Source organism: Ammodytes marinus, assembly GCF_949987685.1.
Source record: "Ammodytes marinus genome assembly, chromosome: 15".
NCBI classification, from domain to species: Eukaryota; Metazoa; Chordata; class Actinopteri; order Uranoscopiformes; family Ammodytidae; genus Ammodytes; species Ammodytes marinus.
Window position 1 is genome coordinate 13,733,793 of NC_137219.1, and position 135,617 is coordinate 13,869,409.

General features: G+C 41.5%; 4 protein-coding genes across 6 annotated transcripts in view; 3 read left to right on the plus strand and 1 right to left on the minus strand.

The window, feature by feature from the left end:
* Positions 1–12,289, plus strand: part of rpap1 (RNA polymerase II associated protein 1) — a 12,523-nt gene extending 234 nt beyond the window's left edge. The window contains exons 2-27 of one of the 3 annotated variants that reach the window (XM_080041899.1): positions 455–649; positions 1,021–1,169; positions 1,506–1,598; positions 1,756–1,942; positions 2,073–2,225; positions 2,393–2,629; positions 4,168–4,283; positions 4,402–4,500; positions 4,740–4,841; positions 4,928–5,095; positions 5,686–5,865; positions 5,997–6,131; positions 6,259–6,429; positions 6,592–6,749; positions 6,919–7,089; positions 7,514–7,709; positions 7,852–7,961; positions 8,075–8,270; positions 8,448–8,594; positions 8,827–8,969; positions 9,360–9,798; positions 10,000–10,118; positions 10,225–10,456; positions 10,618–10,794; positions 11,504–11,560; positions 11,790–12,289. In XM_080041899.1, the coding sequence (XP_079898025.1) occupies positions 457–649; positions 1,021–1,169; positions 1,506–1,598; positions 1,756–1,942; positions 2,073–2,225; positions 2,393–2,629; positions 4,168–4,283; positions 4,402–4,500; positions 4,740–4,841; positions 4,928–5,095; positions 5,686–5,865; positions 5,997–6,131; positions 6,259–6,429; positions 6,592–6,749; positions 6,919–7,089; positions 7,514–7,709; positions 7,852–7,961; positions 8,075–8,270; positions 8,448–8,594; positions 8,827–8,969; positions 9,360–9,798; positions 10,000–10,118; positions 10,225–10,456; positions 10,618–10,794; positions 11,504–11,560; positions 11,790–11,939 (4,278 nt within the window). In that variant the 5' untranslated portion in view covers positions 455–456 and the 3' untranslated portion in view covers positions 11,940–12,289. Of the gene's footprint in view, positions 1–454; positions 650–1,020; positions 1,170–1,505; positions 1,599–1,755; positions 1,943–2,072; positions 2,226–2,392; positions 2,630–4,167; positions 4,284–4,401; positions 4,501–4,739; positions 4,842–4,927; positions 5,096–5,685; positions 5,866–5,996; positions 6,132–6,258; positions 6,430–6,591; positions 6,750–6,918; positions 7,090–7,513; positions 7,710–7,851; positions 7,962–8,074; positions 8,271–8,447; positions 8,595–8,826; positions 8,970–9,359; positions 9,799–9,999; positions 10,119–10,224; positions 10,457–10,617; positions 10,795–11,503; positions 11,561–11,789 lie in introns of those variants that run through there. The other 2 variants (XM_080041900.1, XM_080041901.1) reach the window with 2 other exon arrangements.
* A 26,238-nt stretch (positions 12,290–38,527) lies between these two features.
* On the plus strand, positions 38,528–105,584 carry ltk (leukocyte receptor tyrosine kinase). The gene is made up of 29 exons (XM_080042466.1): positions 38,528–38,765; positions 73,958–74,053; positions 76,084–76,233; positions 76,502–76,730; positions 80,588–80,727; positions 81,179–81,316; positions 84,108–84,257; positions 84,740–84,840; positions 84,984–85,144; positions 85,270–85,364; positions 87,202–87,273; positions 87,615–87,789; positions 88,554–88,704; positions 88,891–89,019; positions 89,256–89,412; positions 91,812–91,997; positions 92,631–92,729; positions 93,916–94,077; positions 94,710–94,823; positions 98,234–98,420; positions 98,528–98,618; positions 99,106–99,170; positions 99,982–100,111; positions 100,262–100,359; positions 100,472–100,564; positions 100,788–100,889; positions 103,389–103,523; positions 103,902–103,992; positions 104,128–105,584. The coding sequence occupies exons 1-29, from the start codon at positions 38,714–38,716 to the stop codon at positions 105,232–105,234; spliced, it is 4,656 nt and encodes a 1,551-aa protein (XP_079898592.1). The 5' UTR covers positions 38,528–38,713; the 3' UTR covers positions 105,235–105,584.
* Positions 105,585–107,404: 1,820 nt separating this feature from the next.
* On the minus strand, positions 107,405–118,895 carry itpka (inositol-trisphosphate 3-kinase A). Its single transcript, XM_080042477.1, has 7 exons — positions 118,302–118,895; positions 113,178–113,274; positions 112,814–113,027; positions 110,450–110,654; positions 110,078–110,179; positions 109,450–109,521; positions 107,405–108,466 (listed from the first exon to the last, which is right to left on the minus strand). Exons 1-7 carry the CDS (start codon positions 118,701–118,703, stop codon positions 108,260–108,262), a joined length of 1,299 nt encoding a protein of 432 aa, XP_079898603.1. The 5' UTR covers positions 118,704–118,895; the 3' UTR covers positions 107,405–108,259.
* Positions 118,896–122,373: 3,478 nt separating this feature from the next.
* ivd (isovaleryl-CoA dehydrogenase) lies at positions 122,374–133,352 on the plus strand. The gene is made up of 12 exons (XM_080042478.1): positions 122,374–122,583; positions 123,394–123,483; positions 123,615–123,666; positions 123,828–123,997; positions 124,101–124,194; positions 125,302–125,432; positions 125,601–125,697; positions 125,869–125,962; positions 127,907–127,988; positions 128,090–128,194; positions 128,603–128,675; positions 132,238–133,352. The coding sequence occupies exons 1-12, from the start codon at positions 122,452–122,454 to the stop codon at positions 132,369–132,371; spliced, it is 1,254 nt and encodes a 417-aa protein (XP_079898604.1). The 5' UTR covers positions 122,374–122,451; the 3' UTR covers positions 132,372–133,352.
* Positions 133,353–135,617: the final 2,265 nt, after the last annotated feature.

Consider the following 135,617-nt stretch of genomic DNA (forward strand, 5'->3'; position numbering starts at 1 on the left):
CTAACGTTAGATACGATTTAATTACAAAGTTATTTAGTTCAAGTTAGTCGCGTTGTGTCCTTTTTACTTACACACAAGATAACTTTGGTTAGCCTTTAGATTAGCCGTGCTAACCAAGTTCAGCTTCCATTAGCTAAAGCAAACGACAGCATTTAATTAACAATGTTTTCTTAAATTACAATTAGCCAAACCCAAACCTATCTTTCAGCTAAGGCTGGCACGATGAGCCAGAGGACAGCCTGAAGTAGTTTCAATTCATGTAACATTTCATCATTAAGCTGTTTTCAGAGGCGTAACGCAGTTAACGTCGTGGGCACTCTTCAGCTTTGGGCCCCTTGAGTCAACAAAGGATTCAGTTATGTTTAGGTGTTTTAGAGATGACAGGTTGGGTTAAGGCCGCTTAACACAAATGGAAGGGGGTGGCAGTGTCTTTAATATCTGTGTCCTTTTATAGGAATGTTGCGGCGTCCTAAGCCTACCGACTGTGAGGCCGATGTCTTGAAGGAGCAGGAGCAGTTTCTGACCTCCGGTGCATCGTCTGCTGCCAATGTGGTCCGCCGCCCCGACAAGAGGAGAGGAGAGGCTGGAGAAGGAGGGGGACACACTGCAGAGAACGAAGCTAGTCAGAAGGATGTTGTCACCATAGAAGGTAAAAGAGGTGCCGTTGTTTTTTTATTAGTGTTATTATCATCTATCTAGAATGTTTACTCATTGACAGTTGACTTTTTTTTTCTTTTTTTTTACCATGCTCAACATGAGGCTAAGATGATCTTAACATAACTCTTTTTTTTTTTAAAGATATTTTTTGGCATTTTTTTTTCTATGCTTTATTGACAGTGCAGAGAGACAGAGGTGAAATGGGGCAGAGAGGGGAGTGACATGCAGAGAACGTCCGCGGGTGGGAATCAAACCCGGGTCTGCTGCTGGGCCCGGCCCGGGAGGGGGATGCCTTACCAACTGAGCTAAAGGCGCCCACGTCTTAACAGAACTCTAATGTGAAACTGTTGTGTTTACCTCTAGATCTTCCAGACGAACTCCCGTCCCTGACCCCTGCCCCGCCTAAGAAGTCCCGATTCAAGGCTGCTCGCGTCACTTTTGAAGATCAGGATGCTGAGGAGAGGCTGGACAGTAACGACACCCACATCAGCGCTGTCCTCTCCAAGATAGTTGTAAGTGTAGACTGTAAGGGCGCTTTCACACCTGCTGGGTTTGGTTCGATCCCATGTTTGCTGCGTCCCGTTTTTGTCAGAACACAACAATGGTAGTAGGGGCCCAGGGGCACACCTAAAGGTGTGAAAGAGAACCGAGCCTGTGGAAAAACAAAACAATGTATCATCCTCGCATCTGGTGTGCACCAAGTATGCAAACTAGAAGTGGAAAATCAGATACAAAAGACACAGACAGTGAATCAGCGACACTTAGATTAAGTCAAGCAGATTTTCTCTCAGTTTAACTCCACTTAAAATGAACTCAATGGATCTGTAAGATTGTCCTTTTGTTTTAAGGAGAGAGATATCAGCTCTACGGCAGTATCTGTACCGGCATTCACAGGCATGGCTTTCCCCAAAGTGTTGCACCGCTCCGAACCCGACAGTCAGGTAAATAAATAAATAAATGGGGTGATTTTAAAATGTATGAACACACATACACATGATGCACATATAGCTTCTATGTAAATTCATGAACGTAATGAGCTGAAAAACAACTTGGTTTTAGGTTACATACATCCTGATTTTCTGAGTTTTTCATCCTTAGCTTCCTCTGACCTCAGCTGGGGGAAAGAAGAGTATCTTTGCACGTAACATTGCAGCCCAGAGAATTAAGGAGGGAAAGCCACCTTTACACTGCACACCTCAAGTTGTTCAGACGCCTGCACACAGACAGCAGAAGCTGCCTCTGGAGACTAGCATGGATACGGATCATTGTGACACTGCAGGTCAGTGTAAGGAGGGCTTGAGCTATATTCTTCTGAATGACACATCAATCAAATAATGTTTTCTCTTTTCTTTGACCAAAGGAAACCCCCTTCTTCACATTTTTAGTGTCTCCCTTCTCTCTTTGTCTGTCTCTAGCCTCGGGTCCACGGATAGTGTCTGGTGGAGGGCTGGAGGGCCTGGGAAGCTCAGCAGAGACCATGAGGATCCACAGGGAGAACCAGGCCAAGCTCCAGGCCATGTCCCGGACTGAGATACTACAGGAGCAGAATAAACTCTTGTCTCAGCTCGGTAGGCATTAGTGTTGTCCACGTGATAGTTAATTGTTATATGTTGAGAATAATAAAGGATATTCATTGAGTTTTTAGAAAACATGACATTTTCTTTTTCTCCCCTCCCCCTCTTCCCTTTTGTTTGTACCGCTGCGTATATATAACATGATTATTTCTGCTTCCTAGATCCTAGACTGGTGGAGTTTGTTAGATCTCGCAAAGCCCAGGGCGGCCCGTCCTCTGCCTCCCCATCCAAAGTGCTCCAGGGCAAAGGCAGCAAAGGAAACTCTCCTCTTGAAAACGTGAGCAGAGAGTCAGAGTCCTCCAGTGGTGCTGCGCCACTTCAGAAACCCCAAGAAGTAGAGATGGACGGAGAGGAGGAGGAGGAAGAGGAGGAGGAACTGCCACCAACTGCTGTGACGGGTATACGTTTAAAATAAAACTCGTCCTTATCACTTCTACCGCCGACTGCTTTCGCTGCTGCAGATCTGCACACAAAGCAACAGAACTTAAAGGTGTTGTCAGGGTTCGTGGAGAATGTTTGTTGACAAAATCACTTTTTGGCTACATGTCCGTACTGTGTGTGTGTGTGTGTGCTGAAAAATACATTTAGTGTTAATACAGTGCAGACTCAGTCATTGGGCATGTTGCTAGCTTCGGTAGGCCCCCTTTGATTACATACCCTTTGTTTACATTCCCGTGTACAGAGCCTAGGCTGTGTATTAACACCAGCTTTTCTTTCAGCGCACACACAGTACGGACAGGTAGCAGATTGTGAGGAAATATTAACAGATTTTGTCTAAAACATATTTTGACAACAAGCATTCTCCAGAAAACGCTGACTCCACCTTTACGTAATGTGGATGGCTATGATATATATTATTATATCACATTACTTCTTGCCTCCTTAGGCCACGTCACCCATTTTCCTCTCTGTCCTCCACTCTCTCCCAAGCATCCAGTCCATAATTGCATAACTAATATGGGATGCGTCTGCTGCGTGGCTGAAATCCAGACATTAAAGCTGAACGTTGACTACACTTTGTGTGATTAGCAGGCCGAGCCAGAAGTAGCCACTCTGTGCAATTAACTTACTGCAGATCATTCAAAGAATTCTCCCAGTCCTGATGAAAGTGTTGCTAAAGGATCAGAAGAAGACAGATCTTGCACCTCATTTATAATCTTAAAAAAGACAAACATAATGAACAGAGCTGTTTTTTTCATCATGTTATTTTGGACAAATAGTATTTTATTGCCTTTACTTTATACTGTGAGAACAAACCACGCGCTCTTGTTTTGGGTTGAGAATAAATAGCATTTCCTCAGAGCATCTTTAGCCATAGGATCCTGCAGCACTCACTGGGGTATGATTATATTGTGTTTTAATGCTTTGGAGAAGCACAAGCTTTCTGGATGGGTTTTGTATAATATTTTGTAAAGTCTCCTGTAATATTATGTCTGCATTGATTTGTTGCGAAAAAAAAAGAAGTTTTTGGAACGGATCCAGACAGTCTCTGCAGCATGGACTAGATGCTACGTTTTAAAACAAGCAGCATAGCAACAGTTTGTTTTTGTCATGACGGTTGACTCCGTGCTGCCAGTCTTATTATCTTGATGGCTAAAGTTAATTGGCTAACTTTGCCAATTTCATATTGTTAAATTGAAAAAAGTTCATATGCTGTTGTCAAAGTCTGCTGAACAATACTGCAAGGATCCAATCATTAACTTTTATTCTGATTGGTCAGCAGTGAGTTCATGTAAATAATGTTGTAATAATGTGTTTTTGTATAAGCAACTTTGAATAAGCTAGTCCGCTCCTGAAAACGTATTCATGTGATTTTGTCTTTAAGACGTTAAAGGGCTCGGGAGTAAGCAGGAATGCTGGAATTGTGGATAATTTTGTCAAGCAATCGTACATGGTGACTAATCTTGCTCTTGCCCTCCTGTGTGTGTGAATTCAGAAGTGGACCTGCCGATGAAGCCCCAGAAGGAATGGGTCCACATGAGTAAGCTGGAGCCAGAGAAACTGGAGTGGATGAGAGACCTGCCTGCACCCAGAAGGAAAGGAACCAAGAAGGTCAGGAGATACATTTTATTATACATTTTCATTCATTTCTGCTCAAACCTAGCATTTTAGTAAGTTTTTCTGCATTCAAGCCTTTGTGACTTGCTGTGGTTATGTGTCTCCCTGATAGGCCATGCATGCTCGGTTTGACTTTGCGGGGACCTTGGTTCCACCCACTCAGGATCTGCCCACCCACTTAGGCCTGCACCACCACGGAGAGGAGCCTGAGGTTAGTCGGCAAATAGTCAAAAAACAAACAAAAGATGATTTTTATATTAATATCATTTCCCATTGTATCTTTAATGCAGTAAAATTTTTGTAAAAAAAAAGTATAGATTGACACAGGTCTGTTCTTCATGATTTTCTTTTGTGATTGCTAACTGGGTTTGACTCTCAAAGCAATTTTAACATAATAGTAGCTAGCTATGAATGTTTATTTTATTCTTGACATTGAGGATTTGTCTCCAGCTGGCAGGGTACTCCCTGCAGGAACTCTTCCTGCTGTCTCGGAGTCAGGTCATCCAGCAGAGGAGTCTGGCCCTTGGCACTCTGGCCAACATCCTATCAAAGGTTCGCAAACCAACAAACATACACAGTGTCACGCGTATTTGCAGAAGCCCGTGTCCATAGTAAGTCACTCATATGTCACCCTGTAGGCCCGCGCCGGGGAGTACCTGTCTGTCCTGAAAGGCAGCGTGACGTCCACTCTGCTGGACGCCGGCCTGCTCTTCCTGCTGCGCTTTGCATTGGACGATAACGTGGAGGGAGTGATGTCCGCGGCTGTGCACGCACTTAAAGCATTGCTTGTGTGCGCGGAAGATGAAGTAAGACAACTTCGACATTTCAGGGAGCCATTTAGAGCCTTCATTCTTTGTTTATTTACAGAGCTGCTCTTTTCTTTTTTTAACAAATGTATTTATTGAATGTTCCACTTATTACATAGAAACAACAATAAAATATAAAACAAACAAGCAAGGTTCAGGGTAGTGGCAAGGCAAGGCATCTTCCTATAAAGTTCTATGACAGGGCACTACATTTCGTACAGTTCCACTTCATGGTCCACATCATGGTGGACTCTAAAGCATGAAACGGCATGTTTCCAAATGCAAAGACACACAATTAAAGAAAAATAAATAAATGTCATCAGAAATAATACAATTAAGGCAAGAAGGTCTCTATTGCTTTCTCCCATCTTCTGTCCTTTTATCTCCAATGTCTGATTATGTTGTGACTTCAGGAAGTGCAGTGCAAAATCTCAGCAACATTTACCGTTGGCACATAAACAAATCTGAAAACTATATTTGTATGAGCTATAGTTCACTGTGTGTCTGTAACACTTCTTCTGTAAGAGTATCTCAATCTTGTGTCTTCTTGTCCTTCCGCTTTATAGCCACTTTGTTTGCCCCCCCCACAGGAGTGTCTGGACTGCACCTTCTCCTGGTACCGCGGCCTGGCCTCTTTCCCTCTGCTGCCCTCGACACAGGAGGAGGAAGAGGAGGAGGACGAAGGGCTGCCCGAGAACATGAAGTTGACAGCTAAGGAGAAGGAAGAGAGGAAGACTGATCATGATGTGGCCAGGAACGACATTGTCAAAGTAAAGGATCCAAAATTAATTTTCACATTTTCCTCTCGGTTTGTCAGATTTATAATATCCTGTAAATCTGTAGGTGGCTGTTTAATGATATTTTAAGTTGTCTCTGTTATTCCTGTGTGTGTGTGTTTCAGGGTCTGTTAAAGATGAAACTTCTCCCTAGGCTTCGCTACATCCTGGAGGTGTTCCGACCGTCTGCCCGAGTGGTCCAGGATGTTCTCGGGGTCCTGACTCGTATCGCGAGGCACTCCTCCAAATCTGCCACCCAGGTTAGCAACAATAACAGCTGCAGTTCACCAATCTATACTCGGAACCAATCGTTTCCTGGTTGCTGTTGTTTACCATGCTTGCTGCTGGTTACAGTTAGTTATTATTATCTCTGTTGTTTTTCTTCAGGTGCTTGACTGTCCTCGCCTGATGGAGATGGTGATGTCAGAGTTCCTTCCCACTTCCTGGACAGCGCCGTCTTTGCCCGTTCCTCAGTCTGTTTACGGCCTTCCACTGGCCTGCGCCATGAAGCTAGCAAGAGTGTTGGCTACCTCTGGCAGACACGCCTGTGCTAGGCTGGTAAGTGACACCTGGAGGAATCAGTTAGAGATGCTTCTCTGTACTGATACTGCTGAGCGTATATGAAAGCTTGCAGCCTAGTGTAGAAACCCTTCTTTATTGATCATGTCTAAGTCATTTGTTGCGCACAAAACATCAAGGAAAAATGATTTCTCTCCACAGTTAAACTCTCTGGCGGTGAGGGAGCGTCTGACTTGTCTGCTGAGTGCAGAGCCCAGCGAGTTGCTGCTGGAGCCGAGCGAGGCCCTCAGGATCACCACTGAGGCCTACAGGCTGTGGGCTGTAGCAGCCGCCTACGGGCAGGCCTGCAATTTATACATGTAAGGTTAAAGCTGAGCAATTATGTAAATGTAGAGCATTCTGAACTGTAGCTTGACAACATGATATAGTACGACAACAGCTGTTTTGATTATACATTAAACATCCTCTCCCCTGTTATTCACTCATGGGGTTGGTTTTTATTGCCATACTGTCATAATGTTTCCACAGAGACCTGTATCCAGGCTTAGCCAAGGCGTTGCAGTCGGTTCACAGAGCCCTGGCCCCCTCTGACCCTCTGTTGCCTCTCCAGCTCCAGCGGGTCCTGGCTCTTCTGTCTCTGCTCACACAAGTCACACACACCGCAGGCTGCCATCAGGAGCTACAGGCTGGCATGGTCAGGTATGGATGAGGGATCAATGCAGTGTGTAGTTAAGGTGTATTTTGTATTCATTTAGTGGTCAAAGTGCTCAGTCTCGACCCCTCCCGTTTGGAGAATTTACTGAGGCGACGGCGGCATTCAAGGAAAGGAAAGCTAGTAACTAAAGATGGCATCATCAACCATTGCCTCAAGTCTTTACCACAATATCAAATGATGAGGTGAAGATGTATTTTGTTATTTATTCTATAGCACTTCTTCCTTGTCTTCCAACAGGTAAATTTTCAGCATTATATATAAAAAAACGTAAGGCCGTTAGGTTTGCCTGTTCTGTGCTAGTGTAAAGTCCCTTTACACACTGCACCTTGAAAGCATCACGCAACACACTCCAATCCCTTTAAAAAAAAAATGTTTTTATCCTCGTCACCATCTCTGTTTTCACTTCAGCTCTCAGGGAGAAGATTGCCCCCCTCCCCCTCCTGTGTCCTGGGGTCATGTCACAGGGTTGCAGGCATCCTTGTTGGGACATTTGAAGGGCTTTATGAAGAGCCTGGATAATCCAGGCCAGAGAGAAAGCAGCCTGGCTGTGATACCAGCCTACCTGGTCTACCTAGAAGCTTACTACCATCAGCTCTCCAGACAGGTACAGCACTGCATCTTGCCGTGAACTTCACATAGGTTTTATTTATCAGCTCTTATGTTTCTATACAAACTATAAGCGATTAACTGTAAAATGCAAACATTTGGTTGAACTAAAATGTTTGTAATGTGACTCTCCTCGTCAGAACTGTTTCAAGCCGGTGGAGACGCTTCAAGAACTGGAGCTGCTGACGTCTGAGGTCCTCCTCCCCCTGCTGTCCCACGGTGTGGTCCAAGGCCTGATGAAGAATCTAAAGTAAACCATGTAGTCATATTTTGGTTTGTTTAGTTTGAGTTTAAATAGTTCTTTTAATCAGTTCTACCTTTTAACAACATTATTTCTGTAATTATTATATTATTTTACACCAGGTCTTCATCAGTAGTGTGTAATGTCCAGAGTTGTCCCCTGGGCCCAGAGACCACTCCTAGCCTCCCTGGTTTGGCCTGTCCAGGATGGAGGGACCGCCCGGGGCTGGTTGTTCCCACCTCCCCTTTCCCTCTTCTCACGGGCCTAGGGCTCCTCCTGGAGACCATCACAGGAATCCACAAAGGTCTCAGCTGCAAGGTAGTTTCTCCCAGAGAAGACTAAAATCCTTCAGTGTAATCTTTGCTTGCCGTCTTCTAGAGCACAGTAGAATATATTTTGCTGCCAACTTTTGATGACACAAACACCAAATCACATTATTGTTCATCTCAATAGTTCCCTTTCCTGTGTTTTTCCTTTCTCTCTCCCTCTCTGTAGTTCACTGCTCTCCTCCTGTCAGAACCTGTGACTGGTTACCTGAGCTGTTGCAGTCAGGCCACGCCCACCCTATCTCACACCAAAGCTTGGCTTCTCCGCCACGAGCACCACCTCCTCTACCTGCTTCTACGGCTGGCACACAGACTGGTACGCTTCCGACTTTCAATCAAAACTACATTAACAATGTTCTGTTGACCTGGAATATTTTATGCTATGTTTCATTATTTTCTCCAACAGATAGACATGCACATTTCAAATCTTGTCCTGTGGTTTATTGTGTTCTTGAAAAACCAAATCATAGTAAAGGAGAGTTTCTGTGGGTGCAGGTCAGTGTGATTTGTGACACTATAATTCTCTTTCTCTTTTTGTTTCCTCTCAGGTTCCCATCGAGGCAGGAGTAGCCAAGAATGCCTCACTGTACCACCAGGTGGCGCTGGTTCTGCTGCCATGGTTATTACCAGGCAGTGAATACCTGGCACACCAACTGCTGTCCACCATCGTCTTCAGCAAGGACTTCATATCGTAAGTTTACATCGACATCAGTAAGCATAATTAGGGTTTCATTGCCAGTTAATCGGTAACTCAACCCTAAAGCCTGAAATATATCTTTTACAGATTTTTGTTTTATATATCGCATTAACCGATTATCAAGAGGGATGTTTCACATATTTCTTTTACTGAAAATGACAGCCCATTCCCTTATCCCTCCTGCCAGATCTCCTCTAACAGATCACTTTACTTTAACACATCAGTCCGGTAATAAAAACACATGTGCTGGATGTCAGGTTAAATAGCAAGAAGGGACAGAATGACAGGACAGAAAAGCAAAAAACATAGCCGAATAAGTAACTGCTAGTAATCCCCAAATTAAAATCATAACTCAGTTTTCATTTTTGTTTTGTTGTTTTCCAGAGAGGGCCACAGCGGAGGACCCGAGGCCGTGGAGCTGGGAGAGCTGAAACTCCAAGAGGAGAGCCAACAGCAGCATCGTGCCTCTCCCTCCCTGCAGACCGTGGGCGCTCTGCTGAGAGAAGCCTGTGTTCAGCTGCCCTCCATCCGTGGCTGCTTCCTCACTCACCTGGCCCACCTGGAGCCGTCTGTGCTGACGTCCCGAGACGCTCTGCTGGGCCGTAACCCCTGGACCAAAACCCACCTCCTCCCAGAGCTCACCGGCCCCACACTGCCGTCAGACTGGCATTTCCTCCCGCTCATCAGCCTGTACGAGCAGACAGGCACGTCCGACGGTGGAGGGCTGGCGGTGGAGCAGCTCCCACAGGGGGCGCTACAGTCGGTCACCCACTGCCTGCAGTGGCTGCTGCTGCTGGAGGTGTGGCGGGAGGAAGCTCTAAAGGTACATAAACACGTCCAGTCAGGTCTGTGTGAACTATATAGGAATAACATTGCATAAAAGGGCTTAATGGTTCCAATGTTCTCTATCTCAGAACCCTGTTTCCCCCAGGAAATGTCTTAATGAAGGTGGTTGCTGCCCAGGGCTGCAGGAGGCACGGCGCAACGTCAATATAACATTATATTATATTTTGTCACCTTGTAGGTGATCCCTCCTGTTGCCAAGCTGGCGCGCCTTTCCTGCGTGTTCCTGTGCTCCAGTGACATGTTCCTGGAGAGACCTGTTCAGAAACTGACCTGGGGTCTGTTCAGACTACTAACCAGGTCTGAAATGTTTCATATTCATTCTATTGCTGTTTAAGACAAAAACAAACTGACACTAGGTAAAGGTAGCTAATTTCCAGCTGAATATAATCTCTTCCATTGACAGGCGGTCCAGGCTGGACTGTTTGGACCTTAGCGTACCTCCTCCAGGCCTAGCCTCCTTCCAGGACTTGTATACTGCTCTCTTGAGCCATTACGAGGCTGTGTCCTTTGGAGACCGGCTGTTTGGCAGCTGGGTCCTCTTACCGTTGCAGAGGAGGTACAGCACTACCATGAGACTGGCCGTGTTTGGAGAACACGTGGGCATGCTAAGGTCGCTGGGAGTCACTATGGAACAGGTACTGTTGAGGATCAGTTGCCTTGTTGTGTGTAAAGAAAGATGCCCTTTTGAGTTGATTTAACAACTTTTGTGTGTCCCATTTTTCATGTAACAAATACTTGAATTCATCGTAGGCTAAAACTGTAATGATCTCTCTCTGTCTGTGTTTCTGGTTTGAAGCTCTCCGTCCCCATCGAGCGCTTCACGTCTCCCCCTGAAGACTCCCTCCCTCTGCTCAATCTCTACTTCCGCTCTTTGGTGACAGGGACCCTGAAGCCGCGCTGGTGTCCCGTCCTGTATGTGGTCACCTTATGTCACGTCAACTCCTTCATCTTCTCTCAGGATGCTGCTGCACAGGTACAGCACCGCACGGCAGAAACATCTCCACGTGATAGAAAATATGTGATTTACGTCACCTCCTTGATTCATAAAAACAGCTTCCCAAAGGCTTAAAACACAAATCATCTCTTGAGAACGTCTGTTGTCCTGCTGCCTCTTAAAGATCTGATGATCATATTTAAGATTGCCCTTTGAGGCTTTTTCTATCTTACTTTTATCAAAAAATCAGCCATTGTCAAACCTAAAGCAAACTGCCACATATGTTATGATTTAGTGAATCCAAAAGATCCTGCAGCTGCATTGAATAGCAGGCAGGACCAGTGAGAAGTAGATTTTTTTCACTGTGGATTTATGGATGTTTTCTTTGCCAAGAATGAGCTCACTGGATGTGAAATCTTTATGATTATATGAACCTATAAAACCAATCCTCGTGCTCTGGATTGAGCAGTCACAGCTGAGCTCCAATCATGTTCATAAATATCGATCTAAATCATAGTATTAGACCTTTTAGTTTTGGGGCTAACATCAGACAATAAGGAACATATTAAGCAACTTAATTTTGTCTTCAACTACTCTTTCCCTCTTTACTTACTTCACAAAAATGTGATTAAGAGCAGTGGAGCCTGAAAACATTCAAACGAGCAGGTTTTCAGTAAATACTGATAACGAGGAGTTTGTCAGTACATCACAGGCTATTGATCTTTTAAATCCCCTCGTTCTCTTACAGGAGGTTGAAGCAGCTCGACACAGTATGCTGAGGAAAATCTACTGCCTGACTGATGAGGTATTTCACTCACTCTCTCTCTCTCTGATCTTTGTACACTGTGAGGTGTTTATTGTTTGTCCCAAACTCTTTCCCCCTCACCTCTAGCGTAGCTTTTGCCCCATTTGTCAATGTCACTCCATCCTTCCACGTATTCCCTGTTTGGAACTCAATGGATCACACCACCGCTTGGCCTGCTCTCCTTAACCGGCTTTTCACTGTCTTTCGTTCTATTTTCTATTATTTTTAGGTGTTGAAGAGCCACTTGCTGCTCTTTCGTTTGCCACAACAGGCCTCGGAGTTTGGCTTCGATATGTACGACGAGTTGCCTCCTATCAGGGCCAAGCGTTTAGAGAGCGTCTTAAGGCTGCAGGACAAGAGCAACGGCAAAGGAGACTGAAGGCAACAGGAATTGGAAAAGGTAAAAACTAGTGAGCCACAAACAGAAGGTTCGAAGGAGCGACAGTGTGGGACTCGGCGGTGGGAGACAAAAGTGAGACGTTTGTTTCAACTACTAAAAGAGTCTCATGAAGATCAGCCTCGGAAGAGCCATGGTCACAAGAAAATCTTCTGTGGCCTCTTTTCTGTAAGGAAACCCAACCTGGGGCAGATTTGTCAAGCCAACATGGAAGTAATGTTTGCAAATCATTTTTTGGACTTATTTTAATCTTCTTCAATTTAAAACCATCGGTAGAAACGAAAGTCTGTTCACTTGTTTTTTAAGGTTTAAGGAACCTGTCTGAACTGGAGCACAGGTCAATCCTAAGGTTTAGATATTGTACATTTAGTAAAAATAAAAATGAGGTGCAAACCTTTCCTTCAAGTAAAACAGAGGTGTTATCCTGTCACACCAGCCTGAAGTTGTCATTTTTCGTGTATAAAACATTATTTGTATTATGTGTCATCTTAAGGTTTGTATTCCTTAATCACTATGGGTCAGCACTTCAAGAATAGCCCCATGGAAACAGTATTAAAGTGTAGCTGAGTTTACAATGTCACACCACATTATGCAAATGCACACAGTCTGATTTAAAATAGTGCAGCATGCGTATTGTTTTCAGCGGGTTTAAACAAATTAAAAACCCGTTCAGAGTGAGGCTGTCGAGATAAGCAGAATGCATTGTTCACTCAGTGCCACTGATCAATAGCGCTCACTTTGAAGTCCTTCAAACAAAGACCACATTTCATTTCCATCGAAGCCACCCAAACTGTTGTCAGTGTGAAATCAGGTTTGGAAAATGCCCCAAAGGGACCATTGTGTTTTCTGTGCATGTGCCAGTTGGTTCTCAGTAAGTCGACCTGCATTTCATGTAATGATAAAGTTTAACTTCCGTCTCAACCGATTTAACATTACACTTGAATTTGGCCTGGATTTTTTAGTTTTACTTATTATAAATATCCTGAAAGCGTAATAAATTAGATTAGTTTACTAGAATAGAGTCTATGGAAAAAACTTTCAAATCAGGTTTTGGCGATTTTAAAAGACATTCAGCAATGTGTAGATTATTTAAATGTATTAATTTTTTTCATGTGTGTAATCAAAGAGGGACCAGATACACTTGAAAACATGCCCTGCATTCCAAATCACATACTTTTTCTTTTTACTACACTACATACTAAAGTACAGAAGAATTTGAGGGCCACAGGACTTTCATTATGTCAAGAAATGTCAAGAATAAAGACGAATACTCCAAAATGGTATTGGAGTTAGTGGGGCATGTACCGGTATGTATTTTCAGCATACTACAATTGACATGCATGTATTGGGACATCCTAAATCTTTTTCTGGCAGACTAAATAGTAGGGAAGTATGGGGATTGGAACACAGGGATGGTGTTTTTCTTGTTGCTTCACAGGCATTTTAATATACAGCGAATGGGAGTGGTGGCATTGTTCTTTTCCTTTGATAATGAATCCTTTCTGCAAGAGAACAACCTCATCTATTCCCCCAATAGGGGCCGTTTCAGAAGTAAGAAGTTCCCTGCTGGTATAAGACAAATTGCAGAACGAAATGACAAATCTCTCATAAACCCAATAGGCAACACATCCTCCACCTTCTATGTGTGAGATTGAGGCATGTTCTTGGAGTGAGATCAGCCTCATAACAGACAATTTGATGATTGCTCACTTTGTATTAATTTGCTTGAGTCATGTGGCGGCTTTGTATTGACCCCTGAATCAAGCAAGAGTCCATCTTTTTGTCAAAGCGTGCAGGAGGCTTTTTGAGGTCCAACACCAAACTGCTGCACGCTCTCCAGACGGGCAGCAAATTCTTTGCTGCACTACGTGTAAAAATAAAGCAATCTATTACTTTTAATGCCCCACCTCAGCATCCACAAGCTTCTCATGAAACAGCTGGTGGCCCCTGTCTCTGCGTTGTTGTCAATTGGGAGCTTCTGCTTCTGATTAAACAGATTTGTTTTCATTTTGTTCAGGTTGACAATTGTCCAGATTTCTTACATGCAAGTCAGAACATGGACTGGCACTAGACAGCCTGATGTCCTGCTGTTTAGTCATTCATAACTTTATCTCACTCTCTCGCTCTCTGATAAACCGGCATGACCTTATTATTGAAGTCTATATATTTAGATTATTGTTTCCCACTGAAACTCCTTGGCATGTGATGAGACAGGGAAAGACAATGGCACCTCCTATGGTCACTAACGCCAGTCACATGCTTCACTCCACGTCTGGTCTGTGATTGGTCTCATTCATGGGGGAAATGTGTAGAGTTTTCCAAGCTACAAAAGTGAGGGATCTGCACTTACCTTGATTGTTAAAATTGCCCAATGTGATTAAAAAATTAATCATCTACATACAAGGAAACCACACATAGAGGTTATAAAATGCTCCTATTACTTTTACAAGAAGGTTAACACTTAGTCGACTTTTTTGTTGTTACCAAATAGGTCTATATAACATGTTTAATGATAATAAGACTATCACATATTTTTTTCTATGAACCCTCTCATTAGGATCAAATTAATAACTTTAAAAAAATCCTTATTTAAAACCCAAACATTGAAAAAAAATTTACACTTTGGGAAACTTGCTTATACTCATTCTTTCTTGTTGAGTAAAAATGGAGCTACAATTCGGACCCTGTTAGCTTAGCTTAAGCTGAATCCCCTCACAACACCTCTTATGATTACTATAAAGCCATTACATCTAATGTGTTAAGTGTACTCAAATGAATGACAAGTTGGGACAGAGTCTAGCCGGTTTCCCTTGTTTACTTTGTTTGTTCTAAGCTAAGCTATCTGGCTGTACCTTCATGTGAGTGTTATCATTCTTCTTATCTATACCTCAGGAAGTAAGCCAATTAGCATATGTTCCAAACTGTTGAAACTCTTGCAGTTATAAATACCTTTCTCTTGACTTCCTTACCCATAGCCAGCGGAAAAGCCTGTAGGGCATAATTTTCCTGTAAATCAGCTAATTAATTTTTTTCACCCTTCTTTTTGGCTTTGTAGGGTAGTATAATGAACACTGGAGAATAGTATTTCAACATTTTCACTGCTGACACTAATTCAGCCTGTTATAGGTACTCCGAGATCACACCTGAGTTTTAATAACTGGAAAATAAACTGAGGCCAAGTTTGTCACAGTGGGTAGGTTTCAATGTCTCGTGTTGGGAATTATTCCTCTAATAAAAACATTATTTGCAGGTATGAAACTAAGCTTTTTCCACCAACGTTGGATAATCCAGTAAACATGTTTGGCTACTGCAGATACCAGAAACTAAAATAGATCCACAGGTGGTTTCTCCACAAGAGGAAATTAAGAGGATGTTCAAGAATGTGTAAATCCTAGTTTGGGTTTATGACGGTCGAGTAATTTTTCCAAAGAGCCCCAGGGATCCCAGCCAGCAGTGGTGTCACTCTTTGATCAGTCCTGTGCTGCTGTGTTGTTAAAATCCCTGAAGAGCTCAAAACTGACAAGGGACGGTTCAAGAATGATGAAGTGTTTATTGCGTTGAACGTCACGTTGATTTTTTATGATATATGTGATGTGATATTGCCTTCATCGCAATTGGTAAGGTACCTTCACTCAAAATATTTGCCGTATAGACAGCATTGAAATCGGTAAATATCCAGGTTAACATACACCCCGTAGTGTGAATCACTTGCTGTCAGCATAATAAACATTCTATTAATGTTACAATAAGTGAAGAGAGAAGTAACGTCAGACATCTATTAATAAGGGACCACGTCCAACAGAATGATAATATAAAACACATACAATTGAGTATTTGAGTTATTAACAATAAATACTGAGAGACGGAGACAGTGTGCCTATTATTTATGACCACTGTTATGCATACTAAATTGCCCAGCTGCATAAGTAGAATAATAATTTGTCTGCGTCTACATGTTTAAATTATGAAACCTCCCCCCCTTGAGCTCAGTTTTATCATCATTCAGAGCAGAAGATGAGTAATAACTGTCGTAATGTTGTGAGCAGCTCAGTGTCATTAGTTCTAAAGGCTCCTTCAAAGGTATGAGGGCCACGCTCGCTGTGTTTAACATGCCAATAGCAAGATATATCTGATATAGGCGCAACTTAGCTATGAATGATAATAAGAATCTATCTGGCTTCAGCTAAAGAATATTTAATCGTACAGTCTTTTTTCATTGGGTGTTTGAAATAAACCTTCTACAGAGATAGATATAACAAGCTGAGTTTACTCTTATTTTTAATTTGTGTGGAAGAACCTTAGAAACTCCCCTCCAGACAGATACTTGTAGCTAAATATTCGGAACAAAGTAGCTCGAATCCTGATATAAGAGATCGTCTTTGAAGAATTCGACAGCTTTGGAGTAAGATATCCTTGCTTATCATCCTTGTTCTCATTGTAGTTCCCTTGTGTCGCCAGGAAGAGATGCTGTTTAGACATCTGTCTCTCAGCTCCTTTCTCCAAACTGCCCAAAGTCTGAGACATGCACAGACTTAAGTGGACTAAATGAGTGTCACCAGGTCCTAATGCACTTAGGCACTGTTGTAATTCACTGAAACTGATTATATTAGAGGGGAGACATGATGCTCTCACGATGTCCCACTAACAAAGCCTGCCCTCAGGCCACAGCTACTCTTATGGCAAATAGAAAAACAAGACGAGAAAGATGGACTAAGAGGCATAGGGGCTAGAAGTGCCAATCTGACTTTTCAAAGCGGCTGGTGTGAAACAGTTTCATGTCTGTGGTGTACGGAGCTTGCATTCATAAAAAGCTCAGCATTTATGTAGCCTATTCGTCTGCGTGAATGCATGTTTATTTGAGTGTGTAGTATGTCCAATTACTATTGAAATACAACCCACTAAATTATGAATTGATGTGTGCTTATCCACAAAGCCTTACTGAGTGTTTCAGTGTTTGAAAAATAACACAAAGAATATTTTAATGTCAATGTGGGGATGCTTTCTTTGTGTGTGTGTGTGTCTTACAAACTTCTAAAACCGACGATAGCCTGTTCTTTGAGCCATTCATTAAAAAGTACAAAGCAATCCAGATGGAGAAAGGATAGAAGTTATTCAGAAACATTACTATTTAACATGTAATGCTTTATTTTCCTTTAAAGTTTCCTTTAATGGCACTACTGCCCTCAAACTACGTCATCTGCTGGGTTTGTGTTCAAAGCTTAATGCCACATCTTGTTTGTGTCAGGTTCTCAGCACGATCTCTCCCTTCCCTCTCTTGTCCACTGTCTCCCTCTTTACTGTGTAGTTTTGAGACCAGAGTATTAAATATTTAACCGGTCAGCTAATTGGCCTAGCCTTTCGAGCTGGGCTGAGATCTGTGACGTTGACAAGGGGAGCCTGTCCTGGCATGAAAGGGAAAGAATTGCTTTCAAGTGATTCATTTTTAAAAGAGATGAGTTTTCTTTGTTAAGGGGTAGGCTCCTATCCATCTGGGAATTCATCCACTTCCGCTGTCTGTGATGCATGTGTTTGGATAGGTGTGTGTGAAGATAAAAAAAATCAGAATGACACCAACAGATGGAGAGAAAAAGAAGAGCATGTCACCACAGCGATCTGGATTTAAGACGTATGTGCATCTACAGAAGTCCAGAGAAGCCATGCAGTTTTTAAAGTTCGTTATCTCGTGATCACAAGATAACTGCCTCTGTGATCAGGAGATATATCTTGTCTTACATCACCACATTCCCAGATTTCCAACAATTCATTCAGCTACTATTGTTGCTAGGAACGTTATGCTTGCAGCCCGATTCACACTCTCAAACAACAAAGAATTTGTCCTGATACAACCTCTGTAAGATACACCGAACAGAGCCGAACCTTCCATCCACACCCCAGATTTAATTCATTACTCTTCAGGGGTCATGAGGGTGGCTTGACAGACTTGCCTTTGGATTCAATATGCCCTCATTCATTCATGGAGCTCCGTCCGTGAAGCCTTTAAAGGCTACAGGAGGACACCGCAACACACTTTCACCGATGGATGATCTTAATGTGCTCTTATGCTGGCTGATTCATCAACCTACAATTCATTGCTAAAGTTAAGAGACCCATAGCTGAGCAGGTGTCGTCATTCCAGTGTACATATATCAAATGAATCAAGATAAGCTTTTGAATTCTCATGAGCTACTGAGAGAAACTATACATTTCGGGAGATAAGACCAAATTCCAGTTAAGACTAGTTTAAGACTATTGAGCGTGAATAAGGTTGGGGCGTGACGACTGATAAGAAGTTGGACCGGGTCTCTTGCTGTCTAGGTCAGCTGGAGTTGACAGCAGATCCAGACATTGGCAGTCATTCTCACATAGTTTTACCATTTTACAAAGCTTGCTCACACATTTTGTCTCGCCAATAGACCCCACGCCTCCCCATCCAAGATCTTACTCAAACTCTTCACTCTTTTTCCCGCTTTTGTGCCCTTTTCAACGCAAACAGTGCTGGATAGAAACAGTGCAAATTCCCGTTAGCCTTCCATGTTAGAGAACACAAGAACAGTCAACAATTTTGTGGGATTCGTGGGGTCGCTCAGTGTGTAGTCACTAGTAATGTTTTTCACTAAGTCGTATATGGTATTTGCTTCTTTTGATTGTCAGAGACCATAAAGTCTATACAGGTTGGTTGAAACAATCCAGTTCCTCAGCCAAAGGAAACTTATTGGACAGACACACACATTCTTTAACCATTAAAAAACAGTAATGAGAAATAAAGAATATGTTGCCTATATTAAATTAATATATTTCATTTATATAGATTGTTCAACTGAACTCAGGGAGGAATGAATTAAGTTAATTTAATTTTCTTAAATGCTGTTGCGTCATCAACCCTACACAAGATTTACAATACATTTTCAAAATTCTTTTTACTTTAAAAATATGAACCAGATTCTAGTCCCACTATGGGGCAACATAGACTTAAGTTTTTAACGCTATTGCAGCTTCTTTCTCTGTGGCCAAACTAAACAAATGTACAAACAGAACTAGGGAATTGGATTTGATGTGCAGCTCTGTTAGTTTTCTCAAGTTGCTTATAAAGTGAGAAAAATACTGATTGTGAATCCTCTATTTTGCACGTAAAGCGTTTTATGGATTTCAAGAAGTCATCATTTATGATTTTACAGAGTTTTCCTCGTGTTATAAGGGATACGCTCCTTGAAGCCTCCTTTCCATCATGTTAACAACTCTGCACTTTCGTTTCACAAGGCAGCGATGTGTTCTGACCCCAAAAATCTGTACTGATGGCACCGCAGCAGACAACGTACCCATGTTTACACAATCCACCAGAGTGTTGAAAACACACATTGACATCCACATGAATGGGGAGGGCAGAAATGTAAATGAAGCTTTCCATTACGGCCATTAACCTACAACGAGAGAAAATACAGGTCACAGTGAATGAGTCAATACACACTAATTAATTAGACCCAAGTGCACTTTGGTTTTGTGTGTGTGTGTGTGTGTGTGTGTGTGTGTGTGTGTGTGTGTGTGTGTGTGTGTGTGTTCGAGAGAGGGGATGTGGTTGTATGGATGTACTTATAAACCCATTAAAACCATCAATGCTAAAGTGATGACTTTATACAAGAGCTTTGTTTAGTTATACTTTTAAACCCCCTCAGTATGATATGACACGCACACACACATGCACTTTCATATTGATACATTGATCGTGTGGGTGTGGGTGGGTATGTGTGTGGTCACAGAGGCAGACTTTTGGAAACATCCAAAAGGAACAGTTGACTGAGTGTTCTTGTAAAGTAGTGTAGTTTATAGAGCCAACGGAAACAGATCTGAACATCAGCTCCCGCTTGAAGATCAATTTGCCAAAGTCATTGATGGTACACTTCTACACTGCACTCAATGAGTCCATCCAAAGCCCCTCCATCACAATCTAGTCCACTGCTGCCCCTGCCAAAAACCAGGCCAGACTGCTGTGTATCATCAACTCTGCAAAGAAGAAGATTTATTGCAATCTATACCATCCCTCCAGGACCTGTACACCTCCAGGACCCTGACTCGCATCCCCTCCATTAGACACTACAAGTTACGTTAGCGTACAGTCTCCACACCTAACCTTATTGTGTTACATCACACGCACATCTTTCAGCCCTTTGCACGCAGCATGTGTTCTATCTATACTTCATACTGTGAACTGGCACTTTCTCATTAAAACCAATATGTGCACATTGTATATTGTATAATTTTCTCTATTTGTGTTTTTGACTTTGCAGTACTTGATTTGTACTTCCTTAGCTTCTCTATCTTTATTGTGTGCAACCAATATAGCAAGGCAAATTCCTTGTATGATAAAACGTATTTTGCAATCAACCGGACTCTGATTAAGTTCCCTTGAGCAACTGCAGACTTCGTACACTTTTGTCTTGTGCTGGCCAAATGAAGGCTGCATGTAGCTCATGCTGTCGCGACAGCGGGAAATCTGGAATTGAAATTCCTTCTCATCTGATCAAGGTATTTGTACTGTCACATGGCCTGATGTGATTTGTTATGGAAATTGAATTTGGTGTCAATGTGGAACATCTTAAAGCCTTCTGACTGATTGCTGCTTTGGCTTTCTCGCCGTTATTTACGCTCACATCCAGTTGGCAACTCGAACCACATTATTTCTAGTGACCGTGTGTGTGTGTGTGTGTGTGTGTGTGTGTGTGTGTGTGTGTGTGTGTGTGTGTGTGTGTGTGCTACTGTTTTGACATTCCACATGTGCAGACCATGACAATCCTGGCTTTGTAAGGACCTTATCCATCCTGTAGTGTCCATAAGCTTCACACAGTTTTTTCTCAGAGAAATGCTGTTCACATCAGTCAGAGTAAACAATTCCCAGAACAGATTCAAGTGTCAATTGAAGCGCCATGTTCTCCTCTAATTAGTGTATATGTAGTGGATGGAAAAAGTGAGTGCTGCTGGCGAATCAGAAGCCTGTAACATGAAAGAGAATTGTAAACAGTAGAGGAGATGTGTGGAAAGATCCTCTGGGATATTTGCTGCTGCTGCTCCGTTTCCTCTCACACTCCCATGGGAATTGCGATCCATTATCATATTTTTTTTGTATTTCGAAGTTCATCTTAACTGCCACGACTTTCTGTTGATATTGCCGGTGGTAGCGTCGATTGGTCGGCCACCTTGGTCCACACTGAAATATCTCAATAACTACTGGCTGGATTTTTGAGCCAAAATATCTTGAAAAAATATTGGACTGCCATGAAACTTTGCTTGCATGCTCTTCTCAGGATAAATTGTATTAACTTTGATGATCGATATTTTTTCACTTTTCATCATTTAAATGTGACCACGACTTTGGTTTAATTTTGACCAAAAACCAGTCTCAGATTGTGTTTAGTGCTAATTTGGAAAAAAGGTTAGCCTGCTTTGAGATTGTGAGCGTGTTAGCAAGCTGATGTTGTCCTGAACACAAACTGAAAGTTCCTCATAGCACCTTCAAAAACAACAACAAAAGAAAACAGGTAAGCCAAGGACAAGAGGAGATATGAATGGGTTGTCAAGTAAATGGCTGACATTGTTCAAAACTATACACGCCCAACAAGCATACTTAGTTTGAGTTCTTCTCAGCAGGAATAGCCACATACCGCTTTCTCACTCTCCAATGACGATATTTTTGCCAGAAACAAAGATAAATTATCCCGGAACAATGAGAATCCAGAATGTGAGTAAAGCTGAGGAGGCGCGGCACTGTGCTTACTTCTGAAGGTACTCTTCCATCATCCTCCAGATACACATTAGTCAACGCTGCAGTTTAGAGAGTGCACAGTCCTTAATAACAGCAGCTGTAGGATTACTGTCAGGCCTATGTATTACATACAGCCAAATGTATTATTTTAATGAATCCCTCGGGGTGCAGGTTCTCAAGTTCTGGGAAAGCTGAGTGAGATTTTTTATTTCCTCTTGTACCAAATTCCTCCCCTCTGTCCCCCTTCTGACATGAAGCTGACACCGCGCAGCATTGCTTCCCCGTGCTCCAGACCATACGCTGGATGTTTCTAAAGCTCGTCCTGTCAGATTAACAGGCTACAGTTGACACAGCATATAGGTTTCCTGGTATTTATTTCTAGTCCTCTACGGTGGTGCAAATACAATAAATGTCCATCGCAGGACACAACTGAAAGAGACTTAGTTTGCCTTTCTTGGCTGGAATTTGACCATTTCCACTTCAGTCAAAAAGACACTTTTTATTGTAGCCATGAACACTGGGTTTGTGGATGTGACCAGAAATACTATTGGAAGGATGACTGGAGTGTGTGTTTCTCGTTACAGTATGTAACACCAATTCAAGAGTGTTTCTGTTCTTTCATTGCAGTGATTTCCCTTGTACCTCAGGGGCTACTGGTCGCTGAAAGAAAGGTTGATATATCTTTTGTCCCTATTCACAGAGAGACGGGTCTGGGACTACACCCATTTATGGCCTCAGCACTTCATATGTTACCTTATATCCAACTGCATTATCTGATCGTGAACTGTTTCCCAAACAGTTGCAGTAATGTCACTGTCAATTTTGGCTTTTTGCCATTAATAAGTAAATATTGATTTGGAATTAGAAAATTGCTTGTACTTGTGGTCATTAAAGCAAATAATGTACCCTCAGGGTTTTTATATCTGTCCGATTTAAATAATGGAAAAAAAGAGAGTGGCCAACCTTTGCATTGAGGCAAAAGGCTTTAAAATCTAAAGTTTTGTATACAAGATAGCATGCACATTAGCTGTTATAAAATACAGTTCTTTATGTACTCAAGTTATCCCTGCGAGCATGAACCCTTAAGACTGGCTTAAGAATGTGATGACAGATCCCAAATATGAACAAAATTTGAAAAACAATATTCCTTCAAGTTTGACCACACATTCCCAGCACTGACCACATCAAATGCAAAACTGTAGCTAAGTGCTCAAAACAAAACTAACATTAACCACACATCTGTGCTGTATGACAAGGAGTAGAGGTCACGGATGATGTCGCTAGTTTGGAAGGATTCACCAATCTGTAATTAGTAATATTGTATTTGATGCATGGGATGAAATGCAATATTCTTTGTTCTTCTGTGTATACAAAACAAACAATAGGCTCCAACCACATGCTCCAGATAAAAACGATTTGAAGCATGAATATATACTAACCAAGCAGGTCACTCCGCTGTACAAGCACACACACACACACACACACACACACTAAGGAGTTTGTGTTGACTCAGGAGAATCAGCAGCTGCAGCAGCATCAGCAGCGTCTTTGAACACTTTAATCAGATTTTTGCTGTTTCCGCTCTGTTCAAATGCCAAATTCTGAAGAAGACTGAGAGTTCGACAAGGTGAAGGGCGAACAGGTCACTCATTCAGAGCTCCCATTTCGATTCAATGTCTATACTGTAAAACTCATATAGCCCCTCCATCAAAGCACAATGTACGGTAACATGGTAATTAATCAGTTTTTAGGTGGTGATGGGTGTTTTTCCAATAGTGTGCTGTGCTAAGCTAATCATTTAGGGGTGGTTGCTTTATGTTTACCATACAGACATGAAAGTGGCATCTACTGTATCTTCTTATCTAACAGAGAAGACCCAACGGAAGTGAACAAATTACACAAGTATCGCCCCCATCCACCTATTGCTCATCTGGGTGGGTATGTTAACGCTTCCAAGGTAGCAAGTCTTTTTCTCGTCAGCAAACACTTAAATTAGCAACACACACCAGCATTTACGTGGCGTTGTGACTTGCAGCCTACTTTTTTTATCGGTATTCATCCACTGCAGCTCAACACCGAACTTTATGTCTCTGAGAGAATCATTTTAATTTGACATATTATGCTTATTACACTTATACTTTATTTTGTATAATTTTGTATGTTTATTAACTTCACATTCTTGAGCACTTAAAGCTGGGGTATGTGATTTCTGATTGGTCAAAATTGTACACTTTGACCAATCAGAGCGAGGCTCCGATTCTCTGTTCTTATTGGCTGTTGGGACTGTCTATTCACTTTGGCACAACTTTGTTGGTGTAGAGCGTGTCAGGGAGGGACCAAAGAGAACAAGTGGAGTGGTTGAGGTATTTGGATTCGAATCTCTATCCCAACTGCCATTTTCTCCCCAAATCCTCCACCCCAGCTTTAAGGATCATCATATTGTAAGTGCACATAAAAACACTGTATATACAGAGGCAGGCAGTTTCAGTAGATACTTTTTATCACTTGCCAAAATTCAGGGGAGAACTATTTGTGTGGGATGTGCCAGCACATGACAACCGGCCTAGCAACGACCCTGCACCCTCCCTTCACCTCTCTTGAGCAGGGTAGGGTAAACCATGAGATGTATCTTATGAAGACCAGCAAGAAGAAGACGTCAGCCTCTAACACATAGACAACCAATCAGAATTAATGTATTTGTTTCCATATAACACTTTGTCCCACCATTTTAACTTCAGTCTTACTGGGGACGCTTTTTGAGAACCAGTAAGCTCCATGTAGGCCTACATGTTTCTGCTCACTCAATTTAGATAATACACCTTTAAGCTTTGAAATAAATCTTCTACTTGTTTTTCCTTCTTCAACTCTGGTTAAAAGAACAAGAAATATTTTTCTAACATCTCAACGCTTATTCACTTTTTCTTTGTTGGTTTTTATCGATCACTGTTTCTGATTGAAGTGAATGTTACTTTCATTTGGAAAAAGTACAAATAAATGCATTTTCCCCAAAATGTGGGACCATGTAGAGGTTAGTATGAACAGGCAAACGTGTCATGTGCAGAAGAGGGCAAACAAAAAGCGAAAAGTGCCCATTTGTACATATTTAATTTCTAAAGCTGATGCGATGATGATCCCTTCCCATTTCATGATCTCTGCGTTTATTTTCAAAAAAGTGGCCAAACTATTGGGCTAATATATTTTTCCTCTCAGCTGTTTGTTTCCACTCGTTAAAACACATGGATATCTACAGTTTTAGGACTGCTAATAAATCCTCAGGTCCCTTGTGAGGAAAAATTAGGCTCACATCAAGTTATTTTCCTGCGATTTTTATGATGCAGTGGTTGGGATATTGATGGTGTGCACATTTTCTGCTGAAAGTCTTTTTAGTTGAGTCTGTTTTGCATCACACTGATGCACTGTTACTTAACCAAACGGCTTGCCTATAAACATAATTTATTTCTATTATTATTTTAAAGACGTCTTCCCCTTCCAGACTTGGTATGTTCATTTGACCCTTTCTGGATTGTTGTATTTAAGTAATTGTGCTGTTGAAATATTTCAATGATTAATTCAAGTTTCACTATGACTTAAATAAAAAACAAGATGAAGAGTCTAGAGTCACGCAAACATCTCTGTGAGGCTCTACTTTGGCACAGAGGGGCTTTGAGTGAAATGCTACAGTCAGCATGCTAACATGCTCAGAATAATAATGCAGACTGATGCTAGGCAGCTATAATGCGTACCATGTTAGTGTGTTGGCATGTTAACATTTGGTAATTAGTTTTTACCAGAAAGTTCAGCTGAAGCCAGTGAGAATAAGATAGTTTTTCCAAGTTCTAAGTCATAAATACAAGTCAAGCACACATTATATGTAATAAGACAAAATTGACTTGTGAATGGCGCTATATAGAAACATTAAAAGGATAACCAAAATTACATGAATTTGATATTTATTATGTAAAAATAAATTTGTCTTACTTCAATTTCATACATTCCCTACAGCCTGGCTTTACAACCCTGCTTTTTTATTCTTTAATATTTTTTTTATTTTTTTATGAACATTTATGAATTAGTTTTTGATGCATCATTATAACAGCCTCTGTGAGAGACCAGCATATTGTCTTGTATTGCACCTAAATGAAGCAGTAGTGTGCCTGCGCGGATGCCTATTGATGTTTTAATTGTTTAGCTGTTGCAAATTGCAGAGGCTCGATCGGGTCAGTGAGCTTTATTTGACCTGTTTTTAATTGTGGCAATTATGTCAAAGTCCGGCCGTGGAAAGCAATGGGTTTTCTATTGACCATGAAGCACGTTGTCACTTTGTTAGTCTGGTAAACAGGATGCACTAGTTTTAGGTTGGCTAAATAAAACCTCTGCAACAACAACAAGTGTTACCTACACAAACTGCAATCGTCTCCCCTCATTTTGCAGGTCTAGTTGCAATATAAACATCGTTTCAACAGTCTTTAACCTTCTTGTTCTTTTTAAAGGTTAACAGGACTGTGACTGTGGCTCATCTCCCCTGCTGTTGGTGAGTGTCAGGCACGGAAAAGGTCATTCAGTCTTTTATGACACCTGAATGTGAAGGCCACAATTTGCTCTTGCTCTGGCAGGGAGAAAATGTGTTGAGGTGAAGCACAGTCTTTCAGTTTTAAAATCACAAGCCATCCAGTCAAACCAACCAGTCTTGCAGGTGTCACATATGTGATAATTTCTGTTATCAACACCACTGGTTGCCCTTACAGTACAATACCAACAAAGGAAATTTCAGGAGAATGTGTGAAGTCAGTTTTATTTATAGTCCAATATCACACAGTTTGCCTCAGAGGACATATTGTGTAACTCCCAACATATCTCCAGGGATTACAGTTTCTTTGCACTCAATGCCTTCCTTTACATTAATTTTAAGACAGTGTCGTTGGCTGTATTTAATTTTTCGGCTTATAAGCATTGTAACCAGGCCCATGATTAGTATATCACCACACACTAAAAGAATAGGGCAGAGAAAGTTGAATACATTTCCCAGGGGGAGAAGCAAATATCTCACCTATTATTAAGTATGATTGAGAAGCGGTAAAATAGATCCACCGAAGCAGGATGGTAACAATGGACAGATACAAGAGAGCAGAGCATGATGAGTATTGATATCTTATTTATATCAAGTGATGTCCTTATGATGTAAATTCTGTCCTTCCAATCTCAGTTTGCAGAGGTGAGACAGCAGCCCGGCCCCCACTGTATTGTTGATATTCATCAGGAGAACTGTACACATGGTGACACTTGACTGACGTATGCAATCATTGTCGGTAATACAGTAATTACACACATGATCCGAAGGAAATTGTGTGTGTCCGTGCATCTTTTGTGTAAAATAGGGGTTTTGTTACAGTCATATGGCTCACATAAAACAACTAAACTGTTTGAGAGAGAACAATGTGGCTCTATTTAGACATGTTTAGTTGGAATGGAGTCAAAATAAAATTGGAAAAAGGGGAAACCTGTCATCACTAAATGCAAGATGTAGCGAAAGGTCTAAGCTATTATTTCCACAAGCCAGGGCCAAAATATTGTTTTCCCTCTCTGCTCAGCCCCGTGAGACTGTATACGATCAGAAGATTGAGGCCAAATGGAAGCCCTGAGTTTCACCGGAGGTTGGAAAAAATATAGATGGACTGAACTAACATCAATGAGACAATAGGGCTATCCATAATGCTGTCAATAAAATGTCAGAACGTAGTGGAAACTGCCCGTCACAATAATCCTTTAGCCATGTGAAGGAATCAAAACCACAGGTGTATATAACACAATGATTGGCTGGTTTCCATTTAGCTGTCTTAACTATGCCATAGTTGTGATTATAATGTTATTGGTAACACCTGTGCTTCTCCTGCTGGGACAAGTGTCTGACAAGTCAAGCAGAACAATCTAATATATCAGCAATGTTGACATGTCATTTAAAATCAGTTGACTCACCGATTAGTTGATCAATTGTTTCACTGTAAAAAACATAATTCATTGAAATGATAACAGGGCTATTGTAACCAATTTCAGCCAGCATCCTCGGTGAAAGTTTGGCCCCTGTCCAGAACACGAAGCACATGTGGATGATGCTGTAAATATTCCTTAATTACAACAATCAATCAGTCCACTCAGCATGGTTGTTTCACTTGGCTTCCAGTTATTATGCTAAGCTAGGCTAACCTCAAACTCTGGGATCAACATTTTATGCAACATGTGACATCTTGTGTTATGTGTCTTAATTAACATTTTGAGTCTGTGAATACTGTTTCCTTGCAGCACTACATGGTTCCCAGCTGAGACAATAAATAGGAACATAAATTGATGAAATAAATGTTACATTTTATTAAACACATTTTTTTAAAGACTACTTTAGCGGAAATGTTATTGTTGGAAACTGAAAAGATGCAATAACCAGGACAACATGTTTAATATTTAAAATGGTATGTGGACACGAGTGCCATCAGCGAGCTCAGGGGTTAGTGCCTACAGTACATGTGTCTGTTATTATGTGGAGCTTTGAAGTGGATGTAACACTGGAAAAGAAGACAATTGCAGTCTGCCAAGACCTGTGGTCAAAGTACAGGTAATAACCAACACACTCACTTGGTGATGGATAATGTTAGGTGGCTCGTGTCCCTGCCAAGACCACCTCCTGTGATATCTAATAGAAATGGAGATATGAGCTGAGATTGTTGTTGGCCGAACGGCAGACAGGAAAATGTAGTTAATCTCTAGGAAGGCCTTTATCTCTGCAAATATGCAGACGGTAGAGATATGACTCAAAAGGGAAGCCAGTTAATTTTTTTGTTCATACTGATCCAGCTTGTGGACACATTAAATTTGTTATTTTTTGTCTTTATGAAACCTCTGGAAAGACTTGAGGAAATATTTCATGCTCAGCTGTAAGTTCTTGCTCTCCTTTCTCAGAAGGTTGTTGTTAGCGATGATTAGCAGCGTGGCAGAGCTAGCGGCTCAAGGTGCTGGCTCTGCTTGCCAGACCTGATCACGATGTTCTTAAAGGCCAGCTGTTCCCTTCTGCTTCCAGGACTTATGCCAAGTAAAGGTAACCGATGGTCTCTTTCTGACACCCTGATGTCCCTGCCTTCATTACTCATCTCTGATTTGGTCCCAGACAAAACACTTTTTCTTTCCCCCTCTGCTCTTCTTTATGTCAATCTCAGCTATATCTCTGCTATACTCTATTACAACCTTCCTGTTTATTTCAATTGATGACGTTGGCTTTCATATTTCAGGGTTGATTTAAGGACAATACACTATTTGTTTTTTTGTCCCTCTTATTCTTTTATTTTCTTCCTATTTGCTCTTCTCTTGTTGTTATACTTACAGTATATTGACAGCATCTTCGACAGTAAAATAATTTTCCATTTGTGAGAAGATCATTCAGTCTTTGCTCTGATCCTCGACAGTGCTTTCAACTATTATAAAATTTGCCTCACGGTTTATGTTTGAAAAAATTAATTCAGTCTAAGTTTTTACGATCTGCAATTTTGGAATACAAGCTGATTTTCATGGGAAATTGCAAAAACTCACTCACTCACTCACACACTCTCTCTCTCTCTCTCTCTCTCTCTCACTCACTCACTCACTCACTCACTCACTCACTCACTCACTCACTCACTCACTCACTCACTCACTCACTCACTCACTCACTCTCACACACACACACACACACACACACACACACACACACACACACACACACACCACTTGAATTGAAGTGCACTAAATCAATGGGGAAAAGTGATATTTGTTGCATTAGATGTTGCTGAGCTTACAAGGAACCTGATCCGCCTGGTATTACAGTTTTTCACAATTGCTTAAACACATTTTCTGATAGACTACCTCACTTTTTCAAAACCCTAAACACAAATTTCAAAACTCAAACACAAAATGCAAAATCCTTCACTTCTCTTGCAAAAGCACACTTTACCCTCAAAACAATGTTAACTCTTCACTAAATGGTGTTTTCTTTTCAAATGACAAACACATACATCATATGACTAGACATTTCTAGCACTCATTGAACACTGGTGTGCAGAATGGAAAACACTATAGTATAAATGCAAACCACTATATGAATGCTTTATCAGTAGAATTATGCCTTTGCATGTTCATACACTTTCACCTACTACAGTAACAACAAATACTTTACGGTTTTTGTCAAATGCTAACACACATGTTGCAGAATAGTTTATTTTGCCATTTCAAACAAACACAATGAATAGGTAGGACTGCAGTTCAAGCATTTCAGTGCTTCAGTATAAACTACTGTACTGTACAGTAAAAAACAATTACAGTAAAATTAGGGAACAATGGTAAAAAAAAACAGTGTTGTAAGGAATTGGGTGGTTGGATTATGAATCCTTTTATGGATTCCGGCTCCTGTTTGCGTCTGGCCACTTCGCCTCATCAACATCACACTCAATGTCATCTTTTGAGAAGCAATAGGGAAATGATCACCTGATATCCAGTCTAAATCTCCTAATTATGGAGCGACTCAGGTTGGGCTGCACTCTCTGTCCAGGCTCCCTCATTGATAGGCCATGATCTATAACATGGTCCACTATAGTGTCCCTGTTGTATGTGTCTCTGTCTGTTGCCTTCTTTGTCCTCGTCCTCCTGTCGCTCTCTCTCCTCCTCTTTCCTTGACTCTTACTGTCTCAGAAAGGAGCTGAGCTCACCTGGGGTCTATTTGTAGTGCTAAGGTTAGACTGATTGGTATTCAATTAGTTATTTTTTTTCAAGAAGTGTGTTGGAGAATTTCAAACACAGTGCAAAGCATAAATCGTGTTTGTAGGGTTGGTGCTTTGGTTTAGGGCATAGTTACAAAAGTTAGAGGTTGTGATGCTGTGGTCATAGCAGTCACTTTTAGTGTTTACAGTATTCGGCAAAAACTGTATTTGTACTAAAATGTGCAGTCTACTGTAAATCACAGCAAACAGGAGCTCATCTCTGACCCTTCTATAGCTAACTGCACAAAAGCCTTTTGAGTTTAGAAATTTGATTGGCAGTGTGTTCTGTGTGACTACCATGAGAGAGAATTCAGCAAGAGTGTGCAAGATATAGAGAATTGTTTGTAGTGTTGTGAAAAATGTGTGTTTTGGAATGAAAATATGAGTCTAAGGCAGGAAATGTGTTTGGAGTTCAGCAGAATTGGTTAAGCAGTTGGTAAATTAGTTTCAGATTGTGCACATTGTGTCTGGTGTTCCAAAAAATTTGTTTAAACAATTGTGAAAAACTGTAACTGTGCCTTCAACAGGTCCAACGGGCTGGACCAGTGGGACAGAGACCAAGAGAGACAAAGAACAGGAGGAAAAAAGATCTTTCAGTTCTCATTTGTCCACTTTCTGTAGAGTTACTGGATCATACATAAGGTCTACAAACCTGCCATGTCGAACCACAGCGGAGGAATTGTTTAGACAACTATGTGAGGTATGGGAAGACTTGTTTACAGAAACACTTCCTGATGTGATCCTGACAAGACTGACGTGTACACATAGAGACAAACCCACAGAAGATTAATGGAAGTGCGTGCTGACAGTCGCGGACAGCTTCGTAACTCACATTAATTAGATTAGACATCAAGAGCAAGTCGTTTCCTGCTGACTGTGGGGGTAAACAACATGCTCACCGCTGCATGGCAACGTCAGTCAATACCGTCAGTCTGTCTCTTGGCATATACAGTTAGAAAGTGGTGAAGTAGGAGAGGCAATATTGTAAACTTTTATAGGGATCAAATGTGGTGAGTCAGTGGATGGGAAACACCTGCATCAATAAATAAAGAATTGACTGAAGTTTAAAGGTCATTCTTATGAACTTCTGCACAGATATTTTGACCTATAACTTTTTATCTCACTATTAGATAAACATAAATGCAGTATCTAGATATGTACAATTATATTGTACAATTGTAATACAGTATATATATTTACACAGGGATTAAAGGTTTCAGCCTATGTGACATTTAAAAGATTTAGGTCATAATATTTTGTGAAGATCATGAACTGCATTCCACAGCCTTTCCAGAGCAACTGAGCTCAAATAACTTCTTAAATACTCCATATAGTATATACAGTATATGCACGATCAGCAGCCCAAGGAGAACCCATTTGGAACGGCTCAAGCCCAATGAAAATTGGAATTATTTTTTTAAAAGCACTGAAGCGCACATTCACTTGGATGTCCCCATGCAATAGAAGGATCAAGAGATTAGAGTGGTTGCATGTCCACCCAGCCCTCTGGTCTCCCTGCAGGGGATGGCATGGAAAATCAAACTGCAAATGTCAAATCAATAATGTGTCAAATTGGATATCCCCGTTAAGTTTTCTATTATGTGGATTGTGGATTACACCTGTAACTGTGCCAAGACAAATGCAGACAATATGAAAATGTGCCTGTTTAAATCAGTGTGTTTTCTTTTGTTGGCAAGTGATACATTCTTTGTAATGCCTAAATACTCTTTCCCAACAAAACTAGCCATTATTTCCAGAATTGATGTCCTAACAACGCTAAATCGGATAACAAGAACAACATGTCTCATAACTGTTCTTCTGGCTAATCAGATGTGACTCTGAGAAAACATTTTCAAACCACATGTACGGCCGGTGTATGGCAACTTTTGTCTCAAACCAATACACACACGCAAAGACACAGAGCAAGTCAATTGCATTATGTTATCATTCGATCTAGCTCAACAAATTGGCAGATTCAAAAGTAATGGACCCTCCACTGACACTGCTTCGATAGAAATGTAACATTAGAAGCTTAAAAGAGAGAAAAGCCTTTAAAAAAAGTCTGCACTTAAAGTTTCGGAAACGTGTGTAAGCTGTCCAACGGGTCATACATAGGCTACTCCTTGCAGTAGGAATAATGATAATTTGTCGGCTTCTCAAAATCTCCACCCATCCCTACATCGCGCCCTCAGTCACCTTTCCCTACTGCCAAAAAATCAGACTCAGTTCATGGAAGGAGAAATGCCATGTTATGAGGCCTGAGACATAGCCTTACTTCTGCGGGGCGATTCAAAGTAATGAGGTTCTTCAAATTGAATTACTTGATTAGATTTGAGATCATCCTGAGAGATGGTATACATAGTCAAACAAAGGTCAGGAGAGCGTTGTGAGAGAGAGACGACGACGACAGCTGGGCTGCTTCGATAGAACAAAGCACTTTGTCACACATAAAAAGGTTCAAGACACTCCGTAAGTCGACACAGTATGAGTCCACAAAGAAACGCTTCAGGAGGTTGAAGTAAAGCTGCAAAAACATTGATTTATTTCACCACTCTAAGGGCAGCAAAAACAAGCTGTCAACACACCATCATCACATTTTAGTTTGATGCGGCCAGCCTGTTACATATTATTCTGTACAATGCAGTTGCATATTTACACATTAGCATTCATTAAAAAAAGTTGTCTTTCTGGTCACATGGCAAATGAATTCCCCGCATTCACTGTCCTTTTAGCTCTGCTTTGGTCTCAACCAACGCCTGCAGGGAATATCTGTGTTTCTTTTGTTGTCTTTATTCACCAGCTTGTCTAACTTTGTCTATTCTTCAGTTTCTTTCTAGTCAGCTGGTGAACATAGGGCGTTTTGAGTGTCTGAATACACTGATGTGATGAAATCACTGAGATGGAACAAAAACTATTAAGTGGCTGGTCAGAGTCGGGGGGAGTCGTCACTATGCCCACACCGACTTTCACTTTTAATTTAATCATTTGTTCCATTGTCATTATAAAAATATAGATTAGACAGTAGCTTTAACTTATTGAGCCCAACCTCTAAAATTATGAACTGCTGTTGTATAATACTCTGTGGTCTTGTCAACCAGATGAATGTAGAGACTCAGGTTATTTGGTTTTCAGGATAGTGTTCGTTCTCCAGTTTGCTTCATGGAGTTGTCCCTTTACAGTACATTCTCCCCTCTGCATCAGCCTATACAATTAGATATATTCTGTCTGTGATGTTAGCTGCATTCCAGCTATTATTCTATGATGAAGTAATATATTTCACTTCACCTCTTCCTGGCCTCTCTGCTTTACCCCGCATAAAGCTTAAGATGTCATACGTTTCCTAGGAACGATTAAAAGAGATATAGATATGAGGAAGACCTGCGATAACCTGCGAGCTGCAGCTACACTGCATTCTGATCCATTAAAGCTGGGGTGGAGGATTTGGGGAGAAAATGGCAGTTGGGATAGAGATTCGAATTCAAATACCTCAACCGCTCCACTTGTTCTCTTTGGTCCCTCCCCGACAAGCTCTATACCAACAAAGTCGTGCCAAAGTGAAGGGACAGTCCCAACAGCCAATAATAACAGAGAATCGGAGCCTCGCTCTGATTGGTCAAAGTGTACAGCTCATGTTAATTTTGACCAATCAGAAATCACATACTTGCTTGTCAGGAAAGGAGGCTTCCATTATAGTGGATGTTTTGGTTAAGGGGAAACAATTCTGCTATTCAAAGTATGGTATGTTTTTCCTTTGTTTGCCAGGTTACCACAGAAACAATACAAACCTCAATTGTAGTAGCAAGGTGGTATTTTAACAGATGACAGAAAAATAGATTTGATATAATCAACTAACAATCAACAAATTAAACGGTGTGATCTAAATGTTCCTTATTCAGATAGATGCAATGCAGGACAGGGAATATAGACAGGAGACATTCTTCATGTAGGAGAGACTAACCCAAGGATAGATACAATACATCCAAGGACGCAAGACGCAAGAAAGAAGACAACCAATCATAAGAGACGTCTACTGTAATAACTGCATGAGCATTTGTAACCAGGCTCTCTCACTTTTTCTCTGAACTTGATGTGAACACATCAACTTGCCTTGTCATTTTACTCAAATAAAACTGAGGCCTGGATACCGAATTTTAAACCTTTCTCCATGGCATTATTTCCTTCATACATAAGGCTAAAGAACACGATATATTATATGTATTACAGAGCCATTGGGCAGTATCTTAGGCTTACATTTTGTACTCCAGGAAACAGGGCCACCTGTTGACCCCTCTGGTGTTAATGTATGTTGACTATTACTTTCTAACCATCATTATGTTTGCCCTGCTTATGGAGTGGTGCCTGATTCTGTACTCATATTTTTCCATCCAATCAACCTGCGTCCGTCCTTCTTAGATGGCAACACGCATGTCATTATATCCAAATTCAGCTGGAAATATATCATATTAGAGAGAAGAATATACATGCGATTCTGCAGATGTGACGACACCAGCACCGGTGTCGTCACATCGCCTTGCTGTGTGGCTGTAGCTGCAAAAGACTGTCCAATTATGTTTCTTTTGGATTGAAGTGTAGAGACGTGGAGACACTGGATGCTGAACCATAAGGCTGTCTTGTAATTCTAACATTGGGAATTCTCTCTCTTATTTACCACAGCAGATGAAGCAGAGGGACAACTTGAGGTGATTCATCCGACAGAGCTGGCTGAGGCTTTGACAGCCGGTTCGGTGGAGACCTCTCTGGAGAATGTAAGACACAATCACCATCAGTGGTTTGCACTGATTGCCCTCTGTAGAAACCACAGTGGCCAAAGGTTTTTTATTTTCTTCTCGTTTTAGCAGAGGACATGAGAGAAATTTGACATTTTTTGGACGCCTCCCTTGACAGATTTGTGCTGAAAAGAAGACAGTCAGAAGAAGAGCCAAGATCCTGTGCAACGTTTCCTGAAGTGTTTTGGCAAACCTGCTACCAACCTCAGAAGATTTTGTTGTTTAACAGATGTGGTGGCAACACTTGTAACACCCTCATGTTTGGGAATCTGCTTTGTGTTCAAGGGGGAAGTAGAAAGTGAAACGCTGGCAGACTCCTCCATCAACCATCCATCCAACCAAACATGTGGTTTGGTTACTGGAGTTGCAGCAGATCGGTAATATGTATAACCAATCATATAAGTGTAGCCGGTGAGAGGGCAAAGAAATTTTTTTCCAGTTGACACATTTTTTCCAAATACTATTTGAAAGCTTCACAGTTGGATGTCAGTGTATATTTAAAAGCCATAACTAGCGTGTTTCTGCAGATAGTGGCAAAATAATATGTATGATCATTTCTTCCATCCACCAGAGGCCCTCAAAATTTTCTTTTTTCACCTCATCTGACACCTGAAATCAACCTGCTGCTACCCCTGTCTTGCTCTCTCTCTCTCTCTCTCTCTCACACACACACACACACACACACACACACACACACACACACACACACACACACACACACACACACAAACAAACTGTTGATCGCAACAATTAGATACCATGACCCTTAATATCTATATGTGGAACTGATCATAATAATTAATATCTAGTACCTAAACCTAAAACAATCCAAGAAAACACAGATCTAAGGCCTACACATAGAAAAGAGGCTGGTAAAATGCACAAGAAATATATTATATATACAGAAAATATTTTTCTATTTTAGCTGTATTAAAATGTCCCGTTTCCTCTGAATAACATAACATTTCATCATATCACAAATGTTAAGAAGATTATTGGTAGGAGATTTCTTGATGGAAATGAGTTTATGGAAGGCTCCAGCAGGGAGCCAAGGGGTCATCATTCTGGCCTTTAACTTTACAGCATTTTCTACTCATTTCCTCATGTTAAGTAAAGTTAAGCCAAGCAGCAGTTAAGTCAAAACGCATAAGTCATGTTTGGCATTGGCTGCCTCATCTTTGCTTTACAAGCACTTGCTCGTTCACCAGCTATTTTGATGGCTAGGAATGTCCAGTTATATTCTTGAAATTCTACTGTATTTTAGGGCAGTGTCTCTCACTGAAATAGATAATCTAGGAAAATCCCATGGACGACATGCTAAAATGTATGCTGCTGTCCGGTAAAAGGTGAAATGTTGCTGAAAGTTTTGTCTTTATGGTCAAAAGGCTGATGATAAGAGATGTAGAGGTCGCTGTTTTACACACTCACTAAGCCCCCTCACTTCAAGTCCTGATAAACCTTTTACACAAGCCATTGGCACTCTACCTTCTGTGCATTTTTTGTTTTTATCAGATGGACGCTGCATCTGTGATTCTGCAGCACTTTGTGAATAAAGGAGCTGTATTTTTGAACAAGCCTATACACCTGTGGTCTCTACTGAACAAAGGTGAATTTTTCCCCTCATGACCCCCTTTGAAGTCTCAGAGAGGATGACCCTGTGGGGATACGTCCTGGTACCCGCAGTGACAAAAGCTGCAGCATACACCCTCAAAAGAATATTCTTCTTCTCTGATTCTTTTCATGTTCCTCTATCCTGCAGCCATTTTCCTCCCACTCCACAGAAGCCACCTTTACCTTTCCTTTCATCTTCATTATGAAGTACGTTGTTGTAGTATTAATGCTACTAGGGACATTTAAAAAAAAGATCAGTATCACGATAACGTGAAATGTATCACGTTTTAATTTGATAAAGAGTTATCACGTTTTGCATCAGCAAGGTATTAGAGGTTCCAGTATCTGAGGAATAAACAAAGATGCTCTATATGAATGAGTCATTGTATTGAGAGAAGAACATTTAAAAATTATGGATAGGCAATTGTCAAGTATTCAAGTACAACGTTTAGAGATTTTTGCACACTTCAAATTTGTTTGTTTTTGGTAATTTTTCACTCTCGTGCAGCTGTGAAGGCACTTTATAGCTTAACAGAGAAGAAAACATAACACATTTGATTGGATTATATAAAATAAACATTTGAACGTCCATATGCATCAGAGCAACACATCATTTACTTCGGCAATTCATTTGATCTTTTTTCAGCAAAGGTTGAAGACCTGTTCAACATAGATGTGACATGTGTTGACAAGTGTTGAAGCAGTTGATTAGAAACATGTGGCAGCAGCAGTTGTAATTGGAAGAAAAAATAAACACGGAAGAGTTTTCCTTCATAAAGAACATGAATGATGTCTAAATAATAATTACGCCTAACCTCATTACCCTAAATAAAAGGGGGTAAACAAAAGGACAAGATACACTCTTTTGTATAACGCAGTACAACACAAACAGTCCTTCATGAAGAAGGTAGGGCTGTTGTGTATATTAATAATTTAACACTCTAAAGTGTCTCTTCTAAATAATGTTTTAGTTTTGAGATTTAAATGCATTTTACTGATAAGACTTAAGGGGATTGAAAATAGTATTTCCACACTTATATATTATTTACATTAGTCTATACTGTTTATTTGACAGGATAATGCTGATTGATTCATGGGAATAAGCCCGGGCTGCAGAAAGCTAACTTTCATCTGTTTTCCCTGGCCGCATGTTAAAGAGGCACAGCACAATAGAATAAAACCACATATCTTATAAACTTAATATTAATGTGCTACTTTTGGTTGACTTATTGTATACAAATGCAACTGCAAGTGCAAAAATGCCACCAACTGTATAACAATTATTTGTTATTTGTATTATTGTATGTAACATGTATCTTAATTTTGTATTGACAAGCTGCTTTAAGAACTAAAAAATCATCTGAGACCATAACTGGAGAAAACACATACTGACAGCAGTCGAGCCTGAGAAATGATTGTCTCTAGGACCAGGAGCCTCTGACTTGTGACTAACAGTGAGAGAGAGAGAGAGAGAGAGAGAGAGAGAGAGAGAGAGAGAGAGAGAGAGAGAGAGAGAGAGAGAGAGAGAGAGAGAGAGAGGGGGGGGGGGGTAAGGGAGAGAGCAGGGGGAGTAAAGGGAGAAGGGTTGTCGTCACTGGAAGCTGCAGCAGCATCAGCATCACCGGAATGAGTATCAGTGCGCAACTTAGAGAAACAACTACACTGTCCGGAGGAGCGCGCGTCAACCGTGTGCCTCACGAGCCACTTTGTGACGGTCTGTTTCGTATTCAGGAGGACATGAAGGTGTCAAAAGAAAAATAATAATAAAAAAGAAAAAAAAAGAAAAAGACAATTATACGAACTCTGTGGAGCTGACGAAAGAAGAAAGACATGGACTATTTAAACATCCACAATGCACATCTCTTCGTCGTCGTTTTGATAAGTAAGTACAGACAATTCACTTTTCATTCAATTTGTATTTTGCTGAAGCAAGAAAACGTTTAAACCCAACAAAACTTCCCGCACTTCGGTCCCGTAGGCTTATTGCTTTAGTTTTCGTTCAATAATTGAATAAACCAATTTGTCTCAAGGTTTCTATCAAAGTGAAGCGCAAATTTCAACATAATTTTCTGGGGGGGAGGGAAACCGGAATAAAATGTTAATTTTGCGGGTTTTTAGTACTACTGTTAGGCTATCATCAGAAGATAAACAGTAGGTGGCGCTTAAGTTCCGGCCAGGTGCTTTATGGCGCTAAAAGAAAAAAAAGGCCGCCATGGCCCCCGAGAGCACGTAATTAGAAAAGAAGAAGAAAATAAAGTAACCCTTCATTCAAACCTCAAACAATTGTGGGAAAAGGGTTAGAAATATAGAAATAGAAAATATGATGGAAACAAGGCATGTTTGTTTTTGTCACAAATGGTTCATAGTTGAGAAGGCCTATGTTGACCAACTATTCAGGGACTGAGCCTGTTGCAATTTAAATGTCTTCCCATTCAGTGCCATATCATGGTAAGTAATATGCAGCGACTTTTCCACGCACAAATCCAGGAGTGTTTTCAATTCCACTTTAAAACACTGCATCAGTCAAGTTGTCACACTCTCCTCAGGCACACTTGAGGGACTCTGATTTACATTCATTTAAACTGCAGCGTGATAACAACACTTGGCAAGAAACGGGCTCTGCAGCTGCTCAGTTAGTTAGGGGGGTTTGGAATTACACAAACTGTAGGCTATTGTGTTTATTTAGTGTTTGCTATATTGGCCTACCACAAAAATAAAGGAGAAAATATGATTTTTTTTCAAGCAGGTTAATCACCAGATGTTATTTTTAACCTATTTATGTTTAAAGGCTACTAGTATTGTATTTTTAAAGGGTGTAATTGTTCAAGTAGCCTATGCAGTGAAATCAAATCCAAATTACTTATACCAACAGAAAATGTTAGTGCTTCTTGCCTAACAGTTCCGAAAAGGCTTCATGTCATATAAATGGAGTGAGTGTTATATGATGAGCTGCTTTGGATCCAGCTAGAGCTGGTTTATTAGCATCACTGTGACATCATCTGGCTTAAAATGTTCTCATGGAGCACATCAGTTCACCTTTTACATGTCATGGCCAGATTTCGATCACCTATTCATTCTGATTGCCAAAGTTTTCATGCCAGTGAGTACATGTTTTTTCTCTCGGGAAATTGTAGTTTGTTCTGTTTCACACATGCTTTTCTCCCCTCTAATGTGGCATAACACATGTTACACTGGTGGGATTGTATGTGTTGCATTTATGCACGTAGGTCCATTATAACGTTATTTCACAGATATTCCACCAGCACTACCTTTTACATAAGAGAAATACAAGAGGGGTGAGTCTCTTTGGCTTTGGCTTCAGCAACGTAGAACTGGACCACTGTACGTTGCTCTTACCGCAGTCAATCCCAGTGACAGGAGAAAACCCAGAGGGAGCTTTGCCAAAATTCACAGTATTATGTCAGACCCCCCCCCTCCCCTTCTTTTCCTTGAGTCGTGTCCAGCATGCAGCCTAGCTGAGAAGCAATGGGCGGGTCTCTCCAGCCAGCATACAGATACAGATACAGCAACACCGACCCCTTGAAATGATTTTAATATACCACATATTTGCTACAGAAAATGTATATTTTAGAGTAACAAAAAAGGAAATCTAATGCTGCACAGATTCACTTTTTTTTTTATATTTATTTAATCGACCGAATTAGTTAATGTTTTTTTTTAATGAAACCATCAACCAAAATGTTCCTCTCTACAAAATGTTGATACGTTCACTTAAGCTGAACCAATGCTACCTCGAGTAATTAAAGCATGAGTAACTTTTTCATGGTTGTGTTGTTATGTACACACCATGTCTATTAGTCCACAGTCTTTACATGACTTCCCAAGATTTTCTGGTGGTAAAAAACATTGCACTTTATTTGATGGGAATATACGTTGCCAGTAAACATTATCCAAACAGCATTTCCCACAAGTATCGTTGATATGTATTATTAAATTATTAGTACATGAACAGCAGATATTGTTGGTGAAGGCAGTAGTTGACCAGAAGCAGAGTTGAGAGGTATAAAGATGGAGGCCTTTTCTTTTGTGAAAGTTAGGTTGGAATTTCTCTCTCTTTTTTGAATTTGTTACATAACTATTTCTGACACGTTGGTGTGACAATATGCACAATACTGGTCCAGTGACACCATTCAGAACAGTTAAAAACAATTTGTTTTCCATCATAACCCTGCCCACAATCGATGACTGATTATAAGGGTAATTGATAGGCCGCCTAACTAATGCTCATTTAGCAATTTCTTTGCTTTTTTCGTTTGTTTACTTATACATGTATTTTGCCTAATATAAATTCCACATATTTGCTAGTTCAGGTTCAGTTCCTCAATAAACATGAAGGCAGTGTTATTCACTCCTAATAGCATATTGTGGTTCAACTCAGCCTCTTGGAACCTTCCGAATTATATGCTTCTCTCGCTCTTAGTGGAAAAAATAAATAAATGCAATGCAATCACTTTATGGAGCTATATATCCTGGCCTATTATACTGTATATCTTGTGCAACTTAATGCTGTACAAAGACTAGAGGGATTAACATCACTGCTTTAGACTCAGTTGACTGTTCCATTCTCCCACCCTCTTACAGCTCTGCAAATTGCCAGGATTGCCTCTTTCAAAAAAATAGCACAGAGGGGCCCACCACGGCCAAAAGGCAGCTTTGTCATTAGTCTTGAAGAGAAAGTGCTTATTTTCACTGCAACTCATTTCTATCAATTGGAGTCTCTGCTAAACTCCTCAAAAAATATTATAAAAAATAGGCTTTGTTATCTTGAAAGAATCTACTCCAAAATATGCAACAAAAAAATCGTACAAAAAGTCCTATCCCACTGTGCAGCTTCTCAGTTTGCTGCCCTGTTTCCTGTCCAAATAACTAAAAACAGATGAATTACATCGGTGTGAGGTTTTGACTTAGACCTACATAAACTGATTGGTGTTGCTTCAGTGAATATTGCCTATTCAAACCAGAAGATCCTGAGCCTAGGTAATAACTGTGAAGGTATGACTATGAAGGAAAATGTGCAAATCAGCCTATCCCAGCAGTTCAGGAAATACATTAGGCTGATTTTGTTTGTTATTTAGGGGGCCAAGCCCGAGCAGGAGCTGGGACCGCGTCTTGCAGAGCTACACGGTTTCCAAGCCCTGCTGGGCAGGGAACCCTATTGTTTTCGTAAGGATTATTATTTGTAGTCACCTAAAACTGTGTCCACAGCCCAAACCGTAAAGGGTGCACTGGAGGCTTGGCCCTCTCATAACTGCTTGCAGTTCTAGTTTTGATTGAAACAGCAGTGACTCTCAAACAGCAAGTGCGTGCGTCTTTGTGTGACTAATCAAACTACAGTAATCACGTTTGTTTTTATTTTGCACTTCTCTGCCCCCATGTGTCTCTGCGATTGTATAATAAAAGACAGCTTTGATCTGCACTTCATTGGAAGAGTTTGAATCTTGTTAGCGCAGGCAGCTCACCCTCGTCGTCAGCTTATCAGTTGAGTGATACTTAACATGTTGTTTAATGTGATTTACGTCAGATTAATCCTGTCGGCTGAATTAAGGTGTGAAATTATTAACCCTGAGGTTGAAGAGGCATGAACAAATAATTGCACAACTTGAATGGCTGACCGTAGATTGACCCAGCAGGTTGAGTTGGGTTAAGGCTTAAGTTGATTGGTCCAAGTGTCAACCATTGTGGGGAATGAGGTGCTTATTTACTAGATTCGGTGAGTCAGATGTGTTTCTAGGTCTGAATACGATCACTTACATCAGCCTTTTTCCTCAGAGGTGCAAACCTAATCTCTTTTGCGTCTGCATATTTTTTCCTTCCCAGCAAAACTTCTAATTTCCTTGGTCTGCGTCCTATCAGATATTCTCTGGCAGGCATTCAGGACAGACCTCATTTTATTTGGACTGTGGTTTTTAAACACGTGTGTCCTTGTGCTAAAGATTCTGAATGAGAGTCTGTATGTATTTTGCTGAGGTGAGTGCAATGATGATGTTTCCGCAGTCTAGAAAAAAAGGGAGACAACACATCAAAGCGGTGCCTCCGGGGCATCACTTTGCTGGCTGGACAACAGACATGTTGAGCAGCCAGCTGTGCACCTCTCATATTCAAGGGCGACCATGGGTTGAGGCAAAGCTGGTCAGATGTTGATTAAAGAATTTTCTTTTTTTCCTCTTGTCAAAAATAATTGAGAAATAAAGAGATGGATACAAAAATGAGCAAAAGAGACACTGTAAGGGAGGAGCAAAAAGATAAAACATGAAATCAAACCCAGCATTGGCAAGAGATTCAAAAGAAGAGTGAGAATGTTCTCCCCCCCCCCCCCCCCCCCTCTGTGGCAACATTGAAGAGAAACTGAAGCCATGAAAAAAAGAAGAGGATTAATTTGTTCACTGACACTGCTATGGGCACATGATTTAAAAGTTGCAGCGTGTGACACTTTTACTTTTAGCAGCTATAGTAACAGAGTGGCATCAAAAATGAATAAAGTTTCCTTGATGCCCCAAATATCTAATAAGTAAATAAACGGATGGTCTCTAATGCGTGTCTCTATTTATTAAGGGTTAGCCGGAATAGTAAAAACCAAAACACAAAGAAAAAGAGACCCAAAAAACAGACAGCCATTAGTGGATATTCGTTTAGAGTCCTGTGAGCTCGTAAAGCAGCGGGGCCAATAACATAAACAACCCCGAGGTTGTTTGCTCTGGAATGCCTTATGTACGGATAATAAGCTCCAGACATGTGTATTTCACAATTATCGGGATAGATAGATGCAACTCCAAAAGTGACCACGCATGAGTCAAATGTAACAGGATGTGTTCCAGTAAAATACTATCAACAAGGAACCAGGTAATTACAAAACCCGATTTAAAATCTTAAATATGTTAAAGCACAGATTGTTCCAATTTATGAGTTAATTAAAGCTGGGTTAAAGGAAATTAAGAAATAAAGTATTGTGAACAGCCTACCTCTTAAACAAGGACTCTGGGGTTATTTTGATTAACAGGCATTCTGTAATGTGAGTGAATGTGGTAATATCCAGAGGGGATTTTTTTTAGAAGTAAACACATTCTGTGTTTTCCAGAATTATTTAACATGAAGGGGGTATGAATTCGTTGTTGTAATCATTTGTTTTGATGTTAAAGCAGCAACAGGAAACTTGACAGTGACAAACTTCTATAGCTGATAGTGATAAACCCTTTAAAGGTTCTTTAGGGTTTTTTAAAGGATGATAACATTAAAATGTGCAGGTATTAGTTTGTCCTATGTGCAGATTTACAGATGATTTTACAATGAATGTAAAAAATTGGCTGCATTAACACACTTATGTTGTCATTCGCAGATATAATCCCTAAGGTGTTTATTGATGGAGTAACTTTGGGTTTAACATTGGGGGGTTGAGATCTAACCCTATCTAGGGATGTCTGGGGACCTCTCGGCCCTAATAGGCTGTTTCACATTCATTTAAAGAGACATAGCAAAACAACATTTTCTACATATCATAACTAGCTCTGTTGAATAGCATATAATCATTAACTTTGTATAAAAGGTTTTATGAATGTTATTAATTTTCATTCATCATTGATAAGATATTTAGGGGCATTGCTCAAGCTAGTTTTCCTTATTGGGGGGGGGGTTGCAAATCCCCCAACCCCCCTGGAAATGACGCCTCAGTAAACAGCATTTATCAGCGATAACCTCTCCTAGAAAGAAATATTTGATATTGTTACAACTGTGTTTTATTATAATGTTCATATCTGTTAATGCACAGTCTAGTTATGGGCGCCATTAGAAGGAGTTATTACTGTTGACAAACACATTAATAAAGACTTTTATTTGTCTACAACTACAATATAGCATATAAAGAACAATTTATTGCATTTTTATCAAGTGATTATAAATGTTAAATGCGGGTAGTTGTAGTAAAGTGTTACCATATATTTAATGTTTTGAAAAAGTGCTCTAATAGTTTGTAAATGTGAAAAAGTACAGTACAGCAGTTCACAGTTACAGACACAGCTGAGGCCCCTAACACATTTTTTATTGTCATTAGTATGTCTAACTCTGGATTAAAGATAAAGCACAGAAGGAACAAAACCTTTTTTTAAATCTCATTTTGTGATCATTTGCCAACATCTGTCTTCCACAGTTTCTTGTTTATTTCTTACGTGCCACAGAGTTGGAGGAAGTTGCTTTGCATTTCATGGGCCCCAGACGTCCGTGTGGGGAAAAAATAACTTGTGAGTGAGTTGACTTTGTTGTATAAAAAACAGGAAGCTGTCAGAGAAAGCGAAAAAGGACTTGACAGAACAGGAGGGTGTTTGAACTCAAAGTCACATGCTGTTTCATCACATGGCGTTCATGTTTTGCGCATTGGTACGTTCAGCGACGGTGCATCCAGGCTTCTGTATAAGGTGAAGAAAGGGAAGATTTAACAAGAACTTTAAATTGTCAGCATAGATTATTTTAGTGGTAGAGAACAGGGGACAGCTGGGACAGCTACAGAACCAGTCTGCTACTATTCCCTGTGTCTGCTTTTGAATTAATGAACAGAGGGACAATAAAGAAAAAGTCCTTGAGAAAGTGTTCTAGCCAAAATTATTCCGATCCATGATAGCATTCAGATTGTCATCAAATTATTCTTAAAGAAATAGTTCAACATTTTAAATTTTTAGCGATTTGGCCTCACTCACTGGCTCAATATAAGGCAACATGAACCTTCCCTTCAACTGTGAGTGCAGAGCCAGTAAAGACAGTCGCCTCAGCTCTCTCTGCTGATATGTAGAGTGTTTCATTCTAAAATGACACAACGTGCCAAAAATAACGAGTGCAACGTAACGTGGTAAATAGTCACAACAAGCACATAGGATACGTTTTGTGCCACCAGAGACACGCTATTGCTTCCCTAGCTACCGGCGCTGTAGCTAAGTTAACCCGGATCGCGACCTACTGCATGCCCCTATAACTTCATCAAAAATGCACGCACAGATAAAGGGAAGTCTTCTGACGCCTTATATTGAGCCGGTGAGTGAGGCAAATCGCTAAAAATGTAAAATGTTGAACTATTCCTTTCAAACTCATCAAATGCCTCTTGAACAATCTGGAATCACAACCAGGAATTTTTGTTTATTGCAGCACAGATAGGATAGGACAGGACACAAGTGTGTGATCAAACGTTCTATTACCAGGAATTTTTTTATTGAATTTGACCTTTACTTTACACATGTTATTCATATTATGGGGAACATAGCTTTGGCACACTGTAATTTTTTTTCATAAATTCACCAGTCCAGTAGTAATGGCAATAGTGGCTCCGATTGGTGACTGACGGTCTGGCCTAATTTATACCCCAATGCTGCTAGACATACCTCATGCGGGAGGTGTGTCAGACTTTCTATTGACAAGGCTGCCTGATCTCTAAGAAGGTCACATGACCAACCAAGTGTTGGACTCTATACCTCCACAGGATGTTACTCAGACTGACAACCACAGTTCAGTCACTGGTAATACAAAGACTTTATGAATCATTAAACGTTTGCTGATTCTAAATTAGCTTGTCATTGAAGACTGAATCAGTATTTTGTATCCATACACTGGAAACTTGAGGCTAAATTATTTTAGTATCTGGAGAACAAGTCCTCAAACCCTAGCAAAGTGTGTTATTTTCGTATGGTAATTTTGTTAGCGAACAGATGCCGATATCATCCAACAAGATAGAGAGCAACATAAGCATTTATATGGAATTGTTTTTTCCTGCCCTCCCGATAAAATAAAATATTCCCAACTAGTCACTTACTTTATCTGACTGTCATTTGGTACTGTGTAGTTAGTGTACATTAGGAATGTGGTGCTCATTTGCTGAAAACAGCGTCCTTCTCTGGCAAAAAACAATGAGAGGAGCAGTAAGAGTTAACCAAAATAGTAACGTTGTGAAATGATAAGTACGAACTTACTGCAATCAGCTGGCTAACTTAGCGTACCACAAAGACTGGAGATAGAGGACAGCCTGCCTCTACTGGCACCTATGAAGCCAATTATTTAACAGTTACAGTATAAAGTGTTTGTATAATAAAAGATAAACAGTTAATTGATATTGATTGGTTTTTACCTCGGACAGAGCAAGGCTAGCTTTCTCCTCCTGTTGTTACCACCAATGTACCTGCCAGAGAGCAGTCCTTATTTGTTAGGCTACAAGAGCTTTCTTCAGGATAACTCCTAAAGTGGTTCAACAAACCACTGTTACTGTTGTTTATTATGTGAGGAAAGTTAACCGGTGGCTACTCAATGCTAGCATTGAATGTATTCTCCTATTGCAGCAGTGAAGATTGGACTATTGTAGAAAAATACTGTTCTATTTCGTTCCTACCGACCGCCAGAGGCGGTGCTTACAGCACTGGATGTTCCATCGCGCGCATGCGCAGGTCGAGATCTTTATACCAACAAAGTCACCTGTGACACCTAGGTGACCCCGGAATGTCTATATATTCCGGAAGTCACCTGAGGAGCTGTTCCTTCTATTTTCTCGCGGATTAGCAGGACACACACAGAGCGTGTGTGAGAGATATACCGAATAGCTTTGTCGCAAGTAGCTTGTACCTACGGGTTGGTGCTTCGATCTAACGTCGACCACCAAAGGCTGCGACTGGCAATTGTTTCTACTACGGCTGCGGCCGGGCAGGGGTGAGTAAGTGTGAAGGCTACGCGTGGCCGCCGGCTACCGCAGTAGCTGTCACCTTCCACCTTGCATTATTGAGCTCGTACAGTCGGCGGCTAGTTTCACAGTCGCCGTGTTATTATTTCGGTCGCGCCGTTGCTTGTGTGCTTTCACTAAGCCCGGTGCTGATTGTATGCTACGACTATTGTTTTCTAAGACTGGTTCGTGTCGATAGACCTGAAGGACGCCTACTTTCATGTCCCTATTTCACAGCGTCACAGGCGGTTCCTCCGCTTTGCATTTCTGGGCAAGGTGTACCAATTCAAGGTCCTTCCATTCGGGCTGTCTCTGGCCCCACGTATATTTACAAGGTGTGTGGCAGCAGCCCTGTCCCCATTACAGGCCGGCGGTATGGCGATATTGCCGTACCTAGACGACTGGCTAATCATTTCCCCAACTCGGGAGCAGGCAGTCAGGGACACAGCCAGGCTCCTCAGCCATGTGGATCGGCTTGGCCTCACGGTCAACTTTTCCAAGAGCAACCTTACACCATGTCGGGTGGTGAGTTATCTGGGGCTGGTGCTTGACTCGGTGGACATGCGAGCCTGCCTCTCTCCAAAGCGCGTCGCTACCATTCTGCAGCTACTACAGCGCTTCAGGCGGGGGAGGTTGCTGGAATACAGCCTCTTCCTGCGACTGATTGGTATACTGGCCGCGGCATCCGGCGTGGTCCCGCTAGGCCTTCTCAGGTTGCGGCCTCTGCAGATCTGGGCCAATGGTCTCCACTTGGACCCCAAGTGGCAGAGACACAAGATGGTCAGGGTGTCTGGGCAGTGCCTTTTGGCCCTCCGACCCTGGAGAGAGAGGGCGTACCTGATTGCGGGGGCGCCCTTAGGGAGGTTGGCTTCCTGGCGGGAGGTCGTAGAGACAGACGCCTCCCTTACCGGCTGGGGCGCAGTATGGCGCCACAGGATTGTCAGAGGCCAGTGGGATTCCCAGCAAAGGCTGGAGCATATAAATGTGTTGGAACTCCTTGCGGTGTTCTTGGCTAAAGCACTTCCTTACAGTTCTGAGAAACCGGCATGTTCTCGTCCGGACAGACAACATTTCCACAGTCTACCACGTCAACCACCAGGGGGGCACCAGATCGAGGCGGAACCTGCGGGTCGCGCAGGGGCTCCTTACATGGGCGTTCCCCCATTTCCTGAGCCTGAGGGCTGCCCATGTTCCAGGTGTCCTGAACATAGCGGCAGACCTTCTCTCTCGCCAAGGGCCACCCTCCGGTGAGTGGATGCTCCATCCGGAGGTGGTGGGCATGATTTGGGACAGGTATGGCAGGGCAGTGGTAGATCTCTTTGCTTCCGAAGAGACGACCCACTGTCCCCTCTGGTTCTCCTTGATGGAGAGGACCAGCCCCTTAGGACAGGACGCTCTGGCTCATGCTTGGCCAGACAGCCTGCTCTATGCATTTCCTCCAATTCCCCTTATACTGGCAACACTGGACAGAGTCCAGCGTGGCGGTCACAGCCTACTTCTGGTGGCCCCACATTGGCCAGGGAGGCTGTGGTTCCCAGCATTGCTGAAACTCCTCAACGGAGAGGCTTGGAGTGTATATGGCACACAAATCCGGGGCGCCTGCGGCTGTGCGTGTGGCCCCTGAGAGCCAGGACCCACTGCTGACGTCTTGTGACCAGTCGGTGGTCCGTACCATTTTTAGTGCTACAGCACCCTCCACTAGGTTGCTCTATGCAAACAGGTGGAAGTTGTTTTCACAGTGGTGCGTGACACAGGGCGAGGTCCCAGAGACCTGCTCGGTGGTGGTGATACTGAACTTTCTGCAGTCTGTGTTGGACAACAACAGGGCTGCTTCGACCCTGCGCGTTTATGTGGCTGCAATCTCGGCTGCACATGCAAGGGTTGATAGCCAGACGGTAGGATCCCACTACCTAGTCAGGCAGTTTCTAAAAGGAGCCCAGAGGCTTCGACCACCACGACCCCTGAGGGCACCATAATGGGACTTGCAAGTGGTTCTGAGGTCCTTATGTCTACCCCCATTTGAGCCGCTAAGTCAGGCAGATCTGACGCGGCTGTCTATGAAAACGGCTTTCCTTCTCGCCATTGCGACTGCGAAACGGGTCGGTGAACTCCATGCCTTGTCAGTGAGCCAGGCGTGTATGCGCTGGCATGCAGATGGGTCAGGAGTGGTGCTCTGGCCGAATCCATCCTTCCTGCCCAAACGTTTGTCTCCCCATCACGCAAACCAACCAATTGAGTTGGCTGCTTTCAATCCCCCAGGCTCTCCGGGGGGTGCAGAGGGAGTGTCAGACCCGATGTGCCCGGTGCGGGCGCTTAGGGCGTATGTTGAAGCAACAACCAGCTTACGTAAGACAGATAACCTCTTTGTCTGTTACGGGGGCTGCAGGAAAGGGGCTGCCCTGTCCAAGCAGAGACTCTCTCACTGGATTGTGGATCTAGTGTTGAATGCATATAGAGCACAGGGGCTCCCTGTGCCTTTGGCCGTTAAGTGCCACTCTACCAGGAGTATGGCTACATCATGGGCGGCCTTGAAGGGGGTTCCTCTTCAGGACATCTGCTCCGCGGCTACATGGTCTTCATCATGTACGTTTGCGCGGTTCTACAGAGTGAATGTCGCTGCTCCTCATCCGGTGGCGACGGCTGTCTTGTTGATGGCTGCAAGCCCTTAAGTGGTGAGTACTCTTCGTGACCTTTTTGGTATAAGTCATCCAGTGCTGTAAGCACCGCCTCTGGCGGTCAGTAGGAACGAAATAGAACGATAGTTACGTATGTAACTACGGTTCTATGAGTTCCGGATGACCGCCAGAGTTCTCTGTCACTCAGACTTCTCAGACACCGCGAGAAGATCCAGTGGAACAGATCCTCAGGTGACTTCCGGAATATATAGACATTCCGGGGTCACCTAGTTGTCACAGGTGACTTTGTTGGTATAAAGATCTCGACCTGCGCATGCGCGCGATGGAACATCCAGTGCTGTAAGCACCGCCTCTGGCGGTCATCCGGAACTCATAGAACCGTAGTTACATACGTAACTATCGTTTCATAATGTGAATATACAGTGCGTCAAAATGAAAGAAAAAAAAAGCATCGCAAACTGCACATCACATTAATGACCTGAAAGCTTTTCACCATCACCATCACCATCAAGCTTTTAGTCGATGCAGCTCTCATCAAAGTAACATGTTCTGTTTCTACATCAGCTAAATTGTCTCAGGTCACCTTGACTTAAAAGGCTTATTATTTGCATGTGTTTTCTGCCTTTAATCGTTCAAATTTGCACTGAAAAAAGAGGTTTGTTGGACCAAGTTCAAAAAGGGACTTTAATTGGTAACACACAAATCAATTGAGCATTTTAAAAAGTGTTAATCTAACTTGATTGGGAATCACTGTGATTAATTTGTGTGTTACAAGATGAAGTAATATTTTTAATAGTTGGTTGAAGATTTTATGTTTTATTGTGGTTGTCAAAGAGGGGGGAACAGACATGTGTCTCCAGGCAGGGGGTGATTTTCCTTAAAATAAATCTTTCTGCTGTGGAACTGCACGACACAAAATACCAACTAATTGAAACCAAGCTGCAGCCAATTAAATCATAAATTGAGTTATGGGCCTTAATTATTTTGGAAATGCAGAGACTGATTCACTGCACGAGTGGCTCTTTCAGAAGTTCTTCTGGGTGCAGACAGATATTCAAGAGTCTCTGCAAATATGCACATTTGACATACACAGTGATAATCAAGTTATTTTCAAGAGTCTGATATAATGGAGCTTCTTCTCGAAAGAGGAATGAACCTCTTGGCATCAATTCACCGATACCCTAAAGGGCCGAATGGCTGAAAGGGGTGTGAAGAAGATAAAAAATAATAGTTTTCTTTTGCACACAAGCACAAAATAACTCACATTCTGTTCACTGGCTCAGCTTGATTTCACTTAATAGACAGTGGGTAATGATGAATTACTGGACTGCTGTAGTATCCATTTGTGAATCAAAGAAAAAATATTTACTTTATCTCCATACTGCTTATTCAATTCAAGTACGTAATGATAAGCCAAATACCTTTGCCGCTCCCAGACAAACATGGTCTTAGTGCATGGATAAGACATTTTAGGATGGCTGTTTTTAATTTGCTACATCCCCTTACTGAAAACCGTAATGATTGCAATCTGAACTAGGGCTCCCATTGTCTATAAGAACTAGAGACTGTTTTGAGAACAAACAGTGTTTTTAAAAGTGCATTAAGAAGACATTTTCAAGCCGTGAATAATTATAGCTTAATTTTACTGACTGACTTTTACAAACTTAATGGTGGGAGTCCCAATTTAATTTCTTCAAAACTAGACTGACAGTCTGGTTATGTTTACCTGAACCGGACCTCCAGTAGCTGTACAACTTTACACGTTTTGAGATTGCATTTGACTTAAGCATGGACAATGTTAGTTTCAAGTTTATTTATTTTATTTTTACAATCTTCTGTTTATTAATGGTATTGGAGGACACTAAAATAGACAATGGGCCGGACAAATCAATCAGAAAGCAATAATGAGTTGTGTCGCACTTTATCACTTAAAGTATTTTACTTGTTATGTGCTTTGCTTATAATAAATCAGTGAGGAAAGACAATATTTAAATAGAAACACACAATGAAGGTGAAATAAAAACTGATTGATGATTAAATAACTTTGAACATAACCCTGTGCATTTGATTGCATTTCGGGTAGTAATGAAAGCTGTCAGCAATTGTTCCCAAGTTGCCAGAATGTTTACTCTTCTATTTGCCTAAATTAGAGGCCTCTGGTCACATCCACCCTAATTTGAGGGCCTTGAAAGAGTTTTTGAGTTTTCTGAGACGACAACATTGGAGCACAGAGTAGAGTTATGGTTCGGAGTCTTGCTGGTATGTATGAATGGTTTCCAAATATGTGTGTTTGCATCTTGAGCCTCGTAGATGTTTTTTTTTCTGGAGATGATAGCAGTGTTTGCTCCTTTTGGACAGGCCTTTGAGCGCAGATGAGAGCACAAATGTGTTTTGCAGGAAGATGGGAGATGGAATATGAATTGCAATGACGGCGTGTTTAACGTTTTTTGGATTTTGAAAGGGGCCAAAAGCACCATCAGCCCATTTATTAGACTGTTGAGTTAAGTTTTATTATAATTATGATTATTATGATTATTATAAATTATATTATTATTAATAATGATAAATTAGATTTCCATCAAAATATTCGGATTTGCACTGGCAGCACTTGCTTAACCTTCCTCTCGTGTTAGGGTCGCCACCGACCCGTTTTGGTTTTCAAATGCATAAAAGAACCACTTACATTTTGTTTATTGCTTCAAAATTTCTTGACTTTGTCAGGAACCTCTATTTCAACAAAATAAAAAAAATAAAAAATGTTTCACTTAATTATAAAATGCTCTGGTGGAAATTATAACACTGGTGGTGTTAGGGTTGTTTTCGACCCGGTTATAGAATAGGATGTAAAAAACAATAACTAGAGCCAAAACTGAAATCTTAAGTGCACTTTCAGCCAACACAATGACAGTTAGCTCCTCTCCCAATCATGTGAGCTCTGGGGGGGTTCTCATTTTGACTTTTTTTGCCCTTATACCTGCATAAAAGCGAAACAAACAGACAGGCATATCCAGACGTGTGAGGTCAATTCAGTATAGAGTTTGTGACTTGAAGAGTGCACATCTCCTATTTGCAGCATTCAAACATGAGGAGATATACAGTGAGCCAAGTTCTGGATCATGTTTTTGATGAAAATGGCCACCTGATTCTATAAATAAGAGGTGTCAGGTCTGCCGAAGCACTAAGGACAGAAAGATGAACGGATTGTGCTTTACCTGCAAGAAATATCTCTGCAAAGAACACTGAAAGTGTTGCTCTTTGCCACACATATGTACACACAGAGACTTTTACTCTGTTTCTTTTTACTAGTTTTGGAGCTAGTAATTGATTTCGATTGGTTTGATTTGTTGATTGGTTGTTGTTTATTTGACCTTACAAATCTATATTTTGTGTTGTGACTTGTTCTGGTTTTCATTGTGTGTTTGTATAATGCTGAAATAAAAGTTTTTTTGCTCTTTTCTGAAATAAATATATATGGGTCGTAATTGACCGGTAACACCATAAATGTTAAAAAGGTCAATAATATTAATATGAAAAAATAAATAAAACACATTTTGTTAAGCAATGTGTTCTCATACCCCTCAGTAATAATCAGGTAACACAACAACCAAATGTTTATATATATGATTTTCTTAAGGTTCATTTTACCATTTTTTAAACTGAAATTGAGGCGCATACTGACAAAAAAAGGCCCAGCCTCCTCCACCAAAAATATTAAAAACAATATTTTCATGGATAAGGAAGCCTAACAAGGTAACCAAGAGATGAGAAACAAAAAGGATGATAGTGTTAGAAAGTCCGATGGCTGTTCCGAACTCAAGAGTGCATGCTCTGCTGCCGTGATGCGCGCAGCCGTTGATCACTGTGACGCGTGCGACCAGCGTTGATTGACAGCTCATACTCATGCTGTCACTTGCCCATAACTGTCCCTCGTAACTGTCACTCGCTTATATTATTTCGACCGCGGATAAGTTTGCCCGTTACGTGGCTTGTCAATGACTCCTTTTCCTGTTAAGTTGTAGCTGAACACCATTGTATGGATGCAAGTGTGTGTGTCAATGACGATTCACCACATTCTTTGCATCTGTACTGCCTAAAACCTCCAGTAAAAATCCTAAACTGCATTTCTGACTCAAGAGGTGTTCTTACCAACACACCAAGGCGACACCAGCAGTCCGTGAACTACCTATACAGTCCTTTACCATACACCAGTTTTAACATTGGTCCTTCGAGCCGGATCAGTGGTGCTACCTTGGATTCCTAAGCCCTTCAGAATGCAGTATCCCCCACCTGATGAGGAAGTGGTAGACTCTACACGCCCTAAACGCTGGTCTCAACCACCCGCTTATCTGAGGGATTATGATGTCCAACTGGCTGGTCGAAAGCAAATAATGCAGTCACAGGAACCTTATGCAGTACAGCATGCACAGAGACTAGAAGACAGGCGCCACACCATGGTGGTGGATGAAGCGAGGAGGATGACGCCACATTCATCTCGCTCAGCCAGCCCTATTAGCCAACATGCAGAGTATGTACTGCTAGATGAATGGAACATAGCTGAGGAGCCACATGCAGCCAAGTATTATGCATATCAAAGTAACAAGCAGTACGCCTTTGATGCACAGATGGCGCTGCGATCAGAGAGGGAACCCAGGTTACAGTCACCTTTCCACAGACCCTGGGAGAGGTCTGAACATCCAGGATTACAAGCGGTGCATCCAAAGGCACCTATGTGGTCGTCACCTTACAGCCTGCCTGCCCAAAGTACTGATGGGGAGTATGTGCCTCCATTCTATCAGCTTCCTTCCGTCGCAGCCCAACTGCCACCTCAGAGTTTTAGCACACCTGTCTCAGCACCTCAGTCATTGATGACTGCACCTTATTTTCTACAGAGGGATGTGAGACCAGATCAAGCACATGGAGCCTACAACTACTCTGCAGACCCACCTGCTCAGCCAGCAGACGACAGAGAGCAGCTCCTGATGGATTCCATGAGCAGGATGATGGGTGAGTTACAAGTCATAAGAGCTCAAGCGGCATCAGCCCAGCCTAGGAACCAGTCCTCAGTTGCACCACATTCAGGCGTGCAGCCCAATACTCCGTTACCAACATTCCAGTACAACGGAAGAGGTCATAATCAGGTGCCTGCTGCTGACAACCAGTACGTTGAACGTGGGTATACACAACAGCCTGCTACTAGCTGGAACCCACCGCTACCTTCACAGCCACTGCAGCCAGCCCACCTCAGCCAGCCATATAGTATGCAGCCTCGATATGTGCCACATATTGACACCTCGTATGCTGCGCCTGCACAGCGGCCACCTGCATTCCTGAGTGAACGGTCCTACCGAGGTCCCATTCCAAAGATCCCAGATTTCTCCAAAAGAGACCCTAGTGAGTTCACACGTCTAAAGATTGCCTTGGGAAACCTCCTACCTCCTGATGCCACGGAACTATTCCGCTATCAGGTTCTCCTCGACCACCTCAAGCTCGATGAGGCTCGTCTGGTTGCTGATGCCTATCTGAACTCACCTATGCCATATACGGACACCATGGCTGCCCTGACGGACAAGTTTGGCCAACCTCAGAAGCTAGCCATGACGAAAATAGCCACTGTGATGAATGCCCCAGACATTCGACAGGGAGATTCACAGGGCTTCCAGAAGTTTGCGCTACAAGTGCGAGCCCTAGTGGGGATGCTCCAGGCTCTGGGGCATGAAGGTGCAGTGGAGCTCCAATGCGGGTCACACGTCGAACGGCTCTTAAGTAAGTTGCCCTCTGATCTACGATCTGAGTTCCGGAGATCTATGTGTCGGCGACCTGGAACAGGGTCAAACCTGGCAGACTTCTCAGAATGGCTGCAATATGAGGCATGGTGCCAGGATAGCGAAAGCCAATCTAGCTTCCGAGAGCACAACTCAGACGCTAAGAGGAACATGGATCGAAAGCACGATACTAAACCATCTCGTCCAGCCACAGTGCTTCATGGTGCAGAGGATACCTCTGACAAGCCTCCTGAAGCGCCAGCACCAAAGGAGCCTGACAAGAAGAAGACAAGGCAAGCTTACTGCCCATATTGCGAAAGCAAAGAGCACTTCCTGAGTCAGTGTGATACCTTCAAGTCTTTCAGCAAAGACCAGATTATCCAGTGGATAAAAACAAACCAACGCTGCTGGCGGTGTGGAAGAAACCATCAGGCAGCACAGTGCACCCTTAAGAAACCCTGCAGTAAGTGTCAAGGTAAACATCTCCAGGTACTGCATGAGGTCAACGTCAAGCCTGCCAGAGAAGGGTCATGTCTAGTCAGCTCTGCTAACGATACCCTTTACCTAGGCAGACCAACAGATTGCAGCCGTGTCCTCCTGAAAATAGTCCGGGTCCTCCTGCAGCACGAGAACAAGACACTGGATACTTACGCAGTTCTAGATGACGGCTCGGAACGCACAATGCTTCTTTCTGCAGCTGCTCGTGAACTAGGACTACAAGGAACTCCAGAAAACCTAGCCTTGCGAACGATTCGCCAGGATGTGCAAACGTTGGATGGCATGTCTGTCACCTTCCGAGTTTCATCCATTACTCAGCCTAACAGAGCCTTCCTCATAAGTGATGCCTTCACTGCCAAACAGCTCAGCCTCGCAGACCACACGTATCCAGTGGCTACCCTCAAATCGAAGTTCAAGCACCTCCAGGACATTCCTCTACAACCATTTGACAGAGTCAGTCCAATGCTACTCATTGGGGCAGACCATACTCACCTGATAACTCCAGTCGAGCCAGTTCGCCTGGGACCCCCAGGTGGCCCTGCAGCTATTAAGACCAGGCTTGGTTGGACGCTCCAGGGCCCAGCAAGACACGCAGAGTTGCAGTCATCAGTCCAGTGTTTGTTCACATCTCTCAGTCCTCTGGACGTAGAACTGATGAGAAACGTCGAGAAACTTTGGCAATTGGATGTTTTGCCTGCTAGAAATGAGAAACAGGTGACGCGTTCAAGAGAGGACCAGCAGGCCATCGATCTGCTCGATGCCAAGACCACCAGGGTTGATGTCAATGGCATTCTCAGATATGCAACCCCGTTGCTCTGGAGGAAGAACTCACCTGTCTTACAGGCTCCTATGGATGCTGCTATGCCGAGGCTTAGAAGTCTGGAGAGGCGCCTTTTAAAGGATCCAGAGAGTTCAGCCGCTTATGAAGTGGAGATAAAGAAGCTGGAAGCTGCTGGTACTGTGGCAAGGTTGCCTGCGCAGGAGAGCACACGCGGTAAAGATAGTTGTTGGTATATCCCTCACCATATGGTGCATCACAACGGAAAGAACCGAGTCGTATTCGATTGCTCCTTCCAGTATAAAGGCCTTTGCCTTAACAAGTCTCTGCTGCCCGGTCCTACATTGAGTCCTTCCTTACTGGGAGTCCTTCTTCGATTCCGTGAGCACACTGTTGGCATAAGTGGTGACATAAAAGGTATGTTTCACCAGGTGCTGTTGCTGCCTGAAGACAAACCCCTATTGCGATTCCTTTGGCGCAGCCAACAGAAGGAAGAGACACCTCGAGTATACGAATGGCAGGTGCTGCCATTCGGAACCACATGCAGCCCCTGTTGTGCGACCTACGCCTTACAGCGTCATGTCTTCGACCACAGCAGTACCGACAGCGAGGAACGGTCCTCAGTAGAAAGGTGCTTCTATGTTGACAACTGCTTACAGAGCCTGCCATCTTCTCAGGAAGCAAAACAGCTGGTCGACAAGCTCAGAAGCCTTCTTGCTACTGGAGGATTTGAACTACGTCAGTGGGCCAGCAACGTGCCCAAAGTCATAAGCCACCTACCTGCGGATGCCAGGTCGGATAAGTTGGAACTGTGGCTGGCCCAAGACAAGTCCGAAGCGCACGAGTCAACGCTAGGACTGAGCTGGCGTTGTGATGCTGACACCTTCAGCTACAAGCACCGACCTGTCAACTACAAAGAAACCACCATGCGTAACATCTACCGTGTGTTAGCCAGTCAGTATGACCCTCTTGGGTTTATACTTCCTTTCACCACACGAGCGAAGGTACTGGTTCAGCGGCTGTGGGACAAAAGGAGGGACTGGGATGATCCCAACCTCCCTGAAGACCTTCTAAGAGTCTGGCGTACATGGGAAGGGGAACTTGAATACCTGCCTCAAGTTCAGTTGCCTAGATGTTACACCACAGCTACCATGGACCACCCAGACACCAAGAGAGACGTACACATATTTTGTGATGCCTCCGAAAAGGCCTACGGATCGGTGGCCTACCTGCGTTCTGAATGCGCTAGAGGTATGGTTCATGTTGCCTTCCTCCTCGCACGCTCAAGAGTTGCACCTCGGAAACAACTTTCAGTGCCCAGACTGGAGCTTTGTGCAGCCGTGACGGGAGCTCGGTTGGCAAAGCTACTGGAAGCTGAGCTCACCTTTGAGATTCGTCACCTTGTGCTCTGGAGTGATTCAACAACAGTCCTAACCTGGCTTAGTTCAGAGTCATGTCACTTTAAAGTCTTTGTAGGCACCAGGGTGACGGAAATACAAGAGCTCACCGACCTCAAGGCCTGGCGATACATCGATTCGCCTAGGAATCCAGCAGACGACCTGACTAGGGGTAAAACCCTCCAAGAGTTGGTGAAACCTAACAGATGGTGTCAAGGACCAGAGTTCCTGCAGTTATCTCCTGAGGAGTGGCCAGTCCTTCCTCCACCGAACTGCCCTGAAGCAGAGGACACCACAGAGCTTAAGCGTTCTGCCTTCTGTGGACTTGGTACGACTTCAGATTCCCAGGGAACGGATGGATCTACCTTCAGGACTTGGAAAGAGCTGGTTGAGTTTCATGCTCGGGAGCTTCACGGGGCGGCTGGACCACCACCCGCTAGTGCATATCAAGCTGCAGAGATGCTCGCCTTCAGGAATGCTCAGCGAGAGAGCTTCAGAGAAGAATATGTGCTCCTCCAAACCGGTAAACCTGTTTCATCCAGCAGTCGTCTCCTTTGCCTTTCGCCTGAGTTCCTTCCCAATGCAATGACCTTTGGTGACATTGTTGTTACTGACAAGTCTCATATGGCCTCACTTTTCAATCAGCATTTTGTTAACTCAGCTCATGTTTTCCCTACTAAGCCCTCCACTGCTGCTCCTTCACTTTCACCTTCACCTACAACCTCCAGCTCTGGCACTTTCTCCTTCAGACCCATTACGACCGCGGAAGTCCTAGAGAATCTCACCAAACTGGACTCCAACAAGTCAGCTGGCTCTGACGGGCTCGCGCCTATGTTTTTAAAAGCTGCTGCTCCTGTCATTGCTGTCCCCATCACACGGCTTTTCAACATGTCTCTGGAACTGTCCATCTTCCCTGTAGACTGGAAATCCGCACTTGTCTTCCCTCTCTTCAAAGGAGGTTCCAGCTCTGATCCCAACTGTTATAGGCCTATTTCCATCCTGCCGTGCCTGGCTAAGGTCTTAGAGAAACTGGTACATAAACAGCTTAGCCACTTCTTAACCTCCAACAACATCCTGTCCAACTTGCAGTCTGGGTTCCGGCCAGGCCATGGGTGCATCACAGCCACGCTGAAGGTCCTCGATGATATTGTTTCCTCTCTGGACTCCAAGCAGACCTGCATCGCTGCCTTCATTGACCTCTCTAAGGCCTTTGACTCCGTCATCCATCCCATCCTCCTACAGAGGCTTTCCAGCATCGGTCTTTCACCACACTCCTGCAATTGGTTTGCCAGCTACTTAATCCACCGAGTCCAGCAAGTTAAATCGGATAACATCAAATCAGCCCCTCTCACCATCACCAAAGGGGTGCCACAGGGTTCTATTTTAGGCCCAACACTATTCTCCATCTACATTAACAATATAACCAGGAATGCAGGCAACTCCAAGATCCATCTATATGCTGATGACACCATCATATACTCAGAGGGCCCTTCTCTCCCCTCTGTGGCGGCCACACTACAACACAGTCTCACTTCTGTAGAACAGCATTTCCATAGCCTTCATCTTCTCCTCAACACCAAAAAAACCAAATGCATTATCTTTGACCGGAAACACGCTCCCACCTCTGTCCCAAAAATCCTCTGTGCCGACGGCTCTGAACTCGAATTTGTTTCTTGTTACAAATACCTTGGCCTCTGGCTGGACTCATCCCTCTCATTCACCACCCACATCAAGCACCTACAATCAAAAGTCAAAGCTCGTCTGAGCTTCCTTTACCGCAATAAGGCCTCCTTCACTCATGCAGCCAAACACACACTCGTCAAAATGACCATCCTGCCCATTTTTGATTACGGTGACACCATCTACAGAATTGCATCTCACTCCACTCTCAGCAAACTGGACCCACTCCACCATTCTGCCATCCGCTTTGCTACAGGGGCTCCATTCACTACTCACCACTGCGACCTCTACAACCTGGTAGACTGGACTTCCCTTCACACCAGACGGCTCCATCACTGGTTTCTGCTCATCTACAAATCCATTCTCGGCATAACACCTCTCTACCTCTCTTCTCTTCTACACCTCTCCCACCCTGCCCGTAATCTAAGGTCCAGTGCTTTCATCAACCTCTCCATCCCCACTGTCCGCACTGTCTTTGGACGCAGTGCCTTCCGGTTCGCTGCAGCCTTTGACTGGTACACCCTTCAAAACACCCTTAAACTTTCTGTCTTCACCTCTCTCTCTGTCTTCAAACTAAATCTGCATAAAATCTTAGTTGACTCCTGCACCTGCTAGTAGCCCTTCTTGTCATACACTATTGATTAACTGTTTATTTTATTGTATTGTATTATATTGAATTTTTTAAAGTGTATTTTATATATTTTTGTAAAAGTGTAATATATATATAACCTTGTTTTCACTTTTAGCACTCCCCTCCCCCTTCCCCTTCAGGCTGCACTTGAAAATAAGAATTTTGTTCTTAATTTGCTTGCCTGGGTAAATAAAGGTTAAATAGTTCGACACGACACATCAGGTCATCAGAGTGGGAGGACGGCTCCGTAGAGTGGAGGGACTCGATGTGGCGGCCGTACACCCGATTGTGCTAAGTCCTAACCACCCTTTTACCAAGTTACTCATCCAGGAGTACGACTCCAGACTGTGCCACCCCGGACCGGAGCGGGTATTCGCTGAATTGAGGCGTACCGCATGGATCTTAAGAGGCCGCGAGGCAGTGAAACGTCACCAGCATGGATGCGTGGAGTGCTGTCGATGGAGGTCCAAACCAGCCAGCCAGAAGATGGCCGACCTACCACCACCTCGGCTCAGGTTGTTCAAACCTGCTTTCTACTCCTGTGGTATCGATTGCTTTGGCCCACTCCAGGTGAAGATTGGCCGAAGGACGGAGAAGAGGTGGGGCATTATCTTTAAGTGCCTCACTACAAGAGCGGTACACCTAGAGGTGCTATCTTCGATCGACACCGACTCCTTCCTGATGTCTCTCCGGAGATTCATTGCTCGGCGTGGCAAACCAGCAGAGTTATACTCGGATCAAGGAACCAATTTCCGAGGGGGTGAGAAGGAGTTAAAGGAAGCATTCTCCGACCTAAGCGCTGACCTCCAGCAACAACTAGCAGCTCAGCAGATTTCGTTCCACTTTAATCCGCCTGCTGCACCTCACTTTGGTGGTGCCTGGGAACGAGAAATTCGCTCAGTAAAGGCTGCTCTTTACCCAACCATCGGCTCCAAGACGGTGAGCGAAGAAGTGCTCAGGACCGTCCTCATTGAAATTGAGTCCATACTCAATTCTAAGCCTTTAGGCTACGTTTCGGCAAATGTGGCTGATTTGGATCCCGTGACACCAAACTACTTGCTGATGGGGCGGCCTGACAGCTCATTACCCCAAGTTGTCTATCCACAGTCAGAGCTCCTTGGACGTCGGCGGTGGAGACACTCGCAGGTGCTCGCTGATAGGTTTTGGACTGCCTTTATCAAGTACTACTTACCTGGCCTACAGAAGAGAGGCAAATGGACGACTCCTGCTTCTGACATCACAGTTGGATCAGTAGTCATGATGGTGGATCCTCAGCTACCCCGATCCCTCTGGCAGATTGGGAAGGTGATAAAAGTGTTTCCAGGTCCTGACAGCCATGTTCGGTCAGCTGAGGTACAGATGAAGGACAGAGTATACACCAGGCCCATTGTTCGCCTTATCGTTCTACCAGAGATCCCTGATGACGAAGCAAGCATTCCATGATGCAGATGGATTATTTTCGGCCTTTCCAGAGAACACATTTGATACCAAATGTGGGGGCGGCTATGTTAGAAAGTCCGATGGCTGTTCCGAACTCAAGAGTGCATGCTCTGCTGCCGTGATGCGCGCAGCCGTTGATCACTGTGACGCGTGCGACCAGCGTTGATTGACAGCTCATACTCATGCTGTCACTTGCCCATAACTGTCCCTCGTAACTGTCACTCGCTTATATTATTTCGACCGCGGATAAGTTTGCCCGTTACGTGGCTTGTCAATGACTCCTTTTCCTGTTAAGTTGTAGCTGAACACCATTGTATGGATGCAAGTGTGTGTGTCAATGACGATTCACCACATTCTTTGCATCTGTACTGCCTAAAACCTCCAGTAAAAATCCTAAACTGCATTTCTGACTCAAGAGGTGTTCTTACCAACACACCAAGGCGACACCAGCAGTCCGTGAACTACCTATACAGTCCTTTACCATACACCAGTTTTAACAGATAGATAATTGTTTTTAGTGTTTTTTACAGCTGATTTCAGACACGGGTCGAAACCGACCCGCTAACACCATGGATGGTAGCAGAAAGTTAACACAGGAGGAAGGTTAAAGGTGAAGTAAGCGGTTTATTTATATTAATAAAAGTGTAAAATCGCTCTTTATTCATACAGTGATCACTTACATAATGTGCGCGTTTCATAAAGCCGATCTCTCAGTCAGCTGCACGTAATCGGCAAATAAACTTATTGTAGTATCCCGAAATTTTTATCCAATCAGAAGAGAGAACGCTACAAACCGACACTCGTCTCACTTACAGTCATATGAAAAAGTTTGGGAACCCCTCTCAGCCGGCATTATAATTGACTCTGCTTTCACAAAAAAAAAGATAAAAGTGGTATGTCTTTAATTTACCAGGAACAGCTAAGTACTGGGATGTTTTCCAAACAAAGATTTTTTGAAAAGCAGTATTTGGTTGTATGAAATAAAATAAAATGTGAAAAACTGGCTGTGCAAAAATATGGGTACCCTTGTGGTTTTGTTGATTTTAATGCCTGTAACAGCATGTAAAACTGATGACTTTAAACGCAAAGTTGGTTGGATTATGTTGTTAAGCCTTTAACCTCATAGAATTGTCTGTTTAATCATGAGAAAATGTATTTTAGGTGCCTAAATGCAAGTTGCACTTCTCTTTGACTCTCTGCTGAAGTGAGACAGAATGGGATCATCAAAACAGCTCCCAAAAGATCTTAAAAACAAAGATTATTCATTGTCATGGTTTAGGGGAAGGCTACAAGAAGCTTTCCCAAAGGTTTCAATTGTCAATTTCCACTGTAAGGAACGTTGTCAGGGAATGGAAGGACACAGGCACAGTTGCAGTTAAACCCAGGTCTAGCAGACCAAGAAAAGTACAAGAGCGGCATATGCGGCGGATTGTGAGAATGGTTGCACACAACCCAAAGATCACCTCCAAAGACCTGCAAGAACATCTGGCTGCAGATTGTGTATCTGTACATGGTTCTACAATTCAGTGCAATTTGCACCAAAACATCTGTATGGCCGGGTGATGAGAAGGAAGCCCTTTCTGCGCCCACGCCACAGATACAGTTGCATGGAGTATGCAAAAGCTCATTTAGACAAGCCAGCTTCATATTGGAAGAAAATGCTTTGGAGTGATGAGACAAAAATTAAGTTATTTGGTCTTTATAAAAAGCAGATGTTTTGGTGCAAATTGCGCTGAATTGTTGAACGATGTACAGATACACAATCTGCAGCCAGATGTTCTTGCAGGTCTTTGGAGGTGATCTGTGGGTTGTGTGCAACCATTCTCACAATCCTCCACCTATGCCGCTCCTGTTTTTTTCTTGGTCTGCCATGCCTGGGTTTAACTGCCACTATGCCTGTGTCCTTCCATTTCCTGACAACGTTCCCTACAGTCGAAATTGACAATTGAAACCTTTGGAAAAGCTTCTTGTAGCCTTCCCCTAAACCATGACAATGAACAATCTTTGTTTTTCAGATCTTTTGGGAGCTGTTTTGATGATCCCATTCTGTTTCACTTCAGCAGAGAGTCAAAGAGAAGTGCAACTTGCATTTAGGCACCTAAAATACATTTTCTCATGATTAAACAGACAATTATATGAGGTTCAAGGCTTAACAACATAATCCAACCAACTGTGTGTTTAAAGTCATCAGTTGTACATGCTGTTACAGGCATTAAAATCAACAAAACCACAAGGGTACCCATATTTTTGCACAGCCAGTTTTTCACATTTTATTTTATTTCATACAACCAAATACTGCTTTTCAAAAAATCTTTGTTTGGAAAACATCCCAGTACTTAGCTGTTCCTGGTAAATTAAAGACATACCACTTTTATATATTTTTTTGTGAAAGCAGAGTCAATTATAATGCTGGCTGAGAGGGGTTCCCAAACTTTTTCATATGACTGTATATATAGTATATACACTCCACGGTCTCACTGCCGGTGCACGCCAGAGCAACAGATGGGTGAATGTGTATGCGCCTACAATGGTGGAGCATGTAAAAATCCTTCCCAATGTCTGTTTTGATGGTTTTTATCATGTTTTATCACACTTATGGATCTGAGATGATGCGCTAGATATCTTGCTGCTTGAAGACCGCAGTGCATTAATGTGGTGACGTAGGGACGAGCGAGGGGACTGCTAACTGCAGTAACTGACAAGAAGTTAGCTAAAAGAACCATTCCGCTTACAGCACCTTTAAAGTGGACCTATTAAACTTTTCGACTTTTATGACCTATAAACGTTGTTATAATGATTTATAGTCATGTTTAACCATACTAGTGTATCAAATAATTACGTACATGCATTTAGACGTATTCCCTGCTTACCGTCTGGGGTGGCTGTGCAGAGCGCTAAACACTAGGGCAGCCAGTCGAGAAATCACGTGTTCAAATCGGTTCAAATTTCCTGCCATCGTGTCGTCACGATTCCGGATTTTTCCATGTATGGTAACGTGCTGCTCAGGCAAGCTCTGGCCATGCCCCCACCTTCCTGCTCTCAAATCGCCGCTGAAATTGTTCCGGAAGGAAGGTAACCAATCACAACGGAGTGGGGTTTGCAGGAGGGGGGAGGGGGCGGAGAAGCACAAAGCCGAGTGTAGAGAGTTACTGCTGTGCGCGCTAGGGTGGGAGGAAGAGTGTCCCGAAAATCTACATGGTTTTTTGTGATGTGATTCGTGTCAGGTTGCTCTATAGCAGTTTTTAACAAGAAATGAAGACCAGAAAAGTAGTATAATAGGAGATCTTTAAGGTTGTAGTGCTTTTATCAATATAGGGGAGAACAGGGTAATGTGAGACACTTTTTACATTTGCTTCCCTCTAAGGGAGCTAAAATTATTTATCAGTCAAATTTACACATTTCCCATTAATTCAGGATGTTTCCTAGAAAAGGGCATTAGCAGAATTTATTCATGACAAAGGGCAGTGAAAATATGATTGTTTTAAAAAAAGTTGTCTTGTGTCTCATTTTACCCCAGCTGTGGGGTAAACTGAGACAGACCAGAGAAATCAAGGGGGTAAACTGATCCACTTACTTTTTCCACTCTGAAACTACCATAACAACAAATGTTGTAACAGTTACAATCCTGACAGCTAGCTTGAAAACCAAATATTCCAAAACTAATGTCGGACGAGTAACAAAATCATGGGGTTTGGTCGATTAAAAAAAACATTTTCTAAACACTTGAAAGTAACTCTGATCAAATACACCATATAATTCGTATTCAATAATTAACATTTAAATGACAGATAGAACCAGTTAGATTAAAACACAGTCTGAGGGTCAGAACGCGGGACCCTTAGAGCCAGCTAGTGTCTGGGGGTCAGAGCAAAGAACAATCAGAACCATGCAGCTAGAACAGCCTGGGACTCAGAACACAGGACTAGACCCAGCTGTCATTTTCCATCTTTTGAGTCTTTGATTAATATTTTTCTGCATTTGTTTTGAATAAAGACATAGTACTTAGAGTCTATTAGTGTTAAAGGTCACTCTCCTGTCCCCCACATACATATGTGCCAAACCATGTCCTTGCTGACACCCCTTCAACCATCAACCCCCACCTCCAGCCCACATTGTCTTTTGTCTTATTCAAACTAGTCTCCTTGCTACCTCAAATATAATGGATTCATTAAAAGAGGGCACAGACTAGGGGTGGGGAAATGTTTTTTCCGATTAATATCGATTCTCTCTCGGACGATTCTGAATCGATTCAGAAAAGTTAATAATCGTTTTTTTTTTTTTTTTTTTTTTTTTTTTTTGTAAATACTAATACTTCCTGCGCCATTGCGCATGCACACCACACATGTGCGAGTTGTTTCCAAAGTGGCTTCAAAAGGGCTGAGAGCAGCAAACCCATGACCTGCACCGGCTTTATCTCTGTTTACGTTTTTGTAAGAGAGCTGAATTCCAAGCCATACTTTTTGTACAATGTGTTGAAATGACATAGAAAATAATAGATAATAGAATAGAATTCCTATAGAAACATGATTTACGAGATTAGAAATAAAATAAAACTGAATCGGTTTAGTTTTTACATACTTCCATATTGTGTTGAAATGCAAGCTGCATTGATTATTGCACTGTTCATAGAAAGTCATTTGTGACAAGAAAAGCTTTTCTCTTAATACAATATTAGAGAAGGCAATTCATCTGTTGATTGTCTTTAATGATCATCACAAAAGTAGGAAGTGATTAGCAAACTCCGAGTAGCAAACTCAGATGTGCATATAAATATATTTTTGAAATTCACACATGGGTATGTACATAAAACATGTTTTGCATTGAGATGCATTGAAAATCGATTTTGAATCGAATCGTTGACCTCTGAATCGGAATCGAATCGAATCGTGAGGTGCCAAGAGATTCCCACCCCTAGCACAGACACTGTCTCACTTTACCCGACAGCGTTTGTCTCACTTTACCCCACTGCCACAATTTGAGAAAAAACTACCTCTCTCAGCAAATCAGGCTAATCTTCAGTTATCATCATCACATGGTTTCATATGTTGGTAGTTCATCAACATGTATGATATAAGTTTTTCTACCTGAATCAATTTGCTTTGGCACAACAATCAATTAAGTTGACAGCAAGAACATTTACTTTTACATGCAAAAAAACATGGTTACAACATCACCATGAGGTCCTCTCTTTCATGGCCAAGGGGAAATGAGAGGGGCTTGAAAACATATATCTCACATGACCAAAAATGTGTTCCATTGCCTAGATACAGGGGGTGTCTAGGCTGGTTCTCACATTACCCGATGGCTCACATTCCCCCGTTCTCCCCTATAAACAGAAGAGATAGCCCGGTTGGAATATATTTGACTCTATTAATATAATTCACTTGACCGAAGGTTTTTTCCAATGCTCTGCTTATAGTTTGTGAAATAAGCAAAATAAATGTACACACATGGAATAAATAGACAAAGTGGGTCAGGGTGAATTATAGGCTATAATATAGGCTATATGGAAAATGGAAAAACAGCTCAAAAGTACACCTGGCTGTTCAACCTGATTTCCTTTAAGTTGACTTTTCTCTTTGTCTTCATGTAACATATATACCATCTCATTTAATCAATTAAGATCTAACTCACTTAAAACAAATAACTTGTGGTATGCAAAATTAAATTAGGTAATTTCTTTTGACCTTTATTATCCAGCAGAGAGGAAATTGGATTCAGACCATATTATTACACAGCAGACATACATATTGAGAGGTGAAAAATGTGCAGAGACTAATTGACTATTCAAGTAGCAACTGAGAGTAATGTGTTTTCCCTGGAAGTATTTTTATTCCCAGAAACTCTATGGTTATTTGATTTGCTGCAAAGTACTTTTTGAATGAAAATTTAATAACTAATGTGCAGCTGGACCTGGCATCAAATGTAGCTTCAGAAAAAGTAAATACTTAATATTTATTTTTCCAATCTAAAGAAAAGAGAGTCTGTCTGAGGAAGGAAACTGGAGTAGGGTGAGAAGAGAAGCCTTGACGAGGTAGAGATCACACACATAAGAAAGAGCTGGGCTGAGTTTTAGGAAACTTTGCTCTGAGAGACTGCAGTGTGATGCACTGATTATTAACAGAGCCTTCTGCTTTCCAAAAATGTTCAACTATAAGGGATAAAGTTATGACATGAATCAATATAATCAGGCACAGGTTAAACAAGTCAGGTCGGAGGTAGAACATCGCACACAAGATACAAACAAGCGCAGGAAGTGAAGACTGAGGGGCTGTTAACATTGTAAAATGATCATTGTATTTTATGTTCAGGCCAATATGGTCACACGACAATGGCATATTGGGGGTCTGAAAACGAAAACGTTTGAAACCGGGTTCCAGAGTGAAATCTTTTGACTACTCTAGCGTTGCCGTGTAAACTGGCAAAGCCGGTCACTGTGGAAATGATGACCTGAGCCTTGTTTCCAAACATAGACAACAGCTTACATTTCTGTTGAAAGTACATGGAAGCATACATTTTAAATTGTTTTTCTAGTAGAAGAAGAAGTGAAGCTCTCCCATTTTTGTCTATTGATGTAATTTCCTATGTATCATGATTATCCAGCCTCTGTAACTGGGAGAGCTTTCTTTGTGGAGATGAGAGTACTGGGGTTTCTTTTTAATCTTTTATTTCATTTTATCCCCCCAGACAAAACTTATGAGAGATCATATTTTTTAATCTTACTTTAAAGCATTGTGCACAATACAGGTAAAAGTTTAATGGATTGGTCAACAAGACGTTGGATTTGTTAAAACTAGAGGATTGATTACAAAAGGGTTCTTTCTTCTGATCGGCACATAACGTTAATTGTAAAAACAGCAAGTTGAGGTTTTAGAGGGAATAGGTTTCAGAATATTTCTTGCATCAGTGAGGGTTGCCAGGCAATCATCAGAAACTCTATGAAGACCAGATAACAAGACACGGTGTGTAGAGGTATTTAGTAAACTTTAGAAAACAAAGCCAGGCTAGCTGCTTCGCGGGTTCCAGACTTTATGCTAACCAGCAGGTAGCTGTAGCTTTACATTTAGCACATAGAACGGGGAGCCTCATCTTACTCTAGTCTTAAACAATTTGTTAAACTATACCCACATGCATTAAGCTTGTGTCCTCTGTTGCCCGTTATAGGTCACAGTCAATGAATGATGCTGCATATAAAAGTGCATCATCTGACCATGTACGTACCCGCTTTTACCTCAATAGCTCCTATAATGGCTACGATAGATGAGAGCAGTGGCTAACACTGTACATTTACAGTTAGTTCAACATCACCTCTGTGTCACTTTCAATCTTTCTCTCAAACAAAAAAATCCCCTCATCCTTTGTAAACTGCATATTGTTCAGTTTGAAGCTTCCCCAGCCAATCTTCCGACATCTCACTAACTGTATGTCTCTCAAAGCATTGGAAACTTGCTTTGTCTGTCTTGTGGTCTTGAAAGAAGAAATGAGTGAAGAAAGGCCACATATGCCCCTATTTACAACCTTGTCTGCATGGCAGCCTGGGGGGTACAGTATATCCAGGCTTGTGAATGGGGGGTTATCAAGCCACCACTACTGTAAAAGAATACTTACTCAAGGGAGCTGGACCATAGAGTGTTTTATGTCCAAAGCGGTGTGTTGATCATGTTGTTACGTGTGAACGGTGCAAAAAGTTGACTCCAGAGCAGATGTTTGTGTTGAGAGTTTTGTCTTATTGCAGTGTGTTTTGCTATTTTGTTTTGCCTCTAACAACCTCATAATTGAATTAGAGAGTTATGAGACACACTTGAATGTGCTCATAACTGCCCACCTACAAGCTATTTCAAAGGCTCAAACACATCCAACAGCTATGTTCAAAAGGCCAACCACTATAAACTAATAACAATATAAACTAGGGCTGTCAAATTAATGCGTTAATTTCGATTAATTAATCACAGAAAAATTAACGCGATTAAAAAAATTAACGCAGATTAATCGCACTTCTATATTGCCCTTTGACCCGGTGCAAAAGAGGTGAGACGATAGCGGAGCTGCACCTGTAGTTTGCGGACACGGCCCGCACGGGATTAAAGAGTGAAGAAAGAAGCATAGAGAGGGCTCTATGGACGTTTTATGGGCTGCTCCGGGCAAATAAGCAAGAAGGTATAGCAATACGTTTTATGTTATTCTCCGCAGTGTCTGTGCATTGATTTAGTGGGTGCCTAATTAACAATGTAGGTTCAAAACAACTCTCAATCTTCCTCTGTGTCTCAATTTTGTTTGCTAGCTGCGATCGTCTACTCAGCAAACGGACACGCGCCCCCTCTCACTCTTCCTAGCATATGCCTGTCTTTTTTCCTCCTTTGTGTGCGTGTGTGTGTGTGTCAATATTTTTGGCTATGAGTAGGACGATGTTGAATGAGTCGGCATAGGCTATGCACACCTGTGTGGCAGTGCAGCGCTGTCTGTTGTGGGAGATAGACAGTCGTCATTTAGCCTGCTTGGTTTTTTTCCGGCGTTAGTAGTTCAGAGAGAGAGAGAGAGAGAGAGAGAGAGAGAGAGAGAGAGAGAGAGAGAGAGAGGAACGGTAGCCTATACAGTTGTTTATAAACAGGCATACAAGTGTCATATAAGTATGCGATTAATTTAGATATTTTGATTAATTAATCACAGAGCCTGTAATTAATTTGATTAATTTTTTTTAATCGCTTGACAGCCTTAATATAAACCAATGACAACTTTTATTATATGAGGTGAATTTGTGAAGCCTTAACTTTGAAGTTCCTCTTATATATTAGGAGTGTTTCTCCTTGTCCTCTTAAACCTCCATCTGTCTTCACACTTGAAGTTGTCGTTGGATGCTCTGGATTGTGGTCAATTCAGGACCTTGTTGAACATACGGAGAGAGGTGCTGCTTCACACTCAGCAGATGATGACTCTGCATAAATTACATTTAGACATTTTTGGTATATATTACACATACATACTTTTTCGAAATGTTTCTTTTTGCTTTAACATGGTGCAAGCCAGCTTGATCAAATATGTCCAGTGGTGAGTTGCAGCCATGGTTGCAGCACTGTTGTAAAGGAAGTAGGAGAGTGTTAATTGAACAACATTCTCAGTCAAAAGATAAATGAAGGAATAACTCAATGTGTCTCAGTTGTGTTTTCGTGAACATAAAAAGTTATTTGTACAGAGCATGTAAATAGAGACAGTTCACCAACAACCTGCATGCTGTTACCACAAAACATGCACCTTTATAGAGAAGTCAGTTCCCTGGGACCAACACACATGCAACATTGCAGAGAAAGTAGTAAGATAGTATGGGTGCCTTTTGGTTCGGTGTGTTCTACAGTATATAGGTCAATATTCTCAGGGGAGAAAGGCATCTCCCTATAGAATACAGTTTGAATCTGTACTGCTGGCGCCTTTTCATTAGAATATTGATGTGAGACCTCCTGGAGCTACTGGAGCTGTTTCAGGGTTGTGTGGCCGTGACTAGCAGCCAGTATTCACACATTATCCAAAAAAGCATTGAAAGCAGGTTCAGGTGTTTTTGTTGTCATTAATTTCACGGTAGTGTGAACTAAAGCCTCTGAGAGGGGAAAAATGGAAAATGAGACTGCGGGACATGCGGTAGCTGAGAGAGGGTAGAAGATAGGAGACAGGTCCCTGTTATCAGGTAATATCAGTGGCAAAGTGGCCCTTTCTGTTAGAGAGCATTAGATGAGATGACTTTCCTGAGTTGCTCAGGATCCGAAACTTCTACTACAAAGCCATAACCTTGAACTAACTAAACTGCAGTCCGCAGCAGCTTTCATCTCAGGAAACTGTTTGTGACCTCTACCTGTTATACTTACTGCCTTTTCCAAAGAAACTACTCTGAGACACAGCCTCTGTGTACTACAGAACTGACAGCATTCAAAGTCACTCGCCGCTCAAAGCCACAGACAGCAGACATGCTAGAGTGACAATTAGCTGCTCTGCTGGCTAATGATGAGGCAAATCATTCACTCTTAAAAGAGAATGCCTCGTTCCTCCAAACTGGGCACTACAAAGAGATTACAAGTGTGAGGCAACAAAAGGACATTTGAAATTTAGGGGGATTCCCAAAAATAACAGTTTTCTCTTTTTATTTGTTTGAACCCCGCTTTTTATGGACTATTCCAATTTTTCCGGTGTCCATTTTTACTCCATAAGATGAATAGCTAGGCTGGCTTTTGAGTGGATGAAGGTCATCCCCCATCATTATCAGAACTAACTGCTTTTAATAAACTACTCTTTAGATCATTGAATTTGTCCTGCTTGACCTGTGGGACCTTGCCTCACTGGCTCTAGGGAACAATAATATCACTGTCCAGAGAGCATTAGAGGGGTTAAGTTGCTATGACCCATTCAAATCATCTCCCTTACTGTCTCTAGTCATGCTAGTTAGTATGTTGAATGTCATGTGTGAAGTGCCCTCCCTCTCAGTCGTCCTCCAGAACAAAACAACATCTGTCGGCCGTTTGGCCTGTCTACAGGGGCCCTATTTATGGATTTATGGACTCTGTTGTTCATACAGCAATCTATCAGAATAATTTTAGATTGGGATATGAAGTTCATTTCTGAATCATTAATATAGCATCATAATATACGTAGATCTATTACTTAGACAGAGAACCGTCCTTTCCTGACTCAACCTTAAATCAGGTTGAATGTTAGCTTCTTTTTATAGATGATTCCACATTGTCAACTAACAAAATAGAGATTATATACATATTTTTTTTAGGTAGTTGCAGTTGTCTTTAAAGGTGCTCCGAGGAAGTTTCAGTTTATTTTCCTTCTTGCACCCCCTAGGAACAAGAGCTGTAGTGTTTTTACGACGCCAGCTGTTGTTCCTGGGTGAGTGTAGCCATGACAAAGGCATTAAGAAAAACTATACAAAAATAGCATTCTTTGCACTGATGGTCTTGCTGTTACATGTAAATTATGATCATCAGAGGGAAAATGAGACTGTTTCAGAAACATTTAAAAGTTTAAAGCAGATTGAACAATCTATAGAAGGAATAATTGATTAAACATGAATACAAAGGTCTTGAGAGAAGCCTGTAACCTGAGAGGTGAAACCCTGTGTGAAAAAAATCTCATAAAAACTTGTACCGCTCACAAAACGTAATGTTGCATGCACATTCGTGCACAATATCTCAGGGGGGCCTGGTAAACACGTCGCAGTAATTTCAGTCATGGTAAGTTTCTCTCTAAACAAAAATAACTGGTGGTTTTCAAAACTAACCAGTAAGTTACATTGTTTTGTTTGACTTTGTTTGCATCGCTAGATTCCATAGAGCTCATCACAGCTCACATTAGTGAAACTGCAGATTATAGGCCACAGGGCTGAAACATTGCCTTGTTTTATTGGAGTGCCATCCATACAACCATATTTTTGTCTTCAGCCCAAAGGAACCCAACACAGACAGTTTCTTACTCTCTCTCTCTCTCTCTCTCTCTCTCTCTCTCTCTCTCTCTCTCTCTCTCTCTCGCTCTCTCTCCCTCTGTCTATCTGTCCCTCCTCAGTTAGCAGTACGTGCGACGCTCTATTGGACCGATTTCTGGAGGACTTCTCAGATCAGCTGTTCCCTCGTCATTTGGGATCAGAAGATGACAGCCAAAGTAAGAGTTGTGTATTTTTTTGCACATATGCACATACACAAACAGAAAGCAACAAGTAATCCGATTATCATTTATGTCACGATTATCATAGCCTGCAATGATTACCTGCATCTGTGTCAGTAACCATGGATTTAAAGTACAATCTGCTTGACTGCAAGGCACAATTAAGAGAGGAAACTCTGATGAAGTGACCACACAGCATGAGATATCTTGAAAGTCAGGAATTACTTTTTTTTGCCAATTATTCACTATGAGAAACTATACAAAACACAAAACTCTTCATTATGAAGTTGAATTGAAAGTTTGACCTTAGGTGTAACAAATAATAATAATAATAATTGATAGGTTTTATATAGCGCTTTTTTGGAGGTCACTCAAAGACGCTTTACATCGCATAGAATATACATAAAAGAAAAGAAGAAAAAACACGAAAACAAATTCAAAATAGTCAGGTGTGGTATGGGTGGAGTAAGGGGTCATATGCTTTCTTGAAGAGGTGAGTTTTGAGTTGGCTTTTGAATGAGTTAATAGAGTCTGAGTTTCGGATGTTTGGGGGGAGGGAGTTCCAGAGGGTTGGGGCAGAAATGGCAAAAGCTCTGTCTCCTGTGGTGCGGTGCTTTGATCTTGTGATGGGGGTCAGAAGGTTTGTGTTAGATGATCTGAGTTTGCGAGTTGGGGAGTGACGTTTAAGGAGGTCGGTGAGGTGGGGGGGGGGGGCATGGTTATTGAGGGCTTTGCAGGTGATGAGCAGGATCTTGAAATGAATTCGTTGCTGTATTGGGAGCCAGTGAAGTTGTTTGAGGATGGGAGTGATGTGTTCTCTAGAGCGGGTGTGGGTGAGTAATCTGGCAGCAGAGTTTTGAACATATTGGAGTTTGTGGAGGTGGGTGGAGGGGAGGCCGTAGAGGATGCTGTTGCAATAATCCAGTCTGGAGGTGACGAAGGCATGAATGAGTGTTTCTGCAGTGGAAGGGGAGAGAGTGGGTCGGAGGCGTGCAATGTTACGGAGGTGGAAGAAAGATACTGCATATAACAACACTGACTTGTTAGATGGGGACATTGAAAGAGCAAAGCAGCACACTGACACCAGGAAGACTGGCCCTTAAAAGGCCAACCAGACACAATTTTAGTCCATTTGTGTTCAAAGGAAGCATATTTTTAGTAGTTTTATGACAGACAGAAAATATAATGGATATAAAATTAAATTAAGATTAAATTAGTCCCATACCCCCAGAGGGATTTATATGCTGTGTTAGCTGTAGTGGCAGTTTCCTCTACAACCATCACATGACACACACCCACCCAAAATGTACAGAGGGTCTGTCTGTTTGGCTGCTTAGCAGCTTTCGGATTTAATTCAATTTAGAGGAAATTTGCACCATGAGCCAAGGAAGTGATTAGTCTGCGGCAGACGTTATGATCCAGGTGTGACTCCAGGAATTTTTTTTAATCCATTATTTATTTGTCAAATATTTCTGCAACAACTTTGCTGTTGTTCAAAACTTTTTTCTAGAGTGGTTATTTGAATGAAAAACATCTTGTTCTGCATCTATCACTATGTGTATTTTGACATAGTTCAGTCCCCAAAATTCACTGAAAGACAGTTAGTTTAGGTATTGCAGTATTTGGCAAAATGTCTTGTGTATTTACTTTTTTGGAGATTTCTTAACTTCAGAAAAACAGCTTGTTGGGTTGAGTGCATGAAATGCATTTCTCGTGATCCCAAGAAAACAAACTGAAAACATCATCTTTGCCGATCCACCCTCTGACTTTCACAACAAAATCAATTTTGGAAGATTTTTTTTTGGGGGGGGGGGGTCACAAATGCGGCATGTCCTCTGTAAACTAGTTGGGTTTGAAAATGTTATCTCTCTTCAAGTCTTTTAAATAATCATATTTTTGTACAACAAAACATTGATCACGTAAAACTTAAAAACACCACTTTTCCCATTAGGTCACATGTTTCCTGGGTTTAGTAAATTCACAACATCTTCAAATATTTACCCAAACAAACACTCTCTGTCTTTCAGTCACCTCCTGTGATTTTGAGACACAGTGTCTCTGGACTTTATCAAATCACACCGACCACAGTGACTGGTTGGTGGTGTCGCCACAGCAACCAAAAAGCTCTTGGACTGCGATGATGCCTGTGGAGGACCACTCAGAGGGAAGCTCTGAAGGTAAGTGTGTAAAGACGCACTGATGACAAACTTAATGAGTGCTACAGGATGTTGTGCTTTTTTCTCTTATGAAACATATTTGTGGTTAAAAAAACTGCACTAGATTAATTTACCTAAAGGTCTTTTCAATCAGTGTTTCCATCTGCATTGATATACCCTATTATTATATACAATGCCAGGTCTGAATCAAATGGTTTACAGGAGTAACAGTATTAGGCAGTCGTAAAACTGACAAGCAATAAAATTCTACTCTGTTTTATCATCCTAGGGCACTTCCTTCTCCTAAGCTCCTCCCCTGCCGCCGAGTCTTCTTGGAGATGTGAGTACAGCTTAACCAGCCCGGTCTTGCCAGGAAGCAACAGGTACTGCATGCTGCAGGTGGCCCTGTATGAGGCTGCTCCAGAGGTGGGAAACCTCACACTCCAGATCAAGCCTGTTCTCTCAAGTTCAGCTGTTCACTCAGTGGTTCTCAACCACAGGCGACATGATGAGCACAGGTCAGCAAACACTCTCAGAGAAGGCATGCCATGCTTCAGCACAATAGTTTGTTTTGTGTGTCTATTTATGTATGCAGCACAACAAGTCCTTTTAATTAGTGTCAAAAAGCAAAGCCTTGCATTTTTTTCTGATTAAAGTGCCTGTCAAGTTAAGGTCCAGCCTATAAAATAAAATGAAAAATAAAAACGAGCTGAGATTCTCAGCAATGTAAAGTGACAGAGGCATTCAGCTAGAGCAAAGGCACAGTAACTAATATTGTACTTTATACTTCTGTAAAAGTTATACATAAATAATAAAATTTAAAAGAAATGTCTCAGCGTTCTCAAGGGACAAGCTGTATTGTGACCAAGTGGGTCACAATACAAAAAAAAAAAATGCCGATTTTAGTTGTTGGCAGGTGTGGAAATTTAACACATAAGGAAACAGGTTAAAGTTGGACGATACACTGTTTTACGTGATAACAGCCATGTACACAGAATAACAATGACGAGGATGATGACAGAAACAAAAACAAATTAATAGAAGGATGTGTTCTGATACCCATACTTACCAAAAAAATGTAGGATGTCCCAATTCTAGTGGTCAGATTCGGCTTGCTTTAAAATACCCGAACACGGGGGCGCCCTTAGCTCAGTAGGGTTTGATTCCCGCCCGGGTCGTTCTCTGCATGTCACTCCCCTCTCTGCCCCATTTCACCTCTGTCTCTTCAAAACTGTCAATAAAGCATGAAAAATGCTCAAAAAAACAAAAAAATACCCGAATGCCTTCAACATCCGATTGAGATTTTTTGTGTTGAAATTTGCATATTTGGGCAATTCTGAACCACAATCCAGTGACCTCACCTCGACGGAGCCTAGAAAAACTGTGATGCAACAGATTTATAAGAAAGGGGCAAGATTAAGGCGCAATGTTATTATGAAATGATTAAATTAAAATATGCATGCTACCTAGATTATTTTTATGATCAGCTGTTGTATGTATAATAGAAAATAGAAAGAGTTTGCGATTTTGAACGCAGCCAAAGAATCCAATATACGTATGCAGTCTCAGGCTGATAACAGAATGGAAAAGCAGGTGAGGAAATGGGTGAGCCAATCAGTTGATTGTGAAAGGAGGGAGGGAAAGTCTGAGGGCATCTGGTGGATGGATGAGAGATTGCACAGAGGAAGGGGCCTGCATACTGGGAGCTGTGGCTGTAGATGGACTGGGAGACAGACAGAAAGTGATGGGCATAGATATTTCCTATTGATCTAAGGTTAAGGTACGGCCATCTTTAGAGTAGCTAAAAGCATTCACGTCTCTAGAAGCAGACTCTAGGGATGAAGTGATATATAATTGGTTAGGACAGAAGAGGAATGGATGGGCATATGCAATACATTGGGTATTGTTAGTGTCACTGCAGTAATGGACTGAGCAATTCCATTACGAGACGCACAAACACACAGACAGTGGTATCATTTATTCAACCCACTACTTATCCCACACTAACCTCCAGCAGATTTTATTTCTGGATGCACTCTCCATTTACAGCACAGTTCCCGTCACCCGTCATGTATCTTTTCCCGTAGTATGTAGCATAGAACGAGATCGTGGGTACAAGCGGCCGAAATGGGCTTTCTCAGGAGGGTGGCTGGCGTCTCCCTTAGAGATAGGGTGAGAAGCTCAGTCATTCGTGAGGAACTCAGGGCAGAGCCGCTACTCCTTTGCATTGAAAGGAGCAAGTTGAGGTGGTTCGGGCATCTGGTAAGGATGCCCCCAGGGCGCCTCCCTAGGGAGGTGTTCCAGGAGCATCCAGCTGGAAGGAGGCCTCGGGGAAGACCCAGGGCTAGGTGGAGAGATTATGTCTCCACGCTGGCCTGGGAACGCCTCGGGATCCCCCAGTCAGAGCTGGTTGATGTGGCCCGGGAAAGAGAAGTTTGGGGCTCCCTGCTCAAGCTGCTGCCCCCGCGACCCGATTTCGGATAAGCGGTTGAAGATGATGATGATGATGATGTAGCATGTGTTTTTCTGTTTTACATGTACTGTCAACAACTGAATGGACATGGGAAACAGAGGCTTTATGGGCCTGAAAATGACACCTAGATTACCTTAATTCAACTGTATTTTCCCTGATAGTGCAAAATAACTCACCCAACCGAGTCAATGTGCATTGTTTCTGGGGCTGAGTCAGAATGGGTGTATTTTTAGAACTGGACTCTTGAGAGGCGGATGTAAAGTAGAGCTGAGCGAAGGTGCCACCACACTGGGAGTTCAAGGAGGCATGCTGAGATGAAAAGGGAACAATTTAAAAAAGGTATCATCTTTTGGGGAGCTGTACTCTATAATGGCAGATGTGATCCAGCTATTGAAAGAGCAGAGCTGCTGTATTGTGGATTATACTGTGTATTAAAGGTACTGTGTGGAGCTTTTGACCTAGTAGTGTGGTCGAGAAATGTTCTTATGAGCTGTATCATACAAGCTTGTAGTCACTTGCCCCAACTTTAGGCATTGGATGATATGAAAAATTCATAGTCATGATTATCCTGGACAAAATAATTGTGCTTCACAAAATTGCGATGTCACAATATAGAAATAATATACTGGAATCCCTTACCTTACATTTTGTGGAGAAACAAATATGATATAAAATATATTTTTTTAGTGAAAGACAATTAAACCAAAAAATCTTAATAAATAAACTTTTTTGTGGGGGAAACAATAGGCAAGCTGAGCCTTCAGCCATGGTTAGAGATTTTCAATTTACAAATGACTGGAAAGATGCAGCTAACGAATCTAGGCAATTAAAATAAATCAGCAAGACAAATGTAAAGTATTTTAAACTAAATCTGTATTAATGTGATACAAGACTTAAGTCCTAATAGAGCTGATAAGTGGAAGGGGCGGAATTCCGGGGCATGGGACCTCTCGGCTGAACAAAAATGAATGGGAGTCAATGTAAAGTAATTATTTTCTGGTCCCAGTCATTAAATGCCTTGGATTACACATATGTTTTGTATGGGTCTAAATTATAATTTTTCATGTGAAGAGTTTGACGGTATGTTGTATGATTATTCGTCTAACGGCTTTTGAAAAAATGTAACGAGAAAAATTACAAGTCTTGTTGCCTCACCGAAACCTTGTAACGCCTATCTTTTTGGCTGGCGTGGACACCGACGCCGACAATCTCCCCACTCGAGAAATTGAAACTCTCCACATGTCCACTTTTGTAGTAGTTTTCACCATGCTGAAGACTTTTGTCTTGTCCTTGAAAGAAGGCGGTAAAGTGCATTAAAGACACAGCCATGTTTCTGAGCGAGTGCGAGTGTTGACGTATATCATAAGCGTCAAGAGCAGCGAAGAGCTGTAGTCCACAAAAGCGTTCTGCACAAAACCTGACCGTATCCAACTTCTACTCGCTAAATTGTTCCATTCTTTTTTTTTTAAGATATTTTTTTTTGGCATTTTTATGCTTTATTGATAGTGTAGACTGTAGAGACAGAATTGAAATGGGGCAGAGAGGGGAGTGACATGCAGAGACCGACCGCGGGCTGGAATCGAACCCCGGTCCGCTGCTGGCCGATGCCCATGGAGGGGACGCCTTACCAACTGAGCTAAAGGCGCCCCCAATTGTTCCATTCTTTGCACGAAAAAATACCATCTAGACCCACACAAAACATATGTGTTATCGAAGGCATTTAATGACTGGGACCAGAAAATAATACATTTCTTTCCATTGACTACCATTGTAATTTTTCGAGCCGAGAGGTCCCATGTCCCGGAAGTACGCCACTTCCGCTTATCAGCTCTATAGGAAAACTTTTTTTTGTGTGTGAATTCCTGCAATTTAAAAACACTTCACTTTGATTGGTTGATGCAGGGATGAGTGGGTGGTTCTGGAGACTGTGATTGGCCAGGTGGATGAGCCCTTTCAGGTGACCCTGCTCTACACTTCCTGTTTGGGGGAAAATGAGGCGGCTGTGGCTCTGGACTCTCTGGAGCTCATAGACTGTGAATTAGGTGAGTTCATTGTGTACTATGCTATGGAGTTGTGATTTACTGATGTGGACAAAACGCTTTGATAAGAATCTGTGTCCAAACAGAAAAAAAACAGCTGTAGTTTCTTTAAACTGGAGACAATCTGTGTTTTTGTTGTAATGCTAATAAGTATTTGTAGAAGTTGTTTATATTGTTAAATATGGTGTTATATACAGGGCACACGACTGAAGAAACCTGATAGGCTCCGTAAAATACACTTTATGGCAACAGTTGTACTGGATTGAACAAGACTGCAGATGTCAACCTGTAATAAAGCAGCCATTGAGTGTATTTTTAAAGGAAATCGCCCAAATAAAATAAAAAATCAATTACATTTTTTTTTAAAGAAAGTGTTTTAGGCTTATTTTTCTATGGTATAAAAGAACAAGTGATTAGAGTATTGTGTAACTGTTGTGTGGTTACTTGGATGCAGAGCACCAGGTCGGCGAGCGGAGCGCAGCGTGTGGGGAATCTTTCCACTGTGACGACTCCGGAGTCTGCATCGACCAGAGCCAAGTGTGCAACTTCCACACTGACTGTCCTTTGGGAGAGGATGAGGGCTTCATATGCGGTGAGGTTTAGTTTTTTTCTTAGTAAATCGAATGTTACAGAATAGGCTGCTGCCATTTTAGGGGTTTTCCCTTTGTACAAAAATATAAATAGTTCTTTGTTTAATTGATCTGCCATTGGATTTCTTCTGAGATTAAGGAAACAATATCCTAAGGATGTGTATTTGTGAGTGCATAAGTGAGTGTGATGTGTGGGTGGAGAGTGAATTGAGCTACTGGCAGCCTCTAACCTATTTGCATTAGCTGTATTGAAGTTTAAATCCATGATAAATTGTTAATCCTTTGACTAGAGGTACTGCATTATTCCAAGTCAAGGGCCTACACTCAGTATTCTAAAATTGAAGGAAGTACTGTAACTATTATATGGACATTTGAAGTGGGAAGCCTGAGTGCAGCTGCTTTCCTCGAACAATCGGTATCATAATGGTTCTCATTAGCCATAGTCTAGGTGCTGGGAAAGTTTTGTATGCGCTTCATTTAGCAGAGAATATCTCAACTGTTATAGACTAATATGACCCCAGTGAACAACGTGGGATGTGTGACAAAATCTCTATCCGGGGTGAAAGTCCTGAAAATGACCACAACAGGTTACACTAGTATCACACTACGTTGTGAATGGGACTTTTTTTTTCCTTTATAGATATCCTCATACTTTTTTTTACCAGATTAATCTTCATATTAAGAGAAATACTTTTTGTATTACACTTTGTCTAAACATTTTTATAAAATATGCAAATGAGGCAATATCTCATTCAATATGCGTAGCCTACATATAAACCCTAGAGGTCCTGGATACGATTTGGATGCACTTCATTTAGCGAAGATTATCTCAACTGTTATAGACTAATATGACCCCAGTGAACAACGTGGGATGTATGACAAAATCTCTATCCGGGGCGAAAGTCCTGAAATTGACCACAATAGGTGACACTAGTATCACACTAGGGAATGGGACTTTTTTTTTCCTACCAGTGAAATTCTTCTATTATACTGCTAAAAACTGATATATTGCCTTTGAAGTTTTCATCATGAAATCACGTCATTAAAATGTCTCAACCTAAGATATTAAACAATGTATTATATTATGACACACTCCCTTTGGATTTATTAGTATTATGGACTCCCACATTTGAAAGATATGCTGCAAAAAAGTGTGTTTTCAGACAGTCAGCTCCTTTGGTGTCCTCCCACTTCAGTCTGAGTATGATAAGCTTTCCTCCTTCTCTTTGAAAACATCACTCATCCAGCGCAAAGAAAAACATGTCGCCACAAGAAGACTCAAAAGGTCTCGCTTTAGTTAGTAATGAAATCACTGAAGTCAGGGCTATTTACAATCTTTGAATTGTGGATCCTCAGGGGGTTACAGTGGTCGAGTAATTTTTTCGATTGCCTACCAGTAAAATCAATCCCCCATGAGTGCTCATAAAATACTCTGGTAAAAGGGACGCTTTTTTTCTTTCTTTTTTTTACCGTGTAGCTTTTTTTTCTTAAGCTCAGTTGAAATGAATGAAAATAAAGATAGCGATGTGTTTAGTTAAGCTTAGCACGGTGACTGGAAACAGGTGGAATCCGCCTGTATAATACGTGACTGCATGGTGTGATTAAAGGTATAGTCCTTTTTTGTAAACAAAAAAGCTCAGAATATCGATTCCTATTTTGTGTCTATTAAGAACAGAGCTTGAGTCAAGTAAGCTTACTTAACATAAAAACAACTAGCAAAAGAAACAAGCACTTACTAAAGTTTATGAATGTGCCTACCAACACTTCTAAAGCTCACCATTAATCATGTTATACTGTATTCGGTTTGTTTACCCAAATGGAAATGCAAATACGAGAACTCGTTGTCTTTGAAGGGATTACGTGCTGTAAAGAGAAGAACTGGGCCGACTAATAACCTGCTGTTTGTCTCAAAGTTATTACAGATATTTCATCCCCCTTAAACTATTAATGTTTGCAGATTAAACAAACAATAAACAACATATTATTTAGTGAAACCCAGATGTGTTAGTTTGTTTTTACTGTTGTGAGCGGCAGGCTAGTTAAAAAGTAAGAAAGTAAGTTAATTAGCATATTTCCTACTGGGCATGACCTATTTCTGTATAGATAAACTATAGAACATTACAAAATAAGCCAGAAATTATGATTCAACATCTTAATAAGACGATGCATTTTTTGTTCTTGTACTCTGCATTATTTCTCTATTCTGCTTTGACACCAAACGCACCAGCTTTTTTGTCCTGGATGCAAAGAAATGAAATTGTGGTCGAATGAAATGGATCGCCTCGTTTGACTCTAAGGCGCCAACAACGAGCATATTTCCTCCAAAGAGTGGGAGAGGTCAGGACACTTTAAACTGCAGATACAATGTAGCAATCAAGTACAGATACTATTAGGTTGAGGCTCAAAACCAGAGGTGATCAAGTCTTCTCTATCAGGGCGCCTCGGCTTTGGAACGACCTGCCCACAGAGATAAGGCTTGCTAAATCAGTGACTTCTTTTAAATCACTTCTTAAAACAATTTCTTTATAGATTTGCTTTTATGTGATGCTATCTTTTTTTATATTCTTTGCCATTGACACTTATTATCACAAGTGTTGGGAGTGCCACACAGACTAAAATGAAATGGATTTTCCACATCAAGAGGTATAGCAGTACATTTATATTATTCATAGTATTTATTTACTCCAAAATGTAGCTTTTGCTTTGGGAGCAGAGGAATCCTGGGCATAAAGATGGACTTCTTGACAGCTGTGATCTCTGTTTTAGTGAAACATAAGCTTTGTTCTTCCGAAGGTGCTCTTCCGTTTGGATCTTACTGTCCATTTGACTGGGATGCATGTGGCTGGTCCGTGTCCAACCAGCACTCGGCCTGGAGAAGAGTCGCTGGAGACGAGCTCCTGGAGAGAGAGGACATGCAGGGTGTCACTTTGCAGAGGACACCAGGTTGGCAGTGTGTGTGTGTGTGTGTGTGTGTGTGTGTGTGTGTGTGTGTGTGTGTGTGTGTGTGTGTGTGTGTGTGTGTGTGTGGAGACGCAGAAGTAAAACATTTAAAAATTATCCTAATTTCTTTTTACTACTCACTCACCACAAAGTGTCAAGCATGCACATAACAGAAAGGCTTAATTAAATTACTGACATAAGAAGTCATACCACATGACCTTAGACGGAGCTCATTTGAATCCAGCTGCAGAACATTTTACATATTTGTGCTGCTAACAAAAGACAAAATGCCTTGATATATTTTATTTTTACTCAATGCTAATAACTGCTATAATTTTTCTGATGATTCTTTCTCATGTGCTGGTTCAAAATGTACTTGATGCAATGTATATATTACTGTATCTGATGTTTTTATAATACATCTTTTTACAAGAGATTGTTTAATGAACTTGTTCTGCCGTGTTACATTTATTGTGCGCCCCCAGGGCACTTCCTGTTTCTGCAGGTAAGGGAGAGCAATTCCCTTCGAGAGGCATCCATTCAGAGCGCCTCATTTCCTCCCCCGGTCTCTACTACTGCCTGCCAGGTCAGTTATTTAGAAAAATACAGTGAAATAATATTATATTTGATTCATTTTTTGTTCCCTTCTCCATGTTAAGTTGCAACAAAAGATTTCTATCAATATTCTTACCCTTGACTGAAATTGTATTTTTGTTTTTTCTGGTGCAGATGCGTTTCTCTCTGTACCTGTATGGGGATTTTAATGGTTCATTGATGGTGGCTATAGAGGAGAATAGGTCCACCACTGCACCACTGGCATGGGAGAGGAATGGTCAGTGGACAGATGACTGGGAAGATGTTGCATTGCAGCTGACTGGCCTTCAGCATGGGTAAGTAAATGAGGTTCTAATATTTCCATTCTTCTTTACATGGGATTGAATTCATGTTTCTTTTCACATTAAAACACAAACTATTACTTTCTCAAAACACAAATGGTATATGTGCTTTGCTTCAGGTTCCATGTAAAAGTGACGGCTGTGTGGGAGCAAGGCTCCAATGCTGATGTCGCTCTCGATGACATTGCAATTGGAGCAGCCTGCTTCAACACAGGTAAGCTGTTCACAAAATGCTGGTGATCATATCAGAAAAGCCACCATTTATTTATGATTCAACACATATTTGTGTTTATGAATATTTAAACCAATACAAATAAAAGTTATGCTCCCAGGGGGAGTAAAAATGTTGTGTTGTTTATTCCTCCTTAGTTCATAAAGTGGGCCTGTGTAACAATATAAATGAAGAAATACAGTATATCACTGTATTTCCCGTGTTGTACAAATGGATGGCTGGATTTATAAGTAATAAAATGAAAGTTTGGCTGCTACAATTATACCAAGTACTTTATACCAAGTACTTTATTTATCCTCAAGAATAAATTACAAAACATGATAACATAAATGACAATAAAACAAAATGTTCCATTCCACTCAGAGAAACAGACCAATACAAAAATCACAAAGGAACTCAATAAATGACAAAATATTCAAATGCAGATAACGACACACGTCACCTCTCCCCAAGAGATATTCATTGTAGATGGATTTTGAATGGGCAGAAATTACCTCCTGTAACGGTCTTCATTGGAGGGGCCTCTCTCTGCCTTGCCTTTTGAGCAGTAGGCTGTGTAGGGGGTGTGCAGTGTGGCCCATTATGTTAAGTAGCTTGCGCAACATCATTCTCTCCAACAACCCACTGCAGCACCAGAGAGAGAGAGAGAGAGAGAACAAACACAGATGTAGACAATGCACAATTAGAATTTATATATATTTAAGAAAGTTGTGGGTTAGGGTTTGTCTATAAGACCTCAAAGATACACAAGATGCAATTTGGTCAGAAACAGTGAAAGCAAATGTGACTTTTGTTTCTTTAAGGTAATTAAACCTGGAAAGCTAACAATGCCTAATAAAACACATATGTATTATTAGCATTGTACTATGTCTCTCCTCATTTATTTTATAATTATCAGTACACTTAGTAAAATCAAACTTTTGTTGAAAAAAATGTACAGCAGAAATGTACAGGGAGTCGTCCAAACTGATGGTGGCTGTCTTTCGCTCGGTCCTCAATCCATCGTTTGATGCCCCATTTCAGTGATTGGTGGTGACATTTAGTGCTTTGCCGCAAGTGCAGTGCTGCAGTATGTGTGCCAACATTCCCGTGTCAGTGTCCGATTATACATTGTTTTTTCAACAATCATGCGAATGGACTTTTTAAAAACCTGTTCCTGCTCTATTTAAATGCTCTTGGATGAAGTTCATTGTTTAGGGTGGTACTAGAGTTGATTCGCAGATGTGAAATTTGACTTGGATTAAAGGGATAAGTCTGTTCTTCTTGGTGTGTTTTAGGTGGAGGATAGTTTACAACCTCCAGGGAGGCCCAGAGATAACAGTGGTGTATGACAGTTGCCTAGCACCAGATGGGCAAGACTGACGTTTTCTTACTGACATATCAGGGTCAATTCAGGATCCCAGAGTATCTTCAATAGGCCCCAGCTTAGTTTCATGTTTCTCCGTTTCACATTTCTGAACTCTTGCTGTGCTGGAGATCTTGTCATGCTTGAGAGGCTCTCATGCTTTTAAGGTTTCGAAATGAAACCACAGAGGCTCCTCTGGTTGCTTAAGTGTGGTCAACAATGCTGTATTGGTTTTAGGGAAGGGGCTGGCAGGCCACACAGTGGACCTCTTGAGTTGGGCAATGTGCAAACAACTCCATCCTGTACACACGGACAAATTAAATTTGTCTGTACGCTAGTGAATTGAAGAGGACAAAGGCAGAAATGTGTTAATTGTGTTTTTCCTGCTTAGAAATGTATCTGATGAAATGTCTCCATGTTCATCCATAATGCTCTTTTTCTCTTTCTCCATCTTGTCTCCCTGCCTCTTTTCAGAGCTCAACTCTCTCCTGCCTATGATGGACTTGGAGAGTTTCTTAAGCCCACTTGCAGAGCCTTTGGCCTCAGGTATTGGCAGCTTCTGCCGTCAGCTCGTATACCGTGTCAATTTAAATCCATTCTGCTTGCATAATTTACTGTGCACATAACAGCTGGTGGATTATAGACTAGTGATTTCTCTTGATGCTTGATCTACCATATCAGAGGAGCAGAAGCTTTTAATCCTTTCTGTATTTGGTGTTTACAGACCAAGTGCCTCATGCTGTTTCAAGTAGCTCTCAAAGATGGTGTGCCATATGTGTGTTTCTGTTCTCCAATGTTTTTAGTTGTTTATCTCCCAAGTTAATAAACATTACATAGATTCCCTTATTTACACATGCTTTTATGTTCTTTGTCTTAATTTTTTCTAGAAGTTTCTTTGATGACTTGGTGGTTTAACTCATGTGGAGCCAGCGGTCCCCACGGGCCGACCCAGGCCCAGTGTGACAGTACCTACAGGAACAAAAATGTCAGCGTGACTGTGGGGAAAGACGGTCCCTTGAAAGGAGTCCAAATGTGGAGGGTACCTGCTACCAACAGATACCTGTAAGTGATAGGGTGAGAGGGTTTTGCTCATCTACCTGAGCTTTTGAGGTGGAAGTCAACACGCTTGTCAGTTATTCAGCTGTAAATCAAGTGATATTCTATATTTCTAAGTCAACAAATCCCATGAAAACACCAAAGGGACATATTTTGAGTCAATCCAAATACACTGTTCTAGCGGAATAAATTCCACCTACGGTAGTTGCACATGAAATCTGCAGCTGAAAAGAGTCCTGAGTTAATGCACCATTTCCCCGTTGACCTAAAGTTTGTTAAAAAAAATTGTTTACTTGTTACTTTTTAACAATATATCTTTGAATGTTATCCATAGTTTTCTTTTAGGTGCTTTGTCATTGAAGAGACATTATACATCCACATGTATTAACGCTCCCCGCTGTGGGACAGTTTAACAGTGTGACTGCATGCTGAGTCCTGCCAGATCAAGACTTCAAGAAACGTCATTGTATTTGCGGCACAACGAATCATCATGGGTTCTCATAATCACACTTGTGCCATGAAATGAGGCATCGGGAAAGTGTCAGTTGATTTAAAGTGTCTGTTTGTAATGTGGAAATATTCATATAACTGCGGGTGTCTCCTGATTTTCTGTGTTATGACAGACATCTGTAGCTGACTGTTTAATCAAAGTGTGTTGCAGACAGTCAACCTATATACGCAGTCATTTGAAATACACTGTGGAGCCTGAGCTTAAAAAGTTATTTCTTACAGAAAATAATCCCCCCTTGTCGCACAACGTTCTCCCTCAGGATCTCTGCCTACGGAGCTGCTGGAGGGAAAGGAGCCAAAAACCACAACAAACGCAACCACGGGGTCTTCATATCCGCCATATTTCCCCTGGAGAAAGGAGACCTACTTTATATCTTGGTGGGCCACCAGGGAGAAGACGCATGCCCAGGGGTGAGTAGGGTGAAAGTGAGGATAAGCTGGGGAAGGAGTCATTGACGCTGTATAATACATCCTACAACTTGGATATCTTTGATGCAGGGAGACAAGAGAGTGGCCTAGATATATATTTTTTTTTTATTGTACTTTTTGACATCTTCTTTCGATAAAATTCGACTCTCCCTGTCCCTTATGGCGTAGAGAAATCCCCACACCCAAAAGATCTGCCTGGGAGAGTCATCAGTGATCGAAAACAACCTCAGAGGCGAGGCCAGTGAAGAGTGGGCCGGTGGAGGAGGCGGAGGAGGGGGAGCCACCTATATCTTTAAGGTGACAGAAGAATCATTGTGCCGTTTCAGTATGGCGTTTCCGTTTTTGTTCGTGTGTTTGATAGCTCATGATGTTACGTCTAATTATGATCTCCCATCTGTATTGAAAAGGGGTGTTCCTGGGTCATGTTCAATTTGCTTTAAAGCTGAGACAAAACTCTTGTCAAAACCACTGAGCGTGTACATAGTTGAAAGTGCCTCGGATGAGTGAGATTTACAGTGATGCTGTCTTGCCAGACGGACGGCGATGACCTGGTTCCCTTGCTGATTGCTGCTGGTGGAGGAGGAAATGCCTACCTGGAGGACCCTGAGTCCAGTCTGGATCATATACCACTGGAGCAGTATGAAAACAGCACCATAGCTCCCAGTACCAACGGACTGACTAGCGCTGCAGGTACTATATTATAGGTTGTACTACAAGCAATGTAGATGTACTGCTTGCTTGCCCATAAAAAAATATTCCATTGGTCAATCTAAAAAAAATGCAGGCCTCTCAGTGAGCTATGTATTGAAATATGCATTGAGATATGCATTAATTGAACATGTCAGAAAAGAAAAATGTATCACAAAAATCTGATTTAAGTTGTCTTTTCAGATTATATTTATAAACTTGAAAACCCCCACAAATGTGATGGGACATCATGGGTTAGGAGCAACAATTTTATTTCAAAGCTGGAGAAAAACAGCAGTGACAGCAGGGTTACATTATAGTAACACACACATTCCAAAAAAACACCCATCTCAACTACAGTAGTTTAACTTTTTCGCTGAGACAATATTCTAAAACTAGAAGCATGTGCTCTTGTTTTTCAACATATTACTACAAATTTCTTTGTGATATCGAAGCACATTTCTCCTTCATCTTTAAGATAGCGTTCAAACCTGCCCGCAGAGACACTTGAACCAAACCGTTGTGGCATGCATCCCGCCGCGGGGATGTGTTTGGCCTGTGGATAATGGGATCTAGCTTGTATTTTTAGTTCACTGACAGGTCTTGACCTTTCAAAACAAGATATACGGCAGAGGTCTTTTGTTTGGTCTGCTGGAACATACTCAGTAAATCCCCTCTGACCTACAGTATCAACATGGACCATCTATCGGTTCATCTTACCCTGCAGGGTTGTTTAGATAAAGATCTGAGTCTCCGGGCAAATATGTAGCTCCTAGTAGTGTGTACAAAAGGTGTGTGTGTGTGTGTGTGTGTGTGTGTGTGTGTGGAGACGATTCATCCTGCCATCACATGATGAGGAAACAGCTGCAACAGAAATGCATGTCATTGTCATAGATCACAGTGTGGGTGTTAAAGATGAGAACATTTTTCTAAAAGGCTTAGAAACTCCTGCCGGACATGTGCGATTTAATTCAAACCTGCTTTTATCTGCTTATCAGTGCAGATCAGAGGCCTTGATCAGCTGATGTTTGATCAACTCTTTACAATTATTAGTAATTGCCAAAGGGTCTCTGTCTCCATTGCTGCACTGTGGAAAAGTTTGAAGGTAAATATTTTAGAAAAAGGGACAACGTAACTACAACAGTATGTGGCTGTCAGTGACAGCAGTGCGTCCACAACAATTGGATGGGCTTAAGTCTTTTGCTGGTGACCTTCTCATGGCCGCCAGGCCAGCTTAACTACAAACAGCAACAAGGAAACACAAGAAGATGAAGATTCCCTCTAATTTTTAGGCTTTGTGTCTCTGCACGCTTCACTCAAAATCTCCTGCTGGAGGACGTCCCAGCTTGTCAAATGAGTTGGCATCAACAAGACTGAGCTCGTTCCTGCCTTTTTGAGACCTCTCCATGGCACCCTAACGCACTGTTGATTCGAGCTGATTCGCTGGCTGAACACCCAGTCAGGCAAGCTTTCTCTCACTTAATGCCTCTGCCGCTAATGAAACGTGCTCAGATCAGATCAACAGCCCTCCAATAACAGCCGACTGGAGCCAGTGCAGCTCAACGTGCAGAATGGCCCGAAACCGTTGGCGACGTTCAGCAAGAGATGCTCGACAAGAAATCTTGGAGCAACTTGAAAGGAGACTCCTCTGGCATTATCAATTCAAAATCAGTTAACCAGTCATAAGTTGAAATAGTCAGCCGTTGGAAAAACAGTTGTGCAATGTCCTCCATGGCTCTAGAGAAAGATACCATCAAGAAAAGAATTACATAATTTAAAACATGCTTTGGGTATTTTTTGATTATGATAATACAGTGAAAAAAAACTAAATCTGCATTACGTAAATTTAAGACATGGGTGTTTGCGAGCATAGAAAGGTCTAACAAAGACACTATGCACTAAAGAAGCTCATAAGTGAATGCTTATTTTTTCCCACTGCTTTCTGATTTTACAACATACTAGTGCATTGCTCGTACAGGAAGCAGGTCTGCTGTGTGTCCCTCTCGTCACTCATTTCAAGCTTTGGTCGCAGCAGCCAATCAAATCAGAGGGAGGCGGGGTTTAGCCGGAGACTACTTCATGCCGCTTCATGCCCGTCGTTACTTTGGCCTTCAGTGTGCGCATTTGTATTTGCCGCCAGCTCGATATAAATATGATAACTTCTACATATTTGGTCCAAAACTTCATAATCAATCAAGGATGCACACCTTTGTTCCGTGCGCAAGCAATATCCGGAAGCTCAGGCTGATCTGACTAACAGTGAGAGAGATATGCGAGTCACAGACAGACACACAGACAGACAGATGTTTCTTGCTTTATAGATAGATAGCTTCGATTTATTCTTCTTAGTTTTTTCTCTGTGTGATATGGTAACGTTTCACTTCCTGTTTTTTTGTCTGAAGGTGGAGGTGGAGGCTGGAAAGACAGTCCCAGTCCTCATCTTGGAGCTGGACAGTCCCTGGTGGAGGGTGCTGAGGGGGGGTCCTCATGTCCCCTGGCCCTGTCCAAACTCAGCTGGTCCACTTTTGGGGGTTTTGGAGGTGGAGGTGGATCCTGCACAGCCGGAGGCGGTGGAGGGGGTTACAGAGGTAACAGTATTCTCTCATCATCTTTCCTTAAGCTACCTTTCTTCAACATTTCTAAACAAAAATCTCAAATAACATTTACGTCTTTTATTCTGTCTCTTTTCTAAACTCCTTTGTAGAAAAATAGGCATCGTTTGTGTGGCATAAGTGTCTTTCTTAAAAGATTTAATTCGATCTGTGCTTCAGTCTATAAAGTACTTTATGCTTGTCTGGTTGCTCTCAAGAGTCGACTTGTAAAATTTCACAGTTTCAACTGATAAACTGTTCTGCCTAAGAACAATTCTTAGTCTCATTCGTGTACAATTTGGCTACATTATGTTTAATGTCAAGGACAACCACACGGTGGGGTCAACTGATTGGATAGTATGTTAGTTTGTCGCCATGGCAATCGTAGATGTAATTAAATCTTTTTCTTGTTTTTTTATGCTTTTGTCTTTGAGTGACTAAACAGTCTGCCAGAACTCGCAGGTGGAGGATCAATTTTAAAGGATTACGATTTTGAAACATTTTTGTGTCATTTAGGTAAAGCACAGAATGATTTTTGTTGTTGATAAACGGACAAGCATAAACTATTTTGAAGGCCATTATCCGTGAGACTGAGTGAGGGGAACATTCACAGCATACATTGTGTGACAGGTGGCGACGCTGCACTGACGGATGAGGTCACAGCCGACGGTCAAGACGGAGTGTCATTCATTCATCCAATGGGAGAGATTTTCCTTCAGCCTTTGGCAGGTGAGACCGACAGCACATCGTAATGATGAGAGAAGACAAGATCAGTCTGATTGAGATGAAAAAAATTGAGGAGGAATAGACTAGGGAAAGGGAGAAAAGGTAAATTCCCTAGTGAAGACTATGAGAGAGAAAGTGGACATTGAATTAGGATTTTCTTTGTCAATTTAGAATAAGTATTAATTGGGAGAGTAAAGTAGAATAGAATATGGTAGAGTAAAAAGTCATCCTGCATTTTTAGTATTTTTGTGGTAATATGAAAACTTTTCTTTTCTTTTGGTGAAAACACCAACCATCTGATTCACATTATTTAGTGGGAGCAAACAGGAAGGCAGTTCACTAACTGACAGCCTCATGTAGCCTGTTGCCAACGGCGCCAACAGACCGACATCCAATCTCATGTGAAAGACGCTGTTGTTGTCGTTGCCACGCTGCCAGTCGTTTTCAATAACATCCCAGAAAAACATGAAACACATTTCAAAGCTACATCCAGACAAAGAGATATGTTAAATAAGTTATAATTGAATTTTTCTCTAATAGAAATGTCTCTTAAGTGAATAAAGAAGTGGTACTACACAAGTCACATGGCACAAGCCCTATGTGCATGAAATGTATCAAGAAACAAAAGAGAACTATTAGGGGCACAGCTCAGAGTTAAAATTAATTTAAGATGGAAAAAATTTCATATATCAAAACACTTCCTGATTTTTATTTTTAAAAAAAGCTTTTAAAAAAGAAATGCTGTATAATGTATGTACGTCTAATTTAGACCAACATGCTCATAATTCTGTCGAAATGTATTACAGAACCATTTTGTTTCAAGTGCATACTACAATAATTATAATGAGCATGGGCACTTAGTGGTTCATTGTGTTTTTATAAGTCTCACCTCTGTTGCTCTGTTGTTTTTATAAGTCTCACCCCTGTTGCTCTGTTGCTCCCCTGTTGCTCTGTGAAGGAGGAATAAGTCATAAACCATCCGTCTTGGGCTGCACAGACGATATACACGATGTGACAGAGATCAAAGCAGTGTTGGCTTTTGTCTTTTCATGGGATTTGCTGATAAAAAAAAATAATATTTACAAAATGGCCAGACCTTGTTGGAGTATCAATCTCCCTCCCTAGCCAACAGTTTAATTTCTAGTGATTGTTTTTCTTTGCGTCCATGTGTATATGTTGTTTTATGTAGCCATGGAGAGCCACGGCGAGTGTGAGATCAAGGTGCAGCTCAACTGCAGCCACTGCCAGACGCAGAGCTGCAAACGAGATGAAGACAGTCACCTCATCCTCTGTCTCTGCGATGACGACGAAGTGCTAGCCAGCGACAACGTCACGTGTATCAGCACCATAGGTATGTCATCACCCCCAAAGAACAATGCTCTTTCTTCCTGGGTAATAGCTAATAATGTTTCGGCTGTCAAAGGCAAGGCAAGGCAATTGTATTTATATAGCCCAATTCAGACACAAGGCCATTCAAATTGCTTTACAGGGGCATACAATAAATCAAGATTAGACATTAGAAATTGCATTTAAAAACAATGAAAATACATCAAGTATAGAACACATCAAGACTAGACATTAGAAAAGCGAATAAAAAATTTGAATTAAGATAAAATAAAAATTACAGGTTAAAAGGGAAACAGAAAAGTCTTCAGATTTGATTCAAAAGAGCTGAGAGTTGCAGCAGACCTAAAGCTTTCCGGGACTTTTTTCCAGATATGCGTTGCATAAAAACTTAATGCTGCTTCTCCTTGTTTAGTCCTAATTCTGGGGACTGTAAGTAGACCTGTCCCAGACGACCTGAGAGCTCTGGACAGTTCATACGGTATCAGCAGATCAGAAATGTATTTTGGCCCCAAACTATTCAGTGCTTTATAAACCAACATCAATCTTTTGAAATTGATTCTTTGATTGACATGAAGCCAGTGTAAAGGATTCATTCATTCCTTTTTGAAGTCTTTTAATCGACACACTTTCTACCAGCAGCTCCTCAAGGCCCGGCTCCGCAAGGCCATCTGTCGACATCTTTGATCCTGGTTGTCGTGGTTTCCACCATCGCGAGCGGCCTGGCTCTGATCTGCGCCGGCATCATCCTCAGTAAGAGACTCTTCCAGTTCTGTGTGCAGTCTGTGCCCACCACCTTCCACCGGCTGTGAGACATATACAGAAGCCTCCAGATGTTACTGACAGCAGTTGTTTTTGAATGGCCTCCTCTGACTGTGGGATGATTTTAAGGAGCCGTGGGAGAAATATGTGGTTTCTAAGTTACATATACTGCATTACACAATATGAACTCAGCAGCACACATGCACACTTTTATAACAAGCACTTATTTCAGGTGACGTTCTCCTTTTGCCGGCTGTGTATATATAAATACAATCCTGACTTTTGTTTCGTGGGGCAAAGAACGTGAAACAAAATTGGACCGCAGATGAGAAGTGAGCTCATGGAAGTGATCGGGCTAAAATGCCACATTGTTTATATGTTGTATTTATTGCATACAGATTGCTCTTATGGAAGCATGAAAACGGGAGGGATGTACAGTCCGGTAAGCATCTTACTGTATGGCTGCAATATAAAAGTACATCATTGGCTATGAAAAGAACAACCGGAAAGGTTTGACATTTAACTCAGCAGTTTCCCAGTTGGAGATTCTTAGTAATGAGCGATTATTAAATGGCAGTAAATGGCAAGCGCTGTGTGAAAAAAAATCATGATTATATAGAAATTAAGATTTGAACAATATGGTCAAATGTAAAACACAGCGACAATAACACGGTTTATCTTAACCCTTGGGCATTGACTCACTATGAAAAGTATAAGGATAAAACAGAAAGACTTTAGCTGTGAACCAGCAAAATGCTATTTACATAAAGCACTCTCATTTACATTATATAGTATCTTTGAGAGGAGCAGGTGGGCATGTGTTTATGAATAATTAATAATAATAATTACTAGATTTGTTGTCATCCGACAGTCAGACATGTTGATTTTTACACAAACAAACCGCTTCAAATAGGAATAACTAGGGAATTAACAACCAGTTTGCGTAGTTTTAATATGTGGCAATTAAGCTCCAGGAAAAAGAGTGATAAGCTATGGATAAATATAGGCAGTCTTATATTTAAGGAGTTATGATTATCACATTACCTAATGCTACTAATGTGGCATTTGGTATTTGATTTGGTCTCGAAAGCTGCTATGGGATATATACTATTCAATGACTTCTATACTAAATCTCATTTAATTAACCGCAGACACATTTAAAAAAATAAAAATAAAATGGATGCAGTCATTCTGCAATAATATAGGACAGTGAGGGATTAAACATCTAGTTACACTTTTTTTTGCACCTTTGTCACCTTAGTGAAAGCTGTCTACTACAGCCATCAAGGAAGGGTTTCCTGAAATGTTTCATCCACCCCGTTAAAGTGCTTGAATATAGCACATACCCTATTTCTCAATCCGTGTCCTCTCCACAACCTCAAATCTTTTTGTAAGCTCCTCTGTAGAAATCTGCACGGCACTCGGCTCTGTTTACACTGGCTGACAAGAAAATCAAATGACAAGAGCAGTTAGGGTTTTTGGCTAAACTGATACATAAAATACACCTACTCTGAGGAAAGTGACAAACAATATCAATAACTGATGGATTATAGGAGCAATATGGATATACTGTATGCCTCCCTCCAGTTGGCACTGAGAGTTGACCTGCATGTCGAGTTCATACTCCCCAGAAGATGATTACCCTTTCATTTTGAAAACTTCACTAACTTAATCTTGGCCCTTTACTTCGCATATAATAAACCTCATGATTTAATATGATTTAATATGAAAGTTAACCTTTTTCTCAAATATCTACCAGTACAATCTGTACATAAACAACATTATTGGTGAATGTTTAAGAATAGAGAGATCATCAGTTTGTTATTATGCTCTGTCAAACAAAGGTTGTATTCTGGCGTGAATTTAAATCTGCATCCTTTACAAAGAAATAGAGAGACTTGTTTTAGATCAGAATGATCAGCTCGACATCATTAGACCCTCCTGTGTTGTTATGGCAGACCTTCACAACATTTGTATTAGTGTTGGATGTTGTTGCTAATGCACATTTGAACAGAAGAACACCATGTTGAAAGTTGAGAAAATGAATGAGTAAATGAGTCATTCCTGCTGATATAGACCATCAAAACAGGACAATATGGGACCTCTGTCCTATCTCGAGATGAAAAATATGGGGAAATGGGCAAACATTTTGATATGTTGTATTTTAGAAGGATGGGAATTGCATTATCAGACAAGACAGGTTAGCTGGGGTTAAAGGCAACAAGGCCAGTAAAACAAATGAAAATATTAGTTTGTGAAACAGCATTGCAAAGAGTTTGATTAGGCATTGCAAAACATGGACACACGCTGTGTTCAGAGTTTATGTAATCAGGCTGAGATTAATTGCAGGTAAAATGGTTGTTTTGACAATTATCGGTAATGAACAAAAATCTGTGGAGTGTAACTGCATGACATCGTACCCCTGTGATTATCAAAGTGGAAACTAAGCTGACTTCTATGCACAACATAATCAGTTAAACCTCTTTTATAGGGACAAATGGATGTGCTATTTAGTCTTGACTTCTTCACTAACTGCATTGTGTGGATCTGTGTGGATTTGCAAGTGAATAAATGAAGTACTAAAACAAAAACATTGAAGTTTGTGCAATTATGTCAATGTTGCTTTCCATTGCAAAACAACACACCCTAACGGTGTCTCCTTACCTGAGCTCTGCCCCATGCAGGGAGGTAGTCTGTTCCCTGGGCGCCCCATCTCCTACTCCTGCTCCTCCTCCCTTCCCATCCTTTTCCTCCTCAACCCAGCCCTCCTCCCCTCCCTCCATCCATCCCCCCCTGAGTCCTTAGCATCTGCACCGGGCGATGGCTCGACGGCACCTCTTACCTGCACGCAACGCCTCCCCCCCCTCCCTGGCAGACTACCAACCTGTATCGGGGACGTGGGCTGCCTCCTTGGCGGGTGAGTCCAAACTCACTGGCACAGACAATCTAGGAGCAGTAACCAAGGAGAGGACATCCCACTTGCATCCAGTCTTCTGTCTAAATCGGTGGAGTACTCTTTTATGAACAAACTTCTGTGAATCAAATTTCTCAGTCACTTTTTGCTAAATGTACCTTTTTTCAATGTTTTTTCTCGACATTAACCTGGGCCCCTGGTGTGTCAAGAGACTCCCAAAGTACAAGGAAAAACAACCCTCTCTCTTTTTCTCTACCTCCACCTTTCTGGAAACCTATGTCAAAAAACCCAAGTCAGATTTCTCTCCACGTATGATGTCATAGGGGGTGACGCGACTTGACCCCTCCTTGTGTTACCGCTCCTACAGTTAGTCAGGAGGTTGCTTCTACAACTTACACGCGATTGTGGGGTCCACTTAGGTTTATGATTTTTTTTTGTGTGAGTTTGGAGTAAAAGAAGTTTGTTTTTGTCTGGTCTTTGTCTTCAGTGTGGTACCGCAGGAAGAACGACCTGCATGCAGTGAGGGGGCGCCTGCAGAGTCCAGAGTACAAGTTGAGCAAGATCCGCTCCTCCACCATCATGACGGACTACAACCCCAACTACTGCTTTGCAGGGAAGTCCGCTTCACTAAATGAACTGAAAGAAGTACCCCGCAAGAACATAACACTTCTCAGGTACACAGCTAGGATGTCAAAATGTCAGTAATGCCAATAGTTATAGTACACAGTGCATTTGTACTTGTGCTCCCACTTAAATTGTGTTATTTTTCACCTTTTTTCAGGGCTCTCGGCCACGGTGCTTTCGGTGAAGTCTACGAAGGACAACTCCTGGGGATGAGCGGTGATGATAATCCCATGCAGGTGGCCATAAAGGTCAGCTCACACCCTCTTACGCACATGAGAACAAGTTGTACATAAATCTTATACGACAACACCTCACCAGGAGTCCTGTTGATTACATTATAATCCTTCTGGACAAACGCCCCACCTAGTTGTTGGGTGTTAAGGTCACACACGCATGTAGGATTTGAAAAGAAACGTTTTCGTTGTAAAGCATTTACTTAGAGGAAGGTGATATGCTTTAACTGCTGCATCATGTGAAATGTACAAAGATGAAATCCCAAACCGTAAAAGATGATGACTGTGAAAAAGAAGTATGCAAGCTTCTTCAGTCAGTTCTCCCTCCAGATAACTTGGCTTAAAAACTACGTCAGGGGAAGAAGAAAAAAAGCCATGTGAGCTCCACATGGGGTTGTCTGCTTTTCAATAGTGCGGTGATTAGATCTAATGATGTCTTTCCTCTTGACAGTGGAACACCAGCACCTCAAACTATTTCTGTGATTCTCTTTCTGCTCCACAGACTCTTCCAGAAATCTGCTCCGAACAGGATGAAATGGATTTTCTGATGGAGGCGCTGATTATGAGGTGCGCCATACCGCACATGCACACAGTCACCATGCTGGCTGCTGGCTGCGTCATTTCGTCTGTACACTGCCTCCTTCTCATAGCACGGCTGACATGTGTGAAGCCAGAGTGTGCTCACATCATTAGCAAGCAACGGGCTATTTTATAAGATGAACATGTTTCTCTGAGTTTAAGGAGATAACAGCTGGAGCCAGATGTGAAACTACTCTCTACAAATCAAAACCACTACTTTAACAAAGCACATATACTCGCCTCCAATATAACTCCCTGGCCTCAGGATATCGTGGAAATAACTATAAACCCTTAATTCTACCTATTACCTCTGTTATTATTACCAGTAATTAGTGTCCTTCCCAAACATCTGTTTTGGATTTTTGCTTCATTAAAGATGTTTTTAGATCCGGAATCCCTGATCAAGCATTTCTAAACGTAGTTCAGTTCCAGCACATTCTAAATAATATAGCCGACCTGAGTGCTCACATATGCAGAGTTATGAGTTAGCAACTACAGACTTAGGAGCACAATCAATGTTTGGAAGAGGAGTTGTGAACGTAGATTTAAGGGAGAATGTAAGAGCAAAGTAAAACCCAGGAGATTTTACCAGGAAATGAAACATGGTCTTGATTGACGCTTTTTGACTTCCCTGTGTGCTGCATGAGGCTTTTCATTGGTACAAATCTAACTGTGGAAAAGCCAAGCCCGATAGCAACAAAATGTCTAATTCAGGTGCAACAATGATATCCAAATGTCACTCTTTCCTTTGTGATCATGTCCATTATATCAAGTGTTGTTTGCTACTTTGTCTACGCAGCAAGTTCAGCCATGAGAACATTGTGCGCTGCATCGGCGTCAGTCTGAACATCCTGCCACGTTTCATCCTGTTGGAGCTCATGACCGGGGGAGACATGAAGAGCTTCCTGAGGAAAAACAGACCACGAGCTGTACGTCTGTCTGCACTGCACCTGTGTGTGTGTGTGTGTGTGTGTGTGTGTGTGTGTGTGTGTGTGTGTGTGTGTGTGTGTGTGTGTGTGTGTGTGAGCGTGCGTGTGTGTGTTTGCTTGATAAACTAAATTGAGCTGTGCTGTACCCAGGGCCAGACGTCTTCTCTCACCATGCGGGAGCTGCTGCAGATGGCCAGAGACATCGCCTTCGGCTGTCGCTACCTTGAGGAGAACCACTTCATACACAGGTTCAAATCCAAACCCATCAATCCTGCTCAGACCTCAGTTCAAATAAAAACCTAAATAGAGTTTGGTGCTATCATGAAGCTACGTCTTGTAACAGATTCGGTGTTCTTTCAGAGACATTGCTGCTAGGAATTGCCTGCTTACCTGTTCTGGACCAGACAGAGTGGCCAAAATTGGAGACTTTGGCATGGCTCGAGACATATACAGGTCTGTATGCTGAATCCGCTTTCCACATAGCAGAGCACGGAGGTTCACTTATGATGATGTCTCAAGAGGCAGAGTTGGGTTTATGTGGTAAATGGGGGTCCAGTTCAAAAGCTACCTTGTTGTCATACATTCTTATATTTACAGAGTTCATGGCCTTGTGGTATTTACAATCTCTCCTAAACTGATGATAAATGGACCATTTTCTTTTCTTTTTCTTTCCCAGAGCCAGCTATTACAGGAAAGGCGGTCGTGCCATGCTGCCAGTCAAATGGATGCCACCAGAGGCCTTCATGGAAGGAATCTTCACCTGCAAGACTGACACATGGTATGAATACTAATACATCACTGTCTAAATCGCTGTCAAATCTTGAATCTTGATGTATTTTCTTTGTTTTAACTATCTCTTAAATGCACATTTCTAATGTCTAATCTTGATGTATTGTATGCCCCTTTAAAGCACTTTGAATGGACTTGTGTCTGAATTGTGCTATATAAATAAACTTGCCTTGCCTTGCCTTGCCCATATGCAGTACGGCTGCAAACATATGGAACCACAAAGCAAGTTTCCTCATTGTTTGGTTTGAGACCTCTTATTAAAGAGAATTTTACATCGAACCAACATATTTGTAGGTCTTCCATAAATGATAAATTTCCTGTTCGTGTAGGTGGCACAGTACATTATTCAAATGTTCTAGTAGACATTTCTTGGCAATATACAACTTATACCAGATGATGTGCTAGCAGAGTTGCATTGAAAATACTGTATTTGAACATTTCTTTTTACATCTTACTATGTGAAAGAGCCATGTTGTTTCTCCTGAGAAATGAGGAGTATCCCAGTACCTAACCTTGGCTACTTTAAAGCCTTAAATCACAAGCTGGAGACATTTTCCCAAATTAAGTCATTCTACTCCTAAACAAAACCAGACCAGACCTACAGAGAATTGAACTATCTAAAGAGCAATATTTCAAGTGGACATCTTTAAAATATAGAACAACATCTGTATTCAAAAACACAGAGCCAACTCAACGCCCTGTACGGCCCCAAACACAACTGGCAAATAATCACTGTAGTAGGAGGGGAGCAGTTTCCAAACCACTTCTCCTATGTCAAAAAAAGAGTCACATGTTTAGCAGAGGTCAAGCAACATTAGAATCTCTCATTTGAAAACTGGAAGAAAGGTTTGTTTAAAGATCAAGTAACAAAATAAAAAAAATCTGAACTTTATCGTCCAAATCCGAATTTGATTTGATTTATCCAGTCCATAAAACTCAGAACCAAACTGCGAGGATCAGTAACAATTAGACCACAGAGAAGTGTAGTAAAAACTCTGAAGAGGCAAATTTCTCGCTTAAAGTTGTTTGGAAGAGGAATAGTTTTCCAGCAGGATATAGGGACCAATTTTGAAGAACAAAGAACTAGTGTCTTTCAATCCAGTTACCAGAACTCAACCCCGGTGAACTGTGGGAAAAATGTGGTGTATGGTCACAGTCCCAAACATGTGTCAAACCATTATCAGACAAAGAAATAATATATAAACTAGGCCATAATTATGTAATTTGAAAACATTATTTGCTTTCTATAAATAAATATATATATAATAATATATAAATGTTATAGAGAGAGACTTGGCAGAAAAGGAAAACCACACTTAAAGCGGCAACGAGTAACTTTTAAATATCTTTTAAACAGCCTCATGTTTCCTCTCATAATCATAAATTACCTTTAACAGCAAACGAGACCATCAGTGCAAAGAAAGACGTTTTTATATAGTTTTTATTACTGCATTTGATCTGGTCGTACACCCAGTCCGATTTTCGGTTCACGCGTGCATGCTCTATGGTCACATATCCGTATTGGTCACAGATTTCAGTGTGGCGCAGTTACGCAATTTGAGAAGTCTATCCCTCCAGGTGAGGGAAGGGGAGCGGGAGCCTTGTTTGAGACAGTTGTTTGTCGTCATAATGACTGATAACGGGGCTGAACCATAAAAGAAAAAAAAGAAAATGCAATGAAGAAAAGCGAAAAGGGAGAGTGATAGTTGGGCGGGAGGGCGTTGCCAAGCAACGTATACACAATTTCACGCAGCGAACCTAGACTGCAGCATGGACTGCAGTGTTTACTCCTAAATGAATGAGCGGTAGCCTACTAAAACAAAGTTTACTTTGCCTCACCAGCATCATCAGATGACCATTATTCATCTGAAATAGTCATTATTTACAACATAAACACATTACCTCATCGTGATCCATACTAACTAACTTCCATCTCTCGTTCATTCGCTTTGTGTGGGGACACGGACTCGTTCATCTCCGTGAGAGGTGACAATGCATCAACTCATTGCAATCAGGTGTGTTTAGCACTTACTGGCATTAGTTGATGCTGTGTCACCCATAGACTCACGGAGCCGAAAAGAGTCCGGTGCCCTCACACTTTGCTTTCAACACACGGACACGCACCATATTGCTTCCTGATTATTTGAATCTGCACGCGCTGCACGAGCTACAAAACAGCTTCACGACAGCTGGCGTCGTAATAATACTACCGCTTTTGTTCAAAGGTGTCGCCAACGTGCCGACTTACTCGTAGTGGCTTTAAGACAGTTTGTGTCTGGGAGCAAAGGATGTGAAATTAGTTTTTTTCTTTTTCAAGACCTGCTTTTCACCCAAGCTTTTTTGTTGTTGTTTTAATGTTCTTTTGGTAAATGCACTGTATGCTATTGATTCTGGTCTTCTCAGTCTGAGGAACATAAGAACAGGCAAACCCAACATGTGATACACATGACAGTTCCACTCAGTTGTTGATCTGTCTCTCCCCCTGCAGGTCCTTTGGAGTGCTGCTGTGGGAGATCTTCTCTCTGGGTTACATGCCTTATCCCTGTAAAACCAACCAAGAGGTGCTGGAGTTTGTCACCAGCGGAGGCAGGATGGATCCACCCAAGAGCTGCCCGGGGCCTGTGTGAGTACTGAAAGGGAGTCCTATCCAAAGACATGTCAACTTACGGAAGGAAGATTTTAATAGAACTTAGGTTAGGTTTTTCTGAGTGTTAAGTTCGATCACAGATCCATTTGGAGACTTTATTACCATTATAGCCACTTTTATAAAAGATTTTTTGTGCAACAACACTATTCTTACATTTAGTGCAGATCTACCTCATATGATGTGGAACTGATTGAACTTTCTTCTTTTTTTCTTAAAAGTGATATATGAGCAGTGACAAAAAAACACATATATTATCATGTTATGATAATACTATGTAGCAATACACTTACAAATGTAGTTTATACAACCTACAGCTTAAGCAGTATCCATTGAATTTTGTCCGTTTCTATGCAGCTATCGGATCATGACCCAGTGTTGGCAGCACTGTCCCGAGCATCGGCCCAACTTCTCCACTATCCTGGAAAGAATTAACTACTGCTCTCAGGTATGCTATATCTGTATCATACATCACTCTGCATACATATTATAAAATTGCATAAATATAATAATGATTTACCCTTTACTGCCTTTATTTTGTGCCCTTTCTTCCTTCCTTTCCCACTTCACTTCTCCATATCAGGACCCAGATGTGATCAACACACCTCTACCAATGGAATACACTCCCACTGCGGAAGACAATGGTAGTTTAATAATCCGTCCATCTGACCACACCTCCAGCAGCCTCACTCACCCTGTTAGCCAGGATTCCTCCCTTCCTTCCCAGCTGGGTCTCTCCTCTCTGGGCCTGCTGCCGACGCCTTTCCTCCCACCACAGCCTACCAAACCCAGGCTGCTCCTCCAGAGGACCCAACCCGTCCACCACGAGGTGACATCGTGCCGCGAGGCCCTGGAGCCGTGCTGGGCCGAGCCTGTTCCCGCTCCTGCTCTGTCGGTAGCGGTAGGAGGAGGAGGTCACTGGCTCCACTCAGAGGCCCCTCAACACCACCGACCATGCTCCAGAAACGGCTCCTCCTCCTCGGGGAGCCAGCGGCTGAAGAACAAGACCAAGAACCTGTGGAACCCCACGTACGGCTCCTGGGTTCTGGAGAACTTCAGGGGGAAGAAAACTCTGGCTCACACTCAGTCCATGCCGCTCTCGAGCTCCTCCACCTCCTCGTCTGCCTGCAACACACAGGTTCCTCAGTCCTGCAGTCCGACCTCAGAGAGCAACGAGGCCCGGAGTGACGGCAGCAGCAGCAGCAGCAGCAGCAGCAGCACCCATCTCACACCTTCCAGCCTCTGCGCCTCCTCGACTCCATCTCCATCCTGCCAGGCTCAAGCCACCCCAAGCATGTCGTCCTCCCACAAGACTTCAGCAGCAGCAGGGGGCGCCGCCACAAAAGCTGGTGTGGACCTGGCCAAGCTCCAGAGTTTCCCCTGTGGCAACGTAAACTACGCCTACGACGAGCAGAGTTACGAGACAGAGAGCCTGCCTCTGGTTCTGCCCAAAGTCCCGGCAGAGGCCATCACAAACACCAGCTCCGCCCCCAGCGTCTCTTCAGGGACCGGCTTGGGTCTGGCCTTAAGACCCCACGCCGCCTCAGCCTGTATGCCCAAGCTGCTGCTGAAGCGCCATGCCAGCTACGGACACGAGGACGTGAGGAGACACACCAAAGCCGAGAAGCCCACGCGCGACCGAGACTCAGGCTTTTCTCTCTCTGAGGACCTCACTGTAACCCCTATCTGAGGAAAAACAGCTGATTGTAACAGGGATTTTGATTACTATTCAAATGAAATGTCACCTCTTTAGCCCCCTTTTTCTCTCAGCCTGCTGGGACTAGAGTTTCTGGATTTCTGGAACACAAAGCATGACCACGAGGGCCCTACCACGGTCTGAGAGCCACAACGTTAATAACTAGAGCTCCTTGAATGCTGGAAAACACACACTAATACTCACATACACACAAACACTCCTCTTCTCTGTGATACAGAGAGCCAATGCTGGACTCAGGGGTCTTTCCTGGGCACCTGGTAAACTGGTAGCTAAACACTGAAGCTGGAAAAAACACAGACATGACACACAGCCCCAACGCCTGTTCACATTGCTGGTGGAGTCTCCATAAATAATTACTGTAATTGGATCATTTTTGATCTATTTGTTTTAGTTTTTCATGAAAGCTTTGGCAGTAGTATGTGTTGCATTATTGTAAATTACTTGATGGAATTTGTGATATTCGGTGTACAGTAAGACCAAAAGCAGCCAAAGATATTGTGCCACGAGGAAGATAACCTCCAAGCCTGTGTTTACATAATTTTTTTTAATTTTTAATTTTTATTCAAAATAAGTAGGGTTAATGATTTCAAATTTAAGTCTGTGCCTAATTTAGGAACGTATAGTACAACATGGTACACTTTGATGGTTCTGATTTTCTTTGACCCTAAATAATGTGAAAACACCTAATGTACTGCAATAACATAACATGTCTTTGAAGTTCTCTCATCGTTATTGAGTTAAAAGATTCATTCTTGACCTTGGTCTGATGTTCATAGACAGCCAGGCACAGAGTCACGGCTGGTTTCCTGAGAACGTCATGTTAAAGACAAAAACACAAACTCACTAAGACCCATGTTACACACTTATAAAAACCAAGGTATAATGGGTTAATTTGTTAGCGTTGGAGGGGCTAGTTTTACCTTTGGACAGATCCGGGCTCACTGTTTTTTCTTGTTTCATGACTGTACTAAGCTAAGCTAATCGACTGTTGGCTGTGGCTTAAAATTTACTGTACAGAGTGGTTTAGATTTTTCGATCCAACTCAGGAGATAGCAAGCATATTTCCAGAAGTGTCAAACTGTTCCCTCAGGGTTTTAAATAGTTGGATGTTCTGTATTTACATGAGTGGAACTTGCGCTGAATTCATTTTCTTTCTGTCAAACCATACAGATCTTGATTTGGCTTTTAATTATTTTGACTATTCCTGACTCTCTTTCCTTGTGTCCCAATATGTACTTGGACTGCAGGAGGCCTCATGAACGTACAGGAGTGTAGACTTTGACTGTGACTGTGCAGCTGTGAAAATATTTGCTATTTTTGTACTCACTTGCGTACACTGGACTAACCCATTGCATTTGTAGCCGTTTTATTGTTTATATGTATTCATTTATGTTAATGATGGATCTGTATTTGTAGTTGATCACTGCCATTAAGATACCTCTACACTGCATGCTGATGTAGTGCTGGTAGTTCCTATGTTTACTCAGCAGGGGGAGGTATTCAGCTTGGATATACCAAACACGCTGCAGCAGGTATCTCAGTTCATACAATTAATCAAAGATTCAATTGTAAAAATCTCTATTAAGTATTTATGTTTCCATGTTATTCCTATTTAACCAATTTGGTAGTTGTATCCGGTAAGATAGTTTATTTTTCAACATGTTGAAGGAATTATTGCATTTATATAAGGGTTATTATGTAGGCGTACTGTGTTCCCATGCTCAGGCCTGCAGATATGAGTACTTATGGTGGTTGCTCATAGTTTTCTAAACACATCTTTTTAGCAAGAGATGTGTGCCATTTAGAAACACTGATCGTTTAGCTAACAATGTCTATTTTTTATGACCTGGTATTTCAAACTCACTGAAAAGTTTTTCTGCATTCTTCATGTAGCTGAGGATGTTATGCCTCAACCAAAAATGCATTCTTTGCAATATACTGTCATACACACGTTCATCTAACCCCACTGTTCCCTGAATAAATCAACATATATTGATCGTATTTGTGTGATCAGTTACAGAGTTTCAATGGTACACAATTTAAGTGGTTAATAATTAAGAACTGTCTAAAATATTAAGATAGCACAATAATGTTTTACTATTGAAAATATAAAAGAACAGTATTTCCACTTTTTTATTTGATACATATTCATTAATCTTGTTTGCATAACGGCAAAATAATGTGCTTTAACAAGCAGTGGGGCATCAATATCCATATATAACATGTTTTGCAACAACAAAAGAAATGGAAGTTTCTTTAGAATTCTTTTAAAGTTTAAATTACAGTTTGATTACAGGAATACAACCAATGTCAGAAATGTAAATTGATTAACAATGACAGTTTGTCAGAACAATTACACAGATAATAAACTCTAATGGTTATACAGTATGCAAGACTATATTGACAGTGTCTTATGTGTTGTAGTCATGTGGCTGTGAGGTCATACTGAACAGGATTTTCCTTAAAAGAAAAATTACAATTGTTACAAATATAACATTAGGGTTGAGGGTGTTGTGGTAACAAGGAGGATTGTGTTTGTGACTTTTGATTGCTCACCTTCTCCTTGTTTTTATTCATGAGAATTTCTTTCTCATATAACATCCCATCCCTCAAGCTCAAATGCAGAATTCCCTACACCTTCACTTCGGTTCATTTTGTAGGAAGTTGAATTAGTGTCAGTAAATTTGCTCAATCATTCAGTAACTAGTGACACGCTCTCTGTTCTTCTCCGCTAAGTGTCCATCGTGTCATTTCTGTCAGTGGCTTCATAGAACTCTCCTTTGCCCTATTATACTATTTCTTGTAGCATCTCTGTATTATTTTGGACACCCAAATCAAATAAACATACAGTGAAACCTCTCTAAGCGTCTTTATGGTGGTGTCCATTAAAAGAGTTTGAGTTCCTTTCATCCATCTACAAATCAAAGGTCAACGGCCATCTTCTTTGTAGTTTTTTCTTTTCTTTGTTAACCAAATAAAAGGTTTGTATCTTGGCCTTTCACTGCATACAGACGGCGGCCTCCAGTGTGTGGATGAGGTTTTCCAGCCCCCAAAGGTAGCCATCCTCCCGGTTACCTTCCTGCCAGGGAATATCGTGCTTCAGCGTCTGGCCCTCTGCTAACGCTGTGGTCTTGCCAAAGTCAATAATCCAGACTTCTGCTTTGCCTGTGTGGTCATGGATAAAGAGCAGAGAGCTGCCAATGACCTAGAAACACAAGAAGGATTTCATATTAGCTTTCTTAAAGAACAACCTTGCATAATGAGTAATGCATGCTTATGCTTGCACACAGCAGGGATTCTCAACCAGCGATATACAGTATGTACCCCTCATTGGCTGCTTCTGCAGTTGCAACGTGGAACGTTGAAACATAGTTGCAAAGCTTGTTTGAAAAAATGTCTGATTCGATTAAGAGGAAACTCCACATTGAGTGACTATATGTTGCGAATGAGAGTTTGTTAGAACTACGGTAGTCAGCAAGCAAACAGAGAGGTCTGAACAATTGAAATCGTTTTTTAAAGAGCTAAGATAAAAGTAAGGGATAAATAGTTTACATAGTTAGCTTAGTAACAAGTAGGCTAATTGATGTACATTTGAAATGGCTAAGATAAAAGTTAAGTTGAAAATAATCGATAAATGGTCGAAATGGGTAAGAAATGTGTAAATGGTTAAAATAGTTAGCTAAATAGACAATTCAAATCAATAGCTCAATGGCTTAGATAAATTGTTCAAATAGCTAAAAGTGATGGATCGTTAAAAAAGGTATCTTAAATTAATGAATTCATAGTTTAGATATTTGGCAAACAAGTATTGGATTATTATGGATTATTAGTTCAAATAGATAAAGGTAATGGATAAATAGTTAAAATAGTTGGCTAAAGTAATGAAATAGTTGAAAGGTCCTCCTTCAGTCAATCAAAGCGATAGTGCAAATGCAAACTTGACCAACCACCAAAACATTGAATGCTTAACTGAAAACATTACTGTGGGTCGACAACATTTTGAAAAAAAAAAATGTTGATATCGATCAAGGTGTGTTCCAGTTTATTTGATAGGCGTGTTACGGCCGCCAAAAAAGTTTGGGAAACACTGTGTAAAGAGTTCTGCTACAACACTTATGCTTAACAGTTTGTAGCGCTTTATGTTTATTTTTCCCTTAATGTGTCACTCAGCTGTAGATCAGTCATCACCTCGTGTTGCTTGAAGAACTCTGACGTCTTCAGGGCCTGCTGCACCTCCGTCAGTCTGCTCAGGTAGGACTTCTATGTTTCAGGAAAAAACGTGAACTTTGTAAGTTTACCTGAAGCCTACGACGTTATTCAAAATATTTTTTATCCTGAATCCAACAGTTAGAATAACCAGGTCCATCTTGGGAATGTGACCCTGTGTCTTAATAAGAAAACCTGTTTAAATAAAGGTTTATAAAAATTTAAGAAGAAGCTATAGTTTTATCAGAACACGTGTATTTGTGGATATGTGTGTATTTGTGCACATTCCACCATTATAGAAAAACAGGATTACAATGTGAATATTTGCTTCCTGCGATGGGGTTGCAATGACTCTGTGGTTTGGTTTTCTTTTGCATTTCAAACATCTTAAGGCTGTTTTCATATATCATAAGGCCGGCTCCAACCTCTTTCAAAAGCAAGAACTTACTAGAACACGGATGCAAGAGCATACTCAACCCTGTTTGTTTGTACTTGGTGTAGTCTTTTCAGGCACTGCCGACAAGATGGCTTTGTGTTTATGCTAAGTTATGTATGTTTTCTGTGTCTACTATACATTTGTGTGTGCAGAAGCTAACTGATTGCCACGTACTATGTTGACGACGTTCTCTCCAACAAAGTCTCTGAACACATGGATGACATCCTGTTTCGATCTGGTTTTCTTGAAGTCGGTTCGACACGTACCGTCACATTTCTGAAAGAGAACAAAAAGCCTGCAGCATAAACTAAGCAGCATTTGGAGTCATCTTTGAGGCCACCTGATGAACGTCGCTCTTCTTTTAGCTCTGCTTTAGTCCCTATACCAAGTCCAAAGAAATACATCTGACTCTTTAGCTTCTTAACGAGCCACTAGCCACTTTAATTGTCTGGCTTTAATTCACCTATCTCAAGGTTTACTAAATGCTTCTCAGAATGTGCACGTTTTCCCGTTCACATAATTAAACGCCACTTCACCTTCCTTTACCTTGATTCCTTCTATCCTGAAGCCCAGAGTGTTGGTGGAGCTCATGGTCTCCCTCCACTGCATGTAGCGGGGCTTGGTTACGCCCCGTTGGGAATGCTCCTGGGGAGTCGGCCCCTCGCTGTCCACCTCCACCATTTTCTTGTACAGATCCTCCCTCGGCTTGGGCCGTTCCCGCGCCCGGACCAGCTCCTCCTCCAAGTAGGTCCTGAAACCAGAGAACAAGCAGAATCCTTCAGGGTCAGTAGTGCTATGTTTACTGTATGTAACATAATTAGTTGTAGATGTTAACGTTATGTGTATTGCATTCTTTGATGACAATCTCAAAACTTTTCAGGAATAACTTAAGGCGAGACACGGCAGGCAAAAACCTTGTTTTTTATATATAATAATAGTGTGATGGCAATTTATCATGTATTGTACCTATGTGCATTCAGATCTTCATCATATAGGCTAGTCAGTTCTAAATGTATTAGATGTGATTGGAGATTTTGATTGGTTTTTCTATATCTTATCCTGTTTTACTTGGGGAATGTTTCCCATTGTTTTGCCTCATGACACACTGTATTTTTGAGTAACTGATAAGAGAAAACTAAGCTACTAAGGTTAATAAGTACGATATTGCCAAATTTGCATATTTATTCAAGCATTTCTGAAAAAAATGTAAACTGATCATTATTTTTGTAATGTAAGTGATCCAGTGGCTAAGTTTGCTCTTCTTTTAGCAGAGCTAAAAGAAGAGCGACGTTGGACCTGCATTCATCAGGTGGCCTGAAAGATGACTCCAAATGCTGCTTAGTTTATGCTGCAGGCTTTTTGTTCTCTTTCAGAAATGTGACGGTACGTGTCGAACCGACTTCAAGAAAACCAGATCGAAACAGGATGTCATCCATGTGTTCAGAGACTTTGTTGGAGAGAACGTAGTCAACATAGTACGTGGCAATCAGTTAGCTTCTGCACACACAAATGTATAGTAGACACAGAAAACATACATAACTTAGCATAAACACAAAGCCATCTTGTCGGCAGTGCCTGAAAAGACTACACCAAGTACAAACAAACAGGGTTGAGTATGCTCAGGGTTGAACATTGTTCCCTATTCACCAGCAGTGTCACGCCTTAAACAGGTACTTTTCGCAGCCAAAAAGACTCTTCCCATGTTTCTTTTGCTGCACTTAAATCGAGACATCAGCTTCTTTCCAATGGTGTTCACTCAAGCAATAAAGCTGAGCAGTGCGTAAAAATGCCATTACTGAACTGCACAGCTGAGAGAAAACCTGCTGAATATGTATTGAACTGTGCTGGCAGAGAGCTCAGCAGCAGCAGACACTCTTGCACATATTCATACCAGACAGCTATGTGCAAACAGATGTGAATTTCAGTTTCAGTTTTGCGAGCTGCACTTCCTCTGTGCCAAAGAGGGAAGCTGAGAGGAGACTCCAGCGCGCAACGTTCAAATGTGTGAGTCTCTGAGTGTTTGTTTGTGCAAGTTGGCGGTTTTGCAGCTTTGTGGTTGAGAATTGTTTTTGTCAAAGGGGAGTCTCCAGGGACACCCTGAGAGAGTGTGAACGTGTGTGTGTGTGTGTGTGTGTGTGTGTGTGTGTGTGTGTGTGTGTGTACCCTCAGAAATACAGACAAACATAAACATTAAGAAGTGTGTTTGTCTATTTAGTTTGGTGCATGTTTGTTTGTCTGAGTGTGTGCGTGTGTGTGTGTGTATGTGTGTGTGTGTGTGTGTGTGTGTGTGTGCGTGCGTGCGTGCGTGCGTGCGTGCGTGTGTGTGTGTGTGTATGTATGTGTGTGTGTGTGGGGGGGGGGGGTGTGGGTGTATGTTTGTGTGTGTGTGTATTTGCCTTTTAAACCGTAAGTAAAGCCCTCAGAGGGGAAAGTGTACATTCCTGTGTGCGCTCATGCATACATGCTGTGTATACGTATATATATACATAAACATTTATAGTGTTTGTGTTTGTGTATTTCCTCCTGTGCACATGATGCAGTGAAGCACCCCTCCCGCTGTGGCAGGAAGCCAAGCATATAGCCTAGCTTGCTGTTACAACAGGTGTACCCTTGTAGAGCAAAAATGCTTCAGGCAGTTCATACTGTCACCAGTCTGAACATGTCTCATCTATGTCTCAATCCATTTCCAAAGATCACAAGCATTAAACAATCATTTTGAATGTTTAAACAAACCAGTAAAGGATCTGACATTGTTATTTCATATTGGCAGTTCAGAGGAAATTAACTGCAACAAGATGCCCCTTTTTAACACAGTTACTGTACGTGTATGAATAAGAATATGAGTATAAATGATAAATAAAGGCATACATATCTGTCATAAGTAAATGAATGAAGGGCTTACTTCCTTACCTCACGCCAATCTTGCAGTCCATGACATTGGGAAGGTCAAAGTTGGCCAGCAGGTCAGTCATATGAAGGAAAGACTCTCCGTCTTTCTCCACAACGCCGTGGTAACCGGGCACAAACGGGAGCAGCGCGTCATCTCTCAGCTTCTCGAAACAGTGCATCTCGTTTTCTGAGAACTTTTTCAGGATGGTGCCCTCACCTGCTGCCTTGAAGTGACCTGAGAGGAGATAAAGATCAATACTTCTGAGTATGTTCACGAGCACCACCAGACAATGGAAGATACTGTACATGCCCTAACTTTGATGAGTGTGAGAATGAGCTGATAGGTGTATCATAAATGCTATGTGTCAATCTAAACTGATCGTACCTTTGTGTCCGGCTAGCTGAACCCAGTTGAGTTTTCTCCTTAACGTGGCACTGAAGGGCCAGTGGACAATGGTCTTTAACTTCCACCACGGCTTGCTCTGGAAGACATGCAAACAGAATAGAATTGCGTTAAGCAATGAGTCAAGTTGTGTGGGTCTATCTGTTTCCTAAATGATGTGATGACAGGAAGAAGTGCTGGGCCTCTGACCACCCTAATGTGTCTCAAGAGAAATTGGATCACATCAGCAAATCTACCCAAGCTAATCTGATGCCAGGCTTTTGGTTTTTTCCACCACGTGAAACCTCTGATCTAGGTCAGTCAAATGCCATTTCGGTGGAAACTCATATCAGTGCTCGACATCTCTATTCAGCATCTCCAGCCTTGGTGTGGCGATTGCAACGTCGATTGAGACAGAGCAAGGTCTAAATCTACTTTTTCACATTTTGTGGTAATTTTGCTTTTGTATCCAAGCAGCGTTTGGAATTTCATACTGAATAAAAATGAAATTGCTTCTTTTATCACCTCATCTTTTGCCACACCTCGAGAGGGAAAATCTGAAGGTTTAGTACCAAATGAACCAGGGTGACCCTGTCCTTCCTGCTGGCCTCTCAACTCCATCTCACTCTGTAGCGATGTCTTAGAATTCTTTGGGTGTCATACGACTGTTTGCAACACATTAAAGCCGCCCGCTAAGGCAAATAAATAAGATGACCACCACTTTCTCATTATCCTTCTTCCTCTAACAGTATGCACACACACACGCACACACACACACACACACACACACACACACACACACACACACACACACAGTGAAAAATACAGGAACAGCTTGCACATTTCGCAGAGACGATGTAGTGCTTCTGACACTTATGGAGAACTGCCTGTTTTTATTCCTTACCTCCCAGAAAAACTGACCATATCACTAATATTACACTTGGCACCAAGAGGATTATATAACAGAATTATAAGAAGAACAACCCAAACTTATAAACAACACCCAGGCAGAAGGAAAAGTACTGCATGTTCTTAGATCCCAACTTTAGGCTTTGGAGATGCTCTTTTACTGTCTGTGTGGTCAGATTGAAACAGGAAATGAAATTGGGACTCACAGTTCACTCTTAAACGTGTAGTGCTGCTTGTTCACTGACAATAAGGCATTGTGGAGGTGTCAGACTGCTATGTCGCTGGGAGCCTTTAACATCATGGGGTGGGTCAATCAATGCAGGCGGACAACATGGCGAGTTAGAAATAAAGTAATTGAGTCATGTGGTGTAAGGTCTCATCCACGGATAAGGAACGGAAACTAAGATCTGTGACCTCTGGAGTTGTGTTTTTTTTTACGTAAACACAAGGACCCTGCAGCTCCATGGTCAATATTTATATTTGACACAAGGTCCGACTTTGAGACATTATTCATGCCACGCCGGCCCAGCTCGCCTGGAGGACAACCACAAGAGTGTGTACTGATAACACTGCTTTCACACTTGAAATAACATCTCTGCTTACTGTATACTAATCTTTATCTCTAAGAAAAGCAGAGTGCATCAAAGGCCGCCTTAATGACCCGCGGTGGAGGATTTATTCAGATCAATGAAGAACCAATACAGCAATAAAAAAAACATTGTAATAACTAAAAGCATTATCAGCTAAAGGTGCTTAAATTAATGAAGTGAAAGTATTGTCTTTCAGCCTCTGGACTGATATATGTCATTATTAGATTGTTGGTCAAGTGTTATTGTACTGTTGTAGGTTCAACTGGTGAACACAGAGTTTCTGTACTTTTAGCTACTGTACTGAATGTGCCATTTAGATCACTTGGTCCCAAACTAGAGGTCCTGCTTCCACAGTCAGACTATGTAATCAAGGGCAGAGGTAAGAAGAATAAAAAAACATTGTACCCCAAAACAATTTCCTTTTCTGGAGGAATATTAGTTTTTATTTTTACCCACTCTACAGTATGTGAAATACTGGATCATTTTACCTCTTTGGGCCTTGAGCTGCTGATAGCTCATGCATGGACAGCCAGAACCCAACTACACACTACTTTGTTTATCAGGCATCACAATCTAAAAAATTATGGGAAATGCTAGTTTAAGCGTTCACTATTTGTTGTTATATTATATAAGCTGTTCATGTGTTTTTTCGTGTCAAATCATAATTGTCATTTTGGCTATCAGGATATTTTAGATATAAAGTGCAACATTTCCCTGTGGAATGTAATAAAGCAGAAGTTTAAAAAAAATATGTCAGCCCAGTGTTTGCTTTCCATCCACACTTTGCTTTCTGCTTTCTTCTCTATCAGCTGCTTTTTCTTTCAGAGTAGCCGATAGCAACGCTGCAAACAAAGACGACTGGAAGCGACTCACTCTGCCAGGCTTTGTTGGCGAAACCATTATAACTCATGCCTTCCACGGGTGGCTGTATTATCGTTTTTAAGTGCTAAGGAATTATACAAATGCCAATTTAACCCTGTTACAGCAATGAGCCTGTTTCATCCGTCATCTCTCTCGCCTGCTCTATTTCCATTTAAAAAGCACTTTACCGTGCACTTCTAAGAATTAATGTGTCATACACATTAAAGAGTGGAAGGCTAAGTACTGACACACAAGCGTTCTTGACTTCCTGAGGTTGTTCTTTGTTAAATGTCAAAGGCCACGGCTGAAATTGGCAACTGACCACAGAAAAACATGATTACGCAATGATGTGTGTGTGTTTGGTGCGTGGGCTGATCTGTAGGCTGAAGTGGCTGAAGCATAGGAAAAGGGTCTATTTTCAGAGGTGTCACGGCCAACAATATTTCCATGTCATATTACTTGGTCTTAAAGAGCTGATAAAGAGGCCGGATAATGGACTTTTATTTGTAGAAATTGACTTCACTCTCTAGCTGCTTCTCTCTCGCGACACATGTGAAAACACACAAGCCTAACGGGAAACGATTTGTTCAGTCTGTTTGAAAGAAAGTGTCAGCTCCGTGGAGGTGGCCGGAGAGTAGAGTAGAGAGAGACACACACCGAATGAAAGTCTTAGGTTTAATGGTGTGATGGTACAGACAAAAAGCAGATCATGCTGTTCAGTGATAGGTCAAATCCCTGGAAAGAGACGCTGATCGAGTTAAATGTGTGTTGTTGAAATGCAGAAAATGGGAATATGCTACTGAGAGGTGTAAAATAGCAGCAGCACTATTTGAGTGCACACGTGTATTTAATAAGACAGACAGAAAATTTGGCCTCAAGTGAAGCTTCATTAGGCTGTCAAAAGCAAACACATTTCCACCCTAATCGTCTATTGAACTAAAGGCCGATCCTTGCTGTAGTCTGTGTGCCGAGGGAGGGACGCACCGGGTTTAAGGTCAGACCTTGCAGTTCCAAAACACATGATCCATTCCATAACAGTGTTGTTCTAACATTTCACGCACATTTTAATTATAATTAATGTGCTTTGTAGCCTGTGGAGAACAAAATCATTAATAATATAAAATATGCCCATGAGGATACTAAAAGAAGGAGTTTGTGTTATTAAAAAACTAAACAATAGTCATATAATGAAGTTTTCAGCAGTTTCTTCATGTGGGTGTGAGTTCACACAGAGTCTGGGATCATTAAGGTGAAATGGGAAAGGCTTTGATAAGCCATTAAACATCAGGAGAGATAATGTGATTTGAAAGGAGACAATTGGATTTCCTGAACATTATCGTGTGCTCTCTGCCTCTCCAAAGGTTGTTTAATCCTCCTAAACCTGACTCTGACCGGACACATCAAACAATAAATAAATACAAGAAATGTTCAAGGGGCCAATTTCCCTTCAAGCTATCTTTTTGCTGCAGAACTCACTTATAAGACGCATTTAAGTTGACCAAAGCAAACTTGGAATAAACATTGGTGCTGTAATTGCCTCTGAAGCCCAAGAGATCCCAAAAGGTTTTCTGCGAGGAAGTAGTTTGGTGACTGCTGTTTATGTGCTGCTGCTGGCATTCACTGATTCTTCTTGTTCAAACAATCAGCTCTTTACTGATAACTGGGTAATTATAGGGATGCATATTCAAAGAGGCACACAGGAGTGCAGGGATGGCGATTTGAAACGTTTTTGTCTTAGATATGCTCCATATGGGTAGATTCAGAGCCGGCCCGAGGCATAAGCGAACTAAGCGGCCGCTTAGGGCCCCCGACTGCCTGGGGGGGCCCCTAAAAAATTAAAATTAAAAATAAAATATTTTTATTTATTTTTTTTTGTTTTTTTAGTTGGTGTGTTTGATATTAACATCATATTATGCAAATGTGAGTTATCATATAAAAAAATTAATAAAATGTTTTGGTCTAGATAATTAATAGCCTAAAAATGTAATCAGTTCATCTGGGAGGAAATCCGAAATTATCTGATCATGTCACGTTCACATCCATGCACAGTGTGTATTTATTTAAAAACAATTGGAAATGGGGCTGCCCTCAGTTGCCCATGCACTGTGTATAGTCTATAGCCTATTTCAGCCTTGTCTGTGAAAAAAAAGATACAGTAGCTGGACAACAGAGTTCTTCTGCTTCGTTCCTCACACTGCATTTAAATGCATTCACTATATTACAGAGAAATGTGTCCCGTAAAAGAAAAAGAGCTCCAAGCCCAACCCACAGGACCCTCCATAATATTTTATTTTATATTAATATTTTTGTGGAAAATCCATGTGTCCTTCAATAGCTTCTAACTCATCTGACCCAGTGTCTCCAAATTATTTGTTCACACAAAATTTCTCAGATTTAGCCTCTTAATTTTCCTCTCAAAGTGCACCAGATTCATGCATTTCACTTTAAAAAGGTTAAAAAAAATCTCACAGGGGGCAAACCCCCGGACCCCCCTAGGAGGGTCTGAATCTCGGCTGTCTAATATTTTCACACAGCCGCACAGTGGAGGCACTAGCGGAAAACACTGGGTGTGTGAATGATATTTAACAAAGATCTATAGCTTCAGCAGCGCTAACATTGGAGAGGGGCCCCCTAATCATATTTCGCTTAGGGCCCCCTGAAGGCTTGGGCCGGCTTTGCAGAAGATTGACAGTAGGCTAGATTAAATACAGAGTGGTTTGGATATTTTGTATTCTGTAATTGGGGAGTGCAGTGTCTGTGTACTCACCTCTCCAGGTTCCACCAGATGCTCTAAGGTGATGATGCCTTTGCTCTCGTTGTCACTGAGCAAGTCGTCCTCGGACTCCACAGCGGAGGAGCCCGTGGAGGAGATGGAGGAGTTGGAGAGTTTCCTGCGCAGGCTACCATCCACCGCATCGCCCCAGTCCTCCTGCTGCATCTCCCGGGAGCAGCCGCCTCCCTCCGGGGTGATGGTGACCTGTGGCACCCGGCGCTCCTCCATCACACTCGGCGCTCCGGTTGCGTTCGACGGGGCAGCTTTGTGGACGAGATCATCGCATAAGTGGGGAGTCTTCCCAGCTGGTCTTCGCTCCAAACGCGAGCCCTCGTTGATCGCGCTCCCTGGCAACCCCGAGTCCTTGGAGGTCTTCCTCCTGCCCTCTTTGGGCATTGGAGAGCCAAATCAGTCGTAGGGAGCGCACGTTGCGAGGCGCAAAAAGCCGCTTCACTCCAAACCTGCAAATCTGGACATTTCACTTCAGAAAGCGCAGTTTGACTTCACTTGTGGAGCCGAGCCTCTACGGTACTTCCTCGTCGTTTGCTGTAGCCTGCAAGTTTTCACACGCTAAACTGCCTCTGTCGGCCTCCCTTGCTCTGTGCGTTCTATTGGAAAGGGGAACCCCTCCGGCGGTGGCGTGGCTCGCGCTCCAACATGCGCGCGCCGGCGCACTCACATATGCACAACGTTGATTATCTTCCGCATTGGCTTTTTCGCTTCCTGACTTGAAAAATTAAAGCAGCTGACAGGTTAAGTTTTTTTGAATAGTTACAGACGTTCTTCTTTCTCGAAGTGATACAAGACATCGCCCTGACCGTAAACTAAACGGGCAAATCAAAAGAAACGTATCAAGCTCCACGATTAAGAACAATTTATTATAGACGTTGTTGCTGCATCGAAATATTCAGACATATACACACAGACACACACACACACACACACACACACACACACACACACACACACACACACACACACACACACACACCCACACAAACATAATCTTACTAACCGTTATGTTAGTTAATGCAAGCATTAATAGTTAGTTAATGCTCGACAAGCATTTATGCATTAACTAACTGTTAATAATACAATAATGTATTATATTGTAAAGTGTAACCCAGAAAGTCTTTATTATCGTGTTATTATTATCCAGGAGGCGAGGCTCCTGGAGCTTCACTGCTGTCAGCTCCTGATGTCTTGACATGAAACAGTCGGCTCTTGGAGGAAGGAGACTGTGAAACTGGATGATGAATCGCTTACAAATGCACGGTTGCAGACATTTTGGTGATGACTCAGCAGCTATGAAATATATACAATGAAGTTGATTGATCTTGCATGTTCCTTTAACTGCTGAAAAGCAACACTAAACCAGTGGGCTCATATGTGCTCATAGTTCTTTTCTGATGTGAACTTCTTTTCTAAAATGCTTTAAAGATGCAAGAAAAACATTGGGATGACTAACTGCATCTTGGATATTCACGTATGATAATGTGTGTCATGTGTTTTGTGTAAGTGTGAAAGTCCCACAGTTCAAAATATGTTTGAAAGTTGTATGTCCTTAAATGGACGTGAATGAAAAAACTAAATCGTGCACCATAGCACCAGCCATTATAGTCCACACAAGAGACGTGGCAGCTGTAGATCCTAGAGTGCTCCAGTAAATCAAGTGTATGTTAAAACCACGTTAAAACCAAGTAAAAACCACAACACCTTGTAACTTCCATCATGCCAACAGATAGTTTTCGTGTGCAGCTGCTCACTTTGCCCATGTTGGCTGATGATCGGCCCTTGATGGCTTTGGCTCTGCTCCCGGTGAACCCTTGGGTGTGGTTTAAAAGGATACAGAATAGGAATAACAGAGTTAATTAGAGCATATTGAAACAGGCTAATGTAAATATTTGTAGACAGGACAATAGTTTTTTGTTGAGGCCAGGCAAGGTGTTTTTGAAACCAGATTGTGAATGTGAAATCTATAGATGCCTTTGGAAGGATGCTTGGACCAGAATTGAAAATAATTACATATCTTACTCAATTATGTTTGATAATATTGGTCATATAGCCAGGACACATTGTCTGGAATATGAGTGATGGACATTGGTTCAGGTCCCACAATGCACCAGGTTCTGAGTGGCTGTGAGGACACTGGAGCTGCAGCAAGTCTGCCAGCTGGAGGGATGACAGTAGCAGGCCTCATGTGTCAAGAGATGCAATGCATAATGACAAATTCACCAGAATCAGAATTGGGTTTTATTGCAGGTACGCTCACACATACAAGGAAATTAGCACTGGTCAAAATGTGCCTACAATAAACACAACATTAACATAAACCTATAGAGAATATAACTGTGACCCTGAAATTATCCTGATTTTACCCAGTTGAGTTGTATGTGTGAACACTAATGGCGGGGTTTCTTATAATTTCCCACTTGTGCTAATAGAACACAGTCAACTCAGAGGTGTCGTCACTCCCAGTACCAACCTCCAGTTTACAATGTGAATGGAGCGGGGGATGAGCCTAACATCTGTGAATGTGTCCCGTCCCCCCCATGGCAATCTCCTGCTGTGTGCTGCATGTGTGAAAAGGGTAGATCCGGACATTCTCCGGGTCAGATTCTCCGGATTATTTCCAAAGTTAATTTGTAATCGGGCCTGTTATAGTGATATGTTCCTTTACCAGTCTCATCATCAGTAAGTGATTTGTATTTCTCACACTTTTTGTTTCTTTACAAAGGGAAGGTAATATTTGATTGAAGTGTCCATAAAAAGTTAAATCAATCAAATAATAATAGTAATACAGTAGCATTAGGGACAGAGAAAGCTGCTTGACTTTAGATGTTCTCCTTTTGCACTTCTCCTCTGTTCCCTACTACGTGCTCTTTCCCTTAGTGGGGCCCCGACTGGCTGGTGCCCTGCGTCTGTCTGGAGAATGTCCAGCCCGAGCTTGTCGCCAAAACATTTTTTTTTGGATGTGATGCAATACACTAGGCTCAGGTAGATGAATTACTTTAGTAACTTATATTAAACAATTCTACAATGAAATCAGTCAAAGTTAAGTGCTTTTTTTTTTCAACACTGTGCTCTTATGTCTAAAGTCTTACTTCCTTTCTGTAACAGACATGTTTACCAAATGTGGAAATTACCAGGGAATTACACTCAACTTCTTTTCTTTTACTTTGGGTTATCAAATACATAAATACAAAGTACAGATGGGAACAACCTGCAACTCAATTCCCCACAAACATAGTTTGTCGTAGTTCTTCTATCTTCTTCTTGGCATTTTCTTACTCTCCATTGTGGGCTGAGGTTGGCGTGTCCTGTCAAACGTAATCTCTGGATGTATGACATTACAAAAACATGGATTAAAGAATAGATTGGATTGCATAGCTGGATGCGTACGAGAGATTAGTTTTAGTGTTTGTTTTTGTGTGTGTGTGTGTGTGTGTGTGTGTGTGTGTGTGTGTGTGTGTGTGTGTGTGTGTGTGTGACTTAAATATGAGTAAATAAATCAAGTACAGATTTCTATTCACAATGACAGCCGTAAATTAAAAGTGATAGGTGTCAATATCAGTCAACTGGTTTGTTCTAATAATTTAATTGAAAATAATTGATGTTGCATATAGGCTATAGGCTATATAGTTAATCCAACTGGAACGAGTCAAATAGAGACATGCAGTAGGCTACCGCATATAACTGCATATATAACTAATATTTGTCTTAATTTGACAGTTAGGAGGACTCAGATTGTTTACTCATGTTAATGTGGCATACTAGCCATCGGCTGCCCGCAGGAACATTATTTAACACAAGTAAAAGTCCAGCAATTTAATTTTTACTTTTATTTTGAAAATATGTAGCCTAAGTGTTATCATGAGAACGTACTGTACACATTGTATTTTATCGCTATATTTGGTATGTTTGGGCTGATTTTGAACTGTTGAACTGTTTTTTATTTTGCAGTTCACTGACGTAGGCTACTGTTGTGTACACGCCCGTCCAGTAGGGGGCGTTCATGTTCTCTGGACGACGTTTGTGGTACTGACATAATAGCGGCAGAGTGAGACGACAGCTAACCCTGGGGTCTATCAAGTTGCTGTCAACTTCGGCGTTATTATTTCTCTCTCCCGTTAAACCTGTCGCCATGTTTGCCGTCAGAAACGCCCTCCGCCTCGGCTCCAGGTTGTCGTTGCCCGCTGTGGCGAGGAGAGGATGCGCCGGTGGAGCCGTGCCGGTGGACGACGTGGTGAACGGACTTACCGAAGACCAGATACAGGTGAAGTGAACCAACACTGGCGAGCTAATAGGCGACACAAAGTTCCTCTGTCTGTGCAAATAAGATGCTGGCTGCAAAATAAAAGAGTCCCGTAGAAGAGAGCTAAAGTACAGTATGAGTTGTTCATTTTAACGGACAAGAGAGGACTGTGGCTCGTTTTTGCAAGGAGCTTGTGCATATGACATGATGACATAACGTTAGCTAACCTTGATATTAGCAGATGCAGCTAACAACTTAAAAACAGATTGTCTTCACTCGAGTCGAAACCCTCTTATATTAGTCTAAATTGATTTCAATTGTACTCTCACTGCTATACCAAGTTGTAATTTCTCTAGAGACGGCGTTTGGCTAGCTTGGTTAACCACTCTTAGCCATGATTGCTGAGGTTACCAGCTGTTATTATCGTATTTGAAAGGCATCTGGGGGTTGACAGGCTCATGTAAACATGCTTCAATCATGAATATGTATCTATGAATTGAACGCAAGGTGACAGGATGTCAGTGGTACTTGGTACCAAATAGGAGAGACTGGAGGAGGAGGAGGACAGGGGGTGGGGTTCATACAGAGGATTTGATTGGCTGAAAGTGGATGTCCTTACATCAGGGGCATTATGAAGTGGAATATACATGTAATGGCAATAAATAGACTCCTGCTTCACTGTAAAACACCTCAGCACAATCTACCGGTTACTCAAGCGCATCACACTTGCTTACAGATAGAGCCGATCCGTGTCTCAGTGCTCCTCCACGCAGTCAAGCAAAGGAGGGACATGGACTAAAGTCTATTCTTTGTGTTGTGTCTTTCCAACAGCTCAGGCACACGGTTCGTAAATTCTGTGCAGAGAAGCTGGCGCCGTACGCTGACGAGATCGACAAGAGTAATGAGTTTCCAGGACTGCGGGTCAGTGACATGAACACCATTGTGTGCCGTATCTCTTATGGGACTTGTGTCTTTCCACATGTTAATCAAACCTAGAGCAGGATTTATTTTTCTTTCTTGATCATTTCTTTTTCCTGCTGTCTCTCCACCAGGAGTTTTGGAAAGATATGGGGGAGATGGGACTCCTTGGAATCACTGCTCCAGGTACAGTGTGTACAGGGGGGAAAAAACACTGTCTCTCTGTATGTAGAAGTACCGTTATCTATAGGAAACAAGTCAACTTGTCGAATGAAACCCATTTATGAATTTGGATAGGGAACTTGTTTTTTGTGTAGGTGTTTTAAAAACTCTGCATCTCTTTCCAGTGGAAGACGGAGGCGTAGGATTGGGCTACCTGGATCACGTTCTTGTGATGGAGGAAATGTCCCGAGTGTCAGCAGCGATCGCTCTCAGTTACGGCGCCCACTCCAACCTATGTGTCAACCAGATGGTGCGCCACGGCACCGAGAAACAGAAAGAGAAGTACATGCCAAAGGTCGGGACAAGTACAGCTCATGCTTTACGTTAAAAAACTGTTTGAAAAACATCTCAAATTAGATTAAATTCTTCATTGTCATCATGGTCTTTCATGTGTCCAGTTGTTGTCAGGAGAGCATGTGGGAGCCCTGGCCATGAGTGAACCCAATGCCGGCTCTGATGTGGTATCCATGAAACTCACAGCAAAGAAGCAAGGTAGCTTCTTGTCTTAATTATTGAATATAGTCATCATACTTGATTTTCACTCTTAGGTAAGACTAACACTCATTCAGGTTTTCGCATGTATTTATTCTCGTGCATGTACACAGTATGTTCCCCAATTATCATCAAATATTGTTAGCCAGCTGTGGAGAACTATTCAGGCTGTTAAGTTTGCACCTTGGCAGAGGGTTTAAAGACCAGAAGAACTATTCATCTCTTGTACACAATACACAGAGTTAATTAATCAATCTTTTAAAATTTTGTGATTTTTACTGGAAAATGTTTTGTTAACCTGGTTGTGGGTTGGTTTGATGCAGACTGAGACCAACAATCAGACTATGGTTTTTATGACCAGCATGAAAATAACCATGATTTGTAGTACTAGGCTATTGTAGAAATTGGGTGTCTACTAAGTGTTAACAAGACAATGTTCCCTCAGGTATTCATAAAGTGTACTCTGTACTAACATTCATACATTTGCATTTTAGAGGTGGATTAGACATTTTAAAGGTTTTGGAACTGCACTTTGGTGCATAAATAAGTACTAGCAATTTTGGTTCCCCCAAAAAATGATTGTTGGTTTAGAGGAAACAAAGATGTGAAGAGACAAGGCACATAAAAGGCTATGAAGAACTGCATTATCGTTGCCTTTCATGTTTTTCAAATAACTGAAAATAACAAAGAACAGTTGAAAGCCACCTGTAGAGATACAGATATAAAGCTGTTCAGTGCTTTCGCAGATACACCAACACCACTAGGTGTGATAATGAGATTTCCAGTGCCATCAGCTCAAGGATGTGACCTTTTTTAAATAGTGATTTTGAAACTGTGAAGTACTGTGGGGTTAATAATAGAGTAGTGGTGTGTGTTTTGAACTGGTCTAACCAGAGTGACTGGAGTGAATGCTGGATGAGAGAAGTTATTGTCTGGAAAAAATGGTGGCCTGAATTTCTATTACGGGGAAGGCAACTATTTAAAAAAAACACAATTACATGTCTGCACTCCCACCTTCTCCATTTGAGCCTATTGAGCCAAGGTTTTAAAATAAATAGACAAGTGTTTGTAAAGTCCAAATTCCGCAGTGTAACTCTGTGTCTACAGGCGACTACTACGTTCTGAACGGCAACAAGTTCTGGATCACTAACGGGCCGGATGCAGATGTCCTCATTGTTTATGCGAAGACGGATCCCAAGGCCCATCAAAAAGGCATCACAGCTTTCATTATTGAAAAGGTAAATCTGGTGAAGTGAAGATCCATTTTTTCTCTGCCTCTGGATTTACTTGACGTTGTGGGTTTTACATGTGTCGTCTGTTCTGTGAATCAGCCTTGCGTTCTGAATGAATATGGTACAAAATAATGTGAAATGAAAAAGAATCGACTTTGCCTGTGCGCTTTGCAGGGAATGCCAGGATTCTCCACAGCTCAGAAGCTCGACAAACTGGGCATGAGGGGATCCAACACCTGTGAGCTGATCTTTGAAGACTGCAAAGTCCCAGGTGTGTGTTTATATGAGTGACACGGGAGAATTCATGCATCGTTTCTTGTTTCGGCTCATTTCTTTGCACGAGCGTCATGTGATTTTATTTTTTTAATCGAACCGAGTCTCTCTTGCCAACACTACTTTTAGTTTATGTTGTTTAAAATGATTTTGTTATTTTTGTTCATAGAGGAAAACATCCTTGGCCCGTTGAACAAAGGTGTTTATGTGATGATGAGCGGCTTGGATCTGGAGAGGCTGGTGCTGTCAGCAGGACCTATTGGGTACGTTCCTAATAGAAATAGGCTTGAAATGAAAAATAAATTAAATGGGGACCTTATTTAGATTGTATCCAATGTTTTTACTGCAATATGAAACACATTCATCAAATGTAATAAGCCTAGCATTGTTCTTTTGTGTGTTCCCAAGTTGCTTCGCGTAAATGTGAAGTGCTGTCCACATATGCGCTCATATTTGCTTATTCGCTTATGAACCTGACGTTTGGTTTTAATTATTGGGCCTCAAAACTCTGCCTGCAGTTTATCTGAGGAAATGGTTTAATGTAAACACTTAGTCCACTGGTAAGACATTTGTCGGCAGGCCTACAGCCAAAACACACGCATTTAGTTTGCATGGCCCTCATTTATCAATTTTGCGTGGAAACTGGTGCAGATTCTGGCGCAAATACCTCCCTACGCCAGGTATCGCGTGGGATTTATCAAACAGGCGTATCTCGCCAATCTCAGCGTACGCCAGGCCATTATTGATAAATTCGGCGGATGAAAACTAGCGTATCACGCCCCTATATTTTCTCAGTTTAGAGGCCTCGCCCAGAGGTTTTACGACATGGATATGGTCAATACGGCACTTCCCTGAAGTAGAAATGGACAGAATAACAGCGAAAGTAGAAAAAAAAGAGTTTCATTTCGGAGCATTAGCCTACAAGCAGCATCAAAGAACGACAGAAGGCAGCAGTTAGGAAGGAAATAACTGCTGCGGTCAACAGCGTTGGTGTTGACTCAAAATCGCCACTAAAAAAAGCGTGTTGCTGTTCTGAAATGCAACCAACTGGGGGTGCGGGGCTGCGGGCATAATATAAGTGGTGGAGGAGAAAAAGACGCACCAACTGTCCGATAATGGTCCCCATAAAATAAATACAGGTCTGGAGAGATTTGAATGATTAGAATGTATTGGCCCTATTAGATAGCACTATTCAAAAGGGTTTTAAAAACTAAAAATAACACATTTAGCGTTTTACTGTATGACAGCATGCGCTTGGCACGAGTGGTCAGCCCGGCCGTCAGCTGCACAAGCCGACCCGGCAGCGATCAGCTGTGAGAGCGCCCACCGTCCTGCTCCACCAGCAGATAGGAACAACGTGCCGGTTATCGGTGGAAATAAATCGCTCGCTTTAGCATTAATGACACATTAAAAGAGGAACTAACATCTACAAAGTGCGTCAAATAAATAAAATGTTAAGCTGAATGTTGTGCCGTGTATTTTTTTGTATCATAAAGAGCAGTGTATGTCTACTACATATTTAATACTTAGGCTAACATTTTGAATGAATGCAGCCCCCGTGCCTCAGTGTCCCCCCAGCAGCTCCAAGACGGAGACAATTGCCCTTACGCAGTCCCATGCAGCCCTCCTAAGTGGCCGGTGTGCGCACTATTGAATCAGCTCTCCTACTCAGTTGCACACCATAAGCTGCTCATTTTTAAGTGATTAATATCTTTATTTCGGTCTTATTTGCACTGCATTTGTATTATCTTCTAATAATTGTCCAACAAAGTCATCGGCTACCCGGCACAGCCTGCACTGCGAGTCCAAGCTGTTTTCAAATTTGCGTACACGAGCTGAGAGCTGGCGTGGGATTTGAGCGTACCCTACGCTCACGTCCATATTGATAAATGCCGAGATTTGCGTGGAAATGTACGTACACCCATTTTTCTGGTCTACGCAAGATTGATAAATGAGGGCCCATGTGTGTAGCTAACATTTATCTCCATGTGCAAGTGTGCGGTATTTACAATTTAATGAACCCTAATATTATTTCTAGAATTATCATCATTATTACTGAAACACTTATTGAAACATTGCTTTGTTCCAATTGCTTAACGATTAAGGAAGTTACAAAGATTTTCACAAATTTTTGGGCATTTTGCAAGGGATATTATGTTGTTAAATATCCTATTATTAATGTCTCATAAGTTATCATTTTTTTTCAGCATCATGCAGTCAGTTGTGGACTTTGCTGTTCCTTACCTGCACATCAGAGAAGCTTTCGGTCAGAAGATCGGACACTTTCAGGTTTGACCCTCAGCCTTTACTTAATTGGCGTCTTGAAAATTCCCAGTGAAATATCCACCTCAAATAAGTAATAGTAATGCTTCATTTCCAATCCTTTGCAGCTAATGCAAGGCAAGATGGCCGACATGTACACCAGGCTGAGCTGCTGTCGGCAGTATGTGTACAACGTTGCCAGGGCTTGTGACAAAGGGCACTACAGTGCAATGGTGAGAGGTTTTCAAATCACTATTATCCATTACTTAAATGTATTTCAATGTTGCCATGCACGTTACTTTTCAATCGAGAATGTTCAATGCATATATCAATGCATATATCAATGCATATGTGTGCTGGTCATATTTCCTTTTATAAAAAAAAAGTTTGAATCTCAGATGATGATTCAAATAGTTTTGAGCTGTAGAGTCTTAAATATATAGGTTGTGGTTATGTGTGGTAAATATTGTGGTAAAAATATTATTTAATTTAATGCTTCTAATTTAATGCTTCAGTGTTAACACAATGGAATTAAAAGAAGAATACAAGATGTTTCGTTCCTTTGTCAAACTCTTTGCATAAAACTGATTAGAGTTTTCCCTAAGGCATACAATGACTGTCGACTCTTGTCGTCGTTGCAGGACTGTGCTGGAGTGATCCTGTATTGTGCGGAGAACGCCACTCAGGTTGCTTTGGACGGAATTCAGTGTTTGGGTAAGTGCCAAGAAAACCCAAGTGGTTCGATTGAAAACGTAATCTTTTCCATATTAAGGCGATTGTCGTGACTCCATCAACCCAGGAAGACATATAGAGCCTTTTTATTTTGGTCATTAGAATCTAGTTTATGGACAAAAAACTGATGGGGGATTAGACTCTGATGGGATTTTTTACGTCCAGCTTTGTCAATGTAAGAGTGAGCAGCTCTTCGCTCTGATTTGAAACTTCCAGAAAAACGGAGAGATACACGGATTGCAGTATATAATGTGGATGGATAGAAGCCGAGTGGTGTAAAGGGGAGAGGTTGGAGTAGTTTGACAGACATGGATTGTTCCTGAGACATGTGACATGCAGTGTTTTTTTTTTTTGTTTTTTTTTATATAGAGTATTGCATACATCAAAACATTGTTTACAAGTTATTTCTTGTTGTTGATTACAGAAAATAAAAAACAGTACAAGTGAAACAATCAATGATCGTAACCAGCAAAACCTTAAAGGGGTAGTTCAGGATTTTAGACATAGGGCCTTATTCCCAAGTTAGCCTTGGTGTTCTTTATCAGTGGAGACAGTTTTCAACACATTTAATTCAGTCCTTATAGTTGCAGAGTGCGCTCGTGCTAAGCTAGCGCACGGCATCGGGGGGATATCTAGCTTGCAACTAAAACAGTCTTACCCACTCCACAGTACACCCGAGGCCAATCAATTATAACGCCAGACTATCGATGTAAATGTCTGTGTTGATAGAATAATTTTAGAAATAAAACCAACCTCGCATATTGCATTTTGAGGGACTTTATTCCTTGTAGGCTGCGGCAGCGGCGGACTAATACCTAGGTTACAGGCTCTATAATAGTTTGTTTACCTGCTGCTGCCCGTACCTGTACGAGCCGGAATACACTGATGAAGAATTGAGAGGGATGCTCAAAGGGCAGAAAGAGAAAGAGCGTCTGTAGAGACAGCCCCCGCTGGAGCTGCAGCAGAGAACCGGGACAGAATGACGGTAGACTGGTGGCAGTGCAGTTTCAGTTTCTGTCCCACGCTGCTCTGTTTACTTTCTGCTGTAGTGATTTGGTTACACAGCAAAGTAAAAGTCCGCTGCTGCTAAGAAAGTAGTCCCTCAAAATGCGATAATTCATGCGATGCGAGGTTGGTTTTATTTCTAAAATTATTCTATCAACACAGACATTTACATCGATAGTCTGGCGTTATAATTGATTGGCCTCGGGTGTACTGTGGAGTGGGTAAGACTGTTTTAGTAGCAGGCTAGGTATTCCCCCGATGCCGTGCGCTAGCTTAGCACGAGCGCACTCTGCAACTAGAAGGACTGAATTAAATGTGTTGAAAACTGTCTCCAATGATAAAGAACACCAAGGCTAACTTGGGAATAAGGCCCTATGTCTAAAATCCTGAACTACCCCTTTAATACTCCCCTTTCTGTTTCTGTTTTTTTTTTATTTATTTTTTTTACTTTTCTAGAACAATGTAACAGGGATGCATTGACAATAATAATATATCAAAGAGAGAGAAGAGAAAAATAAAAAATAACCTAGCACCTTTTAGAGTGGGTGTATTTTTTACATCAAATAAATAAGAAAAATAGAAATAAGAAAAACGTAGCATGTTTTTTCTAGACTAGAAATAATAGACATAAATAAGAATACAAACAAAAACAAATAAAATGGGCAACAATCCATCACATGTAGGGGTTCGGTTTGGGAGATTTTCTTCCCTTAATCCATCGGATCTATATAATTTGTCTGCGTCTTTTTCATGAACAAAGTCCAATTTTCCCATATCTTAGTGAACTTGTCCATTTGTAAATTAAGTGAGAAGGTTATTTTTTCCATCAGATAAATGTCATTAATTGTGTCTGACCATTCTTCTAATGTGGGAGGATCGGGATGCAACCTATGTCTAGTAATGTTTTTCTTAGCTACTGTTATCATTATTTGAAATAAATATTTATCAATATTTCTCATAAAAAAGTCAGTTTTACCTAGAATAAATGTTTCGAAAGTTATTAGGAATTTTCGTGTGGAATATTTTTTCCATTGTTTTATGTACCTCTGACCAAAAATGTTTTAACCCTGGGCATTCCCAAAATATATGCCAATGGTTTGCATCCCGATTTCCACAGCCTCTCCAGCATTTAGAGTCTCCTCCAGAGTAATGGGCTTTTAGTTTTGGAGTAATAAAAAATCTTACCAAGCACTTCCATGCGAACTCCCTCCATGTGTATGAACTAGTACATTTCCATTGTGAATCACAGTAGTTATGCCATTCCTCTATTGTCATCTCAAAGTTTCCCTCTCTTTCCCATTTATTTTTTATGTATTCTGTAGAGTATGTTTTTTTTGTCAAGAAACCTTTATATAATCTAGAAACTGTACCTTTGTTAGATTCACCTGAATAGGCCCTTAAAATTTCTTTCAGCACCGGGTCTTCCAAATCTATTGGATTTTTTTTTCTACATTTATCAAAATAGTTACGCAACTGTAAATACCTAAAAAAAATCTTGTTGCTCCAAGGAGAAGTCTTTTCTTAGAGTTTGGAAATCTTTCAATTGCCCTTTTTTTGTAAGTGAGTAGAAGGTTGTAATCCCTTTGTCTATCCATGTTTTAAATCTAAGATCTAATTGATTGGGTTTAAAGTCAGAGTCATACGCACTCCACCTAATTATCCATAATTTATCCATTAATTTATATTCTGTCTTGATTGTATTCCAAACTTTAAGTTGAAACTTAAGCCATGGGTTTTTCAATGTATCCATTATTCGGCCTGACTCTTTATTTCCCAAGACTGCCTGAATAGGGGAATCTTTAATTAAACTCTTTTCAATGTCCTTCCATCTTTCATTATAGTCGTGATTGCATAAATTCAATAAGGGCCTAATTTGGGTTGAGTAAAAATAATCTCTCAAATGAGGAACTCCCATTCCACCTTCTTTTTTCGGGAGTTGCAATGTCTTGAATCGCACTCTCGGTTTTTTCCCTTGCCAAATAAACCTTGAAAGAATTTTATCCCAGTCGTGGAATTGCATTTTGTAAATTTCGACATGCAGTGTTTTTGTAATGAATTACCTTCCTTTGCGTGCTTATAAAGTTTCGACTCTTGAATTTATTAATAATATCATATAATTTTGTAATATTGTATGTTGCCATGTTCGACTGAAGCTAGCTTTGTTGAAACTGAGTGCACATGATAAACTATATCATATAATTCTGTGCCGTTCTATACATGCAATTAAATAATTTCTGCTCTCAGATATCCATGTCAAGTCATAAACAGTGAATGATTTCCTTTCCTTTTTTTCCTTTTTACAAACTTGACTTTTTCGGAATTTAAAAACAAATGGAGTCAAATTGTAGTCGACATTAATGTAGTGCAAAATCAAAGTTTTTTTTTTAGAAGTCAAAAATATCAACAGTAGACTTCTAAGAAAGTATGGTTTGTTAAAATGACCATACAACACAGGTTTTATCAGTAGCACTTGTAACAGATGTCAGTGACGGTGTGTTCTCTGTGACTGCATATTAACTTATGTGTCACCTATTTACAGGTGGTAATGGCTACATCAACGACTACCCCATGGGGCGCTACTTGCGCGATGCCAAGCTGTACGAAATCGGTGCGGGCACAAGTGAAATCCGCCGGCTCATTATCGGACGAGCCTTTAACTCTATGTACAAGTAATCCCAAATGAGGAATGACAATCGTTACAGACTCAATGATTGGTTTGCCGTGGACGAACACAGTTACTCTCACACCCAGGGCCTTATACTGAATGACCTGTTACTGCTTTTGTTGGATTATCACATGTGTCAAAATCATTGTCGCCTTTTTAATTCACATATATAACAAACATGAAATCAATAAGAGTTAACAGTAACGTTATTAGCCGACTAACAACCGGTACAACTAAATAAGTTAATAGATGTAATTTAGTTTCTCATATTAGGCTAATTAGTTTTAGTCCAAGTGACTGGATAACCACTGACATGGCAATAAAGCAATACAACTGTGCAGTACGGCAGATTTTCCTCTTATGAGGTGAGATAAAAAAAAAAAGTGTTTTGAATCACCTTTTTATTTCTTTGTATCAGAGTGAATTTACTATTTAGGCCCCTTGATGTGATGAACACTCCAACTCCATTTCTGGTATCGGAATGAATGAATTCAGAATACTGTACCATCATCACTTGAAAGAAAAGGCAAACTGTTGTAAATGCAGCCATCACGACTACAGATGGGGGCCTCCAGGACACTTTGGCCTGAAACCATGCAGTAATGACCTTTTTTAAAAGTGTTTATCACCATAGTTACAAAGATTGTCTTGATTTTACTTGAACAACTCTTTGTAAATATATGGCGTTTCTTTGTATATTATAACTTCCCCTTTCACGTTTCCAATGCAAACTGATAAATGTGGAAATCCAGCTGCTGTCTGAGTATTCTGTTGTAGATAACTAGCATTAAAAAAAAAACATGTTTGTTCATTTGTGTGAGCAAAGATATTCCACTGATTTATTCTGTGTTTGCAGTCCGACTGGAGTGAAACCCTCCTAATGAGATGTTTGTCTCCCCTCCAGAGGACTGCTCGTGTCAAAATGTGGATGTACAGTGTGGAAATGTAGTTTTGTTTGCAGGAAATAAAAATAAACCTTTTTTTTATTCCTGAAGTTTATTGTGTGCTTCCTTAAATATTGCATGTTATGTCCGATTATGTCCAGTTTTTTTTCTCAAAGTGATCATTTATTTATAATAATTCAGAGTAGGCTTAATTTTAAGAAATTCTGTGTGCTTCGATTTATTGTTGATTTGTGTGTATTTTGGGCCTGTGTATATGGTGTAGTGTGAAAACTTTGCATTTCTGACTAGTGCATTAATGAAGTAATTCTTATTACCATTATGAAGTCAGTTACAGTGGTTTTCCTACACCTCTCTAATCCCTTCTCTCAGAAACCAGCTGCTGGAATGTCACCCGTTCAGATGACGGATCACCAGCTTATTGCCTCCAAATCCATCGGCTGTCATTTCATCTCTGTGGGCCGCTGTGGCTCAGTCTGATTGATGTGCAGCAGAATGTTAGGTTGGACTTTGATAGTGCTCAGAACTGTCTCCGTCGTGTCGTTTGTCGTGTGTCGGGCTCACTGCTGATAAAAACCACTCGGTGCAGAGCTGAAGGATTAACAGTGTTTGTTGCTTTATTTCTTAACCCACCTGTGGAGATGAAAGAGTGGCATTTGAGATGTGAAGATGCTTTTCAGCACGCTGCAGAAATGTAAGTGACACAGTGTCTGCTCTTAAGACTGTAATCAGAGAGTGCTTGTTTCTAAAACAGACAAGGCAAAAGAAAGAAAGACTGTAGTTCAGACAGTGACTGAACTATTCCAGTGCATTTGATTAATACATGATGGGAGTTCTGTGTGTGTGTACAGAAAACAAGTCAGGTTTAAACATTATTATCTCTTGAGCATGCTGCAGTAGCTGCAAAAACAAAAAAATCAATTATTATGATGGGATCAGACACACTTTCTAAAGTTGATTAAGACAGTGACTATTTTTTTGTTTTTTTGGGAAACATATTCAGTAGTGGAAGAAGGCTATACATGCCACACTGTAGAAACAATCTTAATATCCAGTATCCACAGTAAAAAAAATATTCTGCAGGATAAATCCTGTAAATGTTTTATGGTCATATTAGTGGATGATTATTATTGGTGTGGGAATATTTAGGAAGAACTTAAGCGTCGTAGCATGTTTTTCATGTCTGCAAAGAAACTAGTAAGGAGGCAGAAGATGTATTGAATGCCAATTGAGTACATTTACCTCAAAGTTGTACTTAAGGAAGGGACGTGTGCGTGAATGTACTGTCCGTGTTTGTTTATGTTCTTATTGAGATGTTTGTGGTTGTGGCTTAAAGAAGTGCACAGTTCAAACTATGGCTGCAACTAACGATTATTTTGATAATCGATTAATCTGTCGATTATTTTCTCGATTAATCGATTATTATTAATCGATTAGTGTTATGGTCCGTAAAATGTCAGAAAATGGTGAAAAATGTTGATCAATGTTCCAAAGCCCATGTTGACGTCCTCAAATGTATTGTTATGTCCAAAACACACAGATATTTCAGTTTACTGTCATAATAGGATTAAAGAAACCAGAAAATATTCACATTTGAGAAGCTGAAATCAGAGAATTTGGAAATTTTGTATTAAATAATTACTTGAAACGATTAATCGATTATCAAAATTGTTGACGATTATTTTAATAATCGATTAATAATCGATTCGTCGATTAATCGTTGCAGCTCTAGTTCAAACTACATAGAACTGATGAGGGGACTATTGCTCTACTCTTTTTTAAACAAGTTCACACCTCTGAAGACCTCCGATGTTCTTAAAGACAATCAAATCAAACAGTTTCTTCCTGCTTCCTGTCCTGAGAGGACAGGTGTCTCATTCTCCTGCCAGAAAAACCACACACAATGACAAGATGAAGGACGCTGCTTTACTTCAGAGATGATTGTGCATTCACAGCACACACAGCAGTCAGTGTAAACAGCGCTGATCAAATGTGTGTTTTTTTATCAGAATGTTTAGCCTAGTTATAGATCCAGTTCATCCATTATTCTGTTAAGCTTTGCTGATATATTCCCATTGATTAAAAAAAGTACGATAGGCCTGACTTATAATCAAAGTAGTTCAATCTTTATTATAAACCATTCTAATAAAGGTTTCATAAACTGTCATGGGGGCTACTTTTTAAAAGGTCAATCCATCCGGTTAATTCTTCAAAGATCAGTAATTGATTATGAGGCAGAAGTCAAATAACTTGAGGGCGTTCCAGGCGTGTTTGTTGTGAGGGAGGCTGCAGAGGAGGCTGCCTGCTGTGTCTTTTTCAGCTGTGTGGCTCTTTATTACACAGGAAGGACTC

What these genes read in the sequence shown, in the direction of transcription:
- ivd (XM_080042478.1), top strand. Translation starts at nt 122,452, where the DNA reads ATGTTTGCCGTCAGAAACGCCCTCCGCCTCGGCTCCAGGTTGTCGTTG. An exon ending in TGAAGACTGCAAAGTCCCAG is followed by an intron (nt 125,698 to 125,868) that starts GTGTGTGTTTAT and finishes TTTTGTTCATAG; the next exon opens with AGGAAAACATCCTTGGCCCG. An exon ending in GGACGGAATTCAGTGTTTGG is followed by an intron (nt 128,676 to 132,237) that starts GTAAGTGCCAAG and finishes ACCTATTTACAG; the next exon opens with GTGGTAATGGCTACATCAAC.
- itpka (XM_080042477.1), bottom strand. Translation starts at nt 118,703, where the DNA reads ATGCCCAAAGAGGGCAGGAGGAAGACCTCCAAGGACTCGGGGTTGCCA. An exon ending in ATCTGGTGGAACCTGGAGAG is followed by an intron (nt 113,275 to 118,301) that starts GTGAGTACACAG and finishes CATGTCTTCCAG; the next exon opens with AGCAAGCCGTGGTGGAAGTT. An exon ending in TCAGCTAGCCGGACACAAAG is followed by an intron (nt 113,028 to 113,177) that starts GTACGATCAGTT and finishes ATCTCCTCTCAG; the next exon opens with GTCACTTCAAGGCAGCAGGT.
- ltk (XM_080042466.1), top strand. Translation starts at nt 38,714, where the DNA reads ATGGACTATTTAAACATCCACAATGCACATCTCTTCGTCGTCGTTTTG. An exon ending in ATCAGAAGATGACAGCCAAA is followed by an intron (nt 74,054 to 76,083) that starts GTAAGAGTTGTG and finishes TCTGTCTTTCAG; the next exon opens with TCACCTCCTGTGATTTTGAG. An exon ending in AAGAGCTGCCCGGGGCCTGT is followed by an intron (nt 103,524 to 103,901) that starts GTGAGTACTGAA and finishes GTTTCTATGCAG; the next exon opens with CTATCGGATCATGACCCAGT.